This window comes from Coffea arabica, chromosome 5c (genome assembly GCF_036785885.1).
Source record: "Coffea arabica cultivar ET-39 chromosome 5c, Coffea Arabica ET-39 HiFi, whole genome shotgun sequence".
Classification (NCBI taxonomy): domain Eukaryota; kingdom Viridiplantae; phylum Streptophyta; class Magnoliopsida; order Gentianales; family Rubiaceae; genus Coffea; species Coffea arabica.
Genome location: NC_092319.1, coordinates 41,246,436 through 41,376,952, shown reverse-complemented (window position 1 = coordinate 41,376,952; position 130,517 = coordinate 41,246,436). Strand labels below are relative to the sequence as shown.

Here is a 130,517-nt window from a genome sequence, read left to right as displayed (position 1 = left end):
AAGAAATAGAGGAAAAAGAAGAACAAAAATGGATGCAAAGTAAAGATTTTGTGCTCCTGATATGCGTTGGACAAGTAGCAACAAAGTGAAGAATTTGACTGGATGAAATAGTTGCAACCACAACAGTACAAGTACAAATTTCATTCTTATCTTAACTTTCCTTTACTGGTGTTGCTTGATCAGCCATACCACCTCTTGCTGTTACTTAAGTCTTGCTATTGAACATTATATGTCTGTTAAGTAGATTATCGAGTTGATCATAGACACTTAAGTCCTGCATTGAGGTTGTTTCTTCTACTATTAGCTTCTTCTTCTTCACCTCCATCACATCATTCAAAATACCTGCACTTTGCACGACAGAAATACAACTTGCCCATATTCTTTTCATTCTCACATATCTTCATTGTTGTTTTGCGATTACAATGGCAATATTTGTTTTTAATGGTGAAAGATGTGGATGAATTCCATGATTCTCCCTTATGGCCTGAAGATGCCATAATTTCTGCTAAAATCTTTTCACTCTGAGCTCTAAATGAAGCACAACGGATTAACTTTGTTATCACTCCAAAACTTGCAACAAAGAATGATAATAGCTTGAGGGATGTAGAGGTAGTTAAGATGCTCTATATACTATTGCTATTGAAAGAAATATTTGGCCGTTGCAACTTGCAGCTAGCCATTGCAATTGCTACCAAATCACTACTTCAAGAAAAATTTGGTGCTTACAAGTTTTTGTATTGCACTTATACGCCCTCAGCTTTAGTAATCATTGTAATCAGTTAATCTTCTTTCAATTTTCTACTAATACAAGGATCAAAAGGGCATCCATGGAATAAAAATATCATCTCACTTTTGAAAATAACATATTGTAATGTGATTAGGACTGCATTGTTACCAAAAACTCAAAAGCAATGAAGATGAGTAAAATTTTTAGAATCTCAAAAGATGTCAGTGAAAGTGTCAGAAACATCAGGGAGAGGTTTCTGAAATTATCCCAATATTTGATATACAATCACCAGGGAAAAGTCTTTTTAGCTTGCATGATTATGCAAGTCCGAAAGAGCGGTTGACCAGTCAAACCTGGAAAAGTCCTTTCTTTCAATTTTTACCTTAACCAAGTTGGTCATCAAATAAAACACAAAGTGCAGGTCTGACTGTACTGCACTATAGCAAAATCAAGGTGAATCGCCCTTTCTATTTCCCTGATTTAGTTCGACCCTCTCTTAAATAAATCAAAATAAGAGTAAGGGTAAGAGTAACGTAGAAGTTGACACGACACACACTTATTTTTTCAAACTTTCAAGTTTTCCTTAATTTTTTCTCAACTTGTGTTTGATGTCAAAAATTTTATGGTATTTATTTTAAATTTTGGATCATTTGAAAAACTACAAATGCTTGTAAGAAAATTAACCTACATTATATTTTTTGTTTGGAATTATTTTTGTAACAATTGATTATAGCCTTTTTTACAATTTTTTTTTAATTTATAGTTAGTTTCAACAAATCTATAGATAATCTACATTATATAAATTTGTATTAATTGTACTTTCTTTATTTTTTTATCAATCAACTCATATATTTGCTTTTCTAATTTGAACAAAGAATGACCTTCACCTTCAAAAGATTCATATACATATAACTATTGGCTCTTGTCTTTTCTTTTCTTTTGATTTTTTTCTTGAACTTCTTATTAGTCCAAAAAATATTTGACTTGAATTCTAAGATTGCCTAATATGAATAAATTTCTTTATCTTTTTTAATTCCTTTTAAATAGGAATAAATCTTATATACATTAACAGCATATATACTTACACCGTTGGATCCATAACGTATGTTCAAAAGTTAAATTTTAAATTCAAATGTTGCATAGCTATCATTTATACAACACTGATAGTGTATACGGAAAAAAGCACTTTCTTTCAATTTTCTGTTTTCAAATATTTTTTCTTCTTTTTGCTTTTTCTAAGTTTTTGTTAATTTTTTCTTGACCTGTGTTTGATGTCAAAAGTTTTATAGTAGTATTTATTTTAACATTTGGATAATTTGAAAAACTACAAATGCTCCCATGAAAACGAAGGAATCTTTCCATCATTTACGCAGATAACACCGAGGGAAAATGGCTGAGGCCGAATCAAAGGTTTTCGAAACATGCTTATTTGTAGCAAATAACACCAAGGGTATAGAGGCAGTCCATGGAGCAAAATGTTTCTACTACAATTTGATCTATTTAATAAGCCAAGCTAAACATGAAAATTATGATTATTGTAACAAGAATTGTACTTCAACAGTGAATCCGCTACTCGATGCTTACTTGAATGTTGATTTTATACGTAATCAAAAGTAGCTAGTCTTGATATTGCGAGTGAAATTCTAGCAAATCATCCACACAGCAGTTGCTTCATCATTTAGTGCAACAATAAGAACTACTAATATCTGATAGATTAATTGATTGGTCAGGTACAAGAAAAGCAACCAAACTAATGTTCCTAAGTAGTGAATTTAATTTTAAGAAGAAAATTTTGATCTTGACCACATATATTCATAGAAGACTGAGGAAAAGCAGCATTATTCTAGAAGTTGATAATGCACTGCTACTCATGGATACCATTACCATTGTAACTCCTTTTTTTTTTTTTTTTTTTTTTAACTTTCCGCACCTTTCCATGTCATACACAAACAACAACTATATCATCATAAGTTGCCAAAGCATAAAAATTTTTCAATTAAAATTCTTAGCAACCCAAGTCACACGGGAAACAGAAAATTACCTAAGCATAGTCTACCATACACAAACAACAACCATACCCACATAAACTGCCAAAGAATTAAAAATTTTCAATATAAAATTATTAGAGACTAACTGGTGAGCCTTAAAGACCTCTTGAATCCTCTTCAACAAAAATGAGAATCCTCACACATGGTATTAAAACCCCTGCTTCTGTTGTTCTAATTGAAGTGACGTCTTACCCCTGCAGCTTTCTATGCTATACATCAATCAGAAAATGGTGCCTGAATTTGGTGCCCATTTTCTCATGGCATTTGGGATATTATTTGTACTTATAAATTATCATTTATTATGTTAATCGTATTTATAACTAGCTTAGGTAAATTTGTCTAGATAATTGTGAAATAATTGCTAAGTTGTGCGAGTACTTAAATCATTTCACCCACGATGATGTAAGAATTGGGACTCAATATTCTGTTAGAGGAAATTTCTAATTATTTTGAGAACCTCATAGGAGGAGAGCGAGACTGTCAGCAACCTTAGAGAAGGTTTCTAAAATTATCCCTTATTTCAACAGATGGTACATTAGAAGCCAATAGGTGGCCCTGCAGATTAAAGTTGCTCTGCAGGAACCGCAAAGAGTCGTAATCCGGTAGCGGGAAAAAATGGCGGATGTACAGTGACATCTTGGAATTGGTCTAGTTACGTCTCTTAGCGTAATTTTAACAAGATTTGATATACATCCGCAAAGAGCCGTAGTTAGGAAGTAAGAAAAAATGGCGGATGCACAGTGACATCTTGGAATTTGGTCTAGTTACGTCTGTGCTAAAATTAGATGTTGTAAAAGAAATTCACATGTACATTAAAACTTACTAAAAAGCATAGAATTATACACATAAAATTACACAAAAAAAAATTTACAAACCGCACAAAATTAGGCAAAACTCAACTGAAGCATTCTCAATTATTTTTTCACCCGTGCCTGTGCTCCTCCGTTCTTCACTACAAATACGAGCTCATATATCCATTCGCCAACCAGACCAAAAAACAAAAGAACAAAAAAGAAAACATCTCTCCTTGTTTTCTTAATAGAAGAACACCTTTCCATCAAACACGCAAATAGCACCAACCAAGGTAAAATGGCTACACCCGATGCAGTCACCGTGCTTAAGCATTCTTTAGTGTCACCACCGTCGTCTGCGGCGGCCACTGAAATGTCTCTTCCTTTAACATTCCTTGATATGCCGTGGTTGCACTTTTCCCCCATCCAACGCCTCGTCCTTTATGAGGTACCTCAGCTCTCTAGAGCCCATTTCATCGAGCACATCATTCCTAAGCTTGAACATTCACTCTCCTTGACACTCCAACATTTTCTTCCCCTAGCCGGGAATTTGATAGTTCCTTCCAATTCAAATTCTGGCACGCCCGAAATTCGTTACAAAAATGGAAGTTCACTAGCACTAATCATTGCCGAGTGTACCACGACTGATTTCAATTATCTTACAGCAAACCATGCACGGAATTGTCGTGATTTTCATCCTTTGATTCCTGAATTGAAACCATCTACGGAGGATGATTCCGGATCCACAGCCAGGATTACCCCAGTTCTTGCTCTTCAGGTTACATTATTTCCAGACTGTGGAATGTCTATTGGAATCTCAAATCACCACACTGTCGGAGATGCCGGCAGCATTTTCGGATTTATGAAGACGTGGGCTGCTTTGAGCTCCAAATTTTTTGAAGATAATATCGACAGAGATGATGCTGCGGCAACTCTAGTAAGTTATTCTCCACCATGTTACGATAGGACTATGATCAAAGACACAAAGGGACTTGGCTCAATTTTTTGGGACCAAGGGGTCGTCTTCTTAAAGCTTTTTCAACATGAGAGTTCTACTGATACTACAGCAAAACCTATGACCAAAAAAGTTCGCAGATCTTTTGTTATTAGCAGAAACAATATCGAAAAACTAAAGAGCTTAGCCCTGCAAAAACGGCCACAATTAGTTCATTTATCATCATTTACGGTAATTTGTGCCCATGTTTGGACTTGCTTGGTAAAATGTCGTGGTCCAAGTGGAGAACAAGTGGGTGAAGGTGAGGTGGAGCACTTTTGTTGCCTGGCTGATTGTAGAGGACGTATGGATCCACCTTTACCTTCCAACTATTTTGGCAATTGCCAAACAGTTATTAGGAAAAATGAAAAAAATGGAAAGTTAATTGGAGAAGAAGGATTTCCAATTGCAGTTGAGTCAATCGGGGAGGGCATTCATCAGAGATTGAAGAACAATGATTCACTCTTCGACGATGCCGACACGTGGTTGCCGGGTATTGCAGGTATAAATTTGGACAGGGTTGTTTCCGTGGCAGGCTCACCAAGGTATAACTATTACAATCTGGATTTTGGATGGGGAAAGCCTAAAAAGTTTGAGTTCATTTCGATTGAAACTTCAGGGGCCATTTCTCTTAGTGGGAGTAGAGAATCAGATGGAGATATTGAGGTTGGTTTATCCCTTTCCAAGCCAAGAATGGATGCTTTTACTGCTATTTTTAACAATGGGCTTGATTCTTTGTAGAATTCTACGGTAAAAGTTAATTTTGGGACACTTGTATGTCGTTTCTGGTTTTTGGTTGCTACGTACTAGTAAGAACTTTATTTGTTAGTACTACCAATTATGATAATACAATGAGATTATGTTATTCACTGATTTCTTGAATTATTGAAGATCTTACGCAATGCAAGGAGCAAATATGTCATGTATAGCTAGGAAGGGTAATTGATCTAGAATAAGACTTTTCAATGAAAAATTTTACTATTCAGTAAGCCATGGTACATAGGAAAAAACATGGACTGGAAGCCTCTACTATCATTAGTGGCAACAATAGGATACTGTGTAGACAATAATATAACAAATATTGATACTAATATAACAAAATCTTATTGTGCTAATATTTATATTTGTTTTTGTTAATGTTTATATTTTATATTACTGTCTATCCCACACCGTGTTGTCACCACTAGTGATGACAGAAGCCCTGATCCAACATGGATGGCCAGAAGAATTGTATGTTAATCGTCCATATGCTCATATGCTATTCTTTGCGATGCATATTTGAATTTTTCTTTTAATACCCCGACAGCATCTTGTTACCAACCATTGAAATAGTTACATACACATGAGGATAATCAATTGACTATGGAGGGGGAGATTGGAATAAGTCTATCCTTTGCTGGTTTCTCTAGATCTAACAAGGTATTTGTTTCCACTGACAAGTAAAAATTGTAAGAAACCAATTCCGGTCCTTTTAAAATAATTTTCTTTTGTGACAGACATGAAAAAAACTATGTAGAAATTTCTGTCAATTGACTTCTCAATAGTGAACACGATTCAGACAAAGTAATATGGCGTTGCATGACGCAGGTTCATCCTCATTCGAGAAATGTAGGATTGAAGAACGAATCTATTCAAAATTTATGTACAACAAATTCTTTGACCAACTAATGTGGCATGTTTTGTTGAGAAGCTTAGGATCCTCGTTAAGTCTAAGCACAGGCCAGTTACCCAAATTATGAAAACGTGGTCTAGGGAAGATTCTTGATATCTCTTTCTAGTGTCCTTATGATCTATTAGAAAATGGAAACTACTTTTTGCCGGAATAAAAAAGGAAAGGTGGTTACTGTCCCTTAACTATTGGTGTTTGGTTTACTAAGTGTGTTTAAATAGTAGATTATTTGAGATAATTTTTTTTAAAATACAATAATATTTTTTTGATATAATATATATAAAATAAAAAGATGATTAAGAAATGTGTTAAGAAATATTTAGTTTAGTTAACGTCTCATTGTCATCAAAGACTAAAAGAGACATGTTTAGAAATGGATCGCTACCAAACATAGCGGATACACTTACAAAATTTTAACTTGGTATGGTCCAAAACAATAAATATGGACAATAATTGATGGATTGTGTGGTCAAAAGTAGTGGCTTTGTAAGATCAAAAACTTGACAATGACCTAGTTGGAATAGTTCGTATTTAGTGAAAAGTCTTTTCAACTTAAGTGACACTAGGTTTGTTTGATAGGAAGTTATTTGAAATATTTATCTGAAAAAATTACTATAACACTTTTTATGATGTGATGTATGTGAGATAAAAAGTTGATTGAAAATTGTGTGTATGATGCAAGCAAAACAAAATCTGAAATTTGTATTTGAAAACCTTGCTATCCAAACAAACTAATTGATTACAATGCCAGTCCCAGACAGTAGTTGACCAGTCAAACTCAGGAAAAGTCCTTTCTTTCAATTTTTACCATAGATGAATTGGTCATCTAGTTAAACACAGGGTACAAACCTAACGGCATTGTAATATACAAAAAGAAACTCCAGATATTTGAGATCTTTCTCTTTGAATAAGGTCTCAATTCCAACGGCGGTTTCATTAGATATCTTACAACTAGAATCCCCCCCTCTTCTGATCCATTTCCTCCACCATCGCGAACCCCAGTTAGATTCAGGGATGGCACACTTTTTATTTATTGGGAGAACCCAAGTACTCTCTTTCGGATTCAGGAAACAACTCTCAGAGATCTTTTTTCTTTTTGGAAGAGAGAGAAGCGAAACAATCAACCTATTGATATTGGAAACCCAACGGATTCTTCCAATGTATCATTTTTGGGTCCAATGGAATTCATAGCTATAGGAAGAAGTCCTATCAAATAGAGATTTTTGCTTTTGACCATAGTTCGATTGTTAATATGATATATAAGAACCACTACTACAAAGAGTATTACACCGTTGATCGTGAAATATCGATTGCTTATTGAACCCTGTGAATTGCGTGAAAGTAGGATACTCCAAATTCGGGAGTCAAAGAGTTTTATAAAACGTTCTTGGTGGAAAAAAATGTGAATGAAAGATCCCACTGAATTGAATTGGGCCCATGAATCTAAGAAATAGTGGAATTCTTGATCTCTCTCAATATGTCTCTCAATTCGAAAATCCAGGATTTGAATTGATGTCCTTTCATTGATTCCTCATAAATTGCATTGATTTATCTTAAAGATTTCATTTCAATTAGAATTTGGTCATTCACCATGTACGAGGATCCCCGCTAAGCATCCATGGCTGAAAGGTTAAAGCGCCCAACTCATAATTGGCGAATTCATAGGTTCAAGTCTTACTGGATGCACGCCAATAGGACCCTCCAATAAGTCTATTGGAATTGACTCTGCATCAATGGAATCTCATCATCCATACATAACGAATTGGTGTAGTATATTCATATCATAATATATGAACAGTAAGAACTAGCATTCTTATTGAGACTAGAACTCATAGGGAAGAAAATAGATTTATGGATGGAATCAAATATGCAGTATTTACAGACAAAAGTATTCGGTTATTGGGGAAAAATCAATATACTTTTAATGTCGAATTGAGATCAACTAGGACAGAAATAAAGCATTAGGTCGAACGCTTCTTTGGTATCAAGGTAATAGCTATGAATAGTCATCGACTTCCGGGAAAGGATAGAAGAATGGGACCTATTATGGGACATATAATGCATTACAAACGTATGATCTTACGCTTCAACCAGGTTATTCTATTCCATCTCGTAGAACAAAAAAAACTTAAATCAAAATAGTTAATAGCATGGCGATACATTTATACAAAACTTCTACCCCGAGCACACGCAATGGAAAAGTAGACAGTCAAGTGAAATCCAATCCACGAAACAATTAGATCTATGGACAGCATCATTGTGGTAAAGGTCATAATGCCAGAGGAATCATTAGTTCAGGGCATAGAGGGGGAGGTCATAAGCGTCTATACCGTAAAATCGATTTTCGACGGAATGAAAAAGACTTATATGGTAGAATCGTAACCATAGAATATGACCCTAATCGAAATGCATACATTTGTCTCATACACTATGGGGATGGTAAGAAGAGATATATTTTACATCCCAGAGGGGGTCAAATAGGAGATACCATTGTTTCTGGTACAGAAGTTCCTATAAAAATGGGAAATGCCCTATATTTGAGTGCGGTTTGAACTATTGATTTACGTAATTGGAAGTAACCAATTAGGTTTACGATGAAACCTAGAAATCGATCACTGGTCTAATTTGAGTACCTCTACAGGATAGACCTCAACAGAAAACTGAAGAGTAACGGCAGCAAGTGATTGAGTTCAGTAGTTCCTTATATAAACTTATTGACTCTAGAGATATAGTAATATGAAGAAGACAAAATTGTTTCAAGCACCGACAGAACCGAAAGCGCCCCTTCTTTCAAAAAGAGGAGGACAGGGTATTCACATTTCATTCGATGGTCAGAGGCGAATTGAAAGCTAAGCAGTGGGAATTCTAAAGATTCCCCGGGGGAAAAATAGAGATGTCTCCTACGTTACCCATAATATGTGGAAGTATCGACGTAATTTCATAGAGTCATTCGGTCTGAATGCTACATGAAGAATATAAGCCAGATGACGGAACGAGAAGACCTAGAATGTAGAAGATCATAACATGAGTCATTCGGCAGATTTGCATTCATATATCCATCCATGGGGTACTTCATTGTATGATATAAGATCCATCTATATAAATATCATCATCTACATCCAGAAAGCCGTATGCTTTGTAAGAAGCTTGTATAGTTTAGGAAGGGGTTTTGATTGATCAAAAAGAAGAATCTACTTCAACCGATATGCCCTTAGGCACGGCCATACATAACATAGAAATCACACTTGGAAAGGATGGACAATTAGCTAGAGCAGTGGGTGCTGTAGCGAAACTAATTGCAAAAGAGGGTAAATCGGCCACATAAAAATTACCTTCTGGGGAGGTCCGTTTGATATCCAAAAACTGCTCAGCAATAGTCAGACAAGTAGGGAATGTTTGGGTGAACCAGAAATGTTTGGGTAGAGCCGGATCTAAGCGTTGGCTAGGTAAGCGTCCTATAGTAAGAGGAGTAATTATGAATCCTGTAGACCATCCCCATGGAGGTGGGGAAGGGAGAGCTCCAATTGGTAGAAAAAAAACCCACAATCCCCTGCACTTGGAAGAAGAAATAGAAAAAAGAATAAATATGGTGATAATTTGATTCTTCGTCGCCGTAATAAATAGGAGAAAAATTAAAAAAAATTTCTTCGTCTTTACAAAAAAAAAATTAAGAGTAAGCGGTGACACATTCACTAAAAAAAATCCTTTTGTGGCCAATCATTTATTTAAAAAAAATTAATAAACTTAATACAAAAGCAGAAAAAGAAATAATAGGCGAACGACGGGAATTGACCCGCACATGGTGGATTCACAATCCACTGCCTTGATCCACAGCTACATCCACCCCTCTACTCTATTTTTATATTTTTTTTATTTCATATTTGAACATTTTCTTTACTTTTCTTTAAATCTTTATGATTAAAAAAAATCTATCTATATTTAAGTACAATTACTACTAAAATAACAAAATAAAAAAAAATAAATAAAGGAACTATTATACAGAATAAGAAGGAAGTTATTGCTCCTTTATTTTTCAATAACTTTTATACAATAAGACTAACGTCTTATCCATTTACAAATGGAGCATCTACAACACCTAGGTCTAGAGGGAAGTTATGAGCATTACGTTCATGCATAACTTCCATACCAAGGTTAGCACGGTTAATGATATCCGCTCAAGTATTAATTACACGACCTTGACTATCAACTACAGATTGGTTGAAACTAAACCCGTTTAGGTTGAAAGCTATAGTGCTAATACCTAAAGATGTGAACCAGATACCTACTACAGGCTAAGCAGCTAGAAAAAAGTGTAATAAACGAGAGTTGTACCCATAGGTATTAGATTGTATTTGAATCAGATTTCGGATCAATCTATATTGATTGACTGCCCCCATTATGTTGTTGCTAGCAAATATCACTATTTTTGGTTGTGGATCTTCTAAATCATTTCCACAGGAGATCCGGACCCTTTTTTTCTGATCCTTCGAGAAAAAGATTCATTCTCTTCATAAAAAATAAGAAGTAGAACCAATAAAGATTTCTTTTTCGATTCATCCCCAGAGTTGAATACCTCATTCAAGAATTGTTTTTGATCCAATCCGTAGGAATCAATAGAAAAGGCAAATCCCTTATGATACACCAGATCCGGCTCAGTTATTGATAGAGTGAATAGATCTGCCATTTCTTGAAATCTCTCTTCTAATTCAAAATCGTGATGTAAGGTGTATCCTCCCCTGTTCCAGGCGTGGAATAGATGAAATAAATCAAAAAATGGATTTTTGTTCAAAAATGAAATCTTATTTGAACTGTCCATATCCGCCTCATCCTTCGAAACCATATCACATCCCAGATCTGATGAAATAGAATGAATTGAGACGGTATTTTATAAATACGTAATTATCTTGAATATATTAACCATTTCTTTATTTTCCGATCGCCTGGAAGGGACAAAAGAAAGATCTTGTTGTTTCTTCAACAATTTTTTGATCTCTAGTGGAGCTCTCAGTAGGATTCAAACCCAGATGAAGTTCTGACCATCTATCAGAGAAAAAAGAACGAACGGATCTTGTAGGATTCCTAACAAATTCTTCTATTTCTTCCGAAAACAGAAGATTATCTGCTTCTCACGTTCTGTGAATAGCCGGGACATTGAGGAATAGCCAGAAAGGCATTTCGGGAATCGGTCTGATTCTATCTCTGTTCGTTCCGTTTAAAGAAAGGGAAAGAAAGGGATGATCCAAAAGAATCGATCTTTCTTTTAGTTGTTGAATCTCTCTTTGATTAATCAATATGTGATATTCCGAATCCTCATTACTAATGGAATCCAAATGATCTCTGGATTGATCAGAAGATCCTTTCAGTTGATTAGAATCCGTTACTTGAACGAACTAGATCTTGTGGAATCATATTGAATATTTGACGATACATTCCATATCTTGCTAAAAAATCGATCCTTGTTTACCAACCATACATTGTCTAACCAAATCAAATTCTCTCTCGATACGTTCTTCAAAAAATCTGATTCCTTCCCCCAACTAATGAAGAGATCTTGGCAAGATTGTCACGTATAAATTTGAGCACAATTTTACAAAGAAATAGCCCACTTGTTTCTTGAGAAGAAATGGGTTAAGAAATATTTAGTTTAGCTTAACGTCTCATTTTTATCAAAGACTAAAAGAGAAATGTTTAGAAATGGATCGCTACCAAACATAGCGGATACACTTACAAAATTTTAACTTGGTATGGTCCACAACAATAAATATGGACAATAATTGATGGATTGTGTGGTCGAAAGTAGTGGCTTTGTAAGATCAAAAACTTGACAATGACCTGATGGAATAGTTCGTTTGTATTTAGTGAAAAGTCTTTTCAACTTAAGTGACATTGATTACAATGCCAGTCCCAGACAGTAGTTGACCAATCAAACTCAGGAAAAGTCCTTTCTTTCAATTTTTACCATAGATGAATTGGCCATCTAGTGAAACACAGGGTACAAACCTAACGGCACTGTAATAAATCAAGGTAAATTACTCCCTCTAATCTCCCTTAGTACAGTTGCACCCTCACTTCTTCTATTCTTTTTTTTTTTTTTCAGAAACGATAGATATAATTGCACCCTCACTTAGATGAGTTAAAAGTAAAAATGGGAGCAAGAGTAATGTAGAAGTTGGCACTTGTGCGTATATATATAGAGAGAGACACGCGCACGTTTTTTTTTCTTCCAATTTTCAGATTTTCCTTAATTTTTTTCTCAACATGTGTTTTAATTTTAAATTTTGGATAATTTGAAAAAATACAAATGCTCCCATCAAAACAAAGGAATCTTTTCATCATATACACAAATAACACCAAGGGAAAATAGCTAAGCCCTTATTTGGGGTTGTGGTATTTTTGGTAAAAAAATATTTTTATGTGCTGAAAATACTTTTAAAATATTTGGTAAATATCATTCCATAAAATTAGAAATAGATCTTTTGATGTTACAAGCACTTTTAGCAAAAGTTCAAATATGGTGCTTTTAGAGTAACTTTTATGATTTAAAAAAATAAAACATCAAATTTAATCATCTTATTTTATATTATGAACCAAATAAAGAGATAAAAACTTATAAAAATTTTTAAATTACACATTATTTAATATAATAAATATTTATTGAATTATATTTTCAAATAATATATTTAAAAGCACTTAGTAGTTAATAAATATTTTTATTAAAAATTTTATTATAAAAATATTTTTCAATAAGTTACTGCAATTTCAAACGGATCTTAAGGCAGAACCAATCACTGTGCTTAAGCACTCTTGTTTCACCACCATTGTCTACTGCGGCTAGTGAAATGTCGCTTCCTTTAAAGTTTTAGGGATAATTTCAGATACCTCCCCTGAGGTTTCTGACAGTCTCACTCTCCTTTCTTGTAGTTTCAAAAATATCACAAATTTTTCCTGTCAGAATTTAGGTCTCATTTCTTACTCATCATGGCCAAAAAAACTTAAATACCCTCACAAGTCAACTAATATTTCGTGATTATTAGGACAAATACATTCCAACTCATGTAATTATTTTTTTCTACGCTCTATCTAATCTCCCTTTTACATGTATACATAGTCAAATAACTAACACCTAACATAATCTACACTTTTTTAACACATAGCTATTTCAAATTTATGCGTACCATTACACTACCTTTTATAGATATACACAGTCAAGTAACTAACATCTAATATAATGTATATATTTGTAAATTGATTGTACCTCATAGATCACCCTGTATAAGATGTTTATAGGCAAATTAATATTAGTCATATAGATAAAATTACATACCCACTGCAGCTTGTAAGGAGATGCACAAGTGGCTCAAAGCACCAATAACCATTCCAAATGTTTCCATACCATTGCACTATGCATATTGCTGCGATGACTAATTGCAATATGCATGTGAACAAATAACTGCATGTTCAATAATTTCTATGCATCGTACTTGGTCGATAACACGGTATACATTATTTCAATCAGATTGTACATTCACTAAGTATTTATATACATGCTACTTATTGAAATAAACTACATCTCTACTAAATATTTAATGCACTCTCATAAGCACTAATGGTTGATTTAATATGCAATTGGAACAAATAATCATATAGTAAAAGCTTTTGATATAATATTATTGATGAATAACATACTGTATCTGAAATTATCCCTATTTTCTAATTTATTTTTGGTTTTTATTAGTTTTCATTATTTCACTAACATAACTTGTACACTTATCTCAGGGGCATTTATGAAAATAAAATTCCCTCTTTTTCCTGAAAACACTTTTTTTTTATTCACTTTTGACATCATGGGCTGATTTTGTTACAAAATCCTAAATCTCAGGGGAGGTTTGTGATATTTTTGAAATCATAGGGGAGGAGAGTGAGACTGTTAGAAACCTCAGGGAAGGTTTCTGAAATTATCCCTAAGTTTTAACATTCCTTGATACGATATTCTTGTGCTTTGCCAGTAGGGGTGCAAACGAGCTGAGCCGAGTCGAGCTTTGGCCTTATCGAGTCGAGCCTTAACTTAATTTCATCGAACTCGAACTCGAGCTCGAGCTCGACGAGCTGGTAAGTTTCAAGCTCGAGCTCGAAAAAAATAAAAAATAATTATTTTATTTTTAAAAAAATAAATAAAATAATATTTTTTCTTAATAAATAATAAAATATTAAGGATATTTATGTAATTTTACTATTAAAAATAAAAATAAAAAAAAATATATATATATATACTCGAGCTCGCGAGCTAACGAGCTTAATGTTTTGAGCTCGAGCTCGACTTTGGCTCGACCAGCTCGAGCTCGACTCGAGCTCGATATTGACCGAGCTCGAGTCGAGCTCGAATCGAGCGGCTCGCGAGCAGCTCGATTCGTTTGCACCCCTATTTGCCAGTATCCAAAGACTTGTCCTTCATGAAGTTCCCCAAACCTTCTTGGCCCATTTTGTCGATCACATCATTTCTATGCTTTAACATTCACTCTCCTCGAGAGTTTTCTGCCAAAATAAATCTTCTCTTAAAATATGTAGCCAAAGTAATTTAATTTTAAATTTTATTATTTTTATGATTTTTTTTTGTCACTTAAGCTGCATATGTGCCAAGATGGAGATAAAGACATCCTCCATTTCTCTTTCCCATCTAATATCTTCTCCAATTTTCTCTCTAAACTTTCCCGTATTTTTTTCTTTCGTTACTTTTCCTTGTCAAACGTAATTCTAAGAAGTCAATATTTATATTATCAGCATCTAAAAAATATGCTTCTCAAGTCGATAATCACAAGGCAAATGAAGATTATTCTCTTGTCTTTTCAAGGAATAGAAAGGATAATATAAACAAATAAAATAGCCTTGAAGTTTTTGTAATTGTTTACGATTTTTGTTGCAATTTTTGTATTTTTATAATTATTTTTTGAAAAAAAATATGCAACAGGTTTGATACATTTAAAAAATTCAGAAACCAATAGCAAGGTCAATAATGGTAGAATTTATTTTAAATAATTATAAGGAAATTATAAAAGTTCTGCAATCTTCTTGTACCTCTATAATAAAAAATTTAAAATTTTAGTTCATGTTGAAAATTATAAACTAGATTAGAACTTTCCTTTCTTGTTATCCTACATGGCAACAATAATATCATTATGCGAATAAAATTTGCGTGCAACGGTGCAAGTATTTGTTTACTTGAGATGTTTTTTTTGTTTTTAGACGGGGAGTGATCCTTTGGCAGCTTTGGCTGACTCTTCTTTCCTACTAAGTTAGGTGCTTCATGATAACCGGCCCGCACTCAGTTTGAGACTTTGTATCTTAGAAATTGTTCTACTTAACTATTGCCTTTGATCTTCATCTACTTTGCATCTGGTTTATCTGTTGATGTATGAAGGTGGAATTTGGACTTTGTTATAAACTTGGATTGAAGCTCCAAACTTCAATCTTTGGATTTATCTGTTTTTTGTTTCTTAGAAACGGAGACAAGGTCCATCACTTTTCTTTTTTTTTTTTTTTTGGTAGTTGATTAAACGGCTATACACTTTTTGTGAAGATAACAATCAGAGCACAAGATTTGGTAGAATTAAAGGCTTCGTTGTGTAACTTTTCATTTTTCAGATATTCATAAGTCAAAGTTTGACAAATTCTGAAAATCCTTTCTCCTTTTTAGATGCACTTTAGCAGCTCTTTTTGTGTAGTATCATATATTAGTAAGCTATTACTATCTAAGTCATCGACAAGTTAAGAGTGCACAAATAAGGATAAATGAAAAAGTAAAGTGAAAATTTCAATTAAGCTTCACTAAAATCACTAAAGATTAAAAAAATTACTTCTTCCTTAGTGTATCGATCAAAAAAAAAAAAATCAGACAAATATTGATCTAATAGGATAGTCTTCTAAAACTATGCTTACGGTGCTTACAAAGCCAAATAAAAGGAAGGCTACTGCAAAAGATGCCAGTTCGGAAACTAACCAAAACTTGTCCATAGAAACCAGAGGAATACATCTAAATAGGATTACAGTCCATAACCATTGTTTGTACGTTCAATTGTTTCATCTCTATGTGGGAGATGCAACATCAGATGTAACTGAGGCGGCATAAAGAATTTTCCAAACTTGGAGAGAATCCCTTGAGGCAAGGTTATTAGATGTAGTCACAACTCAATTTTCTCAATATAGTGCTCCAATTTGTCTCAAGAAATATCAATGGCAAGCGATACAAGAACTAAATTTTAGACCAACTCCTCTGACTTAGCCATTAACTTATCTTGTAGCAGATCAGACATGAACAATTAACTGCACATGTTCAATGATGTCTAAACACAATTGCTAAATGAAAGAGAATATTAGTACTCATTACATAGCCGTTTAGGTTGTAGCTGATTCCTTCTATAAGCATACTGTCAAGTTATCTTGACTAGACACAGGAAGAGTTTCTGGGCATGAATATATCTGTTCTTAGCTTTTAAGAAGCAATCATACCTTTCCAGAAGCATTGCTGAATTACAGGAGTTGACAAGCCTACGCGAAAATCATTACTTCAGGTTACCTTTGAAAAAAAAAAAAATCAGCCCAACAGGAAACAACATTTGACCAAAAAAAAAAATTAAATATGTCAGGTGTTTTTTCTTTTTTTTTTTTTCCGCCCTCTAACTTTACCAGAAAAAAAAAATACTTCTTCCTGTCGGGTTGTCGGCAGGACAGGCACAGTTTTAGACATTCCCTTTGTAGATTAACAATTAATCGATTTTTTTCATGGATAATCTAAGGAATTAGCCTCATAATTGCAGGATTTCTTCTACCCACGTGGATGATTTTTTATCTAACTCATAAATTCAAGAATGGCAACTTTTGGCTACAGGCAATGTTGCATTATTTCAATAGATAGTATATTAGAAGCATGGTAGACCTGTTGATTAAAGTTGCTCCGCAGGAACTGCAAAGAGTCGCAATCAGCAAGCTCTTCGGCTTATGATTTAGATGGGCAGCAAGCAACCATAATGAAACATGGCATGGCATGGGAAAGGCGACGGAAACTCAAGGGCCCGGGGAGATGGCAGTTTTTGTTGTGGATTGTAAGACATGGAAGGCTGCTCACCAACTCAGAGAAGCACAACAGACACCTGCATCCTATTGGACAGTGTGAGATTTGTGGGGCAAAAAGTGAAACTAATATTCATGCGCTACGTCATTGTGAATGGACAAGTGGTATCTGGAGCAAGTTAGTTCAGCAGAAATATTGGAGGGAGTTCAAGTCTAAATCTCTAAATCAATGGGTAGATTGGAACATTAAGGAAGGCGAAATAGGTAGAAACAGGGAGATTTTCTGGCCTCTATTGTTTCAGCGGGTGGTTCATTGGGCATGGACAGCTAGGAATGAATGGATACATCAGGGCCTGGATAGGAAAATGAGAGTCCGTTCGGAACAGCTTGTGAAGCAAGTGATTGATGTTCAGGAACTAAATTCAAACTTCCACGGGACTGGAAGAAAGCGGCTGCAATACATTAAATGGAAAAAACCCAAACAAGGATGGGTTAAACTAAATGTTGATGGAGCTTCTAACCACAATCCAGGGAAAGCTAGTGCTGGAGGGTTGATCAGAAATGAATATGGTCACTGGATTGAAGGATTTAGCGCTAACCTGGGTAATGCAAGTAATGTGGCTGTAGAGCTTTGGGCTATTCTTCTGGGACTACGAATTGCTTGGAATTCAGGATATAGAAGAGTAGTCATTGAGTCAGATTCCAAGGTCGCTGTTTCATTGCTTGAGTCAGCTTCAAATGAGAGCCAACATTGGAATATAGTAGCAGAGATTAGAGACATGTTGAGCAGATTGGAACATATATGGCGAGAAGGAACAGTTGTGCGGATCGCTTAGCCAAATTGGGGAGATGTTTAGGGACCCATCGCAGCAAGGATGTTTGCGGAGTGGCTTGATCGACATGTAATAAAAAAAAAAAAGAGTCCCAATGTGGTAATAGGAAAAAATGGCGTATGTACAGGGTCAACTTTGGAATTTGGTCTAGTTATGTATGTTTATGTAATTTTAACAAGATTTAATATACGTCTAAATAATCTTCGGGACTTTTCCAAGTTCAAGGGGTGACAAAGGGCACCCGTTTAGTTTTCTCTGGTTTCTAATGATCTAATTGGCTTTTCCTAAGAATAGAAGAATGTGAGGTGTGATAATATATATATATATATATATTTATGTGCCAAAAGGATCCAACATCTCACGTGTGCCGACAGGCGTGTGGGAGGATAGGTGGGCCCGCTTGCTACGTGGCCGAAGGCCGACTATTCAGATGTGTGAGATATTCATTCTGCACTCTTGACCACACATACGAGCTCATATATCCATTCCCCAACCACCCCAAATAAAGTAGAGAAGAGGAAAGAAAACATCTTTCCTTGTTTTCTTATAATAAAAAAAAGAACATCTTTCGATCGAACACGCAATACAGCACCAACGAAGGCAAAATGGCTACACCCGATGCAGTCACCGTGCTTAAGTACTCATTAGTGTCACCGCCGTCGTCTGCGGCGGTCACTGCAATGTCTCTTCCTTTAACATTCCTTGATATGCCCTGGTTCCACTTTCCTCCTATTGAACGCCTCGTCCTTTATGAAGTACCTCAGCTCTCTAGATCACATTTCATCGAGCACATCATTCCTAAGCTTGAACATTCGCTCTCCTTGACACTCCAACATTTTCTTCCCCTAGCCGGGAATTTGATAGTTCCTTCCAATTCAAATTCCGGCACGCCCGAAATTCGTTACAAAAATGGAAGTTCACTAGCACTAATCATTGCCGAGTGTACCACGACTGATTTCAATTATCTTACAGCAAACCATGCACGGAATTGTTGTGATTTTCATCCTTTGATTCCTGAATTGAAACCATCTAATCAGGATGATTCCGGATCCACAGTTCTTGCTCTTCAAGTTCTTGCTCTTCAAGTTACATTATTTCCACTCTGTGGAATGTCTGTTGGAATCTCAAACCACCACACTGTCGGAGATGCCGGCAGCGTTTTCAGATTTATGAAGACGTGGGCTGCTTTATGCTCCAAATGTCTTGAAGATAATATCGACAGAGATGATGTTGCAGCAACTCTAGTAAGTGATTCTCCACCATGTTACGATAGGACTATGATCAAAGACACAAAGGGACTTAGCTCAATTTTTTGGGACCAAGGGGTCGTCTTCATAAAGCTTTTTCAAAATGAGAGTTCTACTGATACTACAGCAAAACCTATGACCAAAACAGACAAAGTTCGCAGATCTTTTGTTATTAGCAGAAACAATATTGAAAAACTCAAGAGGTTAGCCCTGCAAAAACGGCCACAATTAGTTCATTTATCATCATTTACGGTAATTTGTGCCCATGTTTGGACTTGCTTGGTAAAATGTCGCGGTCCAAGTGGAGAACATGTAGATGATGAAGAGGTGGAATACTTTTGTTGCACGGCTGATTGTAGAGGACGTATGGATCCACCTTTACCTTCCAACTATTTTGGCAATTGCCAAACAGTTATTAGGAAAAATGAAAAAAATGGAAAGTTAATTGGAGAAGAAGGATTTCCAATTGCAGTTGAGTCAATCGGGGAGGGCATTCATCAGAGATTGAAGAACAATGATTCACTCTTCGACGATGCCGACACGTGGTTGCCGGGTATTGCAGGTATAAATTTGGACAGGCTTGTTTCCGTGGCTGGCTCACCAAGGTATAACTATTACAATCTGGATTTTGGATGGGGAAAGCCTAAAAAGTTCGAGTTCATTTCTATTGATACTTCAGGGGCCATTTCTCTTGGTGGGAGTAGAGAATCAGATGGAGATATTGAGGTTGGCTTATCCCTTTCCAAGCCAAGAATGGATGCTTTTACGGTTATTTTTAACGACCGGCTTAATTCTCTGTAAAATTCTACGGTAAAAGTTAATTTTGGGACGCTTGTATGTCGTTTCTGGTTTTTGGTTGCTTCGTACTAGTAAGAACTTTTTATTTGTTAGTACTACCAATTATGATAATACAATGAGATTTCTTGAATTATAGAAGATCTTAGGATATGCAAGGAGCAAATATGCCTAGGACGCCTAGAATAAGACTTATGAATGAAAATTTGTTCTATTCAATAAGCAATGGTATATAGGAAAAACATGGACGGGAAGCCTCTTCTATCAATAATATAACAAATGTCGTATAATCTTGTCGTGTTAGATTGGAATATGTCTGTCTTTTTCTGATTTCCCTAGATCTAAAGAGGTATTTGTTTCCACTGACAAGTAAAAATTGTAAGAAATCAATTCCGTTCCTTTTAAAATAATTTTTTTTTTTTTTTTTTTTTTTGTGAAAGACATGAATAAAACTATATAGAACTGTTGGAACTTGGAAATGAAATAGAATAAACGTGGAATTTTCAAAAGATTGAAATATCCGAGGAGTTCATATCGGGTTCTTCCAGTCTCATGCTTACAAGTGAAAAAAAAACTATGCGGTCTCAATTGTGGAAGTGAAAATCTAGCACAATTTTTCAAAATTAAAAAAAAAAAAATCTAGCACATCAAATATGTAGCTTTGGACAATAATTGATGGATTGTATAGTAGAGAAAAGTGACGTGACACGATGACAATGCCGCTAGAGAAAAGTCTTTTGAGTTGGAATTTTGTTACATGACAATGCCAGTCCCGGACAGCAGTTTACCCACTCAAACTCAGGAAAAAAGCACTTTCTTTCAATTTTATGTTTTCAAATACCTTTTTTCTCTTCTTTTTTAGCTTTTTCTAAGTTTTCCTTAATTTTATCTCGACCTGTGTTTGATGTCAAAAGTTTTATAGTAGCATTTATTTTAACACTTGGATAATTTGAAAGACTACAAATGCTCCCATGAAAACAAACGAATCTTTCCATCATATACACCGAGGGAAAATGCAAAATGGCTGAGGCCGAATCAAATGTTTTCGAGCGAAATTCTTGTAAATCATCCACACAGCAGTTGCTTCATCATTGAGTGCAACAGTCAGAACTACTAACATCTGTTGATTTGGTCAAGTACAAGAAAAGCAGCAAAACTAGGGTTCCTAAGTAGTGAACTTCCTTTTAAGGAGAAAAAATTTGATCTTGACGACTCATATTCATGGAAGACTAAATATGCAATCACCAGTGAACTTCTTGTTTATGGTTTTCTCAAGGAAAGCCTTCTGTTAACAAGAATATTGAAGTGGTTGATATCAGATATCAGATTAGAAATGCAGCATTCTTCTGCAAGTACTACTCATGAATACTACTGCAGTTACGCCTCTCTTCTCGTACCTTTTCCACTCTCAACTGTCATACCCAGTGTTCAAACCCTGAATCTAGCAACGAGGAGAGCTCTATGATTATATCTTGATTTGTTCATTAGGACAATAGATTATATTCAAATTAATTTACTAGATGGTTTCTTTTTCAGAGGCGCCATCAACTTTTTCAATTATCTATGTGCCAAGGGACTGCACATTAGCCACCTGTTTCACGTTAGATCAATCATGTCGGCTGGGGAAATTAAAGGACTTGGCACAAGTGAACAAGAAAAATACACCGACGGAAATGATAAGGAGAGTATCATTGACACTTGATTATTTCCTTCCCCTAGCTGGGAATTTGATAGTATTCCTTCCAATTCAAATTTAGGCATGCCCAAAATTCTTTGCACCCATAAAATCATAGCACTAATTTTTGCCAAGTGTACCACCATTGATTTCGGTTATATCTTATAGCAAGCCATGCACGAGAGAGTTGTGGTTTTGAGGCAAGTTTGAGGTTAGCAAACAGTTAAGTAAAAATATCTCAAGAATTAAAAAAATTTGCAAATATTATTTGCTTGCATAGTAAATACGTCCTTTAACTACCGTTTTATCTTACATACATCACATCACAAAAAATGATACAGTATCATCTCAAATAATTTTTTCCAGATAATCTCATATCCAAACACACTCTATATGGCTTCAAAAATAAATTAAAATTGCTGAAACTTTTTAATGTCCTGTCAATTTATTCATGTAGGCCATGTTATCAGAAAAAAAGTACTCTGATATCGTTGCATCAATAAGGTTCCTTGCCATTGGTTAAAAGTGCACTGGTCCAGACTGAAGAAGGTTGGGCCAAAAATCTTCAGGCAAGGCAGAAGAAAACGAAACTTTCGAGATTCCAGGCCCAATGCAAGTCATCTTCCATGATCTGTCAGATAAATAACAAAATAGATGATAAAAAAAATTAGTAGGTTTCAATTGCACTTATCTCCCCTGAAATATCATTATTACGTCCCTCATGTTTGAGTCAGATTAACATATCCAATTAAGAAATAGAAAAAAAAAAAGTCAGCATAACATATCCAATTAAGAAACAGAAAAAAAAAAAAAAAAAAAAAGAGTTGGGAAGTGACAGACGAAGGAGAATTAATGCATTTCGAGACGTATGAAAATTTGCAATTCTCTGGACCAATGTTATCATGTATTTGCTGAGAAGCTTTGGATCCTCTTAAGTTTGCACAAAGGGCATTGAACCGAATCAACAACACAGCAAAAATTGATTTTGTAGTCTAAGATTTTGTTAATATGGCTAAAGTTCTTTAAAGAACTGATGTGGGCAGTGATGGAGGTAGCATGGCCAGTAGGGGCTCCCAGAAATACTCTTAACTGTTATGAAGTTTTACAATTTCCGGTATTAAGTTCTTTTCATCTAATAATATATATTACCTTCTTTCCTTCATTTTTGTTTTACAGAAAAATTCAATGTCTATTCTGTTTAAAACTTACAAGATATTTATATACAACATTCACGAGCTGCTTAACAAAAATGAATATTCTCAGTTTTGGTGATAGTGATTTTGAGAATTCTTGGGACTATTCTAACATCCATTTGTAATGTCACTGTAAGTCATTGGATAATGAAACTAATGTTTTCGAAGTGGCAGATTAGAGGAAGAGCAAATGCCACTTTTTTGTGCAATGCTGTGATTTCTTTTACTCATATTTAGTCCATCAGTAAGATGGAGAAAATACTTAACTTGCTTTGATAAGTTAGCTGCCAAGAAGAGATCTAAATTTCTCATGGGTCGTAGATCGAGTGTTCGAATTCCCTGTTTGCAGTCAAAAAAATTCAGCGAAGGTGTAATAATGCATATCTCTGGTTTTGGTGAGTCTTTCCTCTCTAACCCATTATATAACACAATTATGCTCCCTCTCGCTTTAAAGTAGGATAACATAGGTTATAGATATTGTCGTTCAAGAAAAAAAAAATTTTGAAGTAGGCTGCATAGAGATTCCAATGTGCAAATTTATTAGCTGGCTGCTCTTTTTTTTTTGTTTTTTTTTTGCTAGTTTTGTACATGTTAAACTTGATTGTAACAGAGAGAAACCATCAAGCTTATCTTCTCATTTGCTCAACATACTCAGACATGATAGGACTTATCTGCACAATAAACAAAAGGGAAAAAAAATTGCAGTCTTAACATTACTAGAACTAAAATTCTTGCACATCATCTGTATAGCTTCTCCTTGATATCGATTGGTGCAGCCACATAAAGAATCGTTTGATAGATGGCGTACTCCTAAGTAGTCTAACCAGTGTTCTTCTTAATTCAGTGAATATTTAGGCAAAGAATAGTTGAAAAGTTCTTGTTACATGCTCTAATTGAGAAGAAAAGTTTAATCATGAGATTCATGACCATATGTATACTTTGAAGACTTCGTATATAATCACCAGATGAAGTCTTTTTTTTTTTTTATTGTCACTATTTACACCTACTCTTACTTTAATTTATACTGGAAGATGATCCAACAGAATCATGAAAAAATAGAAAACTGAACTACTATCAAATTATACGAATACAAAAGACACTCATATGAACCTAACAGAAATCACGTTAAATGACAATTTTTAATATAAGTTAAGATTTAAACTTTTAAACTCGGCCACGAACACATGCGATCTCGAGAGTGGGAATTTCGTTAGACGACAGTGCCTCCCTCATAATTGAAACATTCGGCCCCCACTCGATTATGGTTTTCTCAAGTGGAGTCTTCTGTTTTGCCAGCATATTGAAGTGGTTGATACCAATTATCACATTGAGAAAGCTGCATTCAGCGATGGTGGCCTCTTTTCAAAAGTTGACAAAGATGCAAACTTTTTATCTACTATCCTGTCATGATTGTCAAATAATTCTTCTCTGAGGAAGTTCTATAGCAATAGTGCAAAAGAGGATCTCCATTTGTTACATTTGAACTCAAAGTAATCAAATAATGGAAGACAAAAAGTGACCAGGTTAAAGATGAGATGGATATGAAGAACCCTCGTGCAATAACCGAACATCCATTAGTTTTGAAACACAAGGAGCTCAGTAGGACTAAACTTCAAAAACTGTCAGCCGGGGTCGAAAGGGTTTAATGACAATTAGATGAGAGAAACTGTGGAAGTATATTACACAGAGATTTGCACCTTTTTTTTTGGGAAGTAAACAGAGATTTGCACTTCAAGATGCTGTCTTAATTTTTGTATGACTTGGTTTAAGCTTATTATGCTCACAAGTATTTGCCTAATTTAAACATTTTGATAATGTGCTTTCTTCGGGTGCATTCAGTGCAAGACATACCCGTCATTTGGATTGCTATTTTCTAAAAAAAAAATTATATTTTTTATATGAAGATAATTTTTAATTATTATTTTATTTGACATATATTAAATTGTTATAATATACTATTGATCAAAGCTCTAAAAAGTAATAATACAATCTGGAGTTCTTGTCTTTCATTCCACTGCGATAGCAACTTCCATTTTCTTGATCAAGGCAGTCATTGCCATGAATCAATTCACTAAAAAGATTTCAAAGAAGAAGAAGAAGCCATGACTAATGAAACGCGTTCAACTTCAATTTAACAGTTTCCAAGTTTTGTATGGGGTGAGGGGTAACGTAAAAGTTGGTAAAAACCAAACAAAAAAAAAAAGTCTGGCCAATTGTACAATCAATCTGAAAGGTGAGTGTGTCTCTTCAGCAGCTGGATGTGGGTCAATCCCTGATTTCCAACTCTATGATATGATTACAGCTTTTTCTCATCACTTTTTTGCACAAATACCAAAGTCTTCACTCCTGTTTTGTCTAGTCTAACTTGAGATTATTCACATTAATACAATATATTAATAAAAAAATACATCGTTAGTGAATTTCTTTAATTGAAAAAAGTAGGGATCCGCTATTGGAAGCCCAAGTTCCAATAAAAGATGCAAAGAAAAAGTGAAAAAATATGTACTACCACATTACTGATAGAAATAAAGAGACGTCATGATTCGAAAAGTAATAGTGTTACTTTGATAAGAGTTCATTTTGATGATTTATTTGAGATATTTACTGTAATATTTTTTATGATGTAATGTATGTGAGATAAAAAGATAATTGGAAAGATAAAAAGGTGATTGGGATTTATGAGAATAAATTTTGCAAATCAAATTATCTTTGTCAGTGTCTTTTTTTCTTTATTTGAAGCAGAAAAGTAATCATCCTGGAGTTGGGATGGGTCAGGCAACTTTTTTTAATTTTCCCAGAGAACCTTTTTGTCGAAAGAAGAAAAAAAAACTTTAGAAGCTTTATTTATCATGGCCTCGTACGTTATTAGTCATGTTTGATAGATCATTTTTTTCTGTCTTTGCCTAAAGTCAAATTCGTGTTGTGCTTTTGCACCCAACTTTCTTCCTCCCATTTTTGAATGTCACATTTTCACTTGAAACCAAAACAACAATTTTCATAGCCTTTATCTAGCAAACTTTTCAGAACAAAAGGTTCAAACCATTTTCACAGCCATCTTGTTAGCACACATCATTTTTATTGGGAAATTACTGCATTGATGTTCTTTTAAAATTCCATGATGTTGTTCTAAACATTACTCTCAAAAGCCACTCTCTAAAATTGAAAAAGGTATGATAATGACAAAAATGTATAAATTCTATTCATTTAACTTTTGTTTTTCATTGCCCCGATATGCATTTCGATTCTGCAACCGAAGAAAATCACATAAACAAAAATCAAATCATCTGCAGCCCACGAGAAGTAGAGCAGATAGGACAAATTCAAAATGCTTTAGATTCCATTCACAGTTGGATTAAGTACATGTAGAATGTTGTAATCTTGGATGTGTATGATTTTATCACCAGAAACAACAATAGAATAAAACCCTAGGAATGTGGTGCAAATTCGATCTTAACCAGAGCCATGTGGTTTTATTCTTTAGTCTTTACAACTTCATATAAATTTAAGCTGTAGATTCTCAGGCCTATGTTTTAGATTACAGAAACATATGCTGCTACACTTTCTTACTTATCTTATTAAAACAGAAACATAATGCTTAGTTATTTATTTACACAAATTTATTTGTTTATATTATAAACATATTTTTTAATCTTTTTTTATCTCATATATATCATATAAAAAAAGTGTTACGTTGTAGCAGTATTTGTCATTTAGTACTAAGAAAAATTAGATGCAGGTACAAGATTATGAACTTTATACTTCAAATGTGTGCTAAAGATTTTAGAACAGATTTAAAACATCACTATTATAAGAACCCTTTTGCAGATTAAGGTAATTTTTAATTTCCAAATACTTCAAGATGATTTTGTTTGTTTAATTTATCTTGAAGACTTTTCAAGTCTCCAAGAACAACTGGAACATTGGTTGTCATGCAACGAGGATTGTTTGTCTTGTAGGAGTTGGTAACAAATGCCAAGAAGATACCTAACCACAAGCACTGCGTCATGCACATACTGCCGATCACAAGAGTCTGTCAGAGTAATGTTGAATCCCAAAGATGCCCTCCTTTTTTCCCAATGTATAATATAGTACATGTGTTCTTGGCATTTAGCAATGCCACCATATCATTTCTCGTAATTGCAAATTCTGCTTTTGATTTTGCCGGTGTGCATGGAAATGAGATTCACAAAGAAAAACAGATTTTTGTTTAAAAGAATGAAGGAAATGACTTCGTTTGGATTAGCTATTTTGGGGGTATTTTTTAAATTTTTTACTATAGTAGTGTAGGTGAAAAACTTTTAATGTAGATGAGATTATTTTTAGTATTTTTGGTGTTTTTGAGATTTTTTTTTTATATATTACTATAACATTATACATGAAAAACTTGTCTTTTAAAAAATGATCAATCCAAACAGAAATGAGTAGAGTTTGGGGTTGGTTTATAGTTGATTATGTGATAGTATTTATTTGATTGACTTCGAGTATAAGTTAATAATTTCACGTAAAAATTTTCATTCTATTTGAAATGGATCAAATAGAATTCACTTGGGATGAAGCTATTTAAGTTGACAAATTCCTGGCTGCATTTGATGAGGATTCGATGAACAATTTGAAATATTTTCAAATCTCTCTAAGTTTTTTGGATTAAAAAGGAGATTTTTTAACTTTGTAATTCACAAATTATTGACTATATATTTAAACACTAATATAATTAGTAAATCACAATTAAAATTTCCCTAAATCATCAACAAAAGTTAAAAGAATCTGAAAACAAATTTTTCGTTGAAACTCTCAATCTATTTGCATCCTTAATCTTTATTGTATTGAAAAAAAAATTATTAGAATGAAGTTGTCTAGTTAGTTTTAGTCTTTCAGAACCACTAATCAAAGTCCAAATAATTGATCTCACATAACTTAACCAAGAAATTATTATTGAAGTATTAGAAACCTCAAGACCTCTTTAAACAAACAAAATTTAATTTCAGAAGCAAATTGCATTACTTGATTTTATCTTTAGACAATAATTTTTCAAATAAATACCAAACTTGCTTCTTGATTGCAGAGGGGGTTTTGATCTACAGATTAAAATTAACAATCTAGAAATTAGATATTTTGGGCTCAAATTCTCATATTTCATTCTTGCTTCTTAAATTCTATCCCTTCTTTGCAAAAAAAAAAAAAAAGAAATTAAAAAATTGCTTTCTAATTTCAATGTAGAACTAAGAAAATACACATGTAATATAATACCCAACCAAATTAGCTGAATTCTAAACTTCGCTTAGATGGGTACTGAAGAAAACTACACATTGGTATAATCACTTTCAAGAGCACAAAAATTTTCCATGCATCCAGCACTTGAGAATTTCCCCGTGATAATGGAAGTTTCCATCAAGGGCCATGCTCCCACTTTGTTATTAGATTACAAAAATGTGTCACTTAGTTCAGTTCATTACATCAATCATCATTGGCCTTTTTTCTCGAACGCTTTGACCACTTACTCATTGATACGCAATTATGTCGTTGAAAAGCCTTCATTTTGTCAATTGCTCTTCATCAATCTTAAAACTAAAAAATTTCCTAAAAAATCATACTTTATTTTTATTCAGGATTTGGTTAACAGGTGTCCCAGGACTAGTTTTCTAGTAATACTAAAATTAATTTCGAAGAATGCATTAGATGTAAATGTGTACGTACACATAATAAGTTAACTGTAATTTAGGTGTGGTAATGAACGTCTGCTGCAATATGCATTATAAAAATCCATTCCTTTATTCCTCGAACAATTATCATAGACACTAAAATTATCAAAAATAACTTAATAACTTAATGAAAAAAGACACCAAAAGGAAAGAACGACTGAAATCTCCATGTTGGGATATATTGTATTGTTACTCTTTTAAATAAAACCAACGGATACTGTAGTCTCACTTCAACTAAGGCCTCCAAGAAATAAAAGAAAACAAAAGAATAGAGAGCCTTTCCATTTCACGTCCTTCAGAATGGAGCAGGAATGAGAAGGAAGGAGACATCAGAAGCAGCCAAATTCTCAGACAGCCTTTCCCTTTCACTCTTTCGTCTTTTGTCGGCGTGGTACTCCCAATTCTCCTATAATCCTTTCTCTTCGGGCCCCTCACCAACCTTTTCCTTTTCCTTTTTCCTGTCTAGTCACAGAACCCATCTACTCCAGCACTCCAACCCTTAACCTTGTCCAACTCTTTAACTGTAGGCTTCGTTTGGAAGTTGGGGTTTTGGACAGAAAAGAAAGGGAAGGAAGTGGTTTACCTTCGTTTGTAGTTTGTGGTCAGAAAGAAAAAAAAAGAAAATGGGAGGACTTAGAGGTATGAAATGTAAGGCCATGCTTGGATTGCTTGTTTTCGTCGAAAAATATTGTCGTTTTCCGTGATCACATTTTCCTATCACCTTTTTCCCTCACATATATCAAATCGCTACAGTAATTTTTTCATGAAAAATGACGGAAAATGCAATCCAAACACAACCTAATACTTCGGTAACCAAAACTTTTCCTCCCAAATTGAATGGAAATGGAAGGAAACTTTAAGGAAGCTTGTCAAAATTTTTTAAAATATTTATTTTGTCCTTAAAAAGATCTTGAATAAATATTTAATGACTTCTATATTTAAAATCATTCGATTAATTTTTAAAACTCCCAAACAATATAACAGTGCTTTCCCTTCTCTTCTTTCTAACTTGAGTTTTCCCTTCTTTTCATTTCTATCCTAAACACCCAAACAAAGCCCTATAATTAAGGAACTTTAGACGGAAACATTTTCGGAATCATTTGGTTAAATATGTTTTTAATTATTTTTTATTCTGAATTAATCATACTATAAAATTTTTAAAATCTTTATTAAATACATTTCTATATCATCTTTTTATTTAATATATATTGCATTACAGAAGGCATAACAAGAATTTTTTTTTGAACAACCACGATCCAAACAGAAATATAACGAAATTCCAAGTAATCTAATATTGAAAAAAGTCAACTCCTATGAGAATTTTCTTTGCTTTTGTTTTAAATTAAGACGCACGGATAATTCGATTGGCAACTTTTAGGTATATTGACCAATCCATAAGACTTCTACCCTTAAATAAAATCTTATAGACCTCGTACTTTTAAACCATTTATTCCTTGACTAATCACTACTTAATCAACATAGGTTTATTTGGATAGAGTATTATTTTAAATATTATTTTAAATAATTATTATAACACTTTTGTGATGTGTGAAATAAAAAGATAAATTTTTTATGATGCAAGTAAAATATTATTAAAAATAATTTTCTATCCAAACAAACCCAGTGATGTCACATCATATACTACCATTAATTTCTATGCTACTCCGACTTACTTAACTAAGAAAACTCGCTGAAACTATTGTACTAGTAGCAATTTACACTTTTTTAACTGAGATTTAATGCAGCAAGACATCCAGTTCACACAACTAAACAATACACACACATTATTCAAAAAGGAATGGGGTGGATACTGTTGTATTTGATGTAATTGGTATGATTATTATGTTCTTTTTAAAAAACTCAATGTACGTTCACAAACATGATTATATTTATATATTGAATTAGTCTGTAAAAATAAAATATGTGCATATAAGAAAATAATATTAATATACGTAATTCAAGTAAAATATGCAACAAGGGCGCAATCCCATCAAAAACCTCAACTTTCCCTGTCCTAAATCCATTTATATGGTACATAACTTGAGAGCTTTGTGATGAAATAATTTGCGTGAACCTTTAGCTCTTCAACCTGTGAATATTAGACAGATCCCTCCTCAATCCCTAGCCACCTTTCTTTATAGGACTCAACAAACCACAAAGAAAAACAAAGCCACAAAAATGCTTCTGCTTGGACCTTTTAGCCCTCTCCTTTCATTTCCCTCTTCTCCCTCAACTACTAAACCTTCTTAGCTCTCAGCATCCCTTTTAGCTTTCTCCTCAACCCCTTCACTTTTGCCCAAAACCAAAAAGCATTAGAAGCAAGGAAAAAAGAAATCCATCTCACTTGCATTATTGCTAGTATTATGAAGGTCCAATGCACAAAGAAACGTCGACGTTTCACCTTTTCGTTATCTTTCCTGGTCATCTTCCCTGCACTATTTTCCACCTTTGATGTTTGTTCCGCTGGCTTGCTCTCCCAGCCGGCTCAGCCATTAAAGCCGGGAGAGTATTCATCTTCCAACACAGTCCCCGCATTTCCTGTTCAAACGCAGGCCCAAACCTGCCGGCTTGACCTCTCAGACGAGCTTTTCGGCGGAGTCAGTGCTGCTTGTGGGCGTGACCTAGACAGAAGCCGATGCTGCCCAGTACTGGCAGCGTGGCTGTTCGCTGCTCATGCTCGCTCGGCTTTGCAGGTCACCTCAGCTGCTCCTCCGACCAGCTCCGACATGCCCATGATGCCGGACGACTCGCAGAAGTGTGTGAACTCGCTGCAGAGCTCCTTGCTCAGCCGCAACATCCATATTCCTCAGCCTAATGGCTCTTGCGACCCCGTTTTGTGCTTTTGCGGGATTCGCCTTCATCAGATCACTTCCTTGAGTTGTCCAGCCGCGTTTAATCTGACGGGCTCCCGGAATGCGACGCCGACGGCCGCGGTCAAGAATTTGGAGAAGAATTGTCACAACTCTTCTTATGCTGGTTGTACCAAGTGTCTTGGCGCCCTCCAAAAGGTTAGTTTCGTAATTTCACTCGCTAATCATTCATTTTGTTCTTATCTTATCGTATTGAAAAAAAAGTCTTTGGGCATTATTAGTTCTCTCATTAGAGTATAATGGTGAGACAATTGTCCTATATTGTACTTTCACTTATAATAATTGTTTCTTATTCTTCCTTTGGTCTCCTTTTGAAGTTAATGATATAATGGCTGCATAATCATCATTACTTTGACTACTCATTTCATATTTGGGGAACAAAAAAAAAAAAATTGCTTTCCATCCCTAAAAATTTACTCAATTTCAAGGACTTAACGTTCCGTTTGAATTAGAGGAGAGTTTTTTGAGATATTTAAGAATAGTAGAGTTTTTAAAATATATTTTGAGGTATTTTTTAAATATTAAAAAAAATTAGATAACTTTTTAGATTATTTTTTAGAAATTAGTATTTAAAAATTTAATTTTTGAAAGACTGATGGATCCAAACAGATATATTTTGTCTATAACGCGCTCATCTATTTTTAGTGAGAGCATTTTCCACATTCTTCTCTTTTCATCATTATTTGATTAAATCATTTTCAATCAATTGTCTTTCTTTTGATGCTAAATAAACACATATTTTTCTCTCCCAAACATATAATCCCTATTCAAGCATCACTTTTGACTTCCAAAAATTTATTCAAAGCATCACTTTGGACTTCCAAAAATTTATTCAAAGCATCTATCGATTTATTATTGTTATTATTGTTTGAAGCAGATCTTTGTTACTTGAAGCTTGTTATTTGACGATGGTTCAAAAAAAAAAAAACAAAAAAGCTTGTTATTTTATTTGACAAGATTTATAAACGAAATCTCTAAATGGCCCTTGAATATATTGCTTATTTGTAGTTAAACGGCGAGGTTAAAAACGGAACTCAAAAGATGGACGTGGAAGACGGGGACCGAGCAAGCAAAATGTTAAGCAGGGATTGCCAGCTCATGGGACTGACGTGGCTTCTAGCTCGGAACAAAACGGCATACATACCCACCGTTTCGGCAGTATTGCGGGCGGTTATGTACAGTGCTCATCCTCCTCATGATGCTAAATGCAGCCCCGACCAAGAAAACATGCCCTTAGCCGTCAATTCGCTGCAGTTTGAGCAATCAGAGGCCTCATCTTCGCCGTCCATTTCCACTACTTCTCGGTCAATCAATATTCTCCTGTTTCCGATTTTACCCTTAATCATTACTGGATCTCTATTCGTGTGAAAAAACAGGAACTTTTTGGAAAGGGCAAAAAAAAAACCGGCTGCCTTTGTTTTTTAGCCTGTGACGGGTTGTCGGGTGGATTCACGTGAAGCTAGTTGACAAATTGTATGGGATGGAGGGGGCATTTTTGTCTTTTTGTACCACTGTAAATTTGCGAGGTCACTTTCACAGATTTGTACTTTTTGACATGCGGTACGAGGACAAGATCTTACTTTTACTGCGGAGAGTGACCTTACATTTAGTCTAGGTTTTGATGTTTATTAGGTCATCAAGTCATTTGATGGTAGCTTTTTTTAATTTATTGAATTACTCCTATTTACAATTTTATATTTTTTTGATTATTTCGGACACATTTTACTGAGTAGAAAGAAGTTGTAATTTTGATGCTTTTATTATTGCTCAACTAGCTCCTTTTTTTTTCTTTTAAAGGTCAAACTACCGATATATATTGTCAAAATAATTTTGAAAATGCCAATTATTCATAATATCCCTAATTTGACCAAGATAAAAGGCATAAAATGTCGAAGTATAATGGCAACCATTTCAAGAATTTTACAATAAGATGAGGCCGCCTTGTGAGTCTGCAAAATCAAATTGTAATTGTATATTGGAACGGTGATTAGTAATAATTCTTTCTTAATCTGGTAAGTAGTAAAATGAACAAACCCTATTTTTTTTACAAGATTATAGCTCATGCATATAGTAAACCTTGAATTCGAAAAATCTAATTCTTGAGAATTCAACCTTAATTGTTTTATCACTAAATCGAGAAGGTAAATACCGAACCCTCACTCTATTTGTTTGTCTTAATGAGAAAATGTCACCATAATCCAAATTGGGTGTCTAATGACATCTCTCCGGACCAAAGCCCATTGGTGGAGATGCAAAGCCTTTGTAGTTTTTTCTTTTTGGGGGTATTGTGGAACATTTGGATACTAAAACAAGAAATTGATTTGTGTCTTGGTGAGTAACGTTAAACATTTAATCATAACAAGTAGGAGGAAAAAGATATAATATACAGTTATGATCAAGTGAATTAAGTGATAAAGATAGAGAGAAAGATATGCGCGGATGAAGTTAAACCTAAGGCACATATTATTCGTTTTTTGAAATTCGAAGTTGATGTTTTGCTCAGTATATGGATGCAAACGAGTCGAAATGAGTTGAGTTTTAACCTAATCAATCCGAACCTCAACTTAGTTTTATGAAACTTGAACTCGAACTCGAGTTTGATGAATTCAAAATATAAAAATGAAGCTCGATTTCGAACTCGAGTTCGAGTTTAAAAAAATAAATTTTTTAAAAATGAATAAAATAATACTTTTTAATAAATAATAAAATATTAGAAATATATATATAATTTTATTATTAAAACAAAAAGTAATATATATATAATCAAATCGATTTGGGAGTTAACAAACTGAATATTTTTGAGTTCAAGGTCGAGTTGGAGTTTAACTTGCTCGAACTAGCTCAGTAGCTAACAATGCTACTACAAGTAAAATTATATGGTACATTTGCCGCTTGGGTTTTGAATGGGGCAGATTGTCGTAGTAACAATTAACAACGCGGATTTTCAAACATCGATAAGAAAACAAAAAGCTTTTCAACTTTTTGGGTACACTCGAAACTCGAAGAAGGGTAATTCCCCAGGACTGAGCATGTTGGTCGTATAGTTTTTTTGTAGGTGATCGATCATATTGGACACATAAAAGCATCGAACTTAACATTATTGTTTATAATTCAGATCTTAAACCTTTAAAATTGGATCAAATAATTAAATAATTTTTTCTCTATAAAATAGTAATCCTTCACACGTAATTTGGGGAGAGAATCTCGGTTGGATGTTTGTCGCCATATTGCATGTTTAGCATCTTGTGTTTTCTTTTGCTTTGGTCTTTTTTGTTCAAATTAGTTTTAGTTTTTGTGGCAAATCCATCTACTGTAATTGAAACTAGTGGCTGACCCAACCATTATATTGATGTACTTGAAAAAAAGATGAGGATTATTGGGAGTTAATTAAGATTAACAAAACCTCCAAAAAAAAAATTCAACTGCTTTATCTCTAAATGCAACTGTCACAAACTTTATATTGAAGGCTATTTTTGGGATTTGAAAGGTGATAACTGAGTTGTTTTATTTACATAGTAAAATGAAAATCAGAATAATAGATCAAATAAGATCCGTTTGGTCTACAAAACAAAAGTTTGGTGATTTTTTAATTATTTCAAAAAGAAAGAAATGTACCATTTGGTCTATAAACAGTTAGAATCAGTGGCAAAAATTTCGCAACGAATCTTCTGTCCCACACTCTGTGCCACTCCCTGTCCCACTTTTTATTATATTGCTATTTCTCCTACATAAACATCATGTTTTAGTTCTTTTTTGTTTCCTTAAGATCCAATAATTATTAATTCAGTAATACACAAAATTTATTAAACTCAAAAAAATCAAAATGCATAAAAAATGAGGTTTTTTATAAATTTTCTACTGTATTTTTTAATTTTCTATTATATATTACTTTTTTGAAGCGATTGTATTTATTTTTTACTGAATTAATAGTTATTAAATCTTAAGGAAACAAAAAAGAACTAAAACATGGTGTTTATATAAGAGAAATAGCAATATAATAAAAAGTGGGACAGAGAGTGGCACAGAGTGTGGGACAGAAGATCCGTTGCGCAAAAATTTCAGCAAGCAGTTACAAATATCTTTCAGCCATTCTTGAGAAACACAAGGATATCAATTGTCTAATGCAAAGTTTTGACTGAACAGCTGATCAAAAAAACAACCAAGAACATAAAAGTGCGAACAGGGTGTGAAAGCAAAAGACCCTGCTCTGTAAGCCTTAAGATTTCTTGGAGTCATATTTTTCCCCAACTATCTAAGGAGCTTATGTATAAATTGATTGCTATGGCAATAAAATTCACCTTACATCAAAGGAGAAACAATACTAGGAATGGCTCACCCTATTATACCTAACTTGAGGAGCAGATTGTAGGAAAAACTGAAAAACTATTAGTGACAATGCTCACCAGCCTTTGCCTATGAGCCATAACCAATCAAGAGTAACCCCTGCAGATATACCTCCTAGGAGAAACAATACTAGTATATTTCCCAAGGCATTCTGTTCTGGTCCCTGCAAAAATCAGATTGCCAAAAGTTCTATAAGAATACTGTGCGGATGCTAGGAAGATTAGTTAAAATAAATATGTTAAATCCAAACATGCCTTGTATCCCTTTGGGGCAGAAGTAAGGACACACACTGTAAGGTAGCCATTACTTAACCCCAGAAAAGAGGTAAGCGTTATCATCCAGCCCTGATCACCATACTTAGCTGTGAAATAGAAGGCAGGAATGAGCAAGAATCTAGAGAGAATTGCTGTTGTAAGTCCCCGGCGCGATTCCAGCTTTATGCGTTTCCAAAGAGGTATACATCTACCTATGAGATCCCAGACATTATACATTGCAATCAAGACAAGGGCATACCTGGAATGACATATTTCACAAAGTCCTCAGTTTGGTCTAGATAACAACAGAAGTTCACAGACGAAAAATACAAGACAGTTGCAACAGCTCTGTTCCACGTTCATGAGTGAGAAAGCACCAAAAAAAAAAAAAAAAAAAAAAAAAAAAAAACCAAGCAGCTGTGGTCAAGCAGACTTACCAGCTTCCCAAGCTGTGTGATCCAGTATCCTCGGATAAAAATCCAGGGAATATAGAGAGTGTTAGAACGTATATCAGAAACATATCTAATGCATAATCAATGTTCTGAACTAGTAGTTGTTTGTTGCTCAATCTTTCGGGCTGTTTAGGATCTTGACCAACCTGAAATGGTGATAAAGAAGATTGATAAAGTCACTACCGAGATCTTGAATTCACTAATACATTAAAAGAGCTTATACTTGTTCAGGCTGCCTATGAATTCCGCCTGCAGCAAGGTCAGCAGAAACAGTTTTTGATCCCTCTGAGGCTGCCTTAGAACGATAGTACTTCACGATTGGTAGCTTGGGGAAGACAAATGCGTAAAGAAGGACACAGAGAAGCTCAAAGAATGTTGAAACAGCAAAGAATAGAACTGCAGTTATTTGTCAACTGTAGGCTTGATTATATGAACAAAATAACACAATCAGAAAAGACTAACCACAGAAAAGGGAAATCATAACTTACTGGCTCCCTTTCGAAGGCCATCCTTGGAATTTTCAAATGCCGCTTTGGTAATCAACCTCAAAGCAGATGTTAGTGCGCCAGATGCAGCTAACCCCGCCAGAAAAGACTAAAGCAATCAAATTAAAGAATGTCATACAAAGATTCCAGAAGAAAGAACTATTCAGATACAGCAGAACACGAGAAAAGAGAACTAACCTGAATGAACTCTGGTAGCATGAATGAGAGATCTCCGACCATTCCACCCTGAACATGAGCATCAGCGATTCCAAAAGCACCGCTGACAACACAAATTCCAATAAATGTTCCAATTCCACCCCTTCCAGATGTGGCTAAATCCAGCTATTGGAGCAATTGAACGTAAAAATCAAATTAAGTTCAAATACTGTTGATATGCAGTATAATGGATAATGGGGGAACTGGAAATAACTGAAACCAGTAAATGTCTTCTACTAAAAGACACATTTTTTTTCCAAGAGCTATGGTGAAATTATGTATATGATACAAGTAAGTGCACTTGCCTAAAAATTACATTCTTTCACGTATAATGTAAAGCTTAACATTAAATCCAACGGAATGAATAGAAAGAGAATAATACTTACAACAAGTACTAAAAGCGTGCTAACAAAGAAAAGACTGTATCCAAAAAGATTTCTCTTTCTTGTATCGATCTTTGCCTCATTGTATGCTAGCACTGCCAGGGTTCCTAGTGCAAATGGCTGATATACAAGAGTAAGAACCCTTGAGGGATGGTAACTCTGCAGAGAAGAAAACATTCACTTGGTCAACTACAAATGCTCATACCTCCAATAAGGACAACCACAAACCGTGCCATCTGACAACTGGGGTTATGAGACCCATGTTTGATTTTCCTAATTGAAGTTGGAATCTGATTGCTGTCTTATTACTATGGATTATTCCAAGAACGGCATGAAAACATTAAAAGACTAGGAATAACTTGTTTCTCTGAAGACCTTTGAGTGAGTAAGTTGGGGTTTGCTGCTTTAGGTATTGTCCATCATTCACAAGGTAATATTGTCTTGCATTTGTTTGTGCTAACAACTGATATTACAGTTTAGGTCTGCATAATGTTTAGTCCACATGGCATGCTACTTCTGCATTCTTAATAGAGATACCTTTCTTTATGAAATGTTTCTCTTAAAATGCTGGTTGAAAAACATTACGACATGAACTTGCTTTTGAGGAAAATCAAAAGATATCAGATTAATAACTGAAGAAAAGCAGAGTAGAACACAAAGCCATTATCTTACTTTCAGTCAAGGATTGGAAAGAGTAAAGAAGTTTAGTTGGTGCTGTCACTATGCCAAACAATGAATGAAAATTGACCATACAACACCGAGAAATTAAAGCAAAACTCATGGATTATGATTGACAAACTTTTAAGCCGACAAGGCAGTAAAATTAGCAGTTTCATGAGGTGTTTATTGTTGTAACAGAACATGGCAAATCCAAGACAAGGTGCTTCCATTAAACATCCAAAGATACATATGATTGGATCAATTTCAGGGATTCAATTAGTGAAAAACCTTCCTTAAAGAACAAAAACTTTTGCACTATAATGAAGTAGGCACAATGTCAATGTTTTTTTCCAGGAATGATCTGGCTATAGGGTACTCTGATTGAGGAAGAAGCTAGTATTGCGATCAGGAGAATGCCCTTTATACATGTAATTCTAAAAGATAGAAACATCTACAAAACTAAGTATCAATTAAGGAAAAGCTTCAAGTCGGGCTAGAAATCAACATTGATAACCAACAGATTCTTCAATGACATATGCGATTACCGGAAATAAGTAGACATAATAATCCTCTATTGTCAGCATACTATTCCAAGAAAACAAGCAGCCATTTCCAAGAAGCCAACAGACTGCCATTGCAGCAAATTTTCCCTGCCAAAGGGAGAAAAAGAAATTATCATGTGAAATAAAATATTAATAGGACATTGAAAATCAAGAGTATTACCAACAGACCTCAAGCCTAACTGGACCACCTCCACTTCCATTATCTGTATCCATTTCTGCTGATCACCCTCAGAAAGCTCCTTGAAAGTTATATGCTACGTAAACCTAAAGAAGCAATTCATAACAGAAAAACGACATGAATTCTGCAAAACCCCTAAAAGCAGTTCATGCTGTGATGACAGTAACATTAGAATGTTCTGATACAGACAAAAAGATGGAAAAACAATTGAACTCTTCAGTTATTTTGGAGCTAATGGTGAAGAAAAACGCTACCCTTATTCTGTTTTTATTCAATCCAGCATGGAATTAGGATAAGAAAAAGCAACAAACCAAAATAAAACTTTGACGCAAGAATTTCATGCTATCTCATCGTTCAACAAGAAGAGTCATCATATACACTCAAAACCCAAAATTGAGAGAGTAAAAGAAACTAAAAGATCAGTCCGACGGTACCCTTTGGCGCAGCAGGGGAAATAAGGGAGAGGAGAAATTGAGGGGGAATTGAGCAAACCTTGTGTGATATGAATGAATGGAGAGACGTGTTGGACTATTGCAGGATTCGCAGGACCGTTTATATACATGAGCCGCGAGATTCTTGTGTGGAATCGTTGATACTATGGGAAGAAACCACAGAAGTCATACTTCGAGGAATCTTGGGCTAGAACTAGAAGTGGTGCATGTCTAAGGATTCCTTAGTTTCCAGTTTTTGGGAGGATACTGATGGCCATGGTGTGAAGACGAATTATGTTATTCATGTTAGGGTCATATTGTTTCCAAATTATGGATTTCAGAATAAGTTGAGTTATGTCCAATTCAAATTGATTGAGTCGGATAATTCGTACCACATTTGGCGTAAATTCATATAGTTTTGGTATAATTGTGAAATTTACACCAACTTAATTGTACGAGTTGACAAATTCAAATTTATACTTAAATTATTTGAGTTTACACGAAAAATTATAAAAGTTACATCAATCAAATTAAACCAGAAAGAACTCAACTTACGAGACCAAATCTTGAATTATCAGATAATTGAAAGAGAAAGGCTCGATATATACTCGTTCATCCAATCTACACTGTGTACAAGTTTTTATATTAATTGTACAAGTTATCACTGAATTCTTTTATTTTTTCTTTTATCATATCATATGACAAGTCGTCAATGAGTGGGTGTGGATTTGGAATGAAAGGTGTGAATTTAGCCCATGTTATCACATCACTCGGCACAAAAAACTCTAATTAGGTGGAAGTATCAAATTTTGTAAGTCCAATGCTCCTTATGTACCGACTACAATACATAGTTACAATTGTCATGAATTGACGTAAAATATGGTATAAAATAAGCTCATTTAAGCACATAATTAGTACGATTCGATAAGGAGAGATTAGCTTGGTTTTGTTACTTCTCCTTCTTTAGTACAGTATGTCTAATTAATGGGTGCACAATGAATGCTCGTTAAAATTTACTTTAGATATTAGATTTTGGAAAAGGTAAGATTAATTAAAAATCTATATTTATATAAATTTGAGAAAGGATTTTTAGCAATAAGCCTCCACACATCTTTCCACTCTCATTCCATTTTTCTAGCATTTCACGTTTAATTTATTTCATAAAATATATCATGTCCACGTTTGAAACACATAATCATGTTTCCATCAAACAAGAATTCTACTCCAACTAACACTCCTCTCTTCACATACCTTACCACTCCAATTAATACTCCTCCAATTAGCAATTACACTTCGATTAAAACTCCTCCAACCTAGTAATAAGAGATAACAAAAATTAATTTCATCAAAAATCGCAATTTACCATCTCTTTCAACCTTTTTCTGATATCGATCTTAACCCTCAACTTAATTTGGTATCACATCTATGTTAAAAATTCTCTTAATTAATTAATTAATTAGTTTTGTACCCGTTCGTTGAACGGGAATCATCGAAAAATAATAAACTATTTAGTTAATTTTATAAAAATATCGATATAAAATACAAATTTAATGTATAATCTATTATAACTTGTCTTAAGTATGTTACTATGTGCGCATTGTAATATAAAGTATTCTTATAATATAAATTTGAACATCTAATTCAGTGAATAATAATTCAAAAATAGAAAAAATGGCATTCAACAATATCATAACATTCAAAAACTTGAAAATAAATAAAAAGTACAGTAAATAGTATCAAATAATAATCTATTCTTCAGAAACTTTTTTTTGTTTTTCTTTTGTTTGAACATTCTCCTCGATCTGTTCATGCAAATCAGCATTTATTGATTTTCCATTATCGCTGCATGATAGCAAAGTAGGATAACTAAGTACTGGAAAAAAATGACTTATCGCATTCAAGATTGTGTATAACAATATGTAAAGATTATAATTTAAGAAAGTAAAATACTATATTAAATCTACCTTCTCATGCAAATCTTTTTATGAGGATTCCCTTCTTCTGTGATTTTTGTTGAACCCTCTGATGAATGATTCATATGAAGTGTATTGAAATGTTATTGATTAGAATCATCTGTTATACTAATTGGGATCTGGGAAGAAAATGCTTCAGGTTGGTATTGGTTGTCGGTTCCACCAATTTGATAATGATTTATCAAAATTAAAGACAAAAATATTATGTGAGATATAATATGTGAAATATAAGAGAAATTTATTGCACATTACCGTGAAAGCATGAAATGCGTTTCCCTCTCGAAATCACAGTGGAACCATCTAGTCACTATAAATTTATTACTACCTTGTTCCAAATTATAATTGTTCAACTTGATTTGGAACACAAAAGATTTCCACGTGATCGTATTTATAATTGATGACACGATTTCATTGCTAAATCCTTCCTGAAAATGAAATGCATAATAGATTTTTTTTTTGTTAGAATATTCAACGGCTTAGATAAGTGTCGAATTGTCTACTATTATTAAAAATATTTTTAAACATTAGATATAAGTTTACCTTGTTAAATTCTTCAAGCACAAAAGAAAGTTTGTGTTCCATTATTCTTTCAGCTTCTTGATCAAATATAATCAACCAAGCACTACCGATTGCATCACTTGCCAAGACTTTTAACATATATATGTATAAATACACATTCTAAAAGTTATGTTTATGTAGATATTGTAACAATTAAAATGATAAAAAGGTTAACACCTACGACATACCTCAATTTAGGATACTCCACATTTTGATTGCAAGCATTGCACACAAAATTAGATCCTTCTAATGTCACTTTTCTCTAACATTTGGGACATATTTTGTAGTACAGTTGACTATTGAAATCAACCTTCAGAATCGTCACTTTGGAAGGGTAAACCAATTCCTAGAGAAATGAAAAGATCTAAGCAGTCAATTTAAATAATAAATATTTTTAATTGTGAAAACTAATGTGCTATAATTGTAACTTGTAACTTTAATTGTACCTTTGTTTGAACACCGGCCATTATTTGATATATTTCTGATAATAATTTTCGATTCTTGAACATTAGTTGCTGTATAACTTCTCACGTTTTTTAAGGATGTAAAACCTCAATAGTTTGAGGAGCAGTGCTATCAATCCTAATAACAATCTTATCTTAATTACTTATAAACAATTTATATGAAAATATTAAACAAACATTTAATAAAGATATCAGTGCTTTCCATGCCTTGTTGGCACAATTTATATGAAAATATTAAACAAACATTTAATAAAGATATCAGTGCTTTCCATGCCTTGTTGGCATTATTCTCGTAGGTCCACTCTGGTAATGGTATATTGTATGAATCCAATATTTCATTCAATAGTGTCTTGAATGAAATTTTAAAAACTCGTGATTGATTCATGATTCCTACATAAATACCATTAAATAAATTAAGTGTAACTATAAATGTGCAATGATACAATAATGTTAATTTGAGCTAAAATAAAATATTGTACATTTAATTAGCCACACTTTTTATGATATTTGGTGTATTAAAGTGGGTAATAATTTTATAGTAAATTGTATTTGTAGAGTTAGTTGACTATATATTATGCCCATGAAAATCTTGTTGCGTTGACCCTTGAACACCAACATACATAAGTTTCGCAAAAGGAACCAAAATAAATTTTCAAAACTATGGAGGATAAATATGATTGACTCGTTGTAGGGAAATGCAAATAGACTATATACGTAGCCAGTCCTTGTTTTGTAAGACTATTGACAACTGTATATAGCACATCATTACTTTATTTCGGTATAATAAAGTCGTAATAAATTATCATGCATTAATGAGTCAAAAGAAAGACTCCAAGGCTATCCACAGAATGGGTGCACCCATTTCAATATACTGATGCGTGCATGACTGCATGTGTAATTCCCTTAAAACTTATTTCTGATTCGATGCATGTGACCAATTAAAGAAATTCGATGGAAATTTCATTTGACAATTTTTCTGGAACTTGCTCGTTTTGTCATGTTTTGCTTACAAAGAGCAGGTGGCATAATTTTATTACTCAATTATTTAGAGTTATCTACTTGGGACAGTAAAAAATTTATTTTACCCAAAGTGGTCATTGAACCAATTAAAATATATAACATTCAATCAATTACATTTTGGGACTGAAAACATGCATGTTAAATCAATTCCTACGTCTTCATACAAAACAAACAAAAAATAAAACAAAAAAATTTCAGATATGTTACTAACCTCTTACAATTGAAGATCAACATGCCTTTTTAAAAAAAAATATGTATTGAAAGAAGATGTACTTGATAATTAAGAGTGGAAACCCAAAATCGATGCTTTAATGTGCCAACCGCTTGCACTGGAAATACCTAACCATGAATTTGATGCGCACACATTCATGCACACACATATATATAGATATACATATATTTGATATTTGATTGCATTTTAATATATGGTAGAAACTTAATTTTTGTAAACATATAATTACATCAACAAAAATAAGAATCTAAATTTAGAAGTTATATTCATTGTACATGTCCTAATTTGTATAAGTAACATAATTTAGCATATAATAAAAAATTTTAATAAATAATTAAAATAATTTAGCATATAATAATAAATTATTTGATGGAAAAAGTAAGCATAACGTACTTTTGATTATTAAGACAAGATAAAAAAACTTTGTTGCATATGAATGAATTTAGATGTCCAATTCTAGAAGAGCCTGCCTGTACAAACTGGAAGGAATGCAGACGCAGTGGAAAGAAGATGTACCTGAATTCACCATACATTCATTTTTCTGACTGTAGAAGGAAAAGAAAAGAAAAGATCGGGGATCTCCTAGATTCTGTTCTGTCCGATTCAAATAGGTTCGTATCGTATAATTTTTACAACTTTTGATATAAATTCGTGTAGTTAGATATAAATTTGAATTTATCAATTCGTACGCCTAATTTGATGGTTTATACCAAAATTATCTAGATTTATGCCAAATCCCAAGTGCAATAAAAATTACGTAAATCGATTTGAGTTAGATAGAATTAAACTTCTTGAATTCTAGTTTGTTCAGTAAATATCTCATTTCCTCGGGTGAAATCTACACGCCAAGATAACCCAAAGCCAATACAGCATACGCATATGTATAGCTGGCAAGATTGCTGACCGTGTAACAATACACGATCCCATATAATTGGAAGCAAGACTCGTAGCTTCCAAAGATTGCAATTTCAATCATACACAATACCCACGAGTACAAATCAAAGGTTACAAATCATTTTCTCTATTCAAATACGATGGCTATTTTATTTAGTTCAAGGCAATTTAGCTGCACAACAATGAACTTGAACCAAAGCAAGAGTACTCCAATGACATACTTTACTTAGTATTCCAGAAATAATAATGCCTAAATTTAGCTTTTCTTTTGGGAAAAAAAATTCATGATTTCGAACATTAGCGTATTAGCTGTTCATCCTGTAACTTCACAACGTGATTAGTAGCATTATTACTATTTGTTTTTTGAGAATACTTACAAAAAACGGTTTCATTGTTGATCTAATCACATCACACAAATTTATCATGAAAACCTGTCAAGTTTGCCGACTGGGCTTTGTTTAATAACGTATTAGATTCTTTCTTTGCAGCCAGATTATCCCCACACTTAATACGGAGTTTCAACATCGTGGGATATAATCAGTAAATTATGCAAAGAGATTAAGCTATCGAACTGTAAATCAGTCTAAGGGAACAAAAAGGAAAAGAAACAGTGGAATTCAGGTAAAGGAGATTAGCGCTGGAATTCTTTGTGATTATTCTAAACGCAAGTACGTCACCGGTATATAGAGTATACCTGTTTATCTAAGCCTAAGGTGACCGCCCAAGGTTAAATTTCTAGCATTTCAATATCAACTCTTATGCTTGGATTGAGGAATCTGATGAAGCATTTAAAATCCATTCAAATAACTCTAATTGTTTGAATTACTTAATACGTATTTGATCACCAAATTCAATTAACAAACATGTTAGCAAAAATCGTACAAAAATAATGCTGAAAGTACTTGTTTAAATCCTATGTCTTCATACAAAACAAACAGAAAATAAAAACAAAAAAAAAACAAAATTCAAGATATGTTACTAATCCTATGTCTTCATACAAAACAAATAGAAAAAAAAAACAAAATTCAAGATATGTTAATAAACTTTTACAATTGAAGATCAACTTGCCTTTTTTAAAAAAAAATGTATTGAAAGAAAATGTACCTGATAATCAAGAAGAGTGGAAACCCAAAATCGATGCTTTAATATGCCAACTGCTTGCACTGGAAATACCTAACCATAAATTTGATGCTTGAAATCAATATATTAGAGGCTATATGTAGTGTAGGTATAGGTGGCAAATCAACCCATTTAATTAAATTTACCCATACCCGCTCATGAATAGATGGGTATGGGTATCTTAAATTTTTGTATATGGGTATAAATGGGTTACCCAATAATACCCATTTAATAAATGGGTATTATTGGGTAACCCATCAAATCCAATTAACCCATTTAAAATTGTCTTTCCCCAAATCTCCTCTCTTCCCCCACACATTTTTTTTTCAGATTTTGCATTTTGTCACGATGTTAACTACTTTTGTTTCATTATTATTGTTATTTGTTGGTTTTATTTTATTATTTTATTTTCTCTTTGTTTGTTAACTTGCTCCTTTTTCAGCATTACCAATTTATGATAAGTTTTAACCTCTTTTCTTATCCTTCCAAAATGAAATTTTAAATTTATACATGAAAAAAGTGTTAGGAATTCAAAATTTTTGGATTAAGTTTTTATGTTAACTTTTATAGTACTTAGTTCAAATTTTTATATTCTTATTATTCAATTATTAAATAGCATGTAATTTTGTAACATAAAGTACGGATAGGGAAAAAATTGATAATTAGGCTTATTGAACATTATAAGTAAATATTTAAAACTAATGATGGGTGCAAAGGACGGTATTAATTGATAATTTAGTTTGCAAAAATGAATTTAAATGAGTTTACAAAAGTTAAAATAAATGGGTTATAAATGGGTAATTAGGTTACCCAATTCATTTTTTGACTTACCCATTTATACCCATCTAATTAAATGGATATAAATGGATTGACTCGCTTATATCCATTACCCATTTTACCCAATTCAAACCCGTCCAAATCGCCCATTTTGACACCTCTAAGTGTAAGCATAAGAAATAAGAATTGATAAGGATATAAAAAGATATTGCTAATAACATTAAAAGTAGGTTTATCTTGAAATACGTAACTTTGGGTAGGAAATAAGAATCCTATAATATTAAGAATTCTTATAGGAAATAAAAGTGCGTTATCATGACAGATTTTACATAAATTTCATGCTATGCACTATGTCTTGAGTAAAGCAGTATATTAGCATCTTATGTAGTGACCTTTTACCTCGGCCAATGGTAATAAGCATTATCTTTTTGGATTAATTACACTTGCACCCTCGAATGTAAGTCCTTGTGACACTTTTATACCTCTAGTAGTCAATTTTTTGCCGGTATTAAGATGAAGTTATATATTTTATGATCAAAATATTCATATATAATTCTTAAACACACCTAATAATTGTAACATAATAAATATCTATTTTTTTAATAGTTGTAAAATGCATCTAAACACAATTATACTATGCATTTTGATCTTTTAGCACTAAAATAAATTGGATATTTCACAAAAAGGAAGTCTAAGCAACTTAATGTATTTATCTCAATGTCTGTAGCAATATTTATTTTAAATGAAATAAAATTAATTAATGCATTCAGAATGAGAATCCTATTAAGAATCCTATTTCCAACACCAGATATTGACTTCTGTTATTAATAGTTCATTTTGAAATTAGTTACTTTTCTATTTCTTGTAATGATAACAATTCTTTTGAAATTTAAAACGTCTTATAGGAAATAAGAATTGATATACATCTAAACAAAAAAGGAGCAAGTCACGTAGGAAACTACTTGCCGTCTCGTTAAGCCACGTAGAAAAGAGAAAACATGAAACGATAAGAATGAAGATACGACTTTATTATTATTATTATATATATATATATATATATGATGAACAATTATCTACATATTATTTTGAATTAATGATTGTAATCTATACGTTTTTTGAATGGTTTTAGGTTAAATATTTAAGGATACTTTCTTACATTCAAAGCGTTAACATAGACAATATGTTTCATGTTATGAAACAATTAAAAGTATGGATGTCCCTTTGTATTCCCAAGAGGATTAATTCATGATTTATGATTACATTATGTATAGAAGTTACAATCCATAAATCTATTCATATAGTGGAGAAACCGTTTCATAGGTTTCTTCATATTCTTGTAGTAGTGGGTGTTTAATAGAATTGATGTACCTTTAATCTTGTAGTACCTATATATAGAGGTACATTGACACCCTTTGAGATGACCTTTTGTATTAGTTGGAATCATAAGAATATCATTCTCCATTGCTCTACTTTTCCTCTAATATCTCTATTCATACTATAGTTGTTTATTAGTTTTACAACACGTTATCAGCACGAGTTTCTACTTTTGAGCAAAAGGTGAAAACGGAGCCTCTACCTTGAGTAAAAGTGAAACAAGAGATTTTGTCCGTATTTTTTCGGCAACTTCTGTCTACTTATTGAGGTAAATTTTTGACACATAAATTTATTTCAATTTCTTATGGCTAATATTTGAATTATCGCAAAATACAAGTACCTACTGTTGAGCAACCACTAAACAAAAACATATATTGTTTGACATCTTTGAGGTAATATTTCTCCTTTTAATTCTACTTATTTATCTTTATAATTATTTGTTATAAATACTTATATTCTGATGCAATGAATTTTGGAGATGCTATTATAGAAAATCAATTATATTTGAGGATCTACTTGTCCTTTGAAATATTTAAAGAAAAAGATTCGATCACCTGAAGATGATTGTTCTTTAACAAAAAGATTTGGCCACCAGAAGATGGTCATTATTTCAAAAGTCTGGTATGATAAATTTACCTATGGCTACAAGAACATAATTCTGCTATGTTTAGAATTATTTCTTAGTTGAAAATAATATTCTCTACACATTTCTCAAATATGCTCTTGTAGTAGCAATATTGAAAGAAAATTTGAGAAGTATTTTGTACTTATTGCATACTAGTTCTAGTCCATTCCCAGAAGTGAATGCGACTAAATTTCAATTTACTAGTTATGGTTGATGCTATGACTATGATTTTGGTAAATATATATTTTACCATGACAAGAGAAAAAGTTACCACTTGAAGTGGGATAATAATGATAAGGACAAGAAAATAAAGGTTCTGAAGATAATTGTCCCGAAGTACATTTGACGAATCAAAATTATAATAGCATCTTCACATGGCCAATTTCTTTAAACACTCTGAAGGTGTATGATGCTTGATTTAATTTATGATAGTAATTGACCTTTCTTCCTGAAGAAGAAATGGATGTTAAATATTTGGAATCAAAGGATTATGGTGATGATATTTCTCCCATAAGAATTATGGTGATAATGATATGCGTCTCATTAATAAGTGCTACTATATAAACTATATTCCAACAAAAGAGACAAACACAATTAGTGGTAGTGCTTAAGTGATTGAAACCTCCAGAAGAGCCACTACTATATTTCTCCCTGTAGGAGAAAAGTTTATCATGAATAAAGTACTACTTTTTACCATGTCTCGAAAAATTTATTGAATTTGAATATCCATTGAAATGGATATCAAATTGAGACATTAAATGAGACAATAATAAAAATCATATTTAGAAATCAAGTGAGATAAAGGTTAATTATATTATAATAACCATTCAAGAGAGAAATGGTTATCGATATAGTTGTCTTCATTCTCATTTTGATTTATAATCATCAATTGCAGCAAATCAGAAGTTTACTGATCCCAATGGATATATGATTTGACAAAAGTGAGAATATTTGAGAGCCGACAAGTATTTATACATACCCCCTTTATATTATATATGGCTCCAAAAGAAATTTAGAATTTATGTCGGGTATGAATCACTTTTTACGATTAAATATCGTAAAATATTTGATGAATGATCTATTAAATGATTTATTTATTCTGATGAGTTATGATTCCCGACATTAGGGGGAGGAAGAAATCAACCGAAAGGAAATCACCTGAAAAATTGGATTTCCTCGATCCTCATACAAAATAACGTGAACTGGAAGTTCAAGAAATTATTCATTTGCAGAAAATTGCAAACCAGTTGTCAGATATATTATCGACTCCAGAAGAGTTATTAAATCAACTATTCCTGCAGGAAATACCTTGATTATAATTGATGTCCCTGAAGGACATGCACAAGTGCTACAAATAAATTTAAGGCCGGCCTATCTAAATAAGGTATAAATTGATTTCAAATATCTCCGGAAATTAAATGTCATGACAAAATTCAACCTCTTGAAGAGGTTGCTCCTGAAGAGCCAATTTCTGAAGAGAATGAAATCATAAAAAAAATTTAATTGGAGCCTAATAAAATGTAGCACTTGATATTATAGAAGTTGATGAGAATCATGAATCTAGATCGGTTGATGAATGTCAGTGTATAAATGATTGGTCAAAATGGAAAGATGCGATCCAATCTGAATTGGACTCACTGGCTACAAGAAAAGTTTTTGGACCTGTAGTCCAAATACCTGAAGGTGTAAAGCCAGTAGGATATAAATGGGTATTTGTAAGAAAAAGAAATGAGAAAAATGAAATTGTGAGATATAAAGCAAGACTTGTAGCCCAAGAATTTTCACAAAGGTCTGGATTTGATTATAATGAAATGTATTCACCTGTAGTGGATGCTATTACATTTAGATATCTTGTGAAGTTTTGCAATACATGAGAAATTAGATATGCGTCTAATGGACATCGTTACTGCATATTTATGTGGGAATTTTGAAAATAATATTTATATGAGAATCCCCGAAGGATTCAACATGCCTGAAGCATGCAAATCAAAACTTAAAAATATTTATTCTATTAAATTATAAAGGTCTCTGTATGGGCTCAAACAATTTGGACGTATGTGGTATAACCGTCTCAATGAATGTCTGACAAAAGAAGGTTATACCAATGATCCAATATGTCCATGTGTTTTTATTAAGAAAAATGGATCAAATTTTGTGATAATTGCTGTATATGTTGATGATCTAAATTTGATTAGAACTCCTGAAGAGATTTAAAATAATGTTGAATATTTGAGAAAAGAATTTGAGATCAAAGATTTTGAAAAGACAAAATTCTGCCTTGATTTACAAATTGAGCATTTGAAATGTAGAATTTTTGTCTACCAAACTGCATATACCCGAAAGGTATTAAAGCGGTTTTATATGGATAAGACATATATATTAAGTATTCCAATGATCGTCAGATCATTAGATCCTAATAAAGATTCTTTTAGATCGTGAGAGGAAGATGAAGAGATACTTGGTCCTGAAGTACCATATCTCAGTGCAATTGGCAAAGAATATTGGAATGCAACGATTAAAAGATCTCAAATGATGTTTGTATCAGGGGGAGAAATTAATACACAAGAATAGTGTACTCTTTTTCCTTCACTAGGGTTTTTGGTCCCACTGGATTTTTCCCTAGTAAGGTTTTAACGAGGCATATTCTTTGTGTAATAGACATCCAAGGGGGAGTGTTATGAAACAATTAAAAGTATGGATGTCCCTTTGTATTCCCAAGAGGATTAATTCATGATTTATGATTACATCATGTATAGAAGTTACAATCCATAAATCTATTCATATAGTGGAGAAACCGTTTCATAGGTTTCTTCATATTCTTGTAGTAGTGGGTGTTTAATAGAATTGATGTACCTTTAATCTTGTAGTACCTATATATAGAGGTACATTGACACCCTTTGAGATGACCTTTTGTATTAGTTGGAATCACAAGAATATCATTCTCCATTGCTCTACTTTTCCTCTAATATCTCTATTCATACTATAGTTGTTTATTAGTTTTACAACATTTCATGAGTTATGCAAAAATTGTGGACAATTGTATCAATCTCATTTTTCAAAAATGGTATGTATTTATTGTAATGACGTAGTTGACACTATTGTCAGGTAATTATTTTCATATATCTTTAATTTTAATTACATTTTTTTATTGTATGTCACACTTTCTTCTTAACAGATACAATGTTAATATACAAGTTAGAGATTCCAGTGGTAATCTATATCTCGCTCTTCAAGACAAACACACATGATTCATATTTCGGTGTGATGATTCTTATCTTAAAGATGTAAAAGGGAAAGTATAAATTATTTATACATATATATTTTTATACAATATTATTTACAAACTTTCTCAAACAAATGATAATTTTGAATTCCATATGCTCTTAATTGTTAGGAAAATTGAGGTACAGTGTTCAATGAATGCATTAATTCATGCAAAAATAGTGCATTTGCATTTATAGTACGGACTCCACAAAATTCAGCAGAATTAATTAAATCCCCAATACTGGCATTCATACTTAGAGTTAATTGGTATGAAGAATGTTTCCACATTCATAGAAGATTATCAAATCAAATACAAAATATTTGTAAGTATTTAATTTACTTATCAAATTAAATATTCAGTTACATTTAATTGAACCCATATGTCACTCAATTTATGCTATAGATTTCTACTTTTTTTTTTCAGGATCCAACTTCCATTAATGTGGTAGTTTATAAATAATTGAGATGTTTTTATCATATATTGAACTATTGCTACTAAATCTCACTTTTTAACAACACTTTCACGTGCCCTAAATTATAAGAACAATTGCATACATTTCATATTCTATTTAAATTTCTCTCTCGATTATAATTTCTTCCAAAAATATGATCTACCGTGCGCAGCACAGGTGTTTAGACTAGTATATATAAATGTAAGAAAAGATAATAATTTTTAGTATATATATATATATATATGATAAGTTGGTTAGATGAAATTTAAGGTTATTAATAAGCGTTCATTAGAAATCCCGTACAAGAATCCTTGCGGCGTGGCATTTCTATCTGGAACAGAAAAGTCTACAGCCCTCTATTGACCTTTCCAATCCCACATTTCCACTTGGATACGTTTTTGACCCATTAGAACATGTGCGTTTACTTGTTAATTCGTACACGTACTCTATGTAAACTTTTTTTTTCCCCATTTTTATTTCTTTATAGATAATTTGTGATATTAGAGTATTAGATAGTGAAAGTAGACATAATACAATATTTTCAATTGATTTAATAAGGAGATTGAACTAAATAACCACAGGGCACCAGATTCAAATCTCACACTTTGATTGTAGAAAAAAGCACAAATCACATAGATCAGATTTGGCTTGTCCTCGAGGGGAAGGGGAAAAAAAACTCAAGAAGAATCGAAAGCTTAGACAAAAAAAAAAAATCATTCATTAGTTCTGTCATTTTTAAAGGATCAATGAAAGTGCCTATTTTTAAATGCATGTGAGTCTGTTTGGATTGAAGATTATTTGGAAATTTTTAGAAATAATATTATAATATTTTTTAGAATGTGATGTATATATTTTTTTTAGTACATTAAACTAATAAAAATTGGACAAATTAGTCTTTGGATGGTGAGCTTGATCACTAAATGAAAATTTTATTTTGACCTAATGTACAAGGACAACCAGGAATTATTTTGACAAACTTTTAAGTGGGCTATTCATAACAACCTAAATGGGTCTCAAAAACTACAATCATAAATTCATAACCCTTCGGCCTTTGAATTTAATTTTAATTGGCCCAATATAAGTGCAAGCCCAATTTCATAATAACCCATGGTCTCTCAATTTATGTTTCAAAAGTTTTGACATCTTATTTGCAAATTGCAATCAACATATGAACATTTTTTTGTTCATGAAAACTTAAGCCCTCCCTTTCCATTTTCCTGTGAGGTTTGGACCTCGGAGTCTCCCTTTGCACTAGAAAAAGAAATACTACTAATCTATTTGTATTTACAAGATCCTGTCTCATTTGTGTTGATCTCCCTAGTGTAAAAATATTTAGGAAAGTTCGATTTTGTGCTCGCTTATAAGGATTAACTTTTTATGAATTTTAAATTTGAATTTATGTTATGTGACATAATTTAAACCTATTATTATAAAAAAAAATTGTATCCTGATAGTGTATAAAAAACTTACTCCACTTACAAATGGATTATCATTATTCATGATATCTATATACTATTTGAAAGACATGCACATAATGACTTAAAATGGTGCTGAACATGCATATATTAATGAGTAATTTCAATTGTAAAGGATAATGTTTACATGATGAAATGATTTCGAAAAGTAACTAAATACCAGTAGTACAATCGGTGGGAGTTGAGAGGAATGTATTTTATGGACTAAATTAAATATGAAAATGCTAGAAAAATGAAATCGGGAGTCGGAATGTGTGGAGATTTGTTGTTGAAAATCTCTTCTCAAATTTATATAGATATAGATATAGATTATTATTATTATTATGTTAAATGTAAATCCGTGCATAGCACAGGTTGCAATACTAGTCTATTTGTATTTACAAGATCCTGTCTCATTTGTGTTGATCTCCCTAGTGTAAAAATATTTAGGAAAGTTCAATTTTGTGCTTGCTTATAAGGATTAACTTTTTACGAATTTCAAATTCGAATATATATGGGCCAAAAATCTCAGCGGCCACTAAACTATTCGCTAGATCATGTTTTGGCCATCAAACTATTTTTTGTTAACAATTGACTACTAAACAACTTAATCAATAAACTCGTGATCATTTGGTTGATAATTGCTTTTAATCGATGAAATTAGCCATACGCGTTACAAAACGCAGGGGCAATTTTATCCATCAACTACGCCATCCTATTCTCCCCTGAAATCACCGCAAAACCCAACCTTTCCACTAAATTCTGCAGCTTCAGTTCCCCAAATCCTCCGCCGCCTCCTCCACCGCGGAGGAAACTCCTGCTTCCTCCATCTCCACGGCCACCTCCGATTGTAATAATAGAATTCTTATTGTTCCTATTGCGGCGGTTCTGCGGCGAAGACGGCGGCGAAATTGAAGAAAACGAAGAAGTAGAAGGCGTAGAATTCACGCTGCTACCCAGCCTGCTTAAGCCGTGCATGTGGCCTCCACCGCTAGCCACAACCACCTGATTTTTCTTCTTTTTCTCCTCCTCCTCGAAAAGTAGAAAAATGGGTTAGATAAGAATTGGAAGCATAACAACAAATTTGGGAGAATCCCTTTTGAAATGGGAAGGAAATTGATAAAGGGTTGTGATTATATATGGAAATGATCTTCTCCCAAGTCAATTGAAAAAGCAAAAAGCTCAAATTTTGGTTAAAATAGAAAAAGGCAGTCTTTGACTACTAACAGTAACTGTAGCCAATAAAGTGAATTCACTGAGTGTGTGACTGCATGTTTTTCCACCATAAAAATTGGAGCTTGGAACTATATGACAATGGCAATTACATAGAAAGCACCGGGCAGTAGGACAGTGCCTCACATTCTTCGTTTTCTTCTTTGCCTTCTTCGATATGTGATTGGAGATTTAGGGCTTCCAATTGAGCAAATTAAGGGGAGAAGAAGGTCGCATAGTTGCTGGATAAAATTGCCCTTGCACTTTGCCACCTGCTAATTTCTTAGATTAAAAGTAATTATCGATCAAATGGTCACGGGTTTATTGATTAAATTATTTAGTGGTCAATTGTTGATGAAAAATAGTTTGACGGCCAAAACATGATCTGACGAATAGTTTAATGGCCGTTAAGGTTTTTTGCCCAATTTATTTTATGTGACGTATTCTAAACCTATTATTGTAAAAAAAAAAAAAATTGTATCCTGATAGTGTGTAAAAAACTTACTCCACTTATAAATGGATTATAATTATTCATGATATCTATATACTATTTGAGTTCTCGCTATAATAGTTTCCAATAAATGTATCAACCAATGGCTGGAAGTTAAAAAGAGTTTGATTCTTTCTCATTGTTATGAAAGATAACGTAACGCTAAAAAAAAATAAAAAATTCAAGGCCATTTTTAAGCTAAGGGGTTGTTCAAGACCATTTTTTTTAGGGTAGTTCTTGTCAGCGTCAGAGCCACGTATAATTGAGAGGGTGTTCAATTTTCAAAAAGAAAAAAAAAACGTATTAAGCTTAGATAGTTTAGCAAATTTTAAACTTACTCCTCATTGAACCACTCTACTTCATAAAATTCTGTTTCCTTATCTATATTGGGTCCTAGAGTAATTAAAAATTTTCATATTGATTACCTTTACGACGTTAAATCTACTCAAGAAAATATGGATGTGAATTCAAGAATTACTTTTACTGCCAAATTTAAACCCAATTTAAACTTAAAACCATACTTAATATAGAAAGAAAGGATATTTCTATAATAGAGTTATAGACGGTGGTAGTAGGGTAGCAGGTTTTGAAATCGAGCTTCCCTTAAATTGGAATGAACAAACCTTATCAGCTGAGTCAATCCTAGCCCAAAATCAATTATTTCCAACAACAGCACATGTCCATATGTGATGTTTACTCATTCTTACTTCAACTGTTTCATATATCTTGGAAGATTAGAAGGATATATCTTGGAAGATGAAACTACACCTAAATGCATTATAACCCTTTAAGAACAAAATAAGGTAATTTTTTTATCTGATTGGGACATAAAATTTTCCCTAAAATTGCTAACAGGTAAGTTTAACCACCCTGCCCTCCTATCTATTCCCTCCCTTTTTTTATAACTGACGTTTAAGGTTTTGCACACCAATTAAGAAAAATTTTTCATTGCTTAAATCTGTACACTACTTTTCTTTTGTACCCTCATTAATTTTCCAATTCACCCATGTTTTCTCTCACTAGAGTACTAAATGGTGCTGTTTTACTAGCCAAAAGCAATACAAACTAACTCCCACCAAACTAAATGTTTCTAAATTACTAGGAGCAGTAATTAAGAACCCTGTATTGGAAAAGAGAGATAAAAGGGTAAAATTATGAAAAAATAATTAATACTGTATGGGGATAATAAAACGACAGATAAAAGTACACTAGAACAAATTTCTTAAATGTCAGTTATAAAAAAAGGGAGGGAGTATTTTTCTTCTTCTTTCCCAGTCCCCTTCCAAACAAGTAAGTTTTACTTGGCCTTTACCCCAAAAACAAAAAATTACTTGAAGACCATTCCTTTCCACTCAAGCTTTGTCATTTCATTATCTCTTAACGAATTTTGGAGTCTTTTCCATAACTCATGAGATTTCTCCTTTTGTTGCCGTGCATGTTTGTGCAATAGAGCAGATTGGATTTTCCAATACAAATTAAAACCATTTCCCAATAAACAACAAGTATTAGATAAATGATCAATTTATCCCTCTCACCCTTGTGCCCCTTATTCCAAAACCCTACATGTAAGATACTCCCTTCGTCCCACTTTGATAGTCCTTTTTTTTCACACAGTTTAAGAAAAAGTAGTTAACTTTATTGGAAAAGTATATTTAGATTGCTATTTTCCTAAAATATCCTCACATTAAATAGAGTACAACTTTATGGGAACTTGAATTAATGGTAAAAAAAGAGTCAATCCTCATTAAATGTGGTAGGTTTATAGTAACAGCAACTTACATTGAATAAGGGTATTTTAGAAAAATTAAAATACAACTACATTTTTCAATTGGAAAGTAGACTACAATTTGGAACAGATGAAAAAGGAAAACAGGACTATCAAAATAGGACGGAGGGAGTATGAGATTAAAGAACATTACTCCTAGTTACAAAATGCAAAGGGGGAAGTATAATAATTTATGTTGTTAGTAGTTGATACCCTCATTTATAGTAGCTAATACTCTCGTCATCTTCAAGATCAATCTAGCTTAAATATGTGGTGTGAAAAGCCAATTACATATTTGACTATGAATTAAACCTCTTCCGCACCACCTCATAAGAACTCTCTCAAACCTGCCAAAAAAAAAAAAAACTGCATTACATCTGTCTCACATACAGGGAAAAAGAAATAAAACACACACACACACACACACACACACACTTCTCTAACTCATTAATTCATTTAAAGTTTCCCCAACCACCTTTCAGTACAAACTCAGCAGATCAACTTCATCACATCCCATGAGTATTACTATTTAAGACAACTGGCTACATGTGTATTTCTCCATTCCTCTCATTCATTGCTCATAGTAAAACTAACAATGGGCAGTCTTCATGAAAACAATGTCTATTTTTCCTCATCAAAAGTAGTTGGTGAATTTAAACCACTTGACCCTGAGGAATTCAGAAGACAAGCCCACCAAATGGTAGACTTCATAGCTGATTACTACAAAAACATTGAAAACTACCCAGTTCTTAGCCAAGTTGAGCCAGGATATCTCCGAAACCGTCTCCCCGAAACACCGCCGTATAAGCCAGAACCATTCGACAACATTCTCAGGGATATTCAAAACGACATAATCCCTGGAATGACTCATTGGTTAAGCCCTAACTTCTTTGCATTCTTCCCCGCAACCGTGAGCTCAGCTGCGTTCGTCGGGGAGATGCTTTGCACTTGCTTCAACGCTGTCGGGTTCAACTGGCTCGCCTCCCCGGCCGCCACCGAGCTTGAGATGGTTGTGATGGATTGGTTGGCTCAGCTGCTTAAACTTCCCAAGTCTTTCATGTTTTCCGGCTCTGGCGGTGGTGTCATTCAAGGAACCACCAGTGAAGCCATCCTCTGTGCCCTTGTTGCCGCCCGTGACCGGGCTCTCAAGAGCCTCGGCGCCGCCGGAATCAGCAAGCTTGTAGCTTATTGCTCCGATCAGACTCATTCTACGTATTCTAAAGCTTGCAAGTTGGCTGGTATTTTTCCATGCAACATTAGAATAATTCCCGCGTCCGCTGATAGCAACTTTGCCTTATCCCCTGTTGTCCTACGTGGAGTGATCGAAGCTGACGTGGCATCAGGCTTGGTCCCACTTTTTCTCTGTGCTTCTGTGGGGACCACTTCAACCACAGCCGTCGACCCAGTGAGTCAGCTCGCTAAGGTGGCAAATGAGCACGAGGTCTGGATTCACGTGGATGCAGCCTACGGAGGCAGCGCATGCATTTGTCCCGAGTTCCGACACTATTTAGATGGAGTCGAGCGAGTTGACTCACTGAGTCTAAGCCCGCATAAGTGGTTACTCAGTTACTTGGACTGTAGTTGCTTGTGGGTCAAGAAACCCGACTTGCTAGTTAAGGCGCTCAACACAAATCCGGAGTATTTGAAAAACAAACGGAGCGAGTTGGACTCGGTGGTGGATTATAAGGATTGGCAAATCGGAACCGGCAAACGATTCAAAGCGCTCCGATTGTGGCTCATTATGCGTAGCTATGGTGTCGCAAATCTTCAGAGTCACATTCGATCGGACGTTCGAATGGCCAAGATGTTCGAAGGGTTTGTCAAGTCAGACCCATGGTTCGAGATAGTCGTGCCAAGAACCTTTTCACTGGTGTGTTTTAGGCTGAACCCGTTCAAAGAATCCAACCCGTCTTACGTCGAACATCTCAACAAGAAACTCCTGGACTCAGTTAACTCAACGGGTCGACTCTACATGACTCACTCTGTAGCTGGTGAAGTGTACATGCTGAGATTTGCAGTGGGGGCCACACTCACAGAAGAACGCCACGTGTGTGCCGCTTGGAAGTTAATAAAAGAGTCAGCGGAGGCTTTGCTCAAGCGGAGTTACTACAACAGTGTTTGAAGTGTTTGATGAGGCTTCTGTTGTTAATTTGCTGTCTAGTATCCGACAAAAATGTTGGATAGTTTCATAGTTTTCAGGTAAAGTCAAAAGCAATCTTGAAAGTATAAATACTACTACTACTGCTACATGTATTTGCCCTATGACTATAATAAATAAAGTTGGCCTTTTCTACATTTCTGCAAGGAAGATGAAGCTTTTAGATTGACTATGTTTTGGACTTTTTTTTTTTGTTTACATGTGTCACGTAAGAGAAGGGTAGTCATGATTCGCTTACTTGTAGAATTGAAGACGTTATTCCACACAAGAACGAACCATAAAACCTACATATATAAGCTTACGCGCAATGATAAAAGAATGGCTCATCACTGTGAACGTACATTTACATGAAAATTATGAGACTAAATTCACCGTGAATTTGGACAAGTATGATTACCGATAGCCCGTTTGTCTGCTATTGATGTGTTTATTATATGGTATGAGTTACAGTTATGCTATATTGTTGTGTACTAAGTATATGGAATATTATTTTGTTCATGTACACTAACTCTTGTACGAAAACAATAATGTTGAGTCATCAGAAACCAAATGTTTTAACAAATAAACAGCATATGTTACAGGAACATGATTTTTCTACGAAAAAATTGTAAATAATAGCAAGAATTTTCCTAACTTTGGGTTTGTAGCAATTGCATGGGAACTTAACCAATCTATTTTTGTATAGTTGACCATATGGTGCAAGAATTGGTTTGAAGTTTTAAGCGCGTAAGCACAGACACAAATGGTATCTAAACTTCCAAACGTACAAGATTTTGTAGTATATTTTGCTACGTAAGAGCTTGCCTGCATTTTATGGCTTGTGAAATTTAGGACGCATGCATGAATGCTGTTGAATGAAGAACCATTTTTGAAGCTTATTCTCTATGGGCAGATATACATACATGAATTCAATAATCAATTTTGCACCGCTTCGACAATTAAAGTTCCTCTTTGTCACAAATGGACACTGAAATCCACTAACATGATGCTCTTGACTTCCAAGTCTTAAAGAAGGCAATGACAAAGCAATTCTTGTTCTTTTCCTGACCAATTCGTCAAGCAATTGGGGGCTTCCCACTTAGTGCTTTCTGTGACGTTTCTTTTTTTAATTCCATAACGTTTGTAGCTTTCTAAATATTTTTGCATCATGATTTATTCACGGTTTAAATACACGCTTGTATGTACAACTTATCCATTCTTTTAGAAATCCCAAGCTTTTTTTTTATGACATCCTTATACTCTATAAAAATGAGTTTAGGGCAAAGATTTCAACCGCAAGGATGGGGCTATTTTGGGAATATGAGAGTATTTGAAGTGCAATTGGAGTATTAAATATGAATCATTATAGCTGATTTGTTTTTTTTTAGAATTACTTAAATGTCCTCTCAGACATTTAAAACTATGAGTAAGTTTAACATGTGACAGTATTCGATGGGCAAAGATTTCAACCGCAAGGATGGGGCTATTTTGGAAATATGAGAGTATTTGAAGTGCAATTGGAGTATTAAATATGAATCATTATAGCTGATTTGTTTTTTTTTATATATAATTACTTAAATGTCCTCTCAGACATTTAAAACTATGGGTAAGTTTAACATGTGACAGTATTTGGTATCCAATTAAATATTAGGTACAATTGAATTCAGTTTGTGTTTTAGTGGAATTACATAAAAATCCTTTTAATCATTTAATTGTATTAACATCCAAGTCTCTTAATTTCTTAAAGCCTTTCTCAACAGTTATTTGCAAACTTATGATATATAGATGTTAAGACACAATTAATGCTGATTAGTAGAGAAGTTTGGTTTCTTGGCTGTTACCATAGTAACCCCCATCTATTCAAATTCATTACATTTACCTATAACCTTGTTCCACTACAATCATGTAGTCTATTGAATTCAGATGTTGCTATATTAGCTACTACTCTTTCCCATTTTGCAACATCTTTCTCAATAGGTATGTTTTCTTTAGCTAATCTACTTTTTTGGTTGTAAGAAATTTGTAATCTTGCAAGTTGTATGTGCAATACTTTTTTAAGTGTTTTAATTCAATTGCCCATGTTAGATAGGCTTGATAGGGGGGAGATCACATTTGTTAATTGTTATTTGTGGTTTAGAATAAGTTTGTCATCATAAATTTTTTCATTAATAGATTGCATCTACTTCTTTTGTTGTTTTAACTATTAGTTACGGTAATTTTCAAATCACTTGCTACTTTATTGATGATTCCATTTAGGCAATTTTTCATTTCATTTGATTTGCCAATATATTTAACTATCTACTTAAAACTATTTGGCTGCAAATCTAAAGTATGTACTTCATTACTTTTAATTGTTTTCTTGAATTGAGTGGATTAAGATGTTTTAGTACTTTTTTTGAGGTAATTATTCATCTAGATTAGCGTGTTAGTTATTGTATATCTTTGCAACTAGGTCAAAAACTGATGTTTTGTGATTGTAACCCCTATCGAGAAGGGGATGCTTTGCTATATGTCCTAAATCATACAATAAATCATAATTGATTGATTTATCAATGTGGAACTTTCATGATGATATGTCATTGGAATCAATATAAATCCAAGAATTTGGTTTGCAAGAACCGAAATTCCACTAGCAATGATTTCTTCAAGTATGATAATTTTTCAAATCTCACTTATATGACGAGATAATGAGGTAGATTGCCCTCATATCAAGATCAAATTCAAACTAAACGACACAGTTTAACATCCCTAAAATGCATGAGTAGATATAAGTAGATCTTTTATTCTATTAGATTAGACGCAAAGTGATTAATCGTATTTTATAATTATATTTCATTGCATATTATATTTTTTGACTCAATATGTAATTTATGATTTTTCTGTTTAATATCACATAATAAAATTGTCATACTTCAATTCTTATACTACAAAATACTAAATAATAATTATTAACTATTTTTAATTATAGGTACTAAACTCCCGCGCATGGCGCGGGCTTTTTCCCCCGCTTTTTCCCCTAGTAATAATTATAAGGTCAAGATAATTACAATTGGCAGCCAAAAATCTTATTATTTAATTTAGTTGGTCTTCTCAACTCTATGAAGCCAAGCCCAATGGTGTAGAGCCTGAGTTATGTGTATCCGGGCAACGATTCAGTTGAGTCATGTATACTCAAAATCAATTCACAATGAGTGCAGTGATCCAAATCTTATTAATTAATTGGATTCTTCTATTCTGTATCCTTAATGCGCATGATAAGAGGTGAATCTAGATGCTAGTTGTTCGGAAAAGTTTAATATCTCTTTACTAAAATTTTCTGAATAATAATGTTTAAAATTTGAAGTGAATCTACTCCTTATATTTCACATACTTATGGTGCACCAAAATAGAAAATACCTAATTAATTTAGTTGGACTTGAGTAACCAATGTGGCACGAGGTAACCACATCATGCATATATAAGAATTTTAACAAAGTGCCCAAAGGAACATTTTCCATAGTCCAAACAAGAAAGTTACCCCAGTTTCGGACAACAAACATATAACTCATATCAATACTTCAATAGTCAAACTATGTTATATATATAGAGAGAGAGAGAGAGAGAGAGCTCACTGCAACTAGAATCTCCCTATATAGAACAATCTTGATGACTATGTCACGAGTGACCAAGTTTCCCCATGCGAAATTGATCCATTTTACGCAGGTCAACCTTACCAAAAAACCACCCACATGTTGACTTGTGAGAATTCTCTTTTCTAGCTTTTGTCTGGTGTCATGGCTTGCTTCATCCAGTGGCTGCGTTTAGACCGATGGGAGCGCAAAACAAGGGACAATTTGATATGATCTCACCGCTCTCATCTCTTCTTTTCCGCAATTGCGGCTATGGCTGTCAACGACCCACCCGTTGCATTTACGCATATGATCAAAGCCATGCTTCTTCCAACTGCCTTCTACTTAAATGATAGCACTATAAGAAAAATGTTACTACAAAACATCAGTTCTAACTTCTAACCAATCTCCAAACCCCCATTCGTGTATTTTTCTTCGATATTCTTGTCACATGTTACCATTAGGGTAGAATACTAGATAGAGTGACATTTGTTGGATACAAGATTTCAGATAGATATAGTAAACAAGCATAATGGATGGCTCTATATCAAATCAATGATAAAATACTCTAAAGGACTATTGCACGGACATGATTTATTCAGTACGCACTCTCGAATAACGGCTGCAGGTTCCTTTGTAAAAAAAAAAAAAAAAAAAGTAATCTAAAGGGGCTGCAGAATTTTTTATGAATAAAATAATTAAATGGGATAAAGTCTATTGGTGGAACAAAAACTTTTGGATGCATAGTTATCTTGGTTGGCCTTATTAGGTCTCCATGCAACCAAAATATATACAGGAATGCCTGATTTATATATAGCGGATTGTTCAATTTAATAAGGTGGTGTGTTATATAATCAATGATTGAATTAAGTGACATGCCAAAATTGCTCGAAAAATAAAGTTCAACTATTTGATTTAGCAATTTTTGTTCTTATCAAGATGCTCGAGATTATTGAGCCATCCAAAAATGACGTATAGATCTGATGGTGAATGATCTAATTTCTCAATACAAGCATCTGCTCATTGAGACAAAACCAATAGTTAGGTCGGACATTTCTTTTCTTTTTTTTTTTTTTTGGTTTTAATGACATTGATACACGTAAATGGGCAAATAAGTAAATAAGTGTTTGTACAGAAGAGACTTGCCTCATTTTGCTTTTATCCTAGGGTTCAATGAATAAAAGCTAGATTTATGAACTGGAGACTGCTAAAACAAGGCTCTTGTGCATGCATTCTTGTTAGGGATGGCCTGTTTTAGAAAGTTTCCCCCACCCCATCCCCCACTTCCCCAACCCCCGCCCCCGCGAGTGCACTTGCGCCGCCCCACTATCATTATTATTATTTGTTTAATTTAACCTTTTCAATTTATATAGATCTAATAATAGTTTTATTAATCATCCTTTTGAAATTGTGGCAAAAAATTACATCATTTTATCATCATAATAACATAACACATTATTTATTTGATACAATATAATTATATAATAACAATAGCATGGTATTTATTATGCACACACACATACACACAATATTAAAATTTAGGTGGGGGTGCGATGGGGGTGGGAAGGGCTCAATACTATTGCATGTCGTGCAATTCCGTCCAGTCGTTAGTACATGTTTAAATTTTTTATGTAAAAATACATCATAATATTGTACTAAATTTATGTAAAATGTTTTATTCATATATACTACTTTTACCCTGAGTAAAATAATGTAATGTAATTATACATCAAATAATTAAAAAAATATAATAATTGAACCGAATTGTACCAAACCTCAACAGCATTGGCCCCTCTTGTTGGCAGGGGCCCCATTTAATGCGGAGGGAGGAAAATTCCCCTCACTTCCACCCCATTCCTCCTGTCCCCATTACCATCCCGAATTATTGTCAAAGTAGTCTAGAAACTCTGCAATATTTGTTCTTTACATTTTTCTCTTATTAAGTTTGTAAGCAAATCTCAAACACATCAAAATCTCTCGTGCTTAAATCCTGCATTAGTACCCACTTTGGGCCACTGTATCTGGCCTTCCTCGTAAAAGGTAGGTTTTTTTTTTTTTAATTCAATCATATCCACTGCTGAAGAGTGCTTATGGTAATTAAATGTGTATAGTTTAACACAATACGGACAGCACTTCAGCCGGGCAAATTTGTGATTAGACTAAGTTAGAAGTTGAACCGATTAAGGAAGGAATTCGTTCACTAGTCAGCGACTTATTGGCTCGATCGATTAAACTTACAATATTAGCCGTTCAACCACAAATTCAATGACCAATAAAACATTGGTTGAACCCACCTCCTTTACTTGCACAAGGCCCAACTTCTTCCAGAAGTCAAACATGGGTGCAGCAAACTCCTCACTATCTTCACAAATCCACAGTCTCTGCCTTGTCCGCGTAATTGCCACGTATAATTGTTTCAATTCAGAACAAAGGATACTGTGTCTTGCATGGCTAAAACTAGGAAAGCACCTAGGGAAACAAGGATCACGTAGATCTTTTTTCTCTATGAAGTCATACACCACTCTCCATTGGTTCTTCAGAGGCGATGAACTGAAAAAATTGTACAGTAAGACATCCTGCAAATTGTACAATAACCCAATCAAGACACAGAGTAAATTTTGAATGAAAATGAGGAAAATCTTTAGCAAAGAAATCACTAAATGGAAGAAATAAAAGCAGCCAGGCATGCATTCAGTTTTCCCAGGCCCTTGGTCATACTCATAAACGGTTGGTTAGAGAATCACTTGGTAGCAAATGACAATCAATCACCTGAAACTCTAGACCCTTGCATTCCAGTATTGTAAGAACAAGAGCATGATTTCCTACATCTCTAGAAATTCCTTCCCGAGCAGAATCATCACGTACTAGTATAACCTGTTCGGCACCAAAGCCTACTACTTTCCCACCAGTCTTTGCAGTCTTTCCGAAAATAATCTCAATAGCACTCTCGTTAGGCTTAAGCAGAACAGGAGCTTCACCATATATAAAGCTAATTTCAGGTCTCAAAATATCAACAGATTGAGGGAAAAATTGGTAAAGAATGTCTGTGACACTCTGTGCTAATTTAAGTACTCCAGCTAACCCAATGAACTTGTGGCCTTGCTGGGCTGATGTTTGGGTTGGATTTAACAACCATGCCACGTAACCCTGTCCGTTAGGAGTGAAAGAGGGTTTGGCAAAGTCTGCATTTCCTACAGCACGATTGCCGTGCAATTGGGCTTCACCTAACGCCAACAATATGTGTAGACGATGTTATATCTGACCTTCATGAGCTCTCACATTTTGGGCTTTGGTAACCCGACAAGATTCGGGCTAGTTTACAGCTACGATTGTTTCCTTACACTATATAAGAATGAGTTTAGGGCAAAGATTTCAACCGCAAAGGTGGGACTATATTGGGAATGTGAGAGTATTTAAAGTGTAATTGGAGTATTGAATATGAATCATTATAACTAATTTGGTTTTTTTATAATCACTTAAATGTCCTCTTAGACATTTAAAGTTAGGGGTAATTTTAACATGTGACAGTGTTCGATATCTAATTGAACACTGGGTACAATTGAATTCAACTTGTGTTTCAGTTGAATTACATAAAAACCCTTTTAATCATTTAATTGTATTAACGTCCAAGTCTCTTAATTTCTTAAAGCCTTTCTAACCAGTTATTTGCAAACTTATGATATATTGATGTTAAGACACAATTAATGCCGATTAGTATTGAAGTTTGGTTTCTTGGCCGTTACCATAGTAACCCCCATCTATTCAAATTCATTTCATTTACTTATAACTTTGTTCCATTACAATCATGTAGTCTATTGAATTCGGATGTTGCTATATTAGCTACTTCTCTTTCCCATTTTGCAACATCTTTCTCAATAGGTATGTTTTCTTTAGCTAATCTACTTTTTTGGTTGTAAGGAATATGTGATCTTGCAAGTTGTATGTGCAATACTTTCTTTAGGGTTTTAATTCAATTGTCCATGTTAGATACACTTGATAGGGAGGATATCATATTTGTTAATTGTTATTTTTGGTTTAAAATAAGTTTATCATCATAAATTTTTTCATTTATAGATTGCATCTACTTCTTTTGTTGTTTTACTATTAGTTACGGTAATTTTCAAATTGTTTGCTACTTTATTGATGATTCCATTTAGGCAATTTTTCACTCCATTTGATTTGCCAATATGTTTAACTATCTACTTAAAAGTATGTACTTCATTACTTTTAATTGTTTTCTTGAATTGAGTGGATTAAGATGTTTTTTGAGGTAATTATTCATCTAGATTAGCGTGTTAGTTATTGTATATTTTTGCAACTAGGTCAAAAATTGATGTTTTGTGATTGTAACCCTTATCGATAAGGAGATGCTTTGCTATATGTCCTAAATCATACAATAAATTATAATTGATTAATTGGTCAATGTGGAAGGTTTCATGATGATATGTCCTTGGAATTAATATAAATTCAAGAATTTGGCTTGCAAGAATTGAAATTCCACTAGCAATGATTTCTTCAAGTATGCGAATTGTTCAAATCTCACTTATATGACAAGATAATGTGGTGGATTGCCTTCATATCAAGATCAAATTCAAACTAAATAACAAATTTTAATATCCCTAAAGTGCATGAGCAGATTTAAGTAGATCTTTTATTCTATTAGATAAAACGCAAAATAGTTGATAGTATCTTATAATTATATTTCATTGCATATTATATTTTTTAACTCAATATGTAATTTATGATTTTTCTGTTTAATATCGCATAATAAAAATGTCATACTTAAATTCTTGTACTATAAAATACCAAATAATAATTATTAACTATCTTTAATTATAGGTACTAAACTCCTGCTCGTGGCGCGGGCTTTTTCCCCTAGTATTCGTATAAGAACTACATTTTTCTCAACGTAATAAACATGTCGACAGATATTCGATAGAATTTGAGGTTTTTATTTGAGCTACAGAAATTGAGTTTTATCTACACAGATAGCATTTTTTGTTGTGTGTGTGTGTGTGTGTGTGTTTTTTTTTTTCTGGGTCCAAGTTTGTGGAATTAGAACTTTCTCTCAAGTCTTAGCCTTTTGTTCCATATCGAGACATTACCCCGGAATCAAGTCACTCTGAGTTGTCCCAGAAAGTTGCCCTACAAATCAAGCTAATTTGCTTTATCTGCTACATTGTGGCTGAGATAAAGTCCGCAATTCAATTTTCGAAGAAGACTTGGGACTCCAATTATTGAATACATGAAGTGTAATCGTTGTGCAGACTTGGACTTGGAATCGGACTTTTCAATAAGCTAGCATATATATATATATTATTGTATAATATCTTCTTTTTTTTTTTGGGTAAAATTAGTACAAATATCTTTGTTCTAGAAGTTCAATCTCCATCACTCATGTTTTCTTGAGCAAGGATACCATGCCCTGCCCGTCCCCTTCTTTCCCAGCCCCATTTGGCCCCTTTGTGGCACGGTCGGTGAATGCTATCACTATCTCAGACTTTGCATCCTTCATATTCTTATCTCCTTTCGACGAATAATCTAATCAAGAACTACTTTATTCTAGGTAATGACCATCCATTCTCATTTTGCGTGTTAAAGACTTAATTTGTATCCTTGAGTTGGCAAAACGTCCCAAATTACCTCATTTCTTGGCACTCTTGATAGAAATAGGTGAATTAATATGTGGATGTATAATATTTTTCTTCATTGACAAAGGAGAGTAGCTTTACTTTTTTCCTAGTAAGGACTCACCTCATTTTTTTAATGATAAAGGAGAGCAGTTGGAATGTGCGCAATTCTAAGTTTCCGTACATCTCTCTCTCTTAATAGTGTGAAAGATTGGGATGCGTCAGTAACTTTATATTAGGAATTAGTTAGCATATAATCTTATGTTATTTAATTTTATTTTTATTGTTATTATTTTGATTCAAGAAAGACTCTGGACCTTACAAGGAGAAAAGATAAAAAAATGAGAATTGGAAAATTCAACCAAGAATCTCAGACAACTTGATTAATGTTGCCACCAAATTGAGTTTGGTCATGAAGACACGCGTGTGCAAATATAATTTGCAAAGTAAGAGTATAATAATACTATTGCATGTGAAGTTGCACCGAAAGAATAGAAAGGTAAAAAGTGAATTGATAAAAACATTAAGGATACAGAGTGGAATTAGTGCAAATGAGAAATTCCAAGAGACAGGGTGGCTGGGGTTGTAGTTTTGAACTTTGATCCTCCATAAATTTTGAGAAATACTTTTTTGAAGTCCTTATCTCGCTGCCCTATAATTTTGGGAAAATGCCCCATGCCCATTGCCTTCCACCTCGCCTCCTCCCCAAGCTTTTGCTTTAAGAAAAGCTTTTAAAAATTTACTCGTCCAATGTTCTTAGATTTTGCGTTTGGCTATAGTTGGTCCACATTTTATAACTTTCGTTCCTCATTTTGGACAATGCTCTTTAATTGATTTAATTGTGAATTCTCTTGGATAAGGTATTATTGCATTTTAATATAACAGCTCTATTAATAATTGATCTTCCTTTTGTACAAATTATCTCAAATAATTGAAATTACAACTGGTCAGAAATTCTTTTCATGAAAATCTATAAGATATATATGAAGATCATTTAATCCATACTTCCTATTTAAGATCCGAGATCGACTTATTTTCCAAAATAAGAGAGCATAGAGCAACTCATTTGTAGTTTACGTAAGTGTCTGCATCTTTGGCTTTATTTCAAGTCATCTTGTGATGACAAGAATTTTCTTCTTTCTTGTTTTCTTTTGTTAATTTTGTGTAAACTCAAAGATTTTTTTCCCTTCAGCATACTTCTACATGTCATCAAATGAAGTTAAAAGATAGGAAGCAAAGATTTTTTACTCACACCTTCAATTTGGTTCTCATTGGACTATATTTGAAAGAGTGGGAACAAAAAAAAAAGAGATAAATTTGTATCACTTAATGCGAATGTTAACACCGGCAAAGTACCCTTTTGTATTTGTAGTCACCTCACCACCTTGACGACTATGGCACTGTCTGCAATGAGGACTACAACTGAGGAAGACGATTGAATGATGAATTTAAGCAATACAATTTCATAGATTTTCGGCTTGATTGGTATGATGAGTATAAAATACAAAATTGTGTTCTGTGTTGAATGGGAAGATAATGTTCCGATTATGTGGAAAAATGGCATTGTAGTGTCGTTGTACATCCCAAATTCTTGGTCGTCTTGGTTTGTCTTAGCCCGTTAGCCCAGAATACACGCCGAAGACTTGTAAAATTGTCTTGGAGAAAAAACAGATGAAGAAGTTGAGAGAGCGAGTGCGACCGAAAGTGAGTTAAGAGCGAGTGCTCAATACAGCCACAAAAATTGGCATAATGAACGGTTATTTTTGACAGGTGTTGAGTTTGTACAATAATAAATATCCATTCAAATAAAATATAAATTTTATATATAATGGTAAGAAGGATTCAATCCACAGGGACTGAGAATAATTCATTTCTTCTAGAGCACAGAGTAAGGGAGATTTTTATAAAAATGAGAATAATTAAATAACTCAAATAACAAGACCTAATTGATAAGTTATTACATTGAAACATTAATAAATAAATTCTAACCAAGGAATAATTTCAAAAATGGTTCACTAAAATTGATCACTGATACAATAATAATTTAACTTATTAACAGATAAACAAAGTTATAACTGCCAAACACGCGATGACAATCAACTTCTTCTTGCTATATTGATGATTAAGGCACGATGGTTAACTACTACCCTCATCAAGAAATAACCCTAGGTATGAACTTAGTGTTTATGTTTTTAATAGAGGGTATTTAGGTTTTTAAAATTTGATGTAAAGTAAAAAATCAAAAAGAACCAGCGTTGACTTGCTATGCAGTAGTATGTTTTAATCTGGAAGATAATTCCATAACCAAATTTCATCCGGTCAGAATTCATGCTTTTATTGTCTCATCTTTGTCCTCGCATACGTCCATTAGATGTACCAAGTGTCTGGTATATATATATAAGTACATGTAATAGGCATTATTAGCCCGTGTCCGTTGTCTTAAATGCTAGCAAAACTAAGAGTATAATCATGAAGGAATTATCTCACTTGTATTTTCCCCTCGGACTCTTCTTGCTATGTTCTCTCTTCTCTTGCTTAGCCATGGTCACCCCCAACATTACCTCGGATCAATCAGCCCTTCTCTCATTGAAAGCCAAAATCACTGGGGATCCTCACGAAATCTTGGCAAGCAACTGGTCGGCTACTTCCTCAGTTTGTGACTGGAGAGGAGTCACTTGCGGCTCTCGCCACCGCAGAGTCACTGCCTTGAATATCTCCAACTTGGGCCTCACCGGCACCATTCCTCCACAACTGGGCAATCTCTCCTTTCTCATGTCTCTCGATATGAGCAGGAACAACTTTTACGGAGAACTTCCCCATGAATTGATTCGTCTGTCCAGGTTACAAGTCCTCAATTTAGGCGTTAACATGCTTAGAGGAAATATTCCCTCTTGGGTTGGTTCCTTCCAACAACTCCAACACTTTTCTCTAAAGAACAATAGCTTTACAGGCTTTATCCCACCTTCTATCTCCAACATGTCCAAGCTAGAGACATTAAGTCTGCAGTGTAATTCTCTACAAGGAGCATTACCAATCGAGATTGGGAATTTAAACAAGTTGAAGCAAATAGTCCTGGTGTATAATCAGCTTTCCGGTTTTCTGCCACTGGGGATGTTCAATATTTCCTCACTGCAAGTTATTGCACTTCAAAATAATAGCTTATCTGGCAGTCTTCCATCCAGCATATGTTCCCGTCTTCAAGGACTCACATGGCTTGACCTTGGCCGCAACAAATTAAGTGGTGTGATACCACCATCGTTATCGGAGTGTTCGAAGCTTCAGGTACTGTTGTTGTTTGACAACAACTTTAGTGGAGTGATACCGGAAGGATTTGGGAACTTGACGGCGCTCGAGCGACTACATCTTCATGCGAACAATTTACACGGTACCTTCCTAACTATTTGATATACTATTAATTACTGGGTGCTTGAATGTAAAATCTCATGTCACCAAAGCTAGAGACATTAAGAGCATATAAACTGTCATTTAAATCTTTGCAAGGGACAATTCCAATGGAGATTGGGAAATTAAAAAAGTTGAAGCGAATTGTCCTGGACTATAATCAGCTTTCAGGTTTCTGCCACTGGGGCTGTTCAATATTTCCTCGCTGCAAGTTATTGCCCTTCAAAGCCCGCGCTGGGTTGTTCGGATGGTGGAGGCGGGGTCTTTACTCCAAGTCCACCTGGGTTCGATTCCAGTCCGCAACCCAATTGTGTATGTCCTAGGCATCTGTTGGGCCCGCTCTGCCTGGACGCTGTGGGATTAGTGGGGTGGTTCTGGATATCCACAGTGTCAAAAAAAAAAAAAAAAAAAAAAAGGTATTGCCCTTCAAAATAATAGCTTATCTGGCAGTCTTCCATCCAGCATATGTCCCCGTCTTCAAGGACTCACATGGCTTGACATAATAAGTTGCGTGTATTAATAAGTATCCCTTGACCTTGGTATGCATTACAAAGTCCGTAATCTAATGTAACTTTGTTTTATATTTTAGAATAAATATTTCAAAGCTAATGAATCACGGTGCTTGAATATAAAATCTCATGTCACCAAAGCTAGAAACATCAATTCTCTACTAGGGACAATTCTAATAGAGATTCGGAATCTAAACAAATTGAAGATAGTGAACATCAACAATTAACAATCAGATTTCCTGTCCTTTGCCATTGGGGGTGTTAAATATTTCGTCATTGGAGACTATTACTTTTGCTGGTAATAGCCCAACTCTTTTTGCATTTTAGCTGAAATTAGAAAAAAAAAAAAGAGCTACATATTGCTATTTATATATTCTCAAACAATTAAATAATATATTGATTAGTAATTTGAAGGCTTGTATGAAGGAAATCCGGAGTTACACAAATTATAGAATAACATAAAGGTAATTACTTATCAAACCTGAAAAAATAGTTGGTAACACTTTCGGTAACTAAAGAAGAATACAAAGAATTTTCTTATTAAACATATGTGGTAGTAAAAAAGACCGTATAACATTTCCAGACGTAATAATCAAAATATGAATGACACAATCACCTCAGCAAACTACCAAAGCTTAGGCTTCCCTTTTCTTTTATTTTAAATTTTGTGTGAAGTTATATATATATATATATATATATATATATATATATAAGCTTGAATATTTTTATATGGTTTTTTCTAGATTTTATCATGTTTGTAATTATTAACCATATTAATCTGCAAAAATATATGCATTTATCTGAAAGAAAAAACAATTCCATGTTGATTATATATGCAAATTTGCCTTTCTATTGCCTTCAAAGCCTATTGACTTAAATATCTCTTGGTTGTTGTGAAAGTATTTTATCTGAAAAAAAAAAAAAGCAATTCCTTGTAACAAAGACGAAGGTTTTAAGTAAATTTTTTAAAATATTTTAGCATTTGTAAACGTGAAAACTCTCTAGGTAGTATTCCGCAAAAGTTTGGCAACCTAAAGCATCTTGAAGAACTTGCTTTGGGCTCCAATAGCCTAACTGGATCCATACCAGCCCAAATATTCAACATCTCGACACTGCGAGTGCTGGATCTATCGAACAATACGCTTTCTGGAAGGCTTCCGTCATCCACGGGTTATGGATTGATCAACCTTGAATGGCTTGATCTCTTTTTGAATGAGTTGGATGGAGTAATACCAGCTTCAATCTCAAATGCGTCTAAGCTTACTATGTTAGAATTGGGTCAAAATAGATTCTGCGGTCCAGTTCCAAACTCTCTTGGAAACCTAAGACTTCTAAGACATTTGTTACTCACTGATAATCATTTGACAACTGAACCTTCATCGAGAGAATTGAGCTTTATCAGTTACTTAACAAATTGCAAGTATCTGAAAAGTTTAGCTTTTGCTGGAAATCCGCTGCACGGTTTTCTTCCGATGTCAGTTCAAAATCTCTCAACTTCTATGGAGATATTCGATGCAAGTGGTTGCAGAATCAAGGGAAGCATTGCCGATGGAATTGGGAATTTGAGCAGCCTAATGATTTTGGCTCTAGAAGGAAATCACCTCAGTGGGCCCGTTCCGAGCACAATGGAATACTTGCAAAATCTTCAAGCATTGTTTTTGGGTGATAATCAATTAAGTGGTTCAATTCCAGATTGCATTTGCAAGTTAAAGAGATTGTACCAAATGTATGTGGGACAAAACATTTTTCGTGGGTCAATACCATCATGCCTAAATAATATAAGTTCCTTGGGAGAAATTGACTTTGCCGGGAACTTATTAAACTCAAGCATACCTGGTAGCTTGTGGAACCTCACCGATCTCTTGAAGTTGAACCTGTCATATAATTCATTGAGTGGCTCACTACCTTATGAAACTGGAAATTTGAAGGTAGTAACACTATTAGATTTGTCAGGAAATCACCTTAATGGGAATATTCCAAGTTCCTTGGGCGGCTTGCAATGTTTAGCAAAGCTTTCATTAGCACAAAATAAACTTCAGGGACCTGTTCCAGACTCTCTCAATCAGATGTTCAGCTTGGAATTTTTGGATCTATCCAATAATAATCTATCAGGTCCAATACCAAAGTCCTTGGAGACACTTATATATCTCAATTACATTAATCTTTCTTTCAACCACTTCAGAGGAGAAATTCCCTCTAGTGGTCCTTTCAAGAAGTTCACATATGAATCATTCATGTTTAATGATGACTTGTGTGGCGCTCAAAGATTTCATGTTCCTCCATGTCGTTCTCCTCGGATTCACAAATCGAGTCAAAAGAAAGTATTTCACATGCTAGGCATTCTATCAGGTATTGCAGCAACAATAATTGCTGTTACAGCTGCTGCAATTTTACTTTTAAGACGCCCAAGGAATGATGGGGTTTCAAGAAATACTGATTTGTTGCCCATGGGTTTGCCAAAAAGGATTTCATACTCTGAACTCGTGCAAGCAACCAATGGTTATGACGAAAGGAATTTACTTGGCAAAGGGAGTTTCGGATCTGTATATAAGGGTATTTTAACGGATGGGACAGTTGTAGCCGTAAAAGTTTTCACTTTACTAGCAGATGTCAATTCCAGGAGTTTTGATACAGAGTGTGAAGTTCTACGCAACCTTCGCCATAGAAACCTAACCAAAGTGATTGGTAGCTGCTCTAACTTGGACTTTAAAGCCTTAGTGCTTGAGTATAAGTCCAATGGGAGCCTTGAGAAATGGTTATACTCCCACAACCATTGCCTGGATCTGCTGCAAAGGATAAGCACAATGATGGATGTTGCTTCCGCATTGGAATATCTCCATTTTGGTTATACAGCACCAGTGGTTCACTGCGATCTGAAACCTAGCAACATATTACTAGATGAAAGTATGGTTGCTCATGTCAGTGATTTTGGTATGGCAAAGTTTTTGGATGAAGAAGATAGTGTTCTACATACCAAGACACTTGCAACGCTTGGATACTTGGCACCAGGTTTGGCATATTTGACTTCTTTTTAGTTGCTTTTTTATCCCTTTTTTAAGTGAATTTAGAGCTGGCAAAAAAGTCCAAAACCCAACAACTCGCTCAACCCGCCCATTAATTTTAAATGATGGGTTGGGTCAATTGGATTATGGGTTTTGTTGGGTTGGGTAAGAACAACCTAACTTATTCATTGGGCGGGTTGAATTTTTTATTTGGGTACCCAATACCCAACTTGTTTAAAAGTAACTCAAAATAATAAATATAATATTCAATACACATATGCCCAACTATTTGTATTTAGACATGTGTTAATAATTCATTGATTAATTTGTATATATATATATATATATATTTTTTTTTTTCAATCAATTTTTTAATTTTTATTTAAAAGAAAAAAAATTTAAAATAAAAACTCATGCTTATTTTACTTTTATAACAGTAGTTAAACTTGTTCAACTTCTATAATAATTTATTATGCCTTTTAAGAGTATGTTGTTTTCCTTCCCTTTTTTTTTCTTTTTTTTTTTTGTGGTTGTTCTCAAGTTGCTACTTGCTTTTGTTTGTTAATATTTTGTGTACATAAAATAGAGTTTTAAATGTGTTCTAATTGCATTCCTTTTTAATATTTCGTGATTGCTTTTGTTTGTTAATATTTCATGTACGTATAATATTGTACAAATTTCTTTTTTAACATTTCAACATTATATAATTTCAGATTCTTCAAATTTACAAATAAAAGCTTACTTTGTATCAGCCTAATTTTTTGCTAATTCAAAATAATGCGATCCCGATGTGGTAAAAATGTCAGAATAGTTCATGAATTCTCCTCTCGTAAACAGGATTTCAACTAAACTTACAACACACATCATTTTACTCCCTAATTCTAACAACAAACAAACAGTTTGGCTAATGGAATTAATAGATATTCCTATAATTAAGAGAATCTTTAGGTGTTACATTTTTCAGAGAATTACAATTACTTTAAGAAAGGTTTTTCAAAGGAGGAGTAGAATAATTGTAATTGTGCGTATTCACATGTTAAATTATGATATAATATGAGCCTATTAACAGCATCGTTAGAAATATCATATTCATAATTAATCGGGCATCCAGCAAAAAGTTGCTTATTAAGATACAAAACAAGTAGGCATGGTCTCACACAATCCCAAATATAAATTCCCTATATAACATGTCTTATATATTAAGAGTAGATGCATGGCACAAATCAAAGTTTTTTAAGGGACAGAAAAATTGATAGTGGATCAATGGAAGAGATTATTGAAAAGATTAAGGTGGTGTTTTGTGTGTGTGTGTGTGGGGAGGGGGGCGCTATGCTCTTCGTTAAATGTACAATTTATTATCTAAAATTCACAATACAAGCAATATAAAATATTATTCTATTTATGATATGTTTCCAAGGAACTTAAGAAGTGAGTGTATGTATGTGTGTGTGAAAATACATTTATGTATGTGAAAGTGTGTTTATATGTGTGAAAAAAAACTTTGTTGTGTGTTAAAATGTATGTGAAAAAGTTTATGTATTAAAATGTATTAATTAATATGTTGGGTCATGTTTGAGTCCTGGGTTTGAAATAACCTAATATAACCCAATCCAAAATCAACCCAATTTAAAGTTGGACGGGTTGGGTATAACCCATTTAAGTGAAAATCCAATATTAACACGCCCAAAATCCGCCCAACCCGCCCAATTGCCAGCTATAAGTGAATTATATGTCAATCTTCCAAGTTTTCTATTTTTTTTTTTTTTTTGCTTTAAGCGTGATGTATTGCCTTTCATATCATAGAGTATGGACTTGAAGGGCAGGTGTCAACAAGGGTTGATGTGTATAGTTTTGGCATTGTTTTGATGGAAACCTTTTCAAGAATGAAGCCTAGTGATGAAATGTTCAAAGATGATTTGAGCCTGAAGAGTTGGATTGAAGAATCTCTGCCTAATGCAACAACTCATGTTATAGATGCAAACTTACTTGGGCGACAAGATGAGCATTTCAATGAGAAATTGGAGTGTATTTCAGTGATCTTCAAATTGGCTTTGAGTTGCTGTGCAGAATGCCCACGAGATCGGACTAATATGAAGGATGTTGTGGCAGCACTTCAAAAAATAAAATGTCAAATTGAGTTTTTTCCGAATATCTCGGCATGAAAGTACGTTTTTTACTTAATCCAACTGATCAAGTTTGTTCCACTCAAATAATCTTTCCAATGTCTTTTGTTGCAGGATGATGCCAAAAAAGACATTGTATAATATATTATTAAGATGCCAAAGTTTTTTTTTTCTCGTCTCAAAAAAATTTGTTCTGTCAATGTATTTGTATGTACCGAATTTCAAGTTCATTTTCTTAGTTGTCATTTGAAAGGCATCCAGAGGAAAAACTACATTTGCATAGTTCGGTTTCATGAAAATCTTTATTAGATTTTTATATTTTGTACGCTTAAACCTGTTTCTTCCTTTTTTTCTTTTGCTTGTGCAATAATCTTCTGCGATGACAATGATGAAACTTGAGTTGGCAGTGGCACCACTAGTATTGTAAAGTATTTTACCTTTAAAATGCTTTTAACTTGTTTGGTTCGATACATAGTTTAACAAGTACTTTTTGTATTAAATAACGTGTAATTTGAACTTTTTAAAATGTATTCATATCTTTATTTAGTTCATAACAGAGGATAAAATGATTAAATTTAATGTTTTATTCTTTAAAACACAACAAGTTACTCTAAAAGTATCAAATTTGAACTTTTGTTAAAAATGCTTTTAACACTAAAAGCTTGACTCGTAATTTTATGGGATTGTGTTCGCTGAACGCCTCAAAAGCACTTATAGTACTCAAAAGTATCTTTTTTTTTTTTTTTTTTACCAAAAGCACCGTAATCCCAAACCAGCCTTTGGTATCATTTCATCTCTTACAACAAGGAAAACAGTCAAATAGTTTTACTCACACAAACATGCAATTGATTCTGAAATCAACATCTCTATGTAGAGCTTCATATTATACAAACGCCACCAGACATTCTGTCAAATCCACCAAGGTGGTCCAAATTCGATTGTGTGATTGTGTGGTGATTTTCATCGACTGCCAACAGGGGATATCAATTGTAGGGTCAAATTTCTGAGATAGCGAGGTCTCACAGATGTAATTTACGGGGAACCATCAAATCCATCTAATGGAAGGTTTATAGTGTTTAGCATCAAATCAACAGGACTTTCAATTGATGTCTCATGAGTAATGAGCTCTTAGTATGCCTTGGATGAGATCGATGGGACCCTACATTGTAGGCTATTGTAGCCCAAAAACATAACAGACAATGTCTCCCTTGATGACTCTTTTTGGCCCAACATGGACCAAATCCAGAGCGGATGAAAACCTCATATAAGCTAATTCGACCTTGTCTTTTAAAACTTTACTATTTTCATTTGTGTGCCTATTTAAACTAAATGCTCGTGCAATATCTCAAAACAGTTTTGTTAGATTATGTTGATCATGGTAAGTAACTTTGGAAAAGTTTAAAAAAAAATGGAAAATCGAGAATACATCAAGTGCTAGATCGTGTACAAGAGTTAGGCAAGGGAATACTAAGGTTGACAAATATATGCATTAGAACGTAAAATTGTAGAGGTTGGGATCAAGTTTCACCAAAAAAATAAAAAGGGTTATCCTTCCATAACTGAACTGCAAAATTACAAGTCATAAAAAAAAAAAAATCAAATTTTACATATACTATAAGATCTAAAAGGGTAAAGGAACTCATATAAACAGCCTATCTTCCATGCCAGAATAAAGATCTTTATTGTATCTATATGTGATTATTATTCTTCCTTCAAGACATGATAAAAAAGACATAGAACCATCAACAGGCAGCAAACAAAGAGAAAGAAAAAGACAAAGGCATGCAAGATTCAACCCTACATGCACTCAAAGCCACATTTTGTCTTTGTTCCTCATCTCCATAAACAGAAAGGAATAAAAATTCTTTTTGTTATCTCTCTCCTAATCTTTTCTTTCCTTTGTTTTTAACCCCCCCACCCCACCCCACCCCAATAGTGATAGCAGCAGCAGTAAAAGTCACCAACCAAACCAACCAAGAAGACCAAATCAATACAACGATTTATCATCTCATCAGTCATCGGTCTACTCACTCTAACCAATTTTTCAACTCCTCGTCCATTTAAAAGAATTCCAATTCATTTCCATCACTATCAAACCCGTAGTAGTCAATGCTTGCTAGCTCAAGTGGACTCTGCCTCAACTTTTTTCATGTTTAGTTCTTTGATGCAAAAGATACAGTCACTCCCCAATGGACCAGTGCTGCCCTTCTGCTATGTTTTCAGGGTCATAAATTTATAGGGCTTTTAGTCTTCCAAATCTCGCATCAAATCTTATATTGTAGAAGTAGCTGATAATAGAGCTTGAAATATTAATTCTTGCTAGCGCTTTTGCCTCTGGGAAAGCTTCTCATTATATGCATTTTGGCTTTTGAACCCACCAATCTTTCGACGTTTCGGGACTTTCTCAAGCCTAAATGTGGCCTCACTTGGGTTGGTCTGCTCGATGTCTGAGCTTGATGAGCTCGAGCAGTGCAAATCCAGCACATTGGCTGGTGTGTTTGAGCTGGATACCATGTCCAAAACTGACTCATAATCTTCCATCGCCATTTCTTGCATCATTTTACAACAGTTTAAAAGATTTTCCTGTATCAAGATTGCCCACATAACAAGAATGTTTTTATCAGTAAAACAATCGCCTGGAGACAATCAAACCCTCGTTCTAAAAGAAGACATGGGAAGGGTGGGAAAAGCAATGCAGGCACAAGAGAAGAAAAGGAAGACAAGGGGTATTACCTTATTTACATATGAACAGCTTGAGATTGCATTCCTAAAACAGGGAAACTGCAGAGGGAATAATTCATGAGAAGCAGAGAGAAGTGCTGAGGCTGATATTATTGATGGCTTGAATTCCCACAACTTGATTTCTGAAAATGCAAAACAAAACTTTATCAACCCTTCTGTTTCAAATGATAATGTTGTTAAGCAACACAAAGGATATGAGGGCTCAAAGCCTTAAACATGATGTGGATATTATTTACCATTTTGAGCTTTGAGGATGATTTTAGTAGCTCTAGATTTGAGGGCTTGAGTTGATGGAAGGTCTTTGAATTTGAACAAAGAGATGAAGCAGTTGATGAAACAGAATGGTGTGATGGACCTCATTCGCCATTTAAGAGCTCCAAGAATGAACAACTCCATTCTTTCAATTGTTTGTGCATCAAATATAAATCCACCATCATGCTGCAACGATAAAATGAAAAGCCATTTTCTTTAAAGTTCAGCAAAATTTTGTTTTTACCAAATAATTCAACGTAAAACATAGCATACTTACCTGAATATCGGAGACAGAGGACTCTGTTTTTCTCATCTTCATAGCTAATGAAACACAAGAAACTGCGACAAGTCCCAAGATCCATGGCTTCTCTTCCTGCATTAAAAAACATCTACTAAAACCAACATTTCACTTAAACCAAAAATATGAACAATTTTGAGTGAAGAATCCAGTTACCGATAATGGTTGGCTAGAGAGGAACCGATCAAGATAATTGATGGCAAGATAAGATAATAACGGATCAAAGTTCTGAGAAAAGTTCAAGATTAAAGAGACAATTTTCTCTCTAACATTATACTGAAGGCTTAAATGTTTTAGACTCTGACTGTAAGTTTCTGAAGGCATGTGATCAGCTTCAATGTTAAATAGGGAAGTCACAGTTGAGTCTTCTTTGAGCAGTTCTTGAGAAATTGGTAAAGGGTTTTCAAGATTGAACTCGAATTCCATTGACGATGGCTTGAAGGAACCTTTTTTTTTCTTGCTGGTATTTTCACTGTTATTTATGGAATGAAAAAAGGGCAGAGAGAATGGTACTAGTATTAGTTGTCTACTGCAGCAACTACTACATTGTTGAATGAAGAGAGGCAAGAGAGAAAGAGAGAAGAGACAGAGGAGAGTTAATGATAAGAAGAAGAAAAGGCGAGACACTGAGACTTGAGAGTTCGCTGTCTCTTCTTAAAGAAAGGAAGCCGTGGAGAGACTTCAATTTCACTTCTTTGTGCCTTTATTTTGTTGGTTATTTTACTCTTTTATCATCGGGAAGGAAAATAGGGAAGGGAGGTGGTGGTGGAGAATATAATAGTTGTAAAAATTAAATATGTTTAGGTGCATTAAGCTTTCTCCATTAAATTTATATGTGTGCATATAAACCCCTTCCCCACCCCACACACACATATATGTGTATATGTCTGTATACGTGTATGTATACCTATATATGTATGTATGTATGTTTGTTATGTATGTAGTGTGTACATGCAGGCATATATATATATATATATATATGTATGTATGTATGTATAAATATATTAAGTAGGGAACGAATGAGATTTAAAAAGCGGGGAGCGAAAAAGAATTTTAAATCTAGGACTTTTAATTCATTATATCAAAGGAGAAAGGATATACATATGCATCTATTTTCTTGGCTATATCAAATTTATTTTTGATGTTAAATGTAAGGATTTTTTTCTTTTGACTTTCTAAAAATAGTATTAATACAGGTATTTTTCCTAAAACAGAAAAAGGGAAAAAAAAACAGGTCTTTTAATAGTAACTACTATATCAACAGGCAAGGTTAAATGCATTAATGCTGAAAATGGTAACATTTTATACATTTGGCAGTTTGTAGTACGAGGCTGAGGATTGTTCAAATTGTCACTCCAAGCTCTCCTGGTTAAGAAATTTTAGGGTCTTGACTTTCATGCTTGCTTATTCTGATTTGAAATAATTAATTGATAAAATTTACATAACCAGCAGGAAAAAAAAGAAAATGTTATGTGGTAAAGCACATAAAAGCAGTTTTATGATGTGAACATAATCTTTTGGAATATGGATGACAACTATAATAATTAGCACGTTCAGTTCATTTGAAGTTATAAAAAACAGAAGTTTGTAATGGTGCCATGGTGGTTAAAGATTAAAGGTGAATAACAAAATATGAGATCTTGACAATTCACTTACCAACCATCAAATTTGTCCATATCTCTACAATTTTAAGGATTGTGATTTACTTTCTATAGAATAGCTCTTAACTTAGCTGGCGCTTTAAAATTTGGATCAACGACTGATTTGTTTTCTCCTAAGATGAATAAGAAGTACAAAAACAAAAAAAAACAAAAAATGCTTTCTACCATTTGCATCAAATATTGCAAAATTTAAGAACTACTTTCAAGAACGATTTTGGATGATTCAATAGGATAGGTAATACTGATTAAGTATAATTTATAGTGTTAGTGTGTTTAAAAAGTGAAATTAAAATTAAAAAAATGCCTAAACATAAAGGTATAAGAGGACAATAAATATGAGTATGCGCATTCATAAGATAAACGTATCACTTTGATTTTGAGCATGCATTATGAAATTTGATTATGTAAAATAAACTTGAATATATCCCACGTAAACCGCATTAATACATAACATATATCCTAGATTATTTTGTATCAAAAAGTGGGTTATAATGCTATTTCTAGAACTATGGATGACAATTGAGGCGGGTGTCTGCGGGTATCTGCCCTGCTGGGGGGGGGGGCTAATGGGGTGGGGCGAATTTTTCCCCCCATTTAGAAATGGGCCCGGGGAACCCATTTAAAAAAATAATAGATATGTATGTATATAATTATATATATAATATTTAATTTAATTAGTTACAAATTTATAATAATGATATTATTAATTATATGTATTATATAATGGATATTAATATATGTAATATAATTTATATTATCAATTATACATGTCCACTACTAGAAATTATTAATTAGTTATAATAAATTAACTAATACATTTATACTAAATTCCTAATTACATTTAACACAATAACACTTTTTTCTTAAAAAAACAATAATGACTTAATAATTATATTTGTGTCAAAAGTGAAAACTTAATTACTTTAGTTATATTTTTTCATCATGTTAGATTGTAGTCAAATAACTTTTGTTTGATTGTTTTTATGAGTTGTGAAATTACAATCGATAATAATTTGGTGATGTGTTGATATTTTAATACTTGATTATTTGCTAAAATTTAACTATAAAAAAAGTTATCTGACAATTTCTTTTTAGTCTTGCGGGTGAGAGAGAGGCGAGGTGGGGGACGGGGCAGGGGCAAGAGGAATTAGTGGGCAGCGCGGCAAGTCCAAATTCATATAAACTTGTGAATATTATGGGCAGAATTTATACTAACAAAATAACTGCATCCATGACAAAGAATAGTTTGCACAAATGAATGAATGATTGGTGCATTGATTTCTTATGTCCTCGAAAAATTGACAAAAATAAGTGGGTCTACACCTACGTTCCTTCCACGGGTTGATGCATCACTAGACATGGAGAACGACAAATTAAGACAGTTTTGAAATCTTGCCTCTTTGCATCAAACCAAATAACTACTCCAAGTGGAAGAAGTGTTGAAAATCCACTCCCTAAATTCATACAAATATTAACCTCCAAATCTCAGTACAAACCAATAGTGTGTTTTCAACTCCGTGGCAGATTGACAGCTTAGGCTTTGTGTCCTCAAATGTATGGCCTTTTCTGACTCAGTACAAGAAGATTATCAATAAGACAAACATAATTGGAACTTCAATGCAAGCAATACGGCTATGTCACTCTAGTTTGAAGTGCAGCTAACTAAAACTCTTTTCATGGGTTTTAGAGGAAACTAAAGTCAATGTGGAAGATCCCTTTGCTTTTGATATAAGTCAAAGCTCTAGGTTTAAATAAACCAAATTTGTCTTCAGTAGTAGTAGTATTGGTTTTCCCATAAAGGCAGACTTTCAGACAATGGATTACTGGAACAAGACTACAAGAACTAAAAACAGAAGGAAAATCATACACTGAACCACATACTGATTATACGGCATACATAAGTATAAGTTGAAAGATGACTCATCTCTTGATATTTGGAATATCTTATATTTGTATCTATCGTTTAGCCATATAGTGTTTTTATTTTTCGACAAGTCATGTTGTGTTTTTAGAATTGCTTTTTGTAAGCAGATTCAAAACATCATATATTTATGTTAGAAGTTTCAAGTGGTGGAAATATTTAATGGGACATTCATTTTTTTTTTCTATTTTTCAGCTATTTATATGCAGTCACAAATCGTACAAAACACATACTATCATGTTAAACGAATTCTGTATGAAAAATGGATCTTGTGCTTAAAGAAATTTGTATTTTTGTTAGTCATCAAATCTCCGAAATGTGTCCTCAAGACCCAATTCAGTTAGTAGAGATATTCGTCAGGTGACCATGAGATCTCTAATTCAACTCTCAAATCCTTCGTTTCCTTCTTTATTCTTGTAATTAAGGCTTGAAAGTCACCCTTTGAATAAAAAAAAAAAAAGAAAAAAAATCTCCTAAATGATTATCTCAAATCCATGTGATCCGTAAGTATATAATGTTTGGCTATGAATTTGCAATGGTAAAACTTTGGGACAAGACCAGAACAACCGAAAACTATTTAACCAGTACATGATAGAAATTGCCTAGTATTCCTATTAATAGGTGAAATTTCAATTTTTGATTTATTTCGTAAATTTGGGACCATTCAAGGGCAGGTTTTCTTTCCCTTTCGTATTGTCTCAGAGTTGACAGGATATGCTGAATCTGTCTTCAGAAACATTATTGCTTGTGACCTTTTACGTAAAAATCCTCTTCTCTAGTAGAGGCTTGGATCGAAAACTGGGGAAAGAATGGAAGTAACTAGGGAATATAAACAAGTTCGTTTCTATTACTTCATTGACCTCGTTTGACCCAAGTCCTTTGGAGAATTAATCCTACATGCAAATGAACATATTGCCATAAAAATAAAACAGAATTTAGATTTCTATGCTATATGTAGACATTAATCTTTTATCTAATGTAAACCCTAATGTTAAAATAGTCAAATAAATTATTTTTCACATGACAAAGCTATATACTTGCCTAAATTGTTACGGGTAGATTTCTTTCTAGCTTAATTATGTATAAAATTTGTCATGTTTTATCCATTATTTACATTGAAAAATTTTAACTCTAGCCTCAAAATTAAAGTTCATTCATACTATTATTGATTATGCCATAACATATAAATATTCACCAAAAGTAGTCTAGCTTGATGATTACTCAGGGATGGTTAAGGACCAAAAAGCAATCATTATAAGCACTGTAGAACGTATATTATGTGTCGAACTTATATTTAAGATAGGCTCGTAAATATTACGAGTTGCAACCAATAAATACGAGTAATAATTTGGTTTTTCCTATCTTCCAAGAACTAAAGGTATAAATGAAATGATTCATGCTGGAATTCCATGTGATGATGTGAAGCAACAATGGTTGATGTCCCTCGAGCTGAGATAGGTGGGCGATTCAAGTACTGCTATAATTTTTAGGGACGGACTTATTAGAGACCCTTTTATAGAATCCTCATAAAAGCTTTTGGTTAGTACATAATGCCTACGCTTGGACAAGAAACCTAACCATGGTCCCTCAATCAGTGAAGGTATAAAGCTAATTGGAACAGTACCATTGCTGCAACAAGTCTTCTAGTGAATAGAAGGGTCTCATGTTTGATCATTAATTTTTTAAGTTCTTTTCAGCTTTCAGGCCCCCACAAGGCAAAAATTCCGAACCTACCTTTTGAAATAGTTCACCAATCCATGGAACTCTTTGACCTAGAGTTCTTTTGTACGAGATCCATAAGAACATGGCTATGCTATTATAATTTGGTTTTGTCGGTAAGGTCAGGTTGGATTACTTCTTTAACTGAAAAAAAAAGGTCGAATATTCGAGTTTCGCTGTCAATGCGAGGATTATATTGGTAAGTGATCTATAAGATTTTCTGCAAGTAACTTGCAGTTCTAAAAACATGTTCTAATCTACAGTGACGATCGAAATTGAATTCATTCAATCCTTTTCTAACAAAAAAGTGACAAAAAATAAGAGCATGGCCATTCCAAAAAGCTCTCACAAGGCGAAAAGAGAACATATGGAACATAAAAATCACTTCTTACTTTAATTATAGAGCACCATTGAGAAAAAAAAAAAAAAAGAAGAAAAGATAGATTACTTGTTAGAGCAGGCACAGTCTCCTATTTGACAACCGAAGATGGAGAAATGCGGGTCAAATATTGACTTTTGGTTCTTGACCTAGTCAAATGAATTATATCATGTATATTATATACACCAAATGAATTCCATTGCATAAATCATACCTAATCCATTGCATAATTTCATATTTACCGCTTAAACACAAAGAATGCACCTAATACCTTGAAAATCATTTGTCAAACAAAGAAAAAGCGATCTTACAATTAACAATAAGACGTTGAGTTATTATGATTTGTTTCTCACAAAATTGTGACAATTCATTCTGATGCATATCATTTTTTTTAATGAAAGTTTGAAAATTATACACTGATAATGTATTACAAAAAAAAAACTTACTCTATGCCTATACACGTATTATTTACCCTTCCCATTGAATTTCAGGCTATTAGGTGACCGTCGGTAGGAAAGGCAAAGGTAACATAGATAGTTGCAGGCTCAGCTGGAAAAGTAAGACTTAAATACTGATGCAAAATGTGTCAGACAGAATAAACCACCATTATAGTGGAACAACCATATTGAAAATGACTATTTCGATTATTTCTGTATGATTATCTGACGCAATTCACATTCTGCGGTCAGACAAGTTTAGGTCAATGTCTTTCTTCGGATTCCAATAATGTTATGGGATTCTAAGTGTATATAATTACTGAGTATAAGATCACTTTCTGGGCACAAATGGTACTAGCAAAAACAAATAAATAAATAAACAGTAGAAATCAAGTTTTACTCCAATAACAGTAAAATATGGTTGGAGACATGACGAGAGACACAAAAAAGAATGGGGAAATGAGAAGAAGAGGCAAACAGCTTTTAAAAGTGTTTCATAACTTCGAAATGCCTTTGAAGAACGTTCCCTAGCGTTTCTTTTTACATTTGTTCTGAGATTGCCCATCTCGTACGTTTTGCCTTTATCTATTCATTTCTGGAAGCTTTAATTGGTTTCCATCTTTTACTACCCTTACTTTCTTTAGAATCTTTACTTGGTGGTAGTGTCTTACTTTCTTTTCCCTAACATTGCAAGTAGATTCTCACTCCATGCATTGGTACTAGAGAAAGCCTATTCAAAGAGAGAAATCATCTCCATATTTAACCTATCTCGTCTTGGGAGAGGAATGGGACGGATGATTTAAGAAAAGAAATGTAAATGAAAAATCTCGAATTTGAACCCTTTTACTCATAAAATACAAAAAAAAATCTTATCCCGTTTTAGAATAAGGTCAATCTTGGTTATTTGTTATTTAGATGTGAAGGTTATTAGAAAGTTTTAATATTTCAAAAACAAGATAATAATGCAAGAAAGGTGTAAGTAAATTTAAAATAGAGGAATGTACATTTAGCTTCTCTTTAATGTACTTGGAGCTAGAGGTGGCAAATCAATCCACTTAACTAGATTTACCCATACCCGCCCATGAATAGATGGGTATGGATATATTAAATTTTTGTATATGGGTATAAATGGGTTATCCAATAATACCCATTTATTAAATGGGTATTATTGGGTAACCCATCAAACCCAATTAACCCATTTAAAATTCTCTTCCCTCCAAGTCTCTTCTTTTCCCCTACCTTTTTTTTTCAAATTTTTCATTTTGTCATGATGTTAACATTATTATTATTATTATTATTTGTTGGTTTTATCTTATTATTTTATTTTTTCTTAGTTTGTTAACTTGCTTATTTTTTAGCATTACCAATTTATGATAAATTTTAGCCTATTTTCTTATCTTTATAAAATGAAATTTTAAATTTATATATGAAAAAAATGTTAGGGGTTCAAAATTTTTGGATTAAGTTTTTATATTTGTATTATTCAATTATTAAATAATAGGTAATTTTGTGACATAGAGTATAAATGAAAAAAATTGGTAATTAAGTTTATTGAACATTATAAGTAAATATTTAAAACTAATGATGGGTACAAAAAGTGGTATAAATTGATAACTTAGTTTGCAAAAATGAATTTAAATGAGTTTACAAAAAGTTAAAATAAATGATTTATAAATGGGTAATTGGGTTACCCAATTCATTTTTTGACTTACCCATTTATACCCATCTAATTAAATGGGTATAAATGAGTTGACTCACTTATACCCATTACCCATTTTACCCAACCTAAACCCGCCCAAGTCACCCATTTTGACACCTCTACTTGGAGCTAATCCACATCCATTCCTAGGAGACCTCGCTCCAAAACTCTCCACATAGGCAACAATTTTAGAGGGTAAAATTTATGTACTAAAACAACTTTACAACTTTTCAAAGTCATTTCATTTGGGAAGATAGGAAGCTTTAAAGCCATTCTAGACAATTGTGCATATTAGTTTACATAATGTACATATAATTCAAGTCACGCTACTATCTTACAGTTTACACTTTGACAAAGTGCATCTTTTAATGTGGAAGAAGAAAACAAAAAGAAAAACTAAAAGTATTGAGATTTGTCATGGAAGAACATCCTTTATCTCCCCTCTCCACTTAAACTCACCAACATGACTTTTTCCGTTCCTTTCTTTTCCTTTTCCAAGCCAAATGATATAATAAGTCTTTTTTTCCCTTCTCCCTTCATTTCTAATCCAATAAAATGGATGAAATTTTTGTTTTTGTGTACTCGCACTTCCTTTATTTTCTTCGGAACTCCTTTCACTTCCTTTCCCTCCCTTTCCTTCAATCCAAACGGTGAACTCAAAAGACAATGCTTAGAATAGACCCTTAAGGCCGTTTGTTGCATAATTTTTGTACAACAGATTTTGAAACCATTGTATACTTCAAAATATCCTAACTAATGTGCTGCTGAATTTGGCCAAAAATTGCTAAAAGGTGCATAAACAAAATTGCAGGCTGTGAACTATGTGATTGTGTGAAGGGCAGCAAGCAGGAAAAATGAGCGGGAAGTGAATGGAGTGGCATACACAGAGGAAGAGATACACACATGCAATCACATGATGAGTGGAAATATCACGCCATTCCCCCATGCAGAAAACATAATCATTGTATTTCTGTTAAATTTGATAGCTATATATCCAGTAGAGTCAAGAGTTACATATACTACAACTGGAGTGGGCCTTCATCTTCTGCTTGGGACAAAATCATAAACCTACATTCCATTATTTATGTACTTTTGGAATACATTGCCAGTGCATTTGCAGGAGGACACATTGAACATCTTAAATTTCAAGGTCAATCCCCCATTTTTTACTCCGATAAATGTGTGGTTTTTACAATATTAGTTAAAGTATACTTTTCGAATGTTATATCATTAAGGTTCCATCCTCACGAGGGGTTGAATTGAATGGTAAGGTGGAAGGGATTGTAAATAGAAGTTACTGAATTCAAGACTTCTCACTTATTAAAAAAAAAAAAAATTCCATCCTTCTTTTGTTTAAAAACATTTCTAAATTTATCGGTAAAAGAAACTATAAGGGCTTTAAATTCTATTTTAATCTTTCATTTTGTTCCAAATAAACCAGAATCCAACTCATGGCCTAAAAACTTAAGTTAACACTCCTTATCTAGACATTACACATTCTTTCTTCCCCAAAGCCAACTTATAAACCTAACATCAAGTCATAACTTCACATCTTGATTGAACATTTTCACTATATCAGGCGAACATTTTCGTTTTCATGAATCCTAAAATCATTATATATATTTTTTACCCTCTCATCCTTTTCATCCTCAGCTGTCAGACTCGAAATCCTAAAATCATTACATAATAGCATACTATTGTCATAGAAATATTTTAATAATGTTTTTTCCTACTTTGTCAAGTACAGAAAAATCATTGCAAACTATTTTATGTTTGACTTACAATGTCGATGATGTCAATGGCAATGTACTAAAGACATAATTTAAGAAGTTTCATCAACTGGACTGGCATGAAAATGAAATGATTGATTGCCTAAATATTTATACATATTAAACTGAATACTAATATTTTGACTAAGTTAGTCAGGAAAAATATCTAAGTACGGCAACTGTGTCACATGGTTAATTAGTCAAACTTTCATACGGTCTTTTGAAATTGAAAAGTATGAACGCTTGTTTTGAGAAAATCGATACATCGACAGCAAATCAGCTTTTCAGTAGTTATGGAAGTGTATATTTCTCCAGTGTAAATTTGAAAAATCAGAAGTAAATCAAGATGGGCTACAAATTGGTAATAGGAAAAGACCCATCTAAGGTTTGTCTCGTTCGAATCCAGCGTCGGAGCCCATATTGGTGACTACAAGAACGCCGAACACATTCCTTTAAAAGCACGGCCCGGACGCTGTCTGTGGGCCTCGCGTTCGGGCCTGCAAAGTTTAATCGTAAAAAACACGACGTAAAGATTTTAGGCACTGTTTGGATTGCGGGGCTGCAAGAGGGAGAAAAGGAGAGGAGTTGGAGGGATTTTTGTTCTTTTTTTTTTTTTGGATCAAAGGAAAGGATAGGGAGGGAATGGAAGGGATAGGATCTAATAGGTTTGTTCAGTTATGTTTCTTTCTAAAAGTGGGTAGAAATGGAGGAAAAATGAACTAAATTTAATGCTATAATTAAGTTTTTTTTAAAAGATTATTTTTTATAAATTTTTTCAGTTAACTAACACTTGCTCTTTTCCTTCTTCAATTCAAATAAACCTTCAGTTATTTCTTTTTTGCTCCTTGTATATCTAATCCAACAAGATGGATGGAAACTGTTTTCCTCTTCTCTACTTTACCTTTTTTTTTTTTTTCAATGTCCTTTTCTTTCATTTCCCTTCCTTTCATTCAATCCAAATGATGCCTTATTGAATGAAGCCATGAACCAACATGAATGAAAGTTCTTAGCTTGAAAAAGCTATAAATCATGATTGTGGTTATATAGTGAGCCATTTTTGTTTAAAACCAGTTTAAACTTGCAATTAGAGTTAATTGATTCCAAACTGCCCCATGTATTTGGGCTAAAACCAGGATATCATTATCACAATTTTCCCTTAATTCTACATTAGATTACCAAATCCCTAGTTAGTAACGGTGATACTAGAATCTTTAGTCTTTCAAAATGTCTAATTTCACCACAAGGAGATATTATTTGCAAGAATTGTTCCACCAGGCACCAGGCTCATCTCCCCCCTTTTCATTGAAAACAAATTTTTTTCTCCCTATTTGATGGACTTAGGACACTCAATAAGTATACAAGAAAGAAAATGGGGTCTCATTATTAAAACTTTATAATTACCATCCACTTCATGAATTAAGCATACAAGAAAGAAGATGTGGGTTCATTATTGCAGTTTTAAAATTACCATCCACCCCATGAATTAATCATACAAGAAAGAAAATGTTAACTCATTACTAAGGCCTTAAAATTACCATCCACCCTATTATTTCAACACTTATGCAGAAGAAAATTTTTAGGAATTTGAAGGTTTTTTGAAAAAATTACTTTAACACTTTTTTGAAGATGTGATGTGCTTAAAGTAAAAAATATGATCAAAAATTGTGTAAAAGAAATATTAAGACAAGCTGAAATATTTTTCCAAAAACATTAACAATCCAAACAGGGTTTCTTTTGTGGCGCTTTTAAGAGTTAAAGCACCAAAAGTTGATGCCTAAAAAATAATCAAAAAAACAATCTAATTACTTCAAAGAAGATTCAATTGTTGCTTGATTTTAAAGGTCAAAAAAGCAAAAAAGGGCAAAAGAAAATAAATCATAACTATAAAAAGAACAGCCCATGATTTCAGTCCATGATATCCCAATTCTTGGTCTGTGGCTATCCAAACCACTGCCTTATCTTCCTATTCGTAGCAAAAATTGTGGCTGTCACGCGCTCTTCCTTTATCCTTTTGTTGTCATATTTTTTAGTCACCTTACAAAGAAATCAAAATCCCACCAGAGTCCTCAACGTCTACATCTCCGTACACCTTTCTTCCTAGAAGCCTAATCTCTGCAATGGCTTCCTCCACTCTCTCACCCGTCCCACCTTCTCAGGTAATTCCCTCATCAACCCTTTATTCTATACTTCACAATTGTCGCTCCAGAAAGGAGTTTTCTGTAACACGTTTGTTTGGATAATAAAAAGGTGATTGGATAACGTGTCTGAAGAATCATTTTCTTCTATTTGTAGCTATGTTCAAGCAAGAGTAGCATGTACTGTCCATCACAATCATTGTTTCTGAAGCCAATGATGATGAGAAGTGGCAAGTTAGGATGGGGGAAGGATAAGAGGATGAAAGTTTCTTGCATGGCCACAAGTGTGCCTGCTGATGATAGAGTGCCCGATATGGGAAAGAGGGAGCTCATGAACTTGCTTCTTTTGGGTGCAGTTTCACTTCCCACTGCTATCATGGTTGTACCTTACGCAGCTTTCTTTGTTCCACCTGGGTAATTTTTTTGTTTTCTTGATCCCTATCTAGTTTGATCCTTGTCCTGGTTTTGTAACTGTTATGGACTCGATTTATTGCATTTTTTGGATTAATGAAATAATTAGTTATTGAGTATTGTTAAGAGAAATTTGATTCCATCTTTTAGTCTTATCACTCTGGTGTAGATATTATTGGAATGTGATGTGTCCAATTGAATGACAATCTAAAATTGAGCTGTTAAATCATTACCTGATTGGCTACCTCAACTTTGTTCTTTTTGGAGTTGTTTAGATTAATGATGGTACCTTGTACAAAACCATGACTTGAAGAATTCGTATGCGGTGTTGATTCAAATTTTTTTCTACTTACAAAAAGTAAATGAGATTGAATCCTTGAGACGGTAGGAATGATTCATTTACTAGTTGTGCAGCTCAAAGATAGAGTTCAACTTCTTGATTCAGACTTTGAGATTGTGAAAGAAAATTTTTAGTTTTTGGAACATCCTTTTGGTTGGTGAATTTTACGTGAGTAATTGAGGGCAACAAGCCTCTTCTTGTTGTGATTGAATGGTGTATATCCTTCTTAACTGGAGTTGATTGCAAACTGGTCTGACTATTACTTTTCTTGTTACTGATAAGCTGCTTGCTAGTTTAGTGTGTAAAGTCCTTAAGAGCTAGATCTGTTAAGTAGCAAAGCTTCACTTTTCTCTTGAAAACTATTATACCAGTTTCTTCACCTTTACATTACTGAACCAATTCTCAGTTACCTCAATAGAATGCCCAATTTATAAGAACTACCTTTGATAAATTGATGGCTGGATATTAGTACCCTGTCCTAGTTTTGCCATAGCACCATTTTGCAGGTTGTGCTCTCTGTTTGTTTCTCTGTAAGCCCTGTGCTTGTCAATGCTACAAGGTTTGCTTTCAAAGTAACATGTGGTGGTTGGTCAGAGTATATGAACAGTGAATTAATAGTTAATCCATTCTGTTTTAGGCAAGTATGCTATTGTGTATGGACATTTCAACGTTGTCAAATAAGTTAAGTGAGTGTTTATTTGTTTGGTGATGACTATCAGAAAAGATGAAATAGCTAGATATTCTGAATTTCCAATGCTTCGTCATGACCTTTCACCGCATTCGTTAAGAATATGGTCATCTAGATCACAGTTCTATCTTGAATATATAGCAAAATTGGGTATGCAGATCTTACCTGTCATGAAATGTAGAACACTAGGGGTTGGCTTCTTGAAACATGTAGAAGGAACAGCAATCAATCATCAGACCAGGAAACTGTTCTTTTGGAAAGGTTTGAGAAATATGAGTCCTTGTTATGTCTTGTCCAATGAAAGATAAAAGATTTGCAGTGGAGTAAAGCTGAAGAGTTCCCCACATGACATCATGTGCTAAGTTTTAGTTCTTGCAATCTTAAGCTACATATGTTTGTCTCTTGCTTCTTCTAGCGAGTAAGATTTTTGTTCCTGTAAAATTTGGAAGCTTATATTTTTCGTTTGAGAAATTTACCTGGAACAAAATTCTAAATTTTGGAGGGATAGGTCTTTCCTGAATCTAATAAAGCAACGCGTCTGCCAGCTCCAGAGTTTATCTTGTATTGCCAGCATGAATTGAAATCAGAACCTTACTCCTTTGTACCATCTTCCCCTGCCTACTCCCCTATAAACTTTCAATGGCAAGTTGAGAGCCAAATTGATATAATTTTCATTCAATTGTGTTTCAGCACAAGGAAAATGATAGAAGGAGCATTTGTATTGTCAAACTGATTGTAGTTTGGTGCAACTCAGTTGTTGTTTGTAGCAAACTAACTTTACCAGTTATTATTCTACTTAAATCCGGAGAATAATCAACACTCTAGACTTTGTTTTGTTGCTCTTAGACTTCCCATCTGCATGATTTTAATTGTGTATCGAATGCCTTATAATGCTATCATTTGCTTCGACTCTGAGAACAGGTTAGGAGGGGCTAGTGGTGGTACTGTGGCAAAAGATGCTTTAGGAAATGATGTCCTCGTAGATGTTTGGCTCAAAAACCATGGGCCTGGTGACAGAACCCTTACACAAGGGTTGAAGGTACAACTGTTTTAATTCCTTTTAGACTTAAGGACTGATGCAAAGTCATTTTCAAGTTTTATAGAGTGACCATAGTATGATAATACAAAGCAAGGGGTTGTCCAGAGCAAGTAATTGCTACACCGATCTATTCCTTTCAATCGTAAACAAGGTTACAGTATGAGAAAGTGCGGAGATGTCCAATTTTTCTTTAGAGAAATGGAGTTTAAATTGATAAACTTAGAATCGATCCTAATTCATTGTCATTGTTTTTCATATCAAATACCTACCTATCTGTAACTAAATTCCATTCAGATTAATAAACAGACAAAAATACTTGATAAATTAAAATCTTAAGCACAGTTTTTCTTTTATCATTTGGTGTACAAAACATGGTCCTTCACTTCAGAGGACATAATGGAGAACGATGCCAAACAAGATGGAAGAATAGATGCTTCTTTCCAAGCATGAATGTAAATAGCATTCTGCTTGATGTATAAATTGTTCTCACCATCTATATAGTAACTGTATAATTACATCCATTTTCTGTTTTCCTCTCAAGTAAACCAGATGGAACAGATAATGTGAAAAAGCATTTTTTTCATAGTATGTTCTTCGCTGGAACTCAGGGTGATCCTACTTACCTGGTTGTGGAGAAAGACAGGACACTGGCGACTTATGGTATCAATGCTGTCTGTACCCACCTTGGTTGTGTGGTTCCATGGAATCCTGCTGAAAACAAGTTCATCTGTCCATGCCATGGATCTCAATACAACAATCAAGGAATGGTTGTTAGAGGACCTGCTCCTCTGGTGAGTTGAAATGAATCTCAGTAGACAAATTACCTCACACTTGTCAAGTTGATAATAATCATTAATCATATCTAGATGCAATCTGTTGTTGGAAATATAGTTTACCAGTATACTGCTTTAGTATTCACAAGGCTATTGTCTTATCCCTTTTCTTCTACATTCAGGATGAACTGCAAACTTATATTCCTTTATCCATCTGAGTCTTTTACGGACCCCTATACCCCTTTTCTCCTCTCCCTCCCTGTTCTCCACCTTTCTCCTTTACAGCTTGAGTTTACATGGTTCAGTTAATGATTGACTGTATCTGACTTGTTTGAGCAGTCCTTGGCCTTGGCTCATGCTGATATCGACGAGGGGAAGGTAGTATTTGTTCCATGGGTTGAAACAGATTTCAGAACCGGTGAAGACCCCTGGTGGGCTTGAATTTTCCTCAGCTTCTCAGCGTTTTGCCTTGCTTTGTTATTGCTCATTTCCCTTCAAATAGATCATAATCTGTTGTAGAGTTTATTAAAGGTCACGCGTCAATGATAAGAGATAGATGTGCAATATGTAAAATTGCATAACAGCATTGGCAATCCATCAACAGTTTCCATGCGCTATTGTTTAATCACGTAATTGTATCCATCCTGTTCTTTCTTCTTCTTTAATATATTCTCAACAAGGGAGGAAAATCTGGTTTACTTTGGACCAATGACCCTTTTGAATACAAATGGAAATACCTTTGCTATGGGAAGCCAGTACATGAAAGGCTCTATGGACCATGGGAAGGGGGAACTTCAGTGGTATGTCATTTTGAAAATACCACGGAAATATTCCTACCTTTTTCATTAAATGTATAAGATACATTATAAGCTTTTTCCGTATTATACTATCTCACTTGGGAATGATAATAAAATTCTTCATTAGGGTAAAATGTATGTTACATGTTATCTGTGTAGACACAAGAAGCTCATTAGAGTAAAATTTTTGGATTAACTTTTTATGTACTGACAGTACAGTGATTTTTTTTACACTGGTAGTTATGGATATATGTCACACTTGTATGATTTAAATTTCAAATTTGAATTCATGTTATGTGACATAATTTAAACCTGTTACTATAAAAAATTTTACATTGACAATATAAAAAATTTACTTAAAATTTTCATTAGGGTACATGTATAACATTTCGTTTATTATTAACCCGTATGATTTTTCTAAGTAACTTTGGACCTTGGGCTAACTTGTCAGGCCAAAATGAGAATGACTATATAAGAAAATTGAGTAAATCACCAATCAGTCATCAAACTATTGCTTTTATACGTATTTTGCCCCTCATATATTTTATGTAATAATTAGACCCTTAAACAAGTCAGCGTATGTGACATACCAAAAAAAATGAAGACTCTCAATCATCCAGTCGGCTCTCAAACAATTGATTTTTGTATGTTTTCAACCCCTTATCTATTTTATGTAGTATTTAAGCCTCTAAACATGTCAATGTGTATCAATTTGGCCCCTTCTCTCAAAGTCACTCACTTCACAAACTCACATGGAAAAGCACACATCAAACACACACACAATTCAGGCACACAGGACAGAGTCGACACACTAGTTTCTAGCACATAAGAAAAAGTAAGGAAAAGATTGAAAGAGAAGCAATAGGAGAGTTTTTCAAGGTCAAGTGGGTTTCATAGAAAACTTTAACATTTGTTTGTGAACTTATAATTTCATGACTTTTTTTTTTTTTTGTGGATTGGTTAGTTGTTTTAAGTTTGACATCTTATAAGGAGTATGTTGGTGTATTTTTTTTTTTTTTTATGATTATTGGGGTTAATTTGATGTAGTTTAAGAAACACAAACCTAGATATGAATAATTATTTTCGCCACTTTTCAATCATTTTTTCATATTGAAAGTGAAATCTACTCCAAAAAACTAAGAGGAAGGTGAATTTTGGGATAAATCAGTGATCAAAGTATTTTGGCGGTCGACAGCCATCCCTCGCAGCCAATGGCAGCTTGACAGCCAGGATGTTGCTGGAAATCCCATGGCTACTAGTTAACTTGTTGAATAAAAATGAGGAAAAAGAAGAGAGAAAAAGAAAAGAAAAGAAAAGAAACAAGAAAAAAAAAGGAAAAAAATCAAATTTTACTTAATCAGTTTTTTTTTTTTTTTTGATAGAATGGTCAAATTTATACACACTGACTTGTTAAGTATTACACAACATAGATGAGGGGCAAAAAATGTAAAAATCAATAGTTTGAGTCTTTGAGAATCAATTGGGTGATGTACTATCCGCCTCTTGGTTTGCTTTTTGTGAAGGGATGAAATTGTCCCTTGTGCCATGAGTTCAAATAACTTTTTGGGACGGAAAGACCAAATTCATACAGACCAGCTTGTCTAGGGGTTTAATTATTACATGAAATAGATTAGGAGTCAAAACATACAAAAGCAATACTTTGAGGGCCAACGAGGAGATTTACTCTACATAATTTTTATTAGGTTATATGTACAACATTTCGTTTTATGTATATGTATAACATTAGGCCTTGTTTGGCAAGTGAGTTTTTTGCCAAGTTTTTTCTACAAATTTTTTAAATAATTTTAGTTGCAGTAATCTAAAAAAAAGTCCCCTCCAAAAATTTTAAAATACACAACCCAAAATACCAAAAAAACACACAAAAAGTTTCCTTTTCTTACCATTCTTCTTCTTTCTTCCCTTACCTCAACTTACCATCACATCTGCCGCTGGCTGACAGTGCCAATGACTCATCTTTTTTTTAAAAAAAAATTTCCTCCCTCTCTCTCCTCTCCCTCCCTCTCCTCGTCCCCCTCTCTCTCTTCTCCACTCCTTTCTTCTCCCTCATTACCTCCTCCTCTGCTACTTTTCCTCTCCCTCACATGATCTAGTATTTTTTTTTTTGTCAATCGTCATTTATCTACCTATTCCTATTCTAGCCTAATTTAGGGGGAGACCCACACGATCTAGTAGCATAACCAAATTACATGAGGGAGGGAGAGGGTGGCGAAGGGAGGGGCAAGGAGATGGCTAAAGAGAGGAGGAGAGAACTAGGAAGAGGAGAGGGAGGGGAGAGGAAAGAGGAGAGGGGATCGCGCAGGGGAAGAGTGAAAGTGGTAGGGGAGAGAGAATGAGGGAAGGAGACTGAGGCAAAGAGGAAGGAGGAGAAAGAGAGAGAGAGAGAGAGCAAGAGAAAAAAGAGAATTGTTGGCATTGGTTGCTAGTGGAGGTACCAGCGATAGTGGTCGACAATGAGGTGGGAGAGAGGAGGAAGAATAGTGAGATGGGGGAGAAGAAGAGAATAGGAAAGAAAAAGAAAAAGAAAAAAAGATAAGGGAAAGTTTTTACATAATTCAAAAATTCCTCTACAAATTTTATAGTAAATTATAGTAGAGTTTTATACAAATATCCAAAAAGCTCATTTGCCAAATAGGGCTTTCATTATATTATGGGTTAAAAACGAAAAAATCTCTTGTGGTATACCTAATACATAGAAAAACCTCCCATGGTTTCAAAACATACAAAATGACACCTCATGTTTTGGACTAAATTGTAAACTAACAGAATTCGTTAAACTTAACGAAAATGACGATTTCGACTGTTAAAATTATCGGATTCCGTTAAGTTTACCGTTAATTTTACCAGATTCTATTAAATTTTTCGTTAAGTTTACGGGATTCCGTTAAATTTAATGAATTCTGTTAGTTTATAAATTAGTTCAAAACATGAGGTGTTGTTTTGTATGTTTTAAAACCATGAGGGATTTTTTTGTATATTAAGTATATTACAGGGACTTTTTTGTTTTTAATCCTTTTATTATTAATCGACATGATTTTTCTAAGAAACTCTGGACCTTTAGGTCACTTGTCAGCCCAAAACAACGATGACTATATAAGAAAACTAGTTTTGTACCCGTTCGTTGAACGGGAATCGTCGAAAAATAATAAACTTTAGTCAATTTATAAAAATGTCGATATAAAATACATATTTAATGTATAATCTATTATAACTTGTTTTAAGTATATTACTATGTGCGCATTGTAATGTAAATTATTCTTATAATATAAATTTGAACATCTAATTCAATGAATAATAATTCAAAAATAGAAAAAATAACATTCAACAAAACCATAACATTCAAAAACTTGAAAATAAATAAAAAGTGCAGTAAATAGTATCAAATAATATTCTACTATTCAGAAACTTGTTTTTGTTTTTTTTGTTTAAATATTCTCCTCGATTTGTCCATACAAATCAGCATTTATTGATTTTCTATTATCACTGTATGATATGCAAAGTAGGATAACTAAGTATAAAAAAAATAAATGATTTATCGCTCAAGTTTGTATATAATAATACGTAAAGATTATAATTAAGTAAACGGTCAGAGTCTTTTAATTAACTAATGAATTTGCAGATATATTTAATAGAGATATTTATGTCTCTTGTATTTATATCGCATTACTTTCCAGTGCCTTTTGTTTTTTGTTGTTTTTCTTGAAGGCAAATTAACAAACATCGTAGTACATGATCACAAAAATCAATTAACAAACATGTTAGAAAAAATCCTACAAAAATAACGATGAAAGTACTTATTTAAATCCTATGTCTTCATACAAAACAAATAGAAAATAAAACAAAATTCAAGATATGTTACTAATCTCTTACAATTGAAGATCAACATGCCTTTTTAAAATATATATATATATATATATATATATATTGAAAGAAAATGTACCTGATAATCAAGAGAAGTGAAAACCCAAAATCGATACTTTAATATGCCAATCGCTTGCACTGGAAATACCTAACCATGAATTTGATACTTGAAATCAATATATTAGAGGCTATATGTAGTGTAGACATAGGAAATAAGAATTAATAAGAATACAAAGAGATATTGATAAGAACATTAAAAGTATGTTTATCTTAATTTAAGCTGCTTAAAGTATGTAACTTTTGGTAGGAAATAAGAATCCTATGATATTAAGAATTCTTATAGGAAATAAAACCATAATCGTCCAAATAATTTTGGGTAGGAAACAAGACCTTATGTGACCCGTACTATGCACATATATAAACCTGTATGTAATAAATTTATAAATGCGTTATCAAGATAGATTTTACCGACCTTAAAAGACCACTTCCACTATATCGAGTCCTTTAAATGCATGGACTCCTATGATGTGGGTCCACACACGAAATATTCCTCACCATCTGGGCAGAGATGTATTGTGATTAAGGAATTATTAGCAAAAATATATTAAAAAAAAGACTGACGGAGGACACTACGGCCGGAGGCCTTTCTCTTGGATTGGAGAACACTACGGATGGAGCGTCGGGTAGGGGCTTTCGGGGTGCAAAACTTCAACAAATATCTAATGTTTTATCTCATCATTCTTTAGCTATGATAATGGGATTTTATTTCTTTGGTTGATGACACTCCATTTTTTTTACGGACTTTTTCAGAATTTTTCAATCAGATGAAGTGTCATTTCTCTTTGTACATCAATTATACATGGGGACTGTGAGTCTTGTAAAAACTTTCTCGGGCTAATTTTCTTTAATTTCCATGTCTAGATTGTTTGTATGTTGTTCTATATATGGGTAGATTATCTTAAAATAAAAAGGATATATGATGAAACTGTTAAAAAAAAAAGAATAGGACACTATAAAAAAATATATTTTCATTTATTCCTATATATCTAATAGAGGAGATTTATGTCTCTTTTATTTATCTCGCATTACTTTTCAGTTCCTTTTTTGGGTAGGAAATAAGAATCATATAATATTAAGAATCTTTATAAGAAATAAGAATTGATATATATCCAAACAAAAAAGGAGCAAGCCACGTAGGAAACTACTTGTCGTCTCGTTAAACCACGTAGGAAAGAGAAAATATGAAGGGATAAGTATGAGTATACGACTTTATGATATATATATATATGATTTATGCCCTTCGCATCGACAATCCGCTGTAGCACTTGGTAATTCCTGATGGTATTGGAATCCGGGTTCGAACCCCGGCAGCGAAAATCTTTTTCCTCTTGGGTTTATAAACGAACTGTAAGAAGCGCTAGCTCCATTAGCTATTGAAACTTTTTCTGCTTATTGAAACTTTTTGTTCTCTCCTTAAGAAACACTGCTAAAAAAACTTATTGAGTTTTTGTCAAGTTTTTTAAAAATAATTTTAGTTACAATAACCTAAAAAAACTCCTCAAAATTTTTAAAATACACAACTAAAAATAATCAAAAAACACACAAAAAAGATTCCCTTCTTTTCATTCTTCTTCTTTCTCCCCTTACCTCAATCCACTACCACCTCTGCCGTTGGCTGACAGTGCCAACGACTCATCTTTTTTTTCCCTCTCCTCTCCCTCCCTCTCTTCCTCCCCTCTCTCTCTCTCTCTCTCTCCTGGACTCCTCTCTTCTCCCTCATTACCTCCTCCTCTGCTACTTTTTCTCTCCCCCACACAATCTAGTAGCATAACTAGATTGCATGGGAGGAGGGAAAGGGTGGCGAAGAAAGGGGGAAGGAGAAGAGGGGATCACGCAGGGGAAAAGAGAGGGGAGAAAGGAAGTGGTAGGGGAGGGAGAGAGAGAGAAGAGGACTATTGGTGTCGGTTGCTATTGGAGGTGCTAGCGATGGCGGGCGGTGATAAGGTGGGAGAGAGAAGGAAGAATAGTGAGATGGGGTGGAAGAAGAGGATAGGAAAGAAAAAGAAAAAAAAAGGAAAGTTTTTACATAATTAAACAAAATTGTTACATTAAATTATAATAAATAGTAAAATTTTATACAAATATTCAAAAAAACTCATATAAAACATTCAAAATATTCACTTGGCAAGCAGGGCTTTCATTGTATTACTAACCGGTATGATTTTTCTAAGAGCCTCTGTACGCTGAGGTCACTTGCCAGCCCAAAACGAGGATGACTGTATAAGAGAATTTTATGCACTTCGCATCAACAATCTGCTGTAGCACTTGGTAATTCCTGATGGTCTTGGAATCCGGGTTCGAACCCCGGCAGCGGAAATCTTTTTTTAATAAACGAAGTGTAAGAAGCGCTAGCTCCATCGCCCGATTTCTTCTTGTGGGCACGTGTTCACTATCTATTTGCTGCTAATGAATTAAAAATCACCCACGAGTCTGCTTACTGAAATTTTTTGTTCTCTCCTTAAGAAACATTGCTAAAAAGATATGTTTTTCTCTTAAAGTACATTTTAATTTACATGAAGAGACCTTAAACTCCTTTTTGACCAAAAAAAAAAAAACATATGTAAACATTATGTGTATCAGAGGAAAGATCGTTTGCTGGTTATTTGCAGAGGAAAGATCGTCTAAGGCATTATGTGTATCAGACAAAAAATGAACTACATGATCAAAAATAAAGAGAGAAAAGGAAATAAAAATCCACCAACAGCTTTACTTGGGACAAAATGATCAAACTTTATTGGGATCAAATGATTTATCTTACGAGTTATGAATAAAATGACAACTATCCATATTAAAATTTCTCCATATTCATGCATCCAAACGAACAAGACGATGAGATTCTTGTCAAAATAATATAACTGGTTGGCGGAAGAGGTGGTGGTGGGTTGAGGTGGAAGAAGAAAGGAAGAAGGGAATTCATTTTCAGTGTTTTGGGTATTTTGAAACGTGTTATTTAAAAATTTTTAAATTTTTTTTGTGATTATTGTAATTAAAATTGTTAAAAAATTAGTAGAACCAATGTTATGTGATGGATAATGTTGTAACCTACCAACAAAAATCCGCTGTAGCTCTTGGCAATTCCTAAACATGTTTGGAATCCGGGATCGAACCCCGGCAGCGGAAAAAATTTTCATTTCCTGCCTTTTTTTCTACTAACATCAACAAGCACTGGCTCCACACAGTTTTTTTAAGGTCACATTTTCAATAAAAATCTCCATAAGCGCTTCTACTTGTTGAAGAATTTTCTTATCTCCTTAAAAGAATTGCTAAGAAATAAGAAACCTAAGTGGAGAAAATAATCTCATGGAACACCATAAATAAGATATTTTCTAAATTTAGCATTATTTCTAGAAATTCACCAAATTTCTCCATAATTGTACAGAAAAATGTTAATAGCATTCTCTTATTTATTAATGGCAGTTCTTTTCACTTTTTTACTCAAGCGAAAGTATAAAAATACCTATACTCTTCATTTGAATGGCAATTCCATTGAAATGTGTGATCATAAATTCCGTCAAAATTAGCTGTATTGTTCACTATTTGTCCACATGAATTTTGTCCAACTAGTGTTTCATCTAAAAGTTTAAAATAACATTTTGGTAACTTTATTGAGCCCGTATTTTTTGGTCAAAACTCTGGGGTACTTTTGACTTTTTAGAGAGAGTCCGTAAAATATGTAATCGCAAAAATTGTAACACAATATGATTTTCTAACAAACCGCGCTGGGGTAGTTCGACTGGTTTCCGCTCCTAGTTTTTACTCCAAAGCCTCTAGTTCGAGTCTCAATTATTACTGTTCTGATAATTGGTCGAGCCTACTCTGCCTAGACGCCGTGAAATTAGTTGGGTACAAACCCCAATACCTACAGTGTCGAAAAAAACAGCTGGGCCTTGAAATCTAGCGCTGGGCCTTGAAATCTGTTCATGAGCCCAAACGAGCTTAATTTTAGTAAAATTATAATTATTCTGATTCATTGGCCAATAAAAGTCCGCTGTAGCGCTGGCAATTCCGAAATCATGTTGGAATCCGGGCTCGAACCCCGGCAGCGGAAATTCTTTTTCTAGGTCGTGCTGTTTTTTTTAGCAGCTAGAAGAATTTCTGACTCCATTGACACGTTTTTCATGTGTATTTGTCACTAATTAAATGAAGAAGCACAAGCGTGTCTTTTTGAGCAGGTAGAAGAATTACTGACCCCATTGACACGTTTTTAATGTGTATTTGTCACTAATTAAATGAAGAAGCACAAGCGTGTCTGCATGCTGGAGCATTTATAATTCATGAGTTATTTTTTAGAGAAAAATGTAAGTTTTTGTATCCAAATTTTGCCAGATGAACAGTTTTAGTCTCCAAATTTTGGACGAAAACAAAGTTGATATCCAAACTTTCAACTTTTGAACACATTTAGTACATTTTACGGTTTTTTTTCTTCAAATTGTTACTTGAAAAAGTCACGTGATAGTCATATATTTAGCAATTATTAATAAAAAATTGCCAAAAAATGTAAAACATCCTTTTGATAAAATTATTAGTTATTAAATTTAGTACTTAGTGTCAGAAGGATATTTTACTTGATAAAATTATTAGTTCTTAAACTTATTACTTAATGTCAAAGGGATATTTTAAGTGACATTTAATGTCAGAAGAAAATTTTACATTTTTTTTTACATTTTTTATATAATAGTTGCCGGACATATGACTATTACGTAGTTTTTTTTAGTAATAATTTGGAAAAAATTCATCAAGAATACTAACTGTGCTCAATAGTTAAAAAATTAGGTATTAGATTTGTTTTTGTCCAAAATTTGAGGATTAAAACCGCTTGTGTATCAAAGTTTGGGTACCAAAATTACATCTTTTTTTCTATTTTTAATCATAAAAAGACCTTAAAAATACTTAATTGACAAAATGTTGAACTTTGTTCTTTGTGTCGTCAGCCTGTAAACGTCATGGTGTTGTTAGAAAATGGATTAGGTATAATGGAAATAATTCGTTGTTGCTTATTTTCATAGTATCATTACCCTAACACATAATGCTTAGGAATATAAAAAGATTCAACCACAAGGGGTTGACTAAAACTCTTGTCTAATCCTTCTAATCTTTGATCGTGTGGGTGAAGGACAGGCCGCAAGTTTTATGACCCAATTTGACAGCATAAAACAAAGGGATTAACATTTTCCTAGGCAACATGGAATGCTAGAAAATATCAACTTGTACTTGTTTTTGGACTATGGTGACATTCTAAAACGATAATTTGGAAAATTGAGAAGAGATGCCATAGCTTTCAAAGTAAAGAGTTAACTGCAAAGAAAATGAACAAGAAAATAAGAAGTAGTGGGAGGGAAAAGAACCATCCATCTTAGGCTAATTTGCACTTTGGACTTTTAAACTGCAGATACATTTCCATATTAGTCCTTAAATTTATTTTTGGGCTCTTTATCCCCCTAAAGTATGAAATTCATCCATTTAGTCCTTAAATTTCAATTTTGGACATTTTATTCACTAAATTGTGCAATCCATCCCACGGAATTGTGAAAACCAATAAAACAGAGGGCAAGTGATACTTAAACTTTAAGATTTAAAGTGGGATGATTTTTGCACTTTAAGGGATAAAGTGTCAAAAGAGAAGTTTAAGGACTAAAGTGAAAGTTCTAATCTTTGATGTTAAAGATTAGCCATATTGAATTTTCTCTATATTTAAGTGGGAAATATTTATTGATAGTACTCATCTATTTTGACTTTTGTACACGCGTGAAAGTACCAAATTATTCCTACTCTGCGTTTTAATTAGGCCTTCATAAAAAGGGATTATTATAAATTTAATAAAAGATGTGACCAAAAGATCAAAGGGAATGTGATTAATAAATAAGGGAGTGCCATTAACATTTTCCTGTTTATGCATTTTATAAGAATAACATGATGAAATTCTTGTCAGACTTATTATATTTCATCTGCAAGAACAAAAGTTAAAATCAATTTTGTTGAAATTGTTATTTTCAATCCAACTTTGATTGCACTGCTGAGAGAAAGTCTGTAAAAATGTTTATGCTTTATCCATAATTTTCTCTGAAGCACTGGGCCTTGAGGCCTCATAATTAAGCCCAAACGGGAGCACTCATATTCTATTAACATGAAAGATCTGCTACATTCTTCTTCCTATTTGCTTTACATGTAGCTCTCCAAAACAACAATTTAATTGATAAGAATGTGGATTAGGTAATTATGTGATCCTTTTTTTACATCATAATTTTTTTTTCAATTTTTTTAATCTTTCCAATATTATAAAAAGTGTCACAGTAATTTTTCAAAACTTTTTTTTTTTTTTCAAATAACCTTCTAACAAAACACATATTCGAGAATAATTCATACTTGAAGGATCACCAACCATTCTACAGAAATTCGTGATGCACAATGTTGTAAGAAGCGCACTAGGCCTCGATTTTTGAAACCAAAGCAAAGCAAGTATTTAAGTATAGTTTTTTGTAATCTACCAACAAAATTCCGCTGTAGCACTTGGCAATTCCTAATGATGTTGGAATCCGGGTTCGAACCCCGGCAGCGGAATAATTTTTCTTTCCCTGGCTTTTTTTTTTATTTTTTTTAAATTTATTTACCAATAACAAACGCATTAGCTCCACAGAGTTTTTTAAGGTCAAGTTTTCAATATCTATTTGTCACCTCCCAAAAAACAAAAAAATCTGCATAAGCGCTTCTACTTTTTGAAGCAATTTCTTATCTCCTTAAAAAAATTGCTAAGAGATAAATTATTCTCAAATAGAATAATTGAATTGATTTATAAGTTACATTTTCAGGGAGGAAAAAAACCTCAAAATATATATTTTTTTAAAACAAAAAAGTTGGACATTCGTCAGCATGTAAACGTCATGGTGTTGTTAGGGATAGAATAGGTAGTGGAAATAATTCTTTGCTGCTCATTTGCGTAGGAACTCCAAGACATCATGCGTGGGATATAGACAGGGAATTCACGATGAAAAAAACAAAGAAAAAGGGAAAAAATTTCAACCAAAACGCGTTAGACTAAAAGTCTTGTCTAATTATTCAACTCTCTGCTCAGGTGGGGAAAGAACAGGCCGCAATTTCAATAACATAATTTAACTGCACAGATTAAAGGAATTGAACCCTTTTGACATTTAAATGAAGCAGCTTCCTAGGCAACCATATAACGTTAGAAAATCTCAATTAGACCTTGTTTTTGGACTATACATGGGCGCTTTCTGAGAAGAAGCTAGGGAAAATAAGAAGGTTTAACATCAAAGAAAGTAAAAGAGAAACTAATGAGTTTTATGGGTTCCCTTATCATTTAGAATTCGCATTACATATATAATTACAACCTTCTAGCTAACATCCCATTATTTCATGTCTACTTACTTTAGAATAGGAGAATCTTTTAATTGTCTGCAGAATGAAAAGGTCTCTCACCCCGGCATGCTTATCTATAAAAAAAGTTATTCCAAGAGCTGCGTTTGAGAAAAAACTAAAGCAATTGAAAGAAAATGGATCCCTAAATTTTTGAAGTAACTGATTAGAGCTACTCCTTGCGTCTCATAAAGATAGGTCTATTTTTTTTTTCCACACAGGTTAAGAAATTTAGCTAATGTAGTTGCAACAATTATTTTTTGTTTTTACTTTCCTCAAATACCCTTATTAATATCAAATCATTCATTCAAAATAGGAGTCACATGTTACTATATCTTAGAAAAACAGTAAATCTAGTTATTAGTGTTGTGTTTAATATTCTAAGTAGGATAATTAACTAATGGAGTAGTGCATTTGTTAATAACTGCATACATTAAATATGGATATATTAGTAAAATAACAAACTAGCTAACTACTCTTTAGAAAAGGAAATAGACCTATAATTTGGGATAGACACAAAAAAACAAGCGAACCTATCTTTATGGGACGGAGGGAGTATTTCATATGTCATACATTTTTTTAAATTTATTTGGCTATGCAAAACTCTATAAATTAGTACTGCATTTGACAATTAATATTACTTGTTGTTCATGCTTTTAGGGTGTTAATTACCTAAAGATATATTTTATTGAATTTTGTCTATTGTGTATTCCAATTGCATGTACTTTCTACCCTAGGTTCCTCAAGTGGACTCGATGAGTCAAATTGAGGGTGAGCAGCTCAATGGACAAACCAAAACAGTAGTCCCTACAAATTCGACAAATATGAAATTCATGCATGTTACCACGTCGATAAAAGGCCAATTAGTCAATTACTATCCCAAAACAATGGCCATTAATACAGGCCAATAGTCAATAACTATTAAATTCATTCAGGCTATACGTGAAATTCATGCATGTTTACCAGGTCAACAAAGGCCAATTGGTCAATTACCATCCCAAAATATTTCACAATCACGTTGTGATCACACTTCAACCCCATGGAAGTCTAAAGTCCGAGTAAGAAGATAGTCAATTGAGAAGGAAAGGTGATGTTGAAAGTCGTCTTCTAGAGATACATATAAACGACATCCAGGGCCACGCTTTTGATTCTTTCGTGCGACATAAGAGCTAGACTGTGATCAGTACCCCAAGTGAAAAATTAATAAATACGTTGACTCCATGAAGAAGACTTTTAATGTGAAACCGTGAATAAATTAATCAGCAGAAATTTAAACAGTGCAGGAATATTTGAGATTTTAGGAGTTTCAAAACGTTCACAACTGACAGGAGATTTCAGACTTTGAAAGTCAATTTCAAAGACTGATTTGGAAACGCTATCTGAAACATCAAAAGCTGTGATCAGACCTAGAATTTGAATACTATTTGCCCCTTTGGTACTTCAATGACTTGTTATTGCTAATTAATTTCACTATTAGGGGCTTTTGACGAAGTGTTTTTTTTTTTTTTTTTTTTGTTTGGGTGCAGACCACAGAGTAGTTTACTTTTCAAAAACTTTTCTTTTTATTTACTAGCACTGATGACTTAGAATGTAGTTTTATTAACTTTTGTAATATTCTTTCCTAAGACAAGTTGTAGAAGCATCAATTTGCTAGTCATTCAAAAGCAACATTGAAACAAAAAACTTCAATCTTCATTTTAGGGGGCAGTTGTTACCAGAAGTTTGGTACATGTATGTTGAAGAAGAATTATCACAGAATTAATATTCGGATTTTTTCAATTTATTACTTTAGTATAATAATCGTAGTATTATAATTCTAGCACTAAGTAAAGTAGTTCAAGTTTCTTGACAAATCAAATATGTTCTTGTGACAAATGCACAATTAGTCTTGGACCCATAAAGTTCTTTTTAATACCAAAATTTCTTGTAAATACTCTATGAAGTATATAAAACAACCATAAAATATTTTGAAATACATAGACAAAGTACAATCAGATTTAATACGGATATTAATAAACAGAAATGACCATTATCACTTGACAACATTAAATAAAATTTTTTTTTTGGAGTAAATGTGAAAAGAAATGGACTAAAATTATCTATGTTCACTATACTGTTCAAATTTCAAATAAAAAAAACTCTATCGAGTATTATCAAAACAATATTGAACGAACTTATTGTAAAGCATCAAGTGCTGTTAAAATTTGCTTACCGTCTATGATGAAGAAATTAAAGAAAAAAGAACGTAGGAACTAAAGAATACACATACGAGCAATGTCCAACTTCTTATTGAACTAATCCCAATTTATGAGATAATATCTAGGGCGTCTGATGAAATAGCATCTTTCAAAGATTTTTTTTCTTTTTGAATAAATATCAATGTATGTACTATTGAAAAGAAATAGAAGTCCAAATATGTAAATTTATTTTAAACCCAATCTAAGCACATATAGGGGCTATGAAAATCCATCAGACATGTAAAGTCAATAGGAAAAGTAGGAATTTGTATTTTTTTTCTTTGAAAAAAAAGTAGGAACCAGTACTTTAACATTGATGTTCATATAATTTGCACCTCTTTTTCTGAATTCTTTTTTGTCATTTGTTTTTCTTTTTCGAAATCAATGCTTGATAGAGTGATATACTTACTTGATCAATAATGCACGTCATAAACTACATAGATGGTTGTAATTGTACGATCACAAATTAAGAACTTTTTGTTAAAAAAAATCTTAATTTTTGCAAAGTACCCATTTGAACTTCATAATTTCGTGAGGCTATAAAACATTTTCAAGTTTGGGGGTGGCAGGTTGGGAAACTTGGATTGCTTCTTGCTACTTGCTAGTCATGTACATTGTTCAAAGTCAGTACTAGCCGGGTCATAATGATAGAACAGGACCTGCACGAAACAAAGGGAGGATTCAGACTATAGCTCCAGAATCAGTTTTGAAAGAGAGGCGACATGCTCCTTGTGGTTTGCCCTTTAGCCATGCGACAGGATGTGATTGGTCACCTTCTGCCTTTGGTCATATTTCATTTATACGTTACGTGGACCATTAGGCCATGAAACGAATAACCGGAAACAAATGATCAAGTACAAATTGCGAGAACATGTTTATGGGTAAGTATTTACAAAAAGTTCAACAAGCTCTTGCGTCTGCCGATGAAGATGCTTGCAGTGAACACATACAGGAGGGACATGGTGTAGGTTTACATGAATACGTGCAAAGAGGAGATTCTTGTTTTAGTAAGATAATGCTACACAGTGGCACTCTTAGATTTATATTGGTGCTAGTTAGAGTGTAAATTAATCAAATTGCTTGTCTTGGACTCGTGAATAGTTTAGTTAAAGATTAGACTCGAACTCTGCGTTAATCGATTTCGAGAAACTTTATAAGGTAATCGAGTTAAGTTAGAGTAGAAAAAATCAAAATTCACATACTCATCGAACCTTATCGAATAGTATATTTATAATAAAGTTTTTAATTATTTATTATAAAATTATGAAAACTCACTAAAAATCGAGGTTGAAAACTCGATTGAGCTCAATTTGGTCGAATTCTAACTCGAATAAGGTAAATTAAGCTCGAGTTTGAGCTCGGACTCAATTTTAAAGAACTTGATGAACTCAAACTCATTATTTTATTCAAGTATCGATTCGACTCAATAGCAGCCCTATCACTCATGAAAACGTAACTATCATACATCTTGCAAAAAGTTTTATGCCAATGTAATGTATATGTGTAGGGTAAAAAACAAGAAACCCCTGTAGTAAATCTAATTTATAGAAAAAGCTTTTTATGGTTTTAAAACGTACAACGCGACACTTCATGTTTTGAACTAAATTGGAAAGGTGACAAAATTCGATATAATTAACGGGGATGGACGAAATGACAAAAATGCTCTGATATAACTAAACAAAAGGCAACTCAATAAAATCATTTGTTTCATTCTCTAGAGAGAGAGAGAGAATTGGGGTTAACGGATTCCATCATCTTTATAATTTAGTTCAAAACATGAAGTATTGTTTTGTACATTTTAAAATCACGGAGGGCTTTTCTGTATATTTATCATAAGAGACTTTTTTGTTTTTTACCCATATATGTATAATGTAGTCGCAAAATCGATAATCAATCACTTCAAGGCTATAGCGAAAATTACACCATCATTATAAAAAAAAATTGCAACTAACAATTTTCACAGTTGTTGTCTACATCTTATTTGCAGTACATGACACAATTTTGGAATAAACAAAACAGTTCTCTAACTCTTTACCATACCAAAACTGACAATCTTTGGGCTACAGTGTGATAGTACTATTCTTATAATCAATCCATACCATCATATATGAACATAGGAGGTGAAAGAAAAGTAAATTCTTCCTCCATTGGTGGTAACGCAAGAACATTACTGTTATGGGATGCATCCAATATAAAGGGCTGGGTCCAGAAACTCTCAAAGGATTCAGCAAATGAATATTCCACTGAACTATTGCTGTCAGAAAGGCTGGAATCACAAATTAAAGACGACATTTTAGTATCAGCAACAGGTGCAGCAGCAGCAATGTTAGGCTCCATTTCTCTCTTTTCATTGGAATCAGAATCAGAGATCCCAGCAGATAGCTTGATTTGATTTGCATCATGCATATGCCCGGTTTTTTGATCACTGGTTTGCTTGATAATTTTGGTTGATCTAGGATCTTGATTAATGCGTTTCCTCAGACGAGTGTGCCAAAAATTTTTTACTTCATTGTCTGATCTTCCAGGTAATTTCCCAGCAATGGCTGACCATCTGTAGCAGGAAAAACATCATTTCAGTTAGTCCTTATGACCTAAACATCTTTTGAGCCCTAAAAACATGGCAACAATTACTGTAACTAATAACGGCAAAATCATACCTGTTCCCTAATTGCTCATGTAGTTTGATGATTAGATCCTCCTCTTCAACGGTATAGTTGCCCCTTTTCAGACCAGGTCTCAGGTAATTCATCCATCTCAATCTGCAACTTTTCCCGCACCTGGAAAGCCCTGGCAAAGATCATCATCTTATTAGAGGAGAATACACAGATTCTTGCATTTTAAGCTCCTAAATCACTTAATTCTGAATAAATTATAAGAAAAAAACTTTAGGGAAAAAGTTAAGAAAAGAAATTGAAATTTTCTTATCTGTGGTCCTACTTCACATAATTTTCACTAAAATTCTAAGACAACAAATTAAGGAAAATTTTTTTTTTTTCTATTTGATCTCCTCTCTTCCATAGACTAATAATACACAGAAAAAACATTGATGATCATAGATACCAGAAAAATATTGCTACCAGATTTCTTTTGTGTATGCTTTTCAAGTCAACTAAAAAAAATTTAGAAGTAGAAAGGGGAGGAAGAGAAGGAAAAGATGGTGGTAGTGGCCGGGCGGTTGAGAAGGAGGAGGACTACAAAGAAGTTATAGATCCTTAGTTCTTGAGTAATCCTGACCAGCGAACTTAGGCAGCTGACGCCAATTCCAGTGGCCATATCTTAGAACATAGGCTCTCAACTTGTTGTCTTCGTCTTCACTCCATGCACCTTTCTTCAGTCCCTTTTTGTCAATATATGGGGATCTTACCATGTTGCTGATTCTCTCTTTCTCCCTGGCTTTCTGATCAACCCCTCTTCAAGAAAGTAACAGTCCAAACATAACATATTTATTGTGGTACAAATTCCAGGGAAATGAAATATTCAGGTCACAAAACGTGTTTGTTGTCCAGATGGGGTAGTCCGTCGTCAACTACAAGATTCCTTCAGTTAGTAGGTTCTTTATCATTCCAATACCACATACGATAAGACATACGTGCTTGTTTGTAATAGGTTCTCCTTTTGTCAAGTAGATTATGATGAAGCTAATTATTCAAAATCTATTGTAATCGATTATAAAAATGGTTTTAACAATAACAGTTCTTCATGCACGCTATATGTGTAAAAAATTGAAATTTAATTTTGGATAGTGATTATATGTCATGCATTCAGACTTGCAGCGTAAAAAGTTTATTACATTGTGTAGGAAAAATAGACAAATTTTTGTTTAGTATTTTTTTTTCTAAAAGGTGTATTTGGTATGTTTTGAAAAGGTAAAAGCTGTATTCAAAAGCATTTTGCTGGTTGTTCTCACAATAAGTTCTTTCAGCTTAAAATAAATAAAAGAAAGAGCCCAAGTCAGTCAAGCCAATGGCAAAACATATTCTAGCTTTAAAGAAAAGGCATAGTCTAGATTAAAGTCTACATGTGAACAAACCCTAAGCGGACTTAAAATCTACCTTAAAGTCCTGGTGATTTGCTTCTAATAGTTTGAACTCTAAATTGTCGTATTCTTCACTCTTACTTAGATACTATTACATTCCATTTGGAGGAATTAAGACTGCAAATCAAGTATAATTCGTTAGGGAAAAACGATGAATTGAGAATTAATGGGAAGAATTGAACTTTTGAGCCATTGGCTGTGGATCGGAGTAGAAATGTGACCTAGAAGACTTGGCATGACACTATTTAATTGGATTCCCATTGGAAATTATTTTGAGTCAGCTGACTCTGACAGCATAATGGATAATGAAATTTTAATATCTATTTGAAATTGGGGTAAGTTCATCAACTGATTGAAACAAGTGTAAAACTGGAATTGGTGAATCAACGCAAGTTTTCTAGTCCACTTCATGATTTCTCCCTCTTTTCAATTTCTCAAAGATGACATGCATCAGAAGACGTTAACTTTAAAGAGTATTTTACTTTTGTTTTTAACATTTATCATTTTTGCTCCTTTTTGCCCTTGTCACCGTACAAACAAATGAACTTGAGATCCGGATTCTCTCCGGTTAAATTTTGATCCGCTGTTAAAATCTGTTTACATGTTTCCTGGTGGAGTCTTGATGAATAATTAGAAATCACAATTAAAGATTCAAGAAACATGTTGATTAATATCAATGGCTATGCTGGTGATTAAACTATGAGAAAGGTACATAATACTTCACTGCCGCTAAGTATTTCATTTCAAAGAAAAGTTTTTCTACATATTTGAATTGAAAGAATCCTATATGAAAACTTACATCACAAGTCACAACAAAGATCTACTTCACTTGGAAGAAACTTCCTTTTTCGTCTTATAGCCAGATGGCTCCTCTAAAGATAAGCTAGTAAATTTCAACCTGCATGCGTCCGAGACATCCTAAAGATCATTCTATCTACCTGGTCTACAGAGACCAACTGCTTAACAAAAACACTTTGATCTTGATGTAGCATCAACTTCAAACATTACATTTTGCTTGTGGATATTGTCATTTCCAAGATATTGCTTATGGCTGTAACAGATTGAATTAATGAACCACGTTAGCGACGAAGAGAGAAAAGGAAAATTGAAGTGAAAATTTGTTATACCACAAACCGGATGCCAAGTTTTTCCTTTTTTTTTTTTTGGCCACTTCTTGTGACCTATAGAGTTTAAATCTGTCCCAAATTAAATGCACATCTTGTAAACATTTTAGATTCAAAACCTATCACTTAAAAAAAAAAAGTGCACATCCTGTGCTTTTTTAAGTAACGGTTCTAAGAAAGCGAAATGATTCTATTGAAATAGCTTAATTTTACAAATTTGACAGAACTTTTCTTGTGCAAAATCAGTTAAACTTTTGTTTATAGAACTATTTTCTGGCACCATCTATAAATGATAAACGCTTCCTCTTTACCAGTTACTTTTAAGAATTTATTTTATTTGACAGCATACATAGGACAAGATCGAAGCGTGTACAAGAGAAGAAGATAGTATTACAACTTAACCTAGTAAAATGTGGTTAAGTTTTATTTCTTTCTCTCATATGTACTGAGCAATAAAAACCTGCAAGTGCCACACCACCATCATTACAGGAGAAACCAGGACGTCTAGGAGGACTTTTGACTTGATAAAGTATTGAAATTGCATACTGTAAGTCGATTTTCAACTGCCTCAAAAAATTGAAAGGGCACTTAAAGTTCCCACACCGCCACACCCATCTTCAAGAAACACCTCTAATGCTGTCAAAAACAATCGCTAAGGTGCAAAATAGTTAGGAAAAAATTCTGTTGTTCTACAAATGCATACATATATATACTCAAACACTAAGGCCAGGTCGTGATTTTTTCCGACTAGATCAAAGAAGGTGATAAGAGAGGGGAATGGAGGTGGGGAGTCTTTAATATGTTTGTACAAGTTAAATTGTCATCATGGCTTCGCCCATTTGATTGATTAATGTGGCACAACAGAAGTTCAAGGCAGTAGATTGCTGGGAATAATAGTTTAAATGGCAAATCACAAATAAGTGATATCTCAGGGGGGCTTTTTACAATTTAGCCGAAGATAAGTACCTAATCTTTATAATAATGAACAGTAGAGCTATTTTTCTTGAATGCCGTTGGTTTTAAGGCCATTTTGATGGATCTATAGCATTGTTACACATTGGTAACCACTTAGACAATTAATCATCTCCCTTTCTATTGTTTAATTCGTGGAAACAATCAATGCCATCATCAAGAAATGAGGAGAAAGGGTACAGGAATTCCTCCTCCGTAGATGGTAACCAGGGGTCGACACTAATGTAATTGCTAAATGATGTATCCAACGCAAAGGGTTCAGTCCAAAAACTCTCAAAGGGTTCAGTCAATGATTCTACTGAACTGTTGCTATCATCTGCAACCCAGTCTACACAATCAAAAAGTGTGGAATCACAGCTCAAGGAAGATATATCCGTATAAGCATCGAGAGAATCAGCAGCAGAAGCGTTTGGATCCATTTCTCTCTTTTGATCAGTACTGGAACCAGATGTAGACATTGCAGAAGATTGCTCATTTTGATCTGCATCATCCATATTCTGGGATCTTTCACTAAGTTGAGTTTGTTTGTTGCGCTTTTTGAGATGCGTGTGCCAATGATTTTTTATATCATTATCCGTTCTTCCTGGTAATTTTGCTGCAATGGCTGACCATCTGTTGTAGGGAAAATACCACTGAGTTAGTACTAAATTCTATTACCTGAACATCATTTCAGTCTCAACAGCCATACATTGGATGTTGAGGCGAATTTTAGCCCTAAAATCATGGCAAGAATTACTAGAAAAACGACTTTAACTTCATACCTATTCCCATATTGTTCATGTAATTTGATTATTAGATCCTCCTCTTCGATGGTATACTTGCCTCTTCTAACACCAGGCTTCAGGTAATTCATCCATCTCAGTCTGCAACTTTTGCCACATCTAGATAGACCTGAAAGACACCTTAAATTCGTAAGAGAAGCATATAATCAAGAATCAGACCAAAAAAATTTGCAAACACGAACAGTAGCTAGCTATAATCTGTTGTCTTTGTTAGACTGATGAAATGCATATCAATTTTGAGGAACAAAATATCCTGAGCTGCTTACCGGCAAATTTAGGCAGCTGCCGCCAGTTCCAATGGCCATATCTTAGAACATAGGCTCTTAGCTTGTTGTCTTCTTCTTCACTCCATGCCCCTTTCTTCACTCCATTTTTGTCAACTGATGGGGCTCTCACCATTTTTTGCTTCTCTATTGCCTACTATCTTTCTCAGCCACTCTCAGAAACTATTGATCTTCTCTTCAGGAGAGAAGTGAAGTCAACTTGTGCAAATGTCACTATATATACAAGCACAAACGCGCAGAGACTTGGAAATACAAACGTGTTCAAAAGTGTAACTTATCGTTGAAAAGTACAAAACGTGTCTTGTCTTTTCTACATCGGTTAGACCTTACAAGTTTAGCATCCAGTAGGTCGTAGGCAGGTTCCTAACATTTATAATGGTACATGCAGTGAAACATGTGGCTAATAAGTGGCCTTCAACTTTAGGTTGTGTTTGGATTGCATTTTCCATCATTTTTCATGAAAAAATTACTATAGTGATTTGATATATGTGAGGGAAAAATGTGATAGGGAAATGTGATCACGGAAAACGATAATATTTTTCGACGAAAACAAGCAATCCAAACAAGGTCTTAGCTTAGATTTTCAAAATTTGTCGTGTGTAGTTTAAACCTTTGAGTTTTTTCCCCTCCAATTCTTGCTCGATTATGTTAAAGGTATGGATACATTTGTTAATTAAGATAAACTCTATTGTAGTTACGATTCTATTAATGGATTTTAAATTTATATCCCTCTTGAAATTGTATGTTAGTTCATATGGTATTTTGTAAAATCTTTTCATTTTGCAAAAAGAAAAAGGAGAAAGAAATGTTAATGCCACTTGACTTTCTTATATTGGCACTTTCACTATCTATTGATCATATAATCTAAAAAATGGAAATTATATCATAAAAAAGATAGTAGTAGGAATACCATTATCAATTTCCCGTGACTTAATGATTACTTTTAGTTGGATTTTATTTCCTCTTGGAGTGTGAATTAGGATTGAATTTTTTAACCTCTTACAGCACTATACTTGGAATAAAATCTAACTAGCAAGCTTTGATGCCATGGTCTGCTTCGAGTACTATTGGTGCTCGATATATGAATAACCTATATATAGTTTGTTAGGGCTAATTTCATTTTGTACCTTCGAACTTATATCACTTTTTTACTTTGCACCATAAACTCTCAATTTTGGACACCTTTTAGCCTAATTTCTCAAGTTTATCTCTTTAACTCTAATCAATAATAATGCTAGCAAAATTAATGGAATAGAGAATCATATAAATCAATGACAATTTACTGAAAGTGGTCAAAAGGAGCAAAGAAATCGCAACTAGAATAAAATATATATCGTCATTAATTTGCATGATCTTGTATCTCATTAATTTTGCTAACGATATTAATTATTAAATAGAACACGCTTTTGTCTAATTTTCTCTAGTTGCGATTCTTTTTTCCTCTTGACCACATCCAACACATTAGTTTTGATTTGTATGATCCTCTATTTTGTTAATTTAGCTAACATTGTTATTAATTAAATTTAACTCTGACAAACTTAAGAGTTTAGAGTGTAAAACATTTAAAATTGAGAGTTTAAGGAGGTGAAGTATCCAAAATTGAAACTTAAGGTATAAAATAAGAAAGCGGTACAAGATTGAGGGTGCAAGTGGATTTAGTCCTATTTTGTTATGAGCTCGAGTCTAGGATGATTTGGCACCATATGTGATAACGCAATTGAAGATTCAAAACCTAGTAAAATTGACAAAGGCACAACTTAACTCTTTCCTTGTTCTTTTTTGTTGTGTGTACCTACATTCGCCAAAGATGAGTGGTTGCCTACATATAACACATTTGTTGAACAAAGAGCCAGTGCAATGCTCTGTATACTTTGTCAGAACTCAGAATCATTTTTAGCCAATTAAATGGTGTGATTCAACTTCTCTAATTCACCGCGTGTACTATAAGCATCCAACTAAACATATTAGACATTATAATCACACGTTCAATACGCGTAAAGCAAGAAATAATTTATACAGAAAAAGGGAAACAAGCACATGATGTTTTTCTCTCCTATGTATTTATTCTAGTGTGTAGTCTGATTTCATAGAGCAAGGAAAGGACCACTCCTCATGATGAGACAAAATTAAAATAGTTACAGGTACAGACAATTATGCAATGTCATACTCTATAATTATGGATGGACTATTTTTTTTTTTTTTTTTTTTAACACTATCACTTTTGAATGCTTGCGCAGTATGTATGGCGTCATACATTTTAATTTGTTGCAATCCGGACAAGGAAATTGTTTCTTGAGAGTGCTTCCAGTATACATCGTTATCATATTGTATTTTTTTTTTCATATTTGTTTGAGATTTTGAGTGGATTCATCCCCCCTTTTGGTATGTACATGAGTGGAACCATCGTGATTCACGAATATAAAGCAGTATTAAAGACTGCAAGAAACATAATGATGAATGGATCAAAGTCTTTGCCGGAAATAAAATAACAAGATGAAGTAAACCGTTCACATGATCACATAAGGGGTTGCTTTCTTTAAGAGGGATGAAGGAAATTGTTGATGCTGCCCTCTGATTACGTTTTCAGTATATTTTTATCCAACAGTTCAAGAATTTTGTGTGAATTTGTACCTCAAAAAGACACAGAACACTTCTAAATTCTGAGAGTTAAATTTTCTCCTTAAATGCTCTGCAAAAAGAAAACACAATCACGAGATTGCTGATATCTTGACTTGTAATTTGATAATTTCTTGGATAAAATGTGTTAGAGATCATCAAACTATTCTAAAATCACACTTAAACTATTTTAAACCAAAAGAGAAATGCACTTAATATCTTTTAAGTTTCGACCCCAAGGGCACCAACAAAATCCACTGATCATATCATCACTGGCTAACGCCTCCAACTTTTGCTCCACCTTTCAACAACACAAAAACATCCAATTGAGGGTTGCTTGTGAATCAACTGATAAGAGTGTCGCAACTAATAATATTTCAGAGAGAAATACCATTCACTTAACTTGATGGCCTCAAGTGATTAGCAATGATGCAATATCATAATCACATAATTGTCCTTTCTTAAAGTAATTAAAGAGTATAAGTGCCCAGAATTTTATATTCAATGAGCTGCTCGTTTTTGACTATGGTTTGGCTAACTGGCTTTATCCATTTTCAGCAGAAATATTAACTTTTGTTCGGAAAAAAAAAATCCTAAACCAAATCTAATGATCTATTGACATTATTTAAGAAGTATCTTAGGAAGGTATATTCTTGATATAAAATAAGATGAAATAAGGAAAAGAACGTTGACGTGTTGTTTGTGTTGTCAGCTGGCAAACGTCATCGGTGAGGTTTACATTGGATAAGGAAATAAAAAAATGGAAATGACTTTGCACTATTTTTTTGACGGCTTTCTACAAAAATAATCAAGTTTTTGTTAGAAGCTCCAAAGATAGTCTCTTTTAAAGGCTTTCCTAACTTAGGGATTTTGTGACTTTGAGTAGCGAATTCCTGCTAGATTGTGCACAAGCACGTTCACTGTCCTTTAAGTTCTAGGTATTCATATTTTTTCCTCTTAAAATTTTAAAAATTAAAAAATTCTTATGTATTTTAATTTATTTGTCCCTCCCGTCCCTCCAAAAAATTTAAAAAAATTTAGTTAATTCAAAAGTTTATATGCATATGTATTTCGTCTCCTCAAGCTACATTTCTTGATTCTATCCTGGATTGTACATATAGGTCTGAAATAAACAAATATGATTAATCAGACAACAAAACTTAGTTGATTTCCCATGAAATTTTTATGTATAACTAACACACGTGATGAAATACATTTTGAACAGTGTTAATTTTCTAGAACATTTTCCAAATTAATTTTATTGAGGTGTAATAGAGAAAAGTTCTCTCCAATGTAATGGTAAAAAGCCTAGTCCCAAACTCTTGCTTTCACAATTGAACGTTGACTTTGACTTTTCGAATTCAGTACTTGGTATTATAACATTACATGTTTTTCGAAAAAAAGTACTACTCCTTCATTCCTTAAAAAAAAAAAAAAAAAAAAAAAAAATTTAGTCCTTCAAGTTTCTTATCAAATCAAATAAGCCTGTGACAAAGGTAGTAGTCTATCACTAAAGAGTAATACTTCTAGCATCATGGTATCATAGGATTTTTGTCTCATTAACAATGTTACGCTTGTTGATTCTAGAAATCCATATATTCTCGTCCCACTCTCAACAAATTACACATGCATACTGCCTTTTATTTCCAAATACAACGTTCATCAAACTCGAAGATTTGTATCTTATTTGTAGTACACTACAAAATTTTGGAATAATTACCCTCAAAAAAAGTTTTTTGAAGGGCCGTACCAAGCTAAAAGTGACAATCTTTGAGATACTGCTATGTAGTATTATCTATTCTTGGAACCAATCCACACCATCATGAACAAAAGACCAGAAAGAGTAGGCAAATTCTTCCTCCAGTGGCGGTAATTAACCAATAAGCATTATCTTTATTTGAAGTATCCAAGTCAAAGGGCTGCGTCCAAAAAGTCTCAAAGGGTTCAGTAAATGGATAGTCCACTGAAATGTTGCTATCAGAAAGTGTGGAATCAGAGCTTCTAATGGAGCACAATTCACTGCAAGCAAGAGGTGCAGCTGCAGCGGCAATATTAGGCCCCATTTCTCTCTTTTGGTTGGAATCATAAGCAGACATTGCCGGAGATTGCTTGAGTTGATGATTACCTTGCACCACATGCTGTGATTTTTCACTAGTTTTTTCCATGATGATTTCAGTTAATGTACGAGCTTGATTCAAGCGTTTACTAAGACGACCATGCCAATAAATTTTGACTTCATTATCTGTTCTTCCTGGTAGCTTCCAAGCAATGGCTGACCATCTGTAGTAGGAAAAACATCACTACAGTGAGTAATTAGTATGATCTAAACATCTTTTTAGCCCTAAAGCACGGCAAGAATTACTAAAGTAATGTTAGTAAAAAATCATACCTATTCCCGAATTGTTCATGTAGTTTGATGATTAGATCTTGTTGGGATCCAAGTTCGGAATAAACTACTATTAAGAAATCAAGTACACAATAATTTAATGACAAACAAGCCACAACTATGAATGATAAACGACATACAAGGTTTAACGTGGTTCGACTCCATCATTGATCTTACGTCCAAAGAGAGAAAATCTGTTTTTTATTATGAAAGAGAAACCTTATATAAAAATACAATTTGAATCGAAATCTAACCCTTGTATACCATTTTTCATCTCCCAAGAATCCTTTCTCATACCCCATACATAAAACTACATGTCACCCTTGTGTGTTCTTGTGTGGTACTTTAAAGCATGTCAACTCACCTATTTATAGAGAATATTATTTGGCCAAAAACCAAATAACAATAAGAAATCAATGCTAATTCCTAGATTTCTACAGAATAAGAAATAACTTCTAAATCCTAAACAAAATAGAAAATAACTTGGCAACTACTTCAAATAATTAAATAATTAGAAAACCAATTACTTGCACATAAAACAAGAAATTTGCATAAAAGAAATTAAATTAATTTCCCAACAAATTTCCACGTTGACAAATATTTCTTTTAGCAACCACTTGCTTTTAACTACCAAATAATATGTTACCAAACTATACATCTAAATCAACACCCTCCTGATATTCAATTGATTCAATCGGCAAATAAGCATGTGTAGTTACCCTAAATTCAACATCCAGTTGACTCATAAGAAGGTGTTTTAATTCACCATCTCTCTTCGTAAGATTTCTTCTCACTACTAATTGTAACTCGAGATCCTTTTTTGTGAGTTTTAACTCTAATCATTGAATCAATCAAATGGTAAAATTACCATACTTCTTCCCATTCTCAAGACTGTTTTGCCATGTATGGTTTCTAAGACTCCACTTATAATATAAAACTCATAACTATCAAAGTCTTCTTCGTTTGGAAATTAGATCCCTTTATTTCTTTAGAACACATGCCACACCACCTAAAAAATATAATTCGAATCTAAGAACCATCCGACATGAAATATCAACCGTTGAAGTTGTGAGAATGTCTCCATCGGTTCATGTCCAAAATGGATAATAGATTTCACTTTTTTTTTTGACTTTTGAATCACTTACCTAGATTTATCGTTAAGTATCTCCATACTTTCTAACTTCTCATCCTTTACTTTCAATGCTTCTTGTCAAACCCTTGAAATAAGGATACTACTCATTAAATTGTTCAATTAGTAACAGTTACCAATCCACTTATCTCAATAGTCAACCAGGATCTAACTACTAACCCCACTCTAATATCAGTTTGTTGGATCCAAGCGCGGAATAAATTACTATTGAGACATTAAGAACACAACAATTTAATGACAAATAAGTCACAAGCATGAAAGATAAATGACACATAAAATTTAATGTGATTCACCTCTATAAGATTTAACGTGGGTCGACACAACGTGATCTACTCTCGTAAATAGACTATTACTTGTAGTATATCACTCTTTTTTTGGGATTAGTCTATTTTTTTTAAGTACCAGAAAAATTTGACTACTACGTTTCTCTTTTGTGTGCTTTTCAAGTCACTTGAAAAAATTAGGAGTGTTAGAAGGAGAAATATCACTTGAAAAAATTAGGAAGAGAAAGAGATGTTGGTGGTAGCGGCCAGGCAGAAAAGGAGGAGGAGGAGGAGGAGGAGGGGGAGGACTAGAAAAAAGTTATAGCCTCAGTTCTTGAGTAATCCTGACCAGCGAACTTAGGCAGCTGGCGCCAATTCCAATGGCCATATCTCAGAGCGTAGGCCCTTAACTTATTGTCTTCTTCTTCATTCCATGCACCTTCCTTTAATCCGTTTTTGTCAATTCTTGAGGATCTTACCATGTTGCTGATTCTGTCTTAGTCTCTGGCTTTCTCATCATCCACTCTTAAAGAAATTACTAGTGCAAAATATCACTATATATATTGTACCAGAAGCTCTGGGGAAATAAAACGTGTTCAAAGTTAATTAAAAAAATTTGTTAAGGCCATAAAACGTGTTTTTTTGTCCACGATGGTGTATTCCTTAATACAAGTTGCGATCCCTTCAGGTGGAAGGATATTTCTTACCCTAATTGGCTAAACTTCACTTTGAACCCTTAATTATAGCCACACTTTCACTTTAGTATTTAAATTTAAATTTTGGATGCTTTATTCGTTGAAGTATAGAATTCATCCTACTTTGGTTTTTGAACTTTAATTTTCAATACTTTACTCTCTAAAGCATGAAAATGAAATCTATTCTACCGAATAGTGAGCAAGTGAAGTTTAAAATTTAAGTACTAAAGTAAGATGGATTTGATACTTTAAGAGATAAAGTATCTAAAAGTGAAGTTTAAAGACTAAAGTTGGATGAATTTTATATTCTAGAGGATAAAGTGTCCAAAATTAAAATTTAAGAACTAGAGTGAGTATATGTTTACATTTTAAGGGTTAAAAGTGAAATATACCCTACCTTAATTGCACGTGCAATGGGAGATAATTGCTTATTTACAACGTTTTACTTTAGTTAAGTTGATTATGAACGAGCTAATTACTGAGAATCTATTGAAAAAAAGAAAATCATATTTGTATTGGATTAACATGTCCTACATTGTAGTTACATATATATTTTCTTTTGTTTTTTTTATAGTAACCATTATAGATGTACGGTATATGTGTAAAAAGTAAAATTCAAACTTAATTGAAGTTATATATCATACATCCATACTTGCAATTAATGTAAAAATGCATATACCTTTAGAATTTTTTTTTAAAGTTTGATTTAGTATGTTTTGACATTGTAAAAGCAATATTCAAACGCATATTGCTGGTTGTTTCTCACAGGAAGTTTTTTCAGCTCAAAATAATTAAAAGAAAGAGCCAAAGTCTATCAAGCCAATCTCAAAACATCTTCTACCTTAAACTAAAAAGGGCATAATTTAGCTAAAAGTCTTCATGTGAAAAAACCCATCTTAACGTCTTGAAAATTAAGTTCCACCAGGAGGAAATGAGAATGGGAAGGATCGAGCTCTTGGAGTTGTACGAAATAGGGATCTGATCACCAAGAAGACTCTACATCAGAACGTTCCATATTTAAACGTCTATAGGTAGAAACGATTTTGAGTTTGTCAGTCGATTTAAACTCGTTAAAAGTTTATTTATTGATTTGAACAAGTGTAAAATTAGAATTGAGGAATCAAGGTCTCTGAGTTTTCTAGATCACTTCTTTAAAACTCTCCCTCATTTCACTTCGTCTTAATAGTCATTTACATCTTTAAAAATGACACACATCAGATAGAAGATGTTCACTTGAAAAATATTTTTCATTTTTTCTTTTGGAATTTTTTTTATTTTGTCATATTTTCCCCCTGTCAATGGACATATAAATGGTTGGTTTTGGGCTGAAGGAAAGTACAACATGAACTAGTGCATGAATGAATATGAGGCTGTATTGAACAATTTTAGATCAGCATATTGCCAAAGAGTCTGAATAGTCAGTGAATCTGGACGCCATTCATTAGGTTGCAGAGGGCTAACATAAGAAAGGAGGAGATCGATAATTATAAAATTCATGGCTCCCGACAATAAATGTTTTGGATTCCCACACATCTGAGATGGTCCGATGCAAGGAATCTGTTGCATTGGTCCGCTAATTGCGGTAGCAAATTATTTCTTAACAATGTGAGCATTATTCAAGTTCATACAACTAATTATTGAAATTTTAAAATTGTTGACATGTTTCCTAATGGAATCTTGATCAATGATCTAATTCAAGAAACATGATGAATAGTTACAAAAGGTGTGCTGATGATAAAACCTATGCAAAAGGACACTTACTGATTCAATTCTCGTCAAAGAAAAGTTCTTGAAGATGCTTTTTAACCTGTTGAGATTATTGTACGTAGCACCCATAATGTTCCTAAAATCTCATAGTTATACATTCAAGATATATTCTTGTATGAAAAAGACAGAAAAAAAGAAGAAGAAATTGTTGGATGAAATCGTATATGAAAAGATAGACCTAGATTTCTGCTCAAAACTTATTTAGGCCAAATAAATACTTCTTCCTCTGTTTACACAGCCAATATATGCAAGTCTTGGTACTCCTAACTTAAAACGGACAATCATTTAGCTATTATATGAGTCATTATTGTAAACGAGTGATGGATGTGTAACAACAGGAAAATGAGATATCATATGAGTTATTATTTTCCTCTTTCATAAGAACGAACAAAATGAATTGAACAACGAAAAGCGATAGATGGTAATATATCAAAATTATAGCCACAGATGGCCATTCTAAAGATAACCCCGTAAATTGCAACCCATACACATGCTATACATCCAAAACATCATATGCCCGGTCTACAAAGGCGAACGACTGACCCAAAATATTTGACCATTATTTAGCTAGCTTGGACGTCAAAGTTTCCTTTTGCTTAGGACAATGACAATTGTCCTTCCCAGGATGCTTGGATGTAACAGGTTGAAGTTAACCGGATAAGTCACCGAAAGAGAAAGGAAATATTAACAATGCCAAATTCTTCTTTTTTGCGCTTTTGTGTCACTTATAATATAATCCAGTGCTCAATTGAGTAGATATATTTTGCTCTTCTAGTGATGATTAATTATAAACATAAGTAGCAGTTTGGGAGAAATAGCTTAATTAGGAAAATTTGACACATAACTTTTCTTGTGCAATAGAATCTGTTTTAACTTTCATGCAAACTGCAAAGAACTGTTTTTCACTCGTGGTATATAAATGACAAACTCTTTTATCATTGCCAGTTACTTAAAATTACCATATACTCCTAAACTATATACCCTTAATTATGTAACTATCAGATTTTAATTCCAACTCTAAACTCACGATAGTTAATATATTTATCTACCTAAATCCATGTCAATAAATTTTGAATTCATGCCATATTTATGAAACAGCTATGTCTGGTTGTCAACAACAATGACTTTTTTTTTATTTAATTGTATCTGGTAGGAAAGAGATGGGATTTAATAAATGAGGAGAGGAAAAGGGATTAGAATCCAAAATCTCTAAATCATGAAGGGTTAATCTTAACTACTAAATTAAGGCCTTCTTGATTGAACAACAATAACTAAAGTGCAAAATATGGGGAAAAGAGTTATTATTCTACAAACTCATACGCAGATTGGTCAACACAAAGTAGAAATAATTGGTGATTTTCTGCAAGTAAATTCAAAAAAAAGTGATAAGAGAGGGGAATGGTGCTCGGGAACCTTTAACATGTTTGTACAAGTTTAATTGTCACCATGGCTTCTCCCAATTAATTGATTAATGTGGCACAACAGAAGTCCAAGGCAGTAAATTGCTAGGAATGACAGTTTAAAGGGTAAATCACAAATAAGTTATATCTCAGGGGGCTTTTTGCAATTTTGCCAAAGATAAGTATCTAATCTTTATAGTAATGTACAGTAAGCTATTTTTCTTCAATGTCCTTGATCTTAAGGCCACTGTGATCTATCTATGGAGTAGTTACACATTGGTAATCCTTCAGATATCTAATTATCCCGCTTTTATTGATTGAATTCGTGGAACCAATCAAAGCTATCATCAAGAAAAGAGGAGAAAGGGTGCATGAATTCCTCCTCCATAGATGGAAACCAGTTGTTAAACGATGTATCCAAGGCAAAGGGTTCAGTCCAAAAACTCTCAAAGGGTTCAGTCAATGATTCCACTGAACTGTTGCTATCATCTGCAGCCCAGTCTACACCATCAAAAAGTGTGGAATCACAGCTTAAGGAAGAGATATCCGTATAAGCATCAAGAGAATCAGAAGCAGAAGTTGTTGGATCCACTTCTGTCTTTTGATCAGTACTGGAACCGGATGTAAACATTGCAGAAGATTGCTCATTTTGATCTGCATCATCTATATGCTGGGATCCTTCACAAATTGGACTTTCTTTGTAGCGCTTTTTGAGGTGAGTGTGCCAGTGATTTTTTATATCATTATCCGTTCTTGCTGGTAATTTTGCTGCAATCGCTGACCATCTGTGATAGGGAAAATACAGTGGGGTTAGTACTAGATTCGATTACCTATACATCATTTCAGTCTCAGCAGCCATACATTGGATGTTGAGACGAATTTTAGCCCTAAAATCATGGCAAGACTTGCTAGAAAAACGACTTTAACTTCATACCTGTTCCCATATTGTTCATGTAATTTGATTATTAGATCCTCCTCTTCGATGGTATACTTGCCTCTTCTAACACCAGGCTTCAGGTAATTCATCCATCTCAGTCTGCAACTTTTGCCACACCTAGATAGACCTGAAAGACACCTTAATTTCGTAAGAGAAGCATATAATCCAGAATCAGACCAGAAAATTTGCAAACAAGAACAGTAGCTAGCTGTTATCTGTTGTCTTTGTTAGACTGATGAAATACATATTAATTTTGAGGAACAAAATATCCTGAGCTGCTTACCGGCAAATTTAGGCAGCTGCCGCCAGTTCCAATGGCCATATCTTAGAACATAGGCTCTCAGCTTGTTGTCTTCTTCTTCACTCCATGCCCCTTTCTTCATTCCATTTTTGTCAACTGATGGGGCTCTCACCATTTTGCTTCTCTACTGCCTTGTATCTTTCTCAGCCACTCTCAGAAACTATTGATCTGCTAATGAGGGAAGTGAAGTGAGCTTGTGCAAATGTCAGTAATCAGTATATATATCAGTAGATAGCCACAAAGACTTGGAATTAGAAACGTGCTCAAATGTATAAATTATTCAGATGATAAAACGTGTTTTTTGTCCACATGGGTTAGACCCCATGAGTAATTGATAATATTCAAGTAGGTCGCACGAGGTTTCCCATAAGTTCTAATAGGTCAAGCAATGAAAAATGGCTAAGTGCCAGAACCCACCAATATAATGATAATAATAACAACTAATAATAATAGACAGAAACATGGCTAAGTGGACTTTAGATCTCGAAGATTTGTTTTATATAGTTTAAAATTTTGAGGGTTTTCTAAAATATTGGTAGATTAAATTAAAGATGTTGCTAGATTGGATAACACGAACTCTTTTTTATACTTGCAATTCTACTAATATATGTTATGGTGGTTAGGTTTGTATTCCTCTTTTAATGATAGTTTGAGTATTTACATCCATTTTCTCCGAGTCTTTTAATTTGTGTTAATGCATGTGTATCAAAATAACTTATATTTCATTATCTCCAGTAATCATTGGAAAAAGGAGGTCTTCATATATTCTTCACTTTTTACTTGGAATTAGTTTATTTGTTGCTCTTGGAGGAAGTGGTAGCTAGTGTGAAGGTTTAAAATTTCAACCTCTCTGACAGTAGAGTGCTTGGAGTAAGGATCTAACTAGCAAGCTTTGAAGTCACAAAATAGTGGTGGGATTTTCAGCCTCTTACTGTACAAGGTGTAACATGGCAATTCAACATTCTATTTTCTTATGAATTCCAGGATGATTTTTGATATCTTTAGAGAACTTGGGTTCATATCTTGAAAAAGAATCTGAACGCTAATTAACAAGAACTACCGGTAATTTTCAAAATTCACCAGTAAATTGGCTTATGCGTTATATTAACAGTACTGATCATGAAATAAAAGGGATTTGATCATAATCCCTTTTATTACTCAATCTGTATATCCTCCGTGAGAATAATTTTCAACTATATAAGTTGTGTAGTTATTCTAGTAATTAATGCACTTATATCTTTCATGCACGTGTAGCATTATGTATAGCATCCACATAAACTAATTACAATCATGCATGTTGAATACGCGTAAAGATAGACATAGTTTATATACACACACAAGAGGTACATGATGTTTCTCCCTGGCTTCCATTCCCTTTATACACCAGTTTTCTGACTTCAGAGGGCTAAGACCACACCTGATGATCAGGGCAACTTGAAAGTGACATTTATAGACAATTATGCAAATTAATTAATTAATTAATTAATTATGGAGAACCCTTCCTGTCACCAATTGGCTGGATGGGATTTTTGTGTGAGTCCC

General features: G+C 33.6%; 13 protein-coding genes and 1 long non-coding RNA gene across 14 annotated transcripts; 6 read left to right on the top strand and 8 right to left on the bottom strand.

The window, feature by feature from the left end:
- The first annotated feature begins 3,864 nt into the window (after positions 1–3,864).
- Positions 3,865–5,301, top strand: LOC113689476 (phenolic glucoside malonyltransferase 1-like). Its single transcript, XM_027207246.1, has one exon. The coding sequence runs from the start codon at positions 3,865–3,867 to the stop codon at positions 5,299–5,301; it is 1,437 nt and encodes a 478-aa protein (XP_027063047.1).
- A 10,918-nt stretch (positions 5,302–16,219) lies between these two features.
- LOC140007752 (uncharacterized) lies at positions 16,220–18,153 on the bottom strand. Its single transcript, XR_011815146.1, has 2 exons — positions 17,160–18,153; positions 16,220–16,799 (listed from the first exon to the last, which is right to left on the bottom strand). It is a non-coding gene; the product is annotated as an uncharacterized lncRNA (long non-coding RNA).
- Positions 18,154–18,731: 578 nt separating this feature from the next.
- Positions 18,732–20,174, top strand: LOC113691122 (phenolic glucoside malonyltransferase 1-like). The gene has a single exon (XM_027209333.2). The coding sequence runs from the start codon at positions 18,732–18,734 to the stop codon at positions 20,172–20,174; it is 1,443 nt and encodes a 480-aa protein (XP_027065134.2).
- A 10,724-nt stretch (positions 20,175–30,898) lies between these two features.
- On the top strand, positions 30,899–33,300 carry LOC113690738 (uncharacterized GPI-anchored protein At4g28100). The gene is made up of 2 exons (XM_027208756.2): positions 30,899–31,743; positions 32,614–33,300. Exons 1-2 carry the CDS (start codon positions 31,099–31,101, stop codon positions 32,971–32,973), a joined length of 1,005 nt encoding a protein of 334 aa, XP_027064557.1. The 5' UTR covers positions 30,899–31,098; the 3' UTR covers positions 32,974–33,300.
- A 2,334-nt stretch (positions 33,301–35,634) lies between these two features.
- Positions 35,635–39,876, bottom strand: LOC113690198 (equilibrative nucleotide transporter 3-like). The gene is made up of 10 exons (XM_027208024.2): positions 39,633–39,876; positions 39,131–39,226; positions 38,945–39,049; positions 37,743–37,898; positions 37,339–37,482; positions 37,144–37,249; positions 36,879–37,051; positions 36,641–36,801; positions 36,204–36,462; positions 35,635–36,112 (listed from the first exon to the last, which is right to left on the bottom strand). Exons 2-10 carry the CDS (start codon positions 39,173–39,175, stop codon positions 36,005–36,007), a joined length of 1,257 nt encoding a protein of 418 aa, XP_027063825.1. The 5' UTR covers positions 39,176–39,226; positions 39,633–39,876; the 3' UTR covers positions 35,635–36,004.
- Positions 39,877–57,751: 17,875 nt separating this feature from the next.
- Positions 57,752–59,539, top strand: LOC113687874 (tryptophan decarboxylase TDC2-like). Its single transcript, XM_027205398.2, has one exon. It carries the CDS (start codon positions 57,840–57,842, stop codon positions 59,364–59,366), a length of 1,527 nt encoding a protein of 508 aa, XP_027061199.2. The 5' UTR covers positions 57,752–57,839; the 3' UTR covers positions 59,367–59,539.
- A 5,621-nt stretch (positions 59,540–65,160) lies between these two features.
- Positions 65,161–68,504, bottom strand: LOC140007356 (uncharacterized). Its single transcript, XM_072050097.1, has 3 exons — positions 68,414–68,504; positions 65,759–66,213; positions 65,161–65,565 (listed from the first exon to the last, which is right to left on the bottom strand). Exons 1-3 carry the CDS (start codon positions 68,502–68,504, stop codon positions 65,224–65,226), a joined length of 888 nt encoding a protein of 295 aa, XP_071906198.1. The 3' UTR covers positions 65,161–65,223.
- Positions 68,505–71,032: 2,528 nt separating this feature from the next.
- Positions 71,033–77,988, top strand: LOC140007751 (uncharacterized). Its single transcript, XM_072050939.1, has 3 exons — positions 71,033–72,004; positions 73,536–75,539; positions 77,336–77,988. Exons 1-3 carry the CDS (start codon positions 71,089–71,091, stop codon positions 77,692–77,694), a joined length of 3,279 nt encoding a protein of 1,092 aa, XP_071907040.1. The 5' UTR covers positions 71,033–71,088; the 3' UTR covers positions 77,695–77,988.
- Positions 77,989–79,177: 1,189 nt separating this feature from the next.
- On the bottom strand, positions 79,178–81,575 carry LOC113743417 (putative cyclin-D6-1). Its single transcript, XM_027271412.2, has 5 exons — positions 81,104–81,575; positions 80,927–81,022; positions 80,634–80,835; positions 80,389–80,519; positions 79,178–80,238 (listed from the first exon to the last, which is right to left on the bottom strand). Exons 1-5 carry the CDS (start codon positions 81,371–81,373, stop codon positions 79,975–79,977), a joined length of 963 nt encoding a protein of 320 aa, XP_027127213.2. The 5' UTR covers positions 81,374–81,575; the 3' UTR covers positions 79,178–79,974.
- Positions 81,576–92,492: 10,917 nt separating this feature from the next.
- Positions 92,493–96,627, top strand: LOC113743416 (cytochrome b6-f complex iron-sulfur subunit 1, chloroplastic). Its single transcript, XM_027271411.2, has 5 exons — positions 92,493–92,688; positions 92,825–93,081; positions 95,028–95,145; positions 95,754–95,936; positions 96,258–96,627. Exons 1-5 carry the CDS (start codon positions 92,650–92,652, stop codon positions 96,357–96,359), a joined length of 699 nt encoding a protein of 232 aa, XP_027127212.2. The 5' UTR covers positions 92,493–92,649; the 3' UTR covers positions 96,360–96,627.
- Positions 96,628–112,261: 15,634 nt separating this feature from the next.
- On the bottom strand, positions 112,262–113,739 carry LOC140007536 (transcription factor MYB63-like). Its single transcript, XM_072050202.1, has 3 exons — positions 113,497–113,739; positions 112,920–113,049; positions 112,262–112,813 (listed from the first exon to the last, which is right to left on the bottom strand). The coding sequence occupies exons 1-3, from the start codon at positions 113,627–113,629 to the stop codon at positions 112,351–112,353; spliced, it is 726 nt and encodes a 241-aa protein (XP_071906303.1). The 5' UTR covers positions 113,630–113,739; the 3' UTR covers positions 112,262–112,350.
- A 2,600-nt stretch (positions 113,740–116,339) lies between these two features.
- On the bottom strand, positions 116,340–117,656 carry LOC113687821 (transcription factor MYB14). The gene is made up of 3 exons (XM_027205346.2): positions 117,443–117,656; positions 117,156–117,285; positions 116,340–117,006 (listed from the first exon to the last, which is right to left on the bottom strand). The coding sequence occupies exons 1-3, from the start codon at positions 117,573–117,575 to the stop codon at positions 116,499–116,501; spliced, it is 771 nt and encodes a 256-aa protein (XP_027061147.2). The 5' UTR covers positions 117,576–117,656; the 3' UTR covers positions 116,340–116,498.
- A 4,240-nt stretch (positions 117,657–121,896) lies between these two features.
- Positions 121,897–123,633, bottom strand: LOC113687534 (uncharacterized). Its single transcript, XM_072050096.1, has 2 exons — positions 123,608–123,633; positions 121,897–122,356 (listed from the first exon to the last, which is right to left on the bottom strand). Exons 1-2 carry the CDS (start codon positions 123,631–123,633, stop codon positions 121,897–121,899), a joined length of 486 nt encoding a protein of 161 aa, XP_071906197.1.
- A 4,271-nt stretch (positions 123,634–127,904) lies between these two features.
- On the bottom strand, positions 127,905–129,142 carry LOC113689460 (transcription factor MYB10-like). The gene is made up of 3 exons (XM_027207229.2): positions 128,958–129,142; positions 128,672–128,801; positions 127,905–128,522 (listed from the first exon to the last, which is right to left on the bottom strand). The coding sequence occupies exons 1-3, from the start codon at positions 129,088–129,090 to the stop codon at positions 128,048–128,050; spliced, it is 738 nt and encodes a 245-aa protein (XP_027063030.2). The 5' UTR covers positions 129,091–129,142; the 3' UTR covers positions 127,905–128,047.
- Between the last annotated feature and the right edge of the window lie 1,375 nt (positions 129,143–130,517).

Coding starts and splice junctions, on each gene's coding strand:
- LOC113690198 (XM_027208024.2), bottom strand. CDS start 39,175: ATGGATACAGATAATGGAAGTGGAGGTGGTCCAGTTAGGCTTGAG. Junction 36,463..36,640: donor TCACACAGCTTGGGAAGCTG/GTAAGTCTGCTT, acceptor ATGTCATTCCAG/GTATGCCCTTGTCTTGATTG. Junction 36,113..36,203: donor CTGCCCCAAAGGGATACAAG/GCATGTTTGGAT, acceptor TGATTTTTGCAG/GGACCAGAACAGAATGCCTT.
- LOC140007356 (XM_072050097.1), bottom strand. CDS start 68,504: ATGAAGGATGCAAAGTCTGAGATAGTGATAGCATTCACCGACCGTGCC. Junction 66,214..68,413: donor GAAAGAAGGGGACGGGCAGG/GCATGGTATCCT, acceptor TGTTGGCGTTAG/GTGAAGCCCAATTGCACGGC. Junction 65,566..65,758: donor GCAAGGGTCTAGAGTTTCAG/GTGATTGATTGT, acceptor TACAATTTGCAG/GATGTCTTACTGTACAATTT.
- LOC113743417 (XM_027271412.2), bottom strand. CDS start 81,373: ATGGAATTCGAGTTCAATCTTGAAAACCCTTTACCAATTTCTCAAGAA. Junction 81,023..81,103: donor TCTCTAGCCAACCATTATCG/GTAACTGGATTC, acceptor TTTTTAATGCAG/GAAGAGAAGCCATGGATCTT. Junction 80,836..80,926: donor CCTCTGTCTCCGATATTCAG/GTAAGTATGCTA, acceptor TTATCGTTGCAG/CATGATGGTGGATTTATATT.
- LOC113689460 (XM_027207229.2), bottom strand. CDS start 129,090: ATGGTGAGAGCCCCATCAGTTGACAAAAATGGAATGAAGAAAGGGGCA. Junction 128,802..128,957: donor GCAGCTGCCTAAATTTGCCG/GTAAGCAGCTCA, acceptor GGTGTCTTTCAG/GTCTATCTAGGTGTGGCAAA. Junction 128,523..128,671: donor CATGAACAATATGGGAACAG/GTATGAAGTTAA, acceptor TCCCTATCACAG/ATGGTCAGCGATTGCAGCAA.
- LOC113687874 (XM_027205398.2), top strand. CDS start 57,840: ATGGGCAGTCTTCATGAAAACAATGTCTATTTTTCCTCATCAAAAGTA.
- LOC113743416 (XM_027271411.2), top strand. CDS start 92,650: ATGGCTTCCTCCACTCTCTCACCCGTCCCACCTTCTCAG. Junction 92,689..92,824: donor CACCCGTCCCACCTTCTCAG/GTAATTCCCTCA, acceptor TTCTATTTGTAG/CTATGTTCAAGCAAGAGTAG. Junction 95,937..96,257: donor TTAGAGGACCTGCTCCTCTG/GTGAGTTGAAAT, acceptor TTGTTTGAGCAG/TCCTTGGCCTTGGCTCATGC.
- LOC113687821 (XM_027205346.2), bottom strand. CDS start 117,575: ATGGTGAGAGCCCCATCAGTTGACAAAAATGGAGTGAAGAAAGGGGCA. Junction 117,286..117,442: donor GCAGCTGCCTAAATTTGCCG/GTAAGCAGCTCA, acceptor GGTGTCTTTCAG/GTCTATCTAGATGTGGCAAA. Junction 117,007..117,155: donor CATGAACAATATGGGAATAG/GTATGAAGTTAA, acceptor TCCCTACAACAG/ATGGTCAGCCATTGCAGCAA.
- LOC140007536 (XM_072050202.1), bottom strand. CDS start 113,629: ATGGTAAGATCCCCATATATTGACAAAAAGGGACTGAAGAAAGGTGCA. Junction 113,050..113,496: donor TCAGCTGCCTAAGTTCGCTG/GTCAGGATTACT, acceptor GATCTTTGCCAG/GGCTTTCCAGGTGCGGGAAA. Junction 112,814..112,919: donor CATGAGCAATTAGGGAACAG/GTATGATTTTGC, acceptor TTCCTGCTACAG/ATGGTCAGCCATTGCTGGGA.
- LOC113689476 (XM_027207246.1), top strand. CDS start 3,865: ATGGCTACACCCGATGCAGTCACCGTGCTTAAGCATTCTTTAGTGTCA.
- LOC140007751 (XM_072050939.1), top strand. CDS start 71,089: ATGAAGGAATTATCTCACTTGTATTTTCCCCTCGGACTCTTCTTGCTA. Junction 72,005..73,535: donor TCATGCGAACAATTTACACG/GTACCTTCCTAA, acceptor AAAACTCTCTAG/GTAGTATTCCGCAAAAGTTT. Junction 75,540..77,335: donor GCTTGGATACTTGGCACCAG/GTTTGGCATATT, acceptor TTCATATCATAG/AGTATGGACTTGAAGGGCAG.
- LOC113687534 (XM_072050096.1), bottom strand. CDS start 123,633: ATGGAGATACTTAACGATAAATCTAG. Junction 122,357..123,607: donor ATACTTAACGATAAATCTAG/GTAAGTGATTCA, acceptor TTCCTACTACAG/ATGGTCAGCCATTGCTTGGA.
- LOC113691122 (XM_027209333.2), top strand. CDS start 18,732: ATGGCTACACCCGATGCAGTCACCGTGCTTAAGTACTCATTAGTGTCA.
- LOC113690738 (XM_027208756.2), top strand. CDS start 31,099: ATGAAGGTCCAATGCACAAAGAAACGTCGACGTTTCACCTTTTCGTTA. Junction 31,744..32,613: donor GTCTTGGCGCCCTCCAAAAG/GTTAGTTTCGTA, acceptor GCTTATTTGTAG/TTAAACGGCGAGGTTAAAAA.